The following is a 143,456-nucleotide window of genomic DNA, read 5'->3' as shown; positions in this document are numbered from 1 at the left end:
GGTATATAAGAGGGTATCCAGCTCCCAATGATCCCCAGGTAAGGACCAGAGTCAACAGGTCCAGGAGAGGCCCAAATATGGTTCAGAGTCATTGTGTCCCAGGTGATGTCAGATGGAGACCACAAGAACCAGGTCCAGGAGAGCCCCATAAGGGAACCAGAGCAACCAGATCCAGGTGATGTCAGGGTGGGACCACAGTCACAACGTCCAGGGGAGGCGCAGGTGGCAACAGGATTCACCAATTCCACGTGAGGCCCAGGTGGCGACCGGTCACCAGATCCAGGTGCGGACCAGCTAAGGACCAGATTCACCAGGCCCAAGTGAAGCCCAAGGGGTGTCCAGTGTCACCAGGTAGGGGTGAGGCCCAGCGGGAGAACCAGAGTAACCAGTTTAGTTTGAGGCCTAGAATGAGACCCTAGCTCCCTGGTGAAAGTGAGGCCCAGGTGCGGAATAGAGTATCCAGATCCCAATGATGCCTGGGTGAGGAGCAGAGTTACTAGGGCCATGCAGGCCCAGATGGGGAACAGAATCACTAGGTCCTGGTGAGACATAGAATAAGACCACAGTCACCAGTATAAGGTGAGCCCCTTGTGGGAACTAGTGCCACTCTATCCAGCTGAGTCCCAGGTCCATGGAGGCCCACTTGAGGACCAGATTCATCAGGTCGAATTGAGGCATAACTGGGGATAAGACTCACCAGGTCTGCGTGCGGCCTATGTGGGGTAAGATTCAGCATTTCTGAGTTAGGTCAAAGTGGGGACGAGAGACACCAAGTCCAGGTGAGGCCAAACTGAGGACCAGATTCACCAGATGCAAGTGAGGTCCATGTTGGAAAGAGAGTCACCAGGTCCAGGAGAGGTTCAGGTATGGACCAGTGTCACCAATTCCAGGAGACATTCAGGTGGGGACCAGAGTCACAAGATCCAGGAGAAGCCCAGGTGGGAAGCAGAGTCACTAGGTCTAGATGAGGCCCAGGTGAGGACCAGAGATACCAGCTACACGTGAGGCCCCAGTGGGCATCAGAGGCAACAGGTCCATGTGAGGCCGGCTTGGGGACCATGGTCAACATGTCGACTTGAGGCCCAGGTGTGGAACACAGTAACCAGGTCCAGGTGAGTCCCCGGTGGTGACAAGAGTCACCACGTCCAGGTGAGGCCCAGGTGGGGACCAGGATCACCAGTTTCACGGGAAGCCCTTGAAAGAATCAGAGTCAACAGTTCGAGGTCAGTTGCAGGTGGCAACCAGGGTCAGCAGGCCCAAGTCAGTACAAAGTTCGTTTCACAGTCACTAGGGCACGGTGAGACCCAGAGGGAGACCAGAGTCACCTGGTCCAGTTGAAGTCCAGTTGTGGAACACAGTCACCGGGTCCCAATTTTGCCCAGTAGAGGACCATGGTCAACAAGACCAGTTGAGCCCCAAATGGGGACCGGAGTCCCCAAATCCAGGTGAAGCCCAGGTGGAGACCACAGTCACCAGATCCAGGGTAGTCTCATGTGCAGACCAGAATCAACAGGTCCAGGTGAGGTGCAGGTGGCAACCACACTCACCAGGTCCCGGTGAGGCCCTGGTGGGGACCAGAGTCATGAGTTACAAGAGAAGCTAGAAACACTGCAGCCACCAGGTCCGCATGATGTCCTTGTGGGAACGACAATCACCAGTTACAGGTGAGGACAAAGTGGGGATCCGACTCACCATGTCCAGGTGAGACCCAGGTGGGAACCAGTGTCACCATGTCCAGGTGTGGACCAGGTGAAGACCAGAGTTAATAGGTCTGCGTGGGTCACTGTTAGTGAACAGTGTAACCATATCCTGATGCTACCCAGGTGGGGAACAGAGACACCAGGACCAGGTGAGGCCCAGGTGGGACCAGAGACCTGAGGTCCAGGTGAGGTCCCCATGGGAACCACAGTCACCAGGTCAGGTGAGGCCATGCTTAGGATAAGAGTCACCAGTTACAGGTGAGGCCCAGGTGGAGCCAGAGTCACCTGGTACATAAGAGGCCAAAGTCAGGACCAGAGTTACCAGGATCAGGTCAGTCCCAGTGGGGAATAGAGTAACCGTTTCCCGAGGATGCACAGGTAAAACCATAGTCACCATGCCCAGATGCGGCGCAGGTGGGGAACATGTTCACTAGGTCCCCGTGATGACCTGTTGAGACCCAGAGTCACCAGGTCAATTTGAGGCCTAGAGGGGTACCAGATTCACCTGGTCTAGGTGACATCCAGATGGGGACCAGAGTCAACATGTCAGGCTGAGGTCCAGAGGGGATCCAGAGTCATCATGTCCAGGTGAGGCTCACGTGTGGAACAGAGTATCCAGGTCATAATGGTCCACAGGTGAGGACCAGAGTCACCAGATCTGGGTGAGGCCCAGTTAGTATCAGAGTCACCAGTTTCAGGTGAGGCCAAGAAGGTGTCCACAGCAATTAGGTCAAGTGGGGAACAAAGTCACCAGGACTGGGTGAGGCCCAGGTGGGGACCAGATTCACCAAGTTCAGGTGAGGCCCAGGTGTTGACCAGAGAACCCGGTTCTGGGTGAGGACCAGGTAAGGACCAGATTCACCAGGTCCAAGAGGCCCACGTGGGGACCTGAGTCACCAGGTATGGGTGAGGCCCAGGTGGCAACCCCACTCACCAGGTCCAGGTGAGACCAACCTGCAGGCCAGAGTCAACAGATCCATGTGAGGCCCTTGGGGACCGGAGTCACCAGGTAAATGTGTCTACCAGAACAAAACAGTCACCAGGTCCAGGTGTGGTTCATGTAGGAACGAGAGTCACCAGGTTTGGGTGTGGCCTAGGTGGGGCAAGATTCAGCAGTTCTGAGTTAGGTCAAAGTGGGACGAGAGACACCAGGTCCAGGTGAGGCCAAACTGAGGACCGGAGACACCAGATCGAGGTGAGGTCCAGGTGGGCACCAGAGTCACCAGATCCAGGTGAAGTCCAGGTGGGGACCAGAGTCACTAGGTCCAGATGCGGCCCAGGTGAGGACCAGAGTTACCAGGTACACGTGAGGCCCCGATGGGTATCAGAGGCAACAGGTACTTGTGAGGACGGCTTGGGGACGATGGTCAATAGGTCTACTTGAGGCCCAGGTGTAGAACACAGTAACCAGATCCAGGTGAGTCCACGGTGTGACAAGAGTCACCACGTCAAGGTGAAGCCCAGGTGGTGACCAGGATCACCAGGTACAGGGGAGGTCCTGAATAAAGCAGAGTCAACAGTTCGATGTCAGGCGCAGGTGGCAACCAGGGTCAGCAGGTCCCAGTCAGGCCAAAGTGGGCTTCACAGTCACTAGGGCATGGTGGGACCCAGAGGGGGACCAGAGTCACCTGGTCCAGGAGAGGTCCAGTTGTGGAACACAGTCACCGCGTCCCAATTTTTCCCAGTTGAGGACCATGGTCAACAGGGCCAGGTGACGCCCAGATGGGGACCGGAGTCCCCAAATCCAGGTGAAGCCCAGGTGGGGACCACAGTCACCAGATCCAGGGTAATCTCAGGTGCAGACCAGAATCACCAGGTCCACGTGAGGTGCAGGTGGCAACCACACTCACCAGGTCCATGTGAGGCCAACCTGCAGGCCATGCAGTGGAAACATGTCCCGATGATGCCCAGGTAGGGACCAGAGTCAGCAGGTCCAAATGAGGCCCAGATGGAGCATATTCACTAGGTCCAGGTGAGGCCCAGTTGAGGACCAGAGACACCAGATCTGGTTGAGACTAGAGGGGTACCAGATTCACCTGGTCAAAGTGACATCCAGATGGGGACCAGAGTCACCAGGTCAGGGTGAGGCCCAGAGAGGATCCAGAGTCAGCATGTCCAGGTGAGGCTCAGGTGTGGAACAGAGTCACCAGGTATCAATCATGCCCAGGTGAAGACCAGAGTCACCAGGTCTGGGTGACGCGCAGATAGCATCAGAGTCACCAGTTCCAGCTGAGGCCAAGAAAGAGTCCACAGCAATGAGGTCCAGGTGGGGAACAAAGTCCCCAGGACTGGGTGAGGCCCAGATGGGGACCAGATTCACCAGTCCAGGTGAGGCCCAGTTGGGGACCAGCGATCCCGGGTCTCGGAGTGGACCAGGTAAGGACCAGATTCACCATGTCCAAGTGAGGCCCACGTGGGGACCTGTGTCACCAGGTATGTGTGAGACCCAGGTGGCATTCCCACTCACCAGGTCCAGGTGAGGCCAATCTGCAGGCAATGCAGAGGAACCGTCTTCCGATGATTCCCAGGAGGGACCAGAGTTACCAGGTCCAGGTCAGGCCAACCTGCAGGCCATGCAGTGGAACCATGTCCCGATGATGCCCAGGTAGGGACGACAGTCACCAGGTCCAAATGAGGCCCAGATGAAGCATATTCACTAGGTCCAGGTGAGGCCCTGTTGAGGACCAGAGTCACCAGATCTGGTTGAGGCCTAGGGGGGAACCAGAATCACCTTGTCCAGGTGAAATCCAGATGGGGACCAGAGTCACAAGGACAGGGTGAGGCCCAGAGTGGTTGCAGAGTCATCATGTCCAGGTGAGGCTCAGGTGTGGAACAGAGTCATCAGGTAGCAATGATGCCATGGTGAGGACCAGAGTCACCAGGTCTGGGTGACGCGTAATAGGATCAGACGCACCAGTTCCAGGTGAGGCCAAGAAGGAGTCCACACCAATCAGGTCCAGGTGGGGAACAAAGTCATCAAGACTGGATGAGGCCCAGATTGGGACCAGATTCACCAGGTCCAGGTGATTCCCAAGTGGTGACCAGAGTTACCAGTTCCGGGTGAGGACCAGGTAAGGACCAGATTCAACAGGTCCAAGTGAGGCCCACGTGGGGACCTGTGTCACCAGGCATGGGTGAGTCTCAGGTGACAACCCCACTCACTAGGTCCAAGTGAGGCCAACCTGCAGGCCATGCCGAGGAACCATGTCCCGATGATGCCCAGGTGGGGTCTAGATTATCAGGTCCAGGGGAGACACACGTGCAGGGCATGCAGTTGAACCATGTCCCGGTAATGCCGAGGTAGGTATAAGAATCACCATGTCCAAATGAGGCCCAGATGGAGCATATTCTCTAGGTCTAGGTGAGGTCCAGTTGAGGACCAGAGTCACCAGGTCTAGTTGAGGCATAGAGGGGTACCAGATTCACCTGGTCTTGGTGATATCCAGATGGGGACCAGAGTCACCATGTCAGGCTGAGGCCCAGAGGGGATCCAGAGTCATCATGTCCAGGTGAAGCTCAGGTGTGGAACAGAGTATCCAGGTCATAATGGTCCACAGGTGAGGACCAGAGTCACCAGATCTGGGTGAGGCCAGTTAGGATCAGAGTCACCAGTTCCAGGTGAGGCCAATAAGGATTTCACAGCAATCAGGTCCAGGTGGGGAACAAAGTCACCAGGACTGGGTGAGGCCCAGATGGGGGCCAGATTCACAAGGTCCAGTAGATTCCCAGATGATGACCAGAGTTACCAGTTCCGGGTGAGGACCAAGTAAGGACCATATTCACCAGGTCCAAGTGAGGCCCACGTGGGGACCTGTGTCACCAGGTATGGGTGAGGCACAGGTGGCAACCCCACTCACCAGGTCAAGGTGAAGCAAAACTGCAGGAGATGCAGAGGAACCGTGTCACGATGATGCCCAGGTAGGGACCAGATTTACCAGGTCCAGGTGAGGGCAACCTGCAGGCCATCCAGAGGAACCATGTCCCGATGATGCCCAGGTAGGAACAAGAATTACCAGGTCCAGGTGAGGCCAACCTGCAGGCCATGCAGTGGAACCATGTCCCGATGATGCCCAGGTAGGGACCAGAGTTACCAGGTCCAGGTGAGGCCAACCTGCAGGTCATGCAGTGGAGCCATGTCCCGATGATGTCCAGGAAGGGACAAGAGTCACCACGTCTAAATGAGGCCCAGATGGAGCATATTCACTAGGTCCAGGTGAGGCCCAGTTGAGGACAAGCGTCACCAGATCTGGTTGAGGCCTAGAGGGGTACCAGAATCGCCTGGTTCAGGTGACATCCAGATGGGGACCAGAGTCACCAGGTCAGGGTGAGGCCCAGAGAGGTTCCAGAGTCATCATGTCCAGGTGAGCCTAAGGTGTGGAACAGAGTCACCAGGTACCAATAATGCCCAGGTGAGGACCATAGTCACCAGGTCTGGGAGACGCGCAGATAGGATCAGATTCACCAGTTCCAGGTGAGGCCAAGAAAGAGTCCACAGCAATCAGGTCCAGGTGGGGAACAAAGGCACCAGGACTGCTTGAGGCCCAGATGGGGACCAGATTCACCAGGTCCAGGTGATTCCCAGGTGGAGACCAGGGTTAACAGTTCCTGGTGAGGACCAGGTAAGACCAGATTCACTAGTCCAAATGAGGCCCACGTGTGGACCTGTGTAACCAGGTATGGGTGAGGACCAGGTGTCAACCACACTCACCAGTTCCAGGTGTGGCCAACCTGCAGGCCATGCAGAGGAACCATGTCCTGATGATGCCCATGTAGGGACTAGAGTCACCAGGTCCAGGAGAGGTCCAGGTGGGAACCAGAGTCACCAGATCCAGATGAGGCAGAGGTGGGGAGCATGTTCAGTAGGTCTCGGTGAGGCCCAGTTGAGGACCAGAGTCAGCAGGTCAACTTGAGGCCTAGAGGGGTACCAGATTCACCTGGCCTAGGTGACATCCAGATGGGGACCAGAGTCACCATGTCAGGCTGAGGTCCAGAGTGGTTCCAGAGTCATCATGTCCAGGTGAAGCTCAGGTGTGGAACAGAATATCCAGGTCATAATGGTCCACATGTGAGGACCAGAGTCACCAGATCTGGGTGAGGTCCAGTTAGTATCAGAGTCACAAGTTCCAGGTGAGGCCAAGAAGGAGTCCACAGCAATCAGGTCTAGGTGGGGAACAAAGTCACCAGGACTGGATGAGGCCCAGTTTGGGACCAGATTCACCAGGTCCAGGTGATTCCCAAGTGGTGACCAGAGTTACCAGTTCCGGGTGAGGACAAGTTAAGGACCAGATTCACCAGGTCCAAGTGAGGCCCATGTGGGGCCCTTGTCACCAGGCATGGGTGAGGCACAGGTGACAAACCCACTCACCAGTTCCACGTGAGGCCAACCTGCAGCCCATGCAGAGGAACCATGTCCCGATGATGCCCAGGTAGGGACTAGAGTTACGAGGTCCCCGTGAGGCCAACCTACAGGCCATGCAGTGGAACCATGTCCCGATGATGCCCAGGAAGGGACGACAGTCACCAGGTCCAAATGAGGCCCAGATGGCGCATATTCAGTAGGTCCAGGTGAGGCCCAGTCGAGGACCAGAGTCACCAGATCTGGTTGAGGCCTAGAGGGGTACCAGAATCACCGGGTCCAGGTGATATCCCGATGGGTCCAGAGTCACCCGGTCAGGGTGAGGCCCATAGAGGTTCAAGAGTCATAATGTCCAGGTAAGGCTCAGGTGTGGAACAGAATCACCAGGTACAAATGATGCTCAGGTGAGGACCAGAGTCACCAGGTCTGGGTGACGCGCAGATAGGAACAGAGTCACCATTTCCAGGTGAGGCCAAGAAAGAGTCTACAGCAATAAGGTACAGGTGGGGAATAAAGTCACCAGGACTGGGTGAGGTCCATACGGGGACCAGATTCACCAGGTCCAGGTGAGGCCCAGGTGCTCACCAGAGTCCCCGGTTCTAAGAGGACCAAGTAAGGACCAGATTCACCAGGTCCAAGAGGCCCACGTGGGGACCTGAGTCACCAGGTATGGATTAGGCCCAGGTGGCAACCCCACTCACCAGGTCCAGGTGAGGCCAACCTGCAGGCCAGAGTCACCAGATCCATGTGAGGCCCAAGTGGAGACGGGAGTCACCAGGTAAATGTGAGTTCCAAGAACACCACAGTCACCAGGTCCAGGTGTGGTTCATGTGGGAACGAGAGTCACCAGGTCCAGGTGAGACCCAGGTGGGGACCAGTCACCAGGTCCAGATTGAGGCCGAGGTGGGGGGACCAGAGTCATCACGACCAGTTGAGGCCAAAGTGTGGAGCAAATTTGTCATGTCAGGTGAGGCCCAGGTGGGGAACAGAGTAACCATGTCCCATTGATGCCAGGTGGGAAAAGAGTCACAAGGTTCAGACGAGGCCTAAGTGAGGAGTAGATTCACCAGGTCCCGTTGAGGCCCAGTTGAGGACCAGTGTCCCCAGCTCCGGGTGAGTCCCAGAGGGGGACCAGAGTCACCCGGTTCTGGTGATATCCAGGTAGGGACCAGAGTCAGCAGGTCAGGGTGAGGCCCAGAGGGGGACGAGAGTCACGAGGTCCAGGTGAGGCCTCGATGTGGAACTGAGAAACCAGGTCCCATGATGCCCATATGAGGATCTGAGTCACCAGGTCCAGGTGAGGTCCCTGTGGGAACCAGTCACCCCGTCCAGGTGAGGCCCGGATGGGACCACAGTCACCAGGTCCAGGTGAGGCCCAGGTATATAAGAGAGTATCCAGGTCCCAATGATGCCCAGGTAAGGACCAGAGTCAACACGTCCACGAGAGGCGCAAATATGGATGAGAGTCACTGTGTTCCAAGTGAGGCCAGATGGAGACCACAGGAACCAGGTCCAGGAGAGCCCCATATGGGAACCACAGCCACCAGAATCAGGTGAGGTCCAGGTGGGACCACAGTCACAAGGTCCAGGTGAGGCGCAGGTGACAACAGGATTCACCAAGTACAGGTGAGGCCCTCGTGGTGACCAGTCACCAGATACAGGTGCGGACCAGCTAAGGACCAGATTCACCAGGCCCAAGTAAAGCCCAAGGGGTGACCAGAGTCACCAGGTATGGGTGAGGCCCAGAGGGGGAACCACAGTAACAAGCTTAGTTTGAGGGCCAGAAGGGGACCAGAAGTCCCTAGTGAAAGTGAGGGCCAGTTGTGGAATAGAGTATCCAGGTCCCAATGATGCCTGGGTGAGGACCAGAGTCACTAGGGCCATGCAGGCCCAGATGGGGACAGATCACTAGGTCCTGGTGAGGCATAGAATAAGACCAGAGTCACCAGTATCAGGTGAACCCCTTCTAGGTACTAGAGCCACTCTATCCAGCTGAGTCCCAGGTCCATGTGAGACCCACGTGAGGACCAGATTCATCAGGTGGAATTGAGGCATAGTTGGGGACAAGAGTCACCAGGTCTGGGTGCGGCCTAGGTGGGGCAAGATTCAGCAGTTCTGAGTTAGGTCAAAGTGTGGACGAGAGACACCAGGTCCAGGTGAGGCCAAACTGAGAACCAGAGTCACCAGATCCAGGTGAGTTCCATGTTCGAAAGAGAGTCACTAGGTCGAGGAGAGGTCCAGGTGGGGACCAGAGTCACCAGATCCAGGTGAAGTCCAGGTGGGGACCAGAGTCACCAGATCGAGGTGAAGCCCAGGTGGGGAGCAGAGTTCTAGGTAAAGATGAGGCCAGGTGAGGACCAGAGTTACCAGGTACACATGAGGCCCCAGTGGAGGTCAGAGGCAACAGGTCCATGTGAGCCCGGCTTGGGGACCATGGTCAATAGGTCTACTTGAGGCCCAGGTGTGGAGCACAGTAAGCAGGTCTAGGTGAGTGCCCTGTGGTGGCAAGAGTCACCACATCCAGGCGAGGCACAGGTGGGGACCAGGATCACCAGTTCCAGTGGAGGCCCTTGAAAGAACCAGAGTCAACATTTCGAGGTCAGGCGCAGGTGGCAAACTGCGTCAGCAGGTCCACGTCAGGCCAAAGTGGGGTACAAGGTCACTAGGGGACGGTGAGACCCAGAGGGTGACCAGAGTCACGTGGTCCAGGTGAGGTCCATTTTGGAACACAGTCACCGGGTCCCATATTGCCCTGTTGAGGACCATGGTCAACAGGGGCAGGTGAGGCCCAGATGGGCACCGGAGTCCCCAAATCCAGGTGAAGCCCAGGTGGCTACCACAGTCACCAGATCCAGGTTAGTCTCAGGGGCAGACCAGAATCACCAGGTACAGGTGAGGTGCAGGGGGCAACCACACTCACCAGGTCCCGGTGAGGCCCTGGCGGGGACCAGAGACACGAGGTACATGAGAAGCTAGAAACACTGCAGCCACCAGGTACACATGATGTCCATGTGGGAACGAGAATCACCAGTTACAGGTGAGGACCAGGTGGGATCTGAATCACCATGTCCAGGTGAGACCCTGGTGGGAACCAGTGTCACCATGTCCAGGTGTGGCCCAGGTGAAGACTAGAGTTATTAAGTCTGGCTGGGTCACTGTGAGTGAACAGTGTAACCATATCCTGATGCTACCCAGGTGGGTACCAGAGACACCAGGTCCTATCGAGGCCCAGATGGGACCAGAGACATGAGGTCCAGGTGAGGTCCCGATGGGACCCACAGACACCAGGTCAGGTGGGGCCATGCTTAGGATCAGAGTCACCAGTTAGAGGTGAGGCCCAGGTGGAGCCAGAGTCACCTGGTACAGAAGAGGCCAAAGTCAGGACCAGAGTTACCAGGAACAGGTCAGTCCCATTCGGGAACAGAGTAACCATGTCCCGATGATGCCCAGGTAGAACCAGAGTCACCAGGTCCAGATGAGGTGCAGGTGGGGAGCATATTCACTAGGTCCCGGTGAGGCCCAGTTGAGGACCAGAGTCTCCAGGTCTAGTTGAGGCCTAGAGGGGAACCAGATTCACCTGGTCTAGGTGATATTCAGATGGGGACCAGAGTCACCATGTCAGGGTGTGGCCCAGAGGGGATCCACAGTCACCATAATCTGGTGAGTCTCAGGTGTGGAAGAGAGTATCCAGGTCAAAATGATCCACAGGTGAGGAGCAGAGTCACCAGATCTGGGTGAGGCCCAGTTAGGATCAGAGTCACCAGTTCCAGGTTAGTCCAAGAAGGAGTCCACAGCAATCGGGTCCAGTTGGGGAACAAAGTCACCAGGACTGGGTGAGGCCCAGATGGGGACCAGATTCACCCGGTCCATGTGATTCCCCGGGTGGTGACCAGAGTTACCCGTGCCGGGTGAGGACCAGGTATGGATCAGATTCACCAGGTCCAAGTGAGGCCCACGTGGGGACCTGTGTCACCAGGTATGTGTGAGGCCCAGTTGGCACCCCGAATCACCAGGTCCAGGTGAGTCCAACCTGCGGGCCATGCAGAGGAACCGTGTCCCGATGATGCCCAGGTAGGGACCAGAGTTACCAGGTCCACATGAGGCCAACCTGCAGGCCATGCAGTGGAACCATGTCCCGAAGATGCCCAGGAAGAGACCAGAGTCACCAGGTCCAAATGATGCCCAGATGGAGCATATTCATTAGGTCCAGGTGAGGCCCAGTTGAGGACCAGAGTAACCAGATCTGGTTGAGGCCTAGAGGGGTGCCAGAATCAGCTGGTCCAGGTGACATCCAGAAGGGGACCAGAGTGACCAGGTCACGGTGAGGCCAAGAGAGGATCTAGAGTCATCATGTCCAGGTGAGGCTCAGGTGTGGAACAGAGTCACCAGGTACCAATGTTGCCCATGGGAGGACCAGAGTCACCAGATCTGGGGGATGCGCAGATAGGATCAGAGTCACCAGTTCCAGGTGAGACCAAGAAAGAGTCCAAAGCAATAAGGTCCAGGTGGGTAACAAAGTCACTAGGACTATGTGAGGCCCAGTAGGGACCAGATTCAGCAGGTCCAGGAGAGGCCCAGGTGGTTACCAGAGTCCCCGGGAGTGGGAGATGACCAGGTAAGGACCAGAGTCAACAGGTACAAGAGAGCCACGTGGGAACCTGAGTCACCGGTATGGTTGAGGCCCTGGTGGCAACCCCACTCACCAGGTCCAGGTGAGGCCAACCGGCAGGCCAGAGACACCAGATCCAGGTGAAGCCCTAGTGAGGACCAGAGTCACCATTTATATGTGAGTCTACAAGAACAGGACAGTCACCAGGTCCAGGTGTGTTTCATGTGGGAACGAGAATCACGAGGTCCAGGGAGACCGAGTTGGGGACCACAGTCACCAGGTCCAGATTGAGGCCTAGGTGGGGGACCAGTGTCATCAGGACCAGTTGAGGCCAAAGTGTGGAGCCAAGTTATCATGTCCAGGTGAGGCCCAGGTGGGGAAGAGAGTAACCATATCCCATTGATGCCAGGTGGGAAAAGAGTCACAAGGTCCAGACGAGGCCTAAGTGAGGAGTAGATTCACGAGGTCCCGTTGAGGCCCAGTTGAGGACCAGTGTCCCCAGCTTCGGGTGAGTCTCAGAGGGGGCCCAGAGTCACCCGGTTCTGGTGATATCCAGGTGGGGACCAGAGTCACCACGTCAGGGAGAGGCCCAGAGGGGGACGAGAATCACTAGGTCCAGGTGAGGCCCCGATGTGGAACTGAGAAACCAGGTCCCATGATGCCCATATGAGGCCCTGAGTCACCAGGTCCAGGTGAGGTTCCTGTGGGAACCAGTCACCTCGTCCAGGTGAGGCCCAGGTGGGACCACAATCACCAGGTCCAGGTGAGGCCCAGGTATATAAGAGAGTATCCAGGTCCCAATGATGCCCAGGTAAGGACCAGAGTCAACAGGTCCAGGAGAGGCCCAAATATGGATCAGAGTCATTGTGTTCTAGGTGAGGCCAGATGGAGACCACAGGAACTAGGAGCAGGAGAGCCCCATATGGGAACCAGAGCCACCAGATCCAGGTGAGGTCCAGGTGGGACCATAGTCTCAAGGTCCCGGTGAGGCGCAGGTGGCAACAGGATTCACCAAGTCCAGGTGAGGCCCAGGTGGCGACCAGTCACGAGATCCAGGTGCGGACCAGCTAAGGACCAGATTCACCAGGCCCAAGTGAAGCCCAACGGTTGACCAGAGTCACCAGGTAAGGGTGAGGCCCAGAGGGGGAACCAGAGTAACCAGTTTAGTTTGAGGCCCAGAATGGGACCAGAGGTCCTTGGTCAAAGTGGGGCCCAGGTGTGGAATAGAGTATCCAGGTCCCAATGATGCCTGGGTGAGTACCAGAGTCAATAGGGCCATGCAGGCCCAGATGGGGAACAGAATCACTATGTCCTGTTGAGGCATAGAATAAGACCACAGTCAGCAGTGTCAGATGAGCCCCTTGGGGGAACCAGAGCCACTCTATCCAGCTGAGTCCCAGGTCCATGTGAGGCCCACGTGAGGACCAGATTCATCATGTCGAATTGAGGCATAGCTGAGAGAAGAGTCACCAGGTCTGGGTGCGGCATATGTGGGGCAAAATTCAGCAGTTCTGAGTTAGGTCAAAGTGGGGACGAGAAACACAAGGTCCAGGTGAGGCCACACTGAGGACCAGAGTCACCAGATCCAGGTGAGGTCCATGTTGGAAAGAGAGTCACCAGGTCCAGGAGAGGTCCAGGTGGGGACCAGAGTCACCAGATCCAGGTGAAGCCCAGCTGGGGACCAGAGTCACCAGATCCAGGTGAAGACCAGGTGTGGACCAGAGTCACTAGGTCCAGATGAGGCCCAGGTGAGGACCAGAGTTACCAGGTACACGTGAAGCCCCGGTGGGGATCAGAGGCAACAGGTCCATGTGAGGCCGGCTTGGGGACCATGGTCAACAGGTTTACTTGAGGCCCAGGTGTGGAACACAGTAACGAGGTCCAGGTGAGTCCCCGGTGGTGACAAGGGTCACCACGTACAGACGAGGCCCAGGTGGGGACCAGGTACACCAGGTACAGGGGAGGCCCTAAAAAGAACAGGAGTCAATAGTTTGAGGAATGTCGCAGGTGGCAACCAGGGTCAGTAGGTCCAAGTCAAGCCAAAGTGGGGTTCACAGTCACTAGGGTACGGTGAGACACAGAGGGGGACCAGAGTCACCTGGTCCAAGTGAGGTCCAGTTGTGGAACACAGTCACCGGGTCCCAAATTTGCCCAGTTGAGGACCATGGTCAACAGGGCCAGGTGAGGCCCAGATGGGGACCGGAGTCCCCAAATCCAGGTGAAGCACACTTGGGGACCACAGTCACCAGATCCAGGTAGTCTCAGGTGCAGACCAGAATCACCAGGTCCAGGTGAGGTGCAGGTGGCAACCACACTCACCAGGTCCCGGTGAGGTCCTAGTAGGGACCAGAGTCACGAGGTACATGAGAGTTTAGAAACACTGCAGTCACCAGGTCCACTTGATGTTCATGTGGGAACGAGAATCACCAGTTACAGGTGAGGACCAGGTGGGTATCCGACTCCCCATGGCCAGGTGAGACCCAGGTGGGAACCAGTGTCACCATGTCCAGGTGTGGCCCAGGTGAAGACCAGAGTTAATAGGTTCGGCTGGGTCACTGTTAGTGAACAGTGTAACCATATCCTGATGCTACCCAGGTGGGTACCAGAGACACCAGGTCCTGGTTAGACCCAGGTGGGACCGGAGACATGAGGTCCAAGTGAAGTCCCGATGGGAACCACAGTCACCAGGTCAGGTGAGGCCATGCATAGGATCAGAGTCACCAGTTACAGGTGAGGCCCAGGTGGAGCCAGAATCACCTGGTACAGAAGAGGCCAAAGTCAGGACCAGAGTTACCAGTATCAGGTCAGTCCCATTGGGGAGTAGAGTAACCATGTCCCGATGATGCCCAGGTAGAACCAGAGTCACCAGGTCCAGATGAGGCGCAGGTTTGGAGCATGTTCACTAGGTCCCAGTGAAGCCCAGTTGAGGACCAGAGTCACCAGGTCAAGTTGAGGCCTAGAGTGGTACCATTATCACCTGGTTCAGGTGACATCCAGATGGGGACGAGAGTCACCAGGTCAGGGTGAGGCCCACAGAGGTTCCAGAATCATAATGTCGAGGGGAGCCTCTGGTGTGGAACACAGTATCCATGTCATAATGGTCCACAGGTGAGGACCAAAGTGACCAGATCTGGGTGACACGCAGATAGGATCAGAGTCACCATTTCCAGGTGAGGCCAAGAAAGAGTCCACAGCAATCAGGTCCAGGTGGGGAGCAAATCACCAGGACTGGGTGAGGCCCACATGGGGACCAGATTCACCAGGTCCAAGTAAGGCCCAGGTCGTGACCAGATTCCCCTCGTCTTGGAGAGGACCAGGTAAGGACCAAATTCACCAGTTCCAAGAGGCCCACGTGGGGACCTGAGTCACCAGGTATGGGGTGGCAACCCCACTCACCAGGTCCAGGTGAGGCCATCCTGCAGGCCAGAGTAACCAGATCCATGTGAGACCCTAGTGGGGACCGGAGTCACCAGGTAAATAGGAGTCTACAAGTACACCACAAACACAAGGTTCAGGTGTGGTTCATGTGGGAACGAGAGTCACCAGGTCCAGGTGAGACGCAGGTGGGGACCAGAGTCATCAGGACAAGTTGAAACCAAAGTGTGGAGCAAAGTTATCATGTCCAGGTGAGGCCCAGGTGGGGAACAGAGTAACCATGTCCCATTGATGCCAGGTGGGAAAAGAGTCACAAGGTCCAGACGAGGCCTAAGTGAAGAGTAGATTCACCAGGTCCTGTTGAGGCCCAGTTGAGGACCAGCGTCCCCAGCGCCGGGTGAGTCCCAGAGGGGGACCAGAATCACCCGGTTTCGGTGATATCCAGGTGGGGACCAGAGTCACCAGTCAGGGTGAGGCCAAGAGGGGGACGAGAATCACTACGTCCAGGTGAGTCCCCGATGTGGACCTGAGAAACCAGGTCCCATGATGCCCATATGAGGACCTGAGTCACCAGGTCCAGGTGAGGTCCCTGTGGGAACCAGTCACCTCGTCCAGGTGAGGCCCAGGTGGGACCACAGTCACCAGGTCCAGGTGAGGCCCAGGTATATAAGAGAGTATCGAGGTCCCAATGATGCCCAGGTAAGGACCAGAGTCAACAGGTCCAGGAGGGGCCCAAATATGGATCAGAGTCATTGTGTTCCAGGTGAGGCCAGATGGAGACCACAGGAACCAGGTCCAGGAGAGCCCCATATGGGAACCAGAGCCAGCAGATCCAGGTGAGGTCCAGGTGGGACCACAGTCCCAAGGTCCAGGTGAGGCGCAGGTGACAACAGGATTCACCAAGTCCAGGTGAGGCCCAGGTGGCGACCCGTCACCAGATCCAGGTACGGAACAGCTAAACACCAGATCCACAAGGCCGAAGTGAAGCCCAAGGGGTGACCAGAGTCACCAGGTCAGGGTGAGGCCCAGAGGGGTTTAGAGTCATCCTGTCCAGGTGAGGCTAAGGTGTGGAACAGAGTATCCAGGCCATAATGGTCCACAGATAAGGACCAGAGTCACCAGATCTGGGTGAGCCCCAGTAAGGATCAGAGTCAGCAGTTCCAGGTGAGGCCAAGTAGGAGTGCACAGCAATCAGGTCCAGGCGGGGAGCAAAGTCACCAGGACTGGGTGAGGCCCAGATGGGAACCAGATTCACGAGGTCCAGGTGATTCCCAGGTTGTGAAAAGAGTTACCAGTTCCGGGTGAGGACCAGGATAGGACCAGATTCACCAGATCCAAGTTAGGCCCACGTGGGGCCTTTGTCACCAGGTATGAGTGAGGCCCAGGTGGCAACCCCACTCACCAGGTCCAGTTGAGGCCAACCTGCAGGCCATGCAGTGGAACCATATCCCGATGATGCCAGGTAGGGACCAGAGTGACCAGGTCCAAATGAGGCCCACATTGAGCATATTCACTAGGTCAAGGTGAGGCCCAGTTGAGGACCAGAGTCACCAGATCTGGTTGAGGCCTAGAGGGGTACCAGAATCACCTGGTCCAGGTGACATCCAGATGGGGGCCAGAGTCACCAGGTCAGGGTGAGGCCCAGAGAGGTTCCAGAGTAATCATGTCCCGCTGAGGCTCAGGTATGTAACAGAGTCACCAGGTACCAATGATGCCCAGGTGAGGACCAGAGTCACCATGTCTGGGTGACGCGCAGATAGGATCAGAGTCAAGAGATCAAGGTGAGTCCAAGAAACAGTCCACACCAATCAAGTCCAGGTGGGGAACAAAGTCACCAATACTGGGTGAGGCCCAGGTGGGGACCAGATTCACCAGATCAAGGTGAGGCCAAGGTGGTGACCAGAGTCCCTGGGTCTGGGAGAGGACCAGGTAAGGACCAGATTCACCAGGTCCAAGAGGCCCACGTCGTGACCTGAGTCACTAGGTATGGTTGAGGCCCAGGTGGCAACCCCACTCACCAGGTGCAGGTGAGGCCAACCTGTAGGCCTGAGTCACCAGATCCAGGTGAGGCCCTAGTGGGCCCGGAGTCACCAGGTAAATATGAGTCTACAAGAACACAACAGTTACCAGGTCCAGGTGTGGTTCATGTGGGAACGAGAGTCACCAGGTCCAGGTGAGACCCAGGTGGGGACCACAGTCACCAGGTCCAGACGAGGCCTAGGTGCGGGGACCAGAGTCATCAGGACCAGTTGAGGCCAAAGTGTGGAGCAAAGTTATCATATGCATTTGAGGCCCAGGTGGTGAACAGACTAACCATGTCCCTTTGATGCCAGGTGGGAAAAGAGTCACAAGGTCCAGATGAGGCCTAAGTGAGGAGGAGATTCACCAGGTCCTGTTGAGGTCCAGTTGAGGACCAGTGTCCCCAGCTCCGGGTGAGTCCTAGAGGGGTACCAGAGTCACCTGGTTCTGGTGATATCCAGGTGGGGACCAGAGTCACCACGTCAGGTGAGGCCCAGAAGGGGACGAGAATCACTAGGTCCAGGTGAGGCCCCGATATGGAACTGAGAAACCAGGTCCCATGATGCCCATATGAGGACCAGAGTCACCAGGTCTAGTTGAGGCCTAGAGGGGAACCAGATTCACCTGGTCTAGGTGACATCCAGATGGGGACCAGATCACCATGTCAGGGTGAGGCCCAGAGGGGTTCCAGAGTCATCATGCGCAGGTGGACTCAGGTGTGGAACAGAGTATCCAGGTCATAATTATCCACAGGTGAGGACCAGAGTCACCAGATCTGGGAGAGGCCCAGTGAGGATCAGAGTCAACGGTTCCAGGTGAGGCCAAGAAGGAGTCCACAGCAATCAGGTCCAGGTGGGGAACAAAGTCACCAGGACTGGGTGAGGCCTAGATGGGGACCAGATTCACCAGGTCCAGGTCATTGCCAGGTGGTGACCAGAGTTACCGTTCCGGGTGAGGACCAGGTAAAGATCAGATTCACCAGAACCAAGTGAGGCCCACGTGCGGACCTGTGTCACCAGGTATGGGTGAGGCCCATGTGTCAACGCAACTCACCAGGTCCAGGTGAGTCCAACCTGCAGGCCATGCAGAGGAACCGTTTCCCAATGATGCCCAGGTAGGGACCAGATTTACCAGATCCATTTAAGGCCAACCTACAGGCCATGCAGTGGAAACATGTCCCGATGATGCACAGGTAGGGACCAGAGCCACCAGGTCCAAATGAGGCCCAGATGGAGCATATTCACTAGGTCCAGTTGAAGACCAGTTTAGTACCAGAGTCACCAGATCTGGATGAGGCCTAGAGGGGTACCAGAATCACCTGGTCCAGGTGACATCCAGATGGGGACCAGAGTCACCAGGTCAGGGTGAGGCCCAGAGAGGTTCCAGAGTCATCATGTCCAGGTAAGGCTCAGGTGTGGAACAGAATAACCGGGTACCAATGATGCCCAGGTGAGGACCAGAGTCACCAGATCTGGGTGACGCGTGATAGGATCAGAGTCACCAGTTCCAGGTGAGGCCAAGAAAGCGTCCACAGCAATCAGGTCCAGGTGGGGAACAAAGACACCAAGACTGGGTGAGGCCCAGATGGGGACCAGATTCACCAAGTCCAGGTGAGGCCCAGGTGGTGACCAGAGTCCCCGGGTCTGGGAGAGGACCAGGTAAGGACCAGATTCACCAGGTCCAAAGGCCCACTTGGGGACCTTGAGTCACCAGGTATGGGTGAGGCCCAGGTGGCAACCCCAATCACCAGGTCCAGATGAGGCCAACCTGCAGGCCAGAGTCACCAGATGCAGGTGAGACCCTAGTGGGGACCGGAGACACCAGGTAAATGTGAGTCTACAAGAACACCACAGTCACCAGGTCCAGGTGTGGGTCATGTGGGAACGAGAGTCACCAGGTCCAGGTGAGACCCAGGTGGGGACCACAGTCACCAGGGACAGATTGAGGCCTAGGTGGGGGGACCAGAGTCATCAGGACCAGTTGAGGCCAAAGTGTGGAGCCAAGTTATCATGTCAAGGTGAGGCCCATGTCGGGAACAGAGTAACCATGTCCCATTGATGCCAGGTGGGAAAAGAGTCACAAGGTCCAGACGAGGCCTAAGTGAGGAGTAGATTCACCAGGTCCTGTTGAGGTCCAGTTGAGGACCAGTGTCCCCAGCTCCGGGTGAGTCCCAGAGTGGGACCAGAGTCACCCGGACTGGTGATATCCAGGTGGGGACCAGAGTCACGAGTCAGGGTGAGGCCCAGAGGGGACGAAAATCACTAGGTCCAGGTGAGGACCCAATGTTCAACTGAGAAACCCGGTCCCATGATGCCCATATGAGGACCTGAGTCACCAGGTCCAGGTGAGGTCCCTGTGGTCACCAGTCACCTCGACCAGGTGAGGCCCATGTGCGACCACAGTCACCAGGTCCAGGTGAGGCCCAGGTATATAAGAGAGTATCCAGGTCCCAATGATGCCCAGGTAAGGACCGGAGTCAACAGGTCCAGGAGAGGCCCAAATATGGATCACAGTCATTGTGTTCCAGGTGAGGCCAGATGGAGACCACAGGAACCAGGTCCAGGAGAGCCCCATATGGGAACCAGAGCCACCAGATCCAGGTGTGATCCAGGAGGACCACAGTCACAAGGTCCAGGTGAGGCGCAGGTGGCAACAGGATTCACCAAGTCCAGGTGAGGCCCAGGTGGCGACCAGTCACCAGATCCAGGTGCGGACCAGCTAAGGACCAGATTCACCAGGCCCAAGTGAAGCCCAAGGGGTGACCAGAGTCACCAGGTAAGGGTGAGGCCCAGAGGGGAACCAGAGTAACCAGTTTAGTTTGAGGCCCAGAATGGGACCAGAGGTCCCTGGTTAAAGTGAGGTCCAGGTGTGGAATAGAGTATCCAGGTCCCAATGATGCCTGGGTGAGGACCAGAGTCACTAGGGCCATGCAGGCCCAGATGAGGAACAGAATCACTAGGTCCTGGTGAGGCATAGAATAAGACCACAGTCAGCAGTATCAGGTGAGCCCCTGTGGGAACCAGAGCCACTCTCTCCAGCTGAGTCCCAGGTCCATGTGAGGCCCACGTGAGGACCAGATTCATCAGGTCGAATTGAGGCATAGCTGGGGACAAGAGTCACCAGGTCTGGGTGCGGCCTAGGTGGGGCATGATTCAGCAGTTCTGAGTTAGGTCAAAGTGGGGACGAGAGACACCAGGTCCAGGTGAGGCCAAACTGAGGACCAGAGGCACCAGATCCAGGTGAGTTCCATGTTGGAAAGAGAGTCACCAGGTCCAGGAGAGGTCCAGGTGGGGACCAGAATCACCAGATCCAGGTGAAGCCCAGGTGGGGACTAGAGTCACTAGGTCCAGATGAGGCCCAGGTGAGGATCAGAGTTACCAGATACACGTGAGGCCCCGGCGGGGATCAGAGCCAACAGGTCCATGTGAGGCCGGTTTGGGGACCATGGGCAACAGGTCTACTGGAGGCCCAGGTGTGGAACACAGTAAGCAGGTCCAGGTGAGTCCCTGGTGGTGACAAGAGTCACCACGTCCAGTTGAGGCCCAGTTGGGGACCAGTATCACTAGGTACAGGGGAGGCCCTTGAAAGAACCAGAGTCAACAGTTCGAGGTCAGGCGCAGGTTGCAACCAGGGTCAGCAGGTCCAAGTCAGGCCAAAGCGGGGTTCACAGTCACTAGGGCACAGAGAGACCCAGAGGGGGACCAGAGTCACCTGGTCCAGGTGAGGTCCAGTTGTGGAACACAGTCACCGGGTCCCAATTTTGCCCAGTTGAGGACCACGATCAACAGGGCCAGGTGAGGCCCAGATGGGGACCGGAGTCCCCAAATCCAGGTGAAGCCCAGGTGTGGACCACAGTCACCAGATCCAGTGTAGTCTCAGGTGCAGACCAGAATCACCAGGTCCTGGTGAGGTGCAGGTGGCAACCACACTCACCAGGTCCCGGTGAGGCCCTGGTGGGGACCAGAGTCACGAGGTACATGAGAAGCTAGAAACACTGCAGCCACCAAGTCTATATGATGTCCATGTGGGAACGAGAATCACCAGTTACAGGTGAGAGCAGGTGGGGCTCTGACTCACCATGTCCAGGTGATACCCAGGTGGGAACCAGTGTCACCATGTCCAGGTGTGGCCCAGGTGAAGACTAGAGTTATTAAGTCTGGCTGGGTCACTGTGAGTGAACAGTGTAACCATATCCTGATGCTACCCAGGTGGGTACCAGAGACACCAGGTCCTATCGAGGCCCAGATGGGACCAGAGACATGAGGTCCAGGTGAGGTCCCGATGGGACCCACAGACACCAGGTCAGGTGGGGCCATGCTTAGGATCAGAGTCACCAGTTACAGGTGAGGCCCAGGTGGAGCCAGAGTCACCTGGTACAGAAGAGGCCAAAGTCAGGACCAGAATTACCAGGATCAAGTCAGTTCCATTGGGGAATAGAGTAACCATGTCCCGATGATGCCCAGGTAGAACCACAGTCACAAGGTCCAGATGAGGCGCAGGTAGAGAGCATGTTCACTAGGTCCCGGTGAGGCCCAGTTGAGGACCAGAGTCACCAGGTCTAGTTGAGGCCTAGAGGGGTACCAGATTCACCTGGTCTAGATGACATCCACATGGGGACCAGAGTCACCATGTCAGGGTAAGGCCCAGAGCGGTTCCAGAGTCATCATGTCCAGGTGAGGCTCAGGTGTGGAACAGAGTATCCAGGTCATAATGGTCCACAGGTGAGGACCAGAGTCACCAGATCTGGGAGAGGCCCAGTTAGGATCAGAGTCACCAGTTCCAGTTGAGGCCAAGAAGGAGTCCACAGCAATCAGGTCCAGGTGGGGAACAAATTCACCAGGACTGGGTGAGGACTAGATGCGGACCAGATTCACCAGGTCCAGGTCATTCCCAGGTGTTGACCAGAGTTACCGTTCCAGTTGAGGACCAGGTAAGGACCAGATTCATCAGATCCAAGTGAGGCCCACGTGCGGACCTGTGTTACCAGGTATGGGTGAGGCCCATGTGGCAACGCAACTCAATAGGTCCAGGTGAGGCCAAGCTGCAGGCCATGCAGAGGAACCGTGTCCCAATATGCCCAGGTAGGGACCAGATTTACCAGGTCCAGTTAAGGCCATTCTACAGGCCAGTCAGTGGAAACATGTCCCGATGATGCCCAGGTAGGGACCAGAGTCACCAGGTCCAAATGAGGCCCAGATGGAGCATATTCACTAGGTCCAGGGGAGGCACAGTTGAGGAACAGAGTCACCAGATCTGGTTGAGGCCTAGATGGGTACCAGAATCACCTGGACCAGGTGACATCCAGATGGAGACCAGAGACACCATGTCAGGCTGAGGCCCAGAGCGGATCCAGAGTCATCATGTCCAGGTGAGGCTCAGGTGTGGAACAGTGTCTCCAGGTCATAATGGTCCACAGGTGAGGACCAGAGTCACCAGTTCTTGGTGAGGCCCAGTTAGGATCAGAGTCACCAGTTCCAGGTGAGGCCAAGAAGGAGTCCACAGCAATCAGGCCAAGGTGGGGAATAAAGTCACCAGGACTGGATGAGGCCCAGATGGGGACCAGATTCACCAGGCCCAGGTGATTTTCAGGTGGTGACCAGAGTTACCAGTTCCGGGTAGGACCAGGGAAGGACCAGATTCACCAGGTCCAAGTGAGGCCCACGTGTGGACCTGTGTCACCAGGCATGGTTGAGGCCCAGGTGACATCACCACACACTAGGTCCAGGTGAGTCCAACCTGGAAGCCATGCAGAGGAACCATGTCCCGGTGATGCCCATATAAGGACTAGAGTTACCAGGTCCAGGTGAGGCCAACCTGCAGGCCATGCACTGGAACCATGTCCCGATGGTGCCCAGGTAGGGACCAGACTTACCAGGTCCAGGTGAGGACAACCTGCAGGTCATGCAGTGGAAACATGTCCGATGATGCCCAGGTAGGGACCAGAATTACCAGCACTAGGTGAGGCCAACCTGCAGGCCATGCACTGGAACCATGTCCAGATGGTGCCCAGGTAGGGACCAGACTTACCAGGTCCAGGTGCGGCCAACCTAAAGGCCATGCAGTGGAACCATGTCCCGATGATGCTCAGGTAGGGACCAGAGTCACCAGGTCCAAATGAGGGCCAGATGGAGCATATTCACTAGGTCCAGGTGAGGCCCATTTGAGGACCAGAGTCACCAGATCTGGTTGAGGCCTAGAGGGGTGCCAGAATCAGCTGGTCCAGGTGACATACAGATGGGGACCAGAGTCACCACGTCACGGTGAGGTCAAGAGAGGTTCCAGAGTCATCATGTCAAGGTGAGGCTTAGGTGTGGAACAGAGTCACCAGGTACCAATGATGCCCATGGGAGGACCAGAGTCACCAGATCTGAGGAATGCACAAATAGGATCAGAGTCACCAGTTCCAGGTGAGGCCAAGAAAGTGTCCACAGCAATCAGGTCCAGGTGGGGAACAAAGTCACTAGGACTATGTGAGGCCCAGTAGGGACGAAAATCAGCAGGTCCAGGTGAGGCCCAGGTGGTTACCAGTGTCCCCGGGAGTGGGAGATGACCAGGTAAGGACCAGATTCATCAGGTCCAAGAGAGCCACGTGGGGACCTGAGTCACCAGGTATGGTTGAGGCCCTGGTGGCAACCCCACACACCAGGTCCAGGTGAGGCCAACCGGCAGGCCAGAGTCACCAGATCCAGGTGAAGACCTAGTGAGGACCAGAGTCACCATTTAAATGTGAGTCTACAAGAACACCACCGTCACCAGGTCCAGGTGTGGTTCATGTGGGAAAGAGAGTCAGCAGGTCAAGGTGAGACCCAGGTGTGGACCAGTCACCAGGTTCAGATTGCGGCCTAGGCGGGGGACCAGAATCATCAGGACCAGTTGAGGCCAAAGTGTGGAGCAAAGTGATCATGTCCAGTTGAGGCCTAGGTGGGGAACCGAGTAACCATGTCCCATTGATGCCAGGTGGGGAAAGGGTCACAAGGTCCAGAAGAGGCCTAAGTGAGGAGTAGATTCACCAGGTCCTGTTGAGGTCCAGTTGAGGACCAGAGTCCCCAGCTCCGGGTGAGTCCCAGAGGGGACCAGAGTCACCACGTCAGGGTGAGGCCAAGAGTGGGACGAGAATCACTAGGTCCAGGTGAGGCCCCGATGTGGAACTGAGAAACCAAGTCACAAGATGCTCATATGAGGACCTGAGTCACCAGGTCCAGGTGATGTCCGGTTGTGAACCAGTCACCTCGTCCAGGTGAGGCCCAGGTGGGACCACAGTCACCAGGTCCAGGTGAGGCCCAGGTATATAAGAGAGTATCCAGGTCCCAATGATGACCAGGTAAAGACCAGAGTCAACAGGTCCAGGAGAGGCCCAAATATGGATCACAGTCATTGTGTTCCAGGTGAGGCCAGATGGAGACCACAGGAACCAGGTCCAGGAGAGCCCCATATGGGAACCAGAGCCAGCAGATCCAGGTGAGGTCCAGGTGGGACCACAGTCACAAGGTCCGCGTGAGACGCAGGTGGCAACAGGATTCACCAAGTCCAGGTGAGGCCCAGGTGCCGACCAGTCACCAGATCCAGGTGCGGACCAGCTAAAGACCAGATTCACCAGGCCCAATGAAGCCAAGGGGTGACCAGAATCACCAGGTAAGGGTGAGGCCCAGAGGGGGAACCAGAGTAACCAGTTTAGTTGAGGCCCAGAATGGGACCAGAGGTCCCTGGTCAAAGTGAGGCCCAGGTGTGGAATAGAGTATCCAGGTCCCAATCATGTCCAGGTGAGGACCAGAGTCACTAGGGCCATGCAGGCCCAGATGGGGAACAGAATCACTAGGTACTGGTGAGGCACAGAATAAGACCACAGTCAGCAGTGTCAGGTGAGCCCCTCGTGGGAAGCAGAGCCACTCTATCCAGCTGAGTCCCAGGTCCATGTGAGGCCCACGTGAGGACCAGATTCATCAGGTCGAATTGAGGCATAGCTGGGGACAAGAGTCACCAGATCTGGGTGCGGCCTAGGTGGGGCAAGATTCAGCAGTTCTGAGTTACGTCAAAGTGGGGACAAGAGACACCAGGTACAGGTGATGCCAAACTGAGGAGCAGAGTCACCAGACCCAGGTGAGGTCCATGTTGGAAAGAGAGTCATCAGGTCCAGGAGAGGTCCAGGTGGAGACCAGAGTCCCCAGATCCATGTGAAGTCCAGGTGGGGACCAGAGTCACCAGATCCAGGTGAAGCCCAGGTGGGGACCAGAGTCACTACGTCCAGATGAGGCCCAGGTGAGGACCAGATACAATGTACACGTGAGGCCCCGGTGGGGATCAGAGGCAACAAGTCCATGTGAGGCCGGCATGGGGACCGTGGTCAACAGGTCTACTTGAGGCCCAGGTGTGGAACACAGTAAGCAGGTACAGGTGAGTCCCCTGTGGTATCAAGAGTCACCAGGTCCAGGTGAGGCCCAGGTGGGGACCAGGATCACCAGGTACAGGGGAGGCCCTTGAAAGAACCAGAGTCAACAGTTCGAGGTCAGGTGCAGGTGGCAACCAGGGTCAGAAGGTGCAAGTCGGTCCAAAGTGGGGTTCACAGTCACTAGGGCACCGTGAGACCCAGAGGGGGACCAGAGTCACCTGGTCCAGGTGAGGTCCTCTTGTGGAACACAGTCACCGGGTCCAAATTTTACCCAGTTGAGGATCATGGTCAACAGAGCCAGGTGTGCCCAGATGGGGACCGGAGTCCCCAAATCCAGGTGAAGCCCAGTTGGGGACCACAGTCACCAGATCCAGGGTAGTCTCGGGTGCAGACCAGAATCACAAGGTCCAGGTGATGTGCAGGTGGCAACCACACTCACCAGGTCCCGGTGAGGCCCTGGTGGGGACCCGATCCACGAGGTACATGAGAAGCTAGAAACACTGCAGCCACCAGGTCCACATGATGTCCATGTGGGAACACGAATCAGCAGTTACAGGTGAGTACCAGGTGGGGTTCCGACTCACCATGTCCAGGTGAGACCCAGGTGAAGACCAGAGTTAATAGGTCCGGCTGGGTCACTGTTATTGAACAGTGTAACCATATCCTGATGCTACCCAGGTGGGTAGAGAGACACCATATCCTGCTGAGGCCCAGGTGGGCCCAGAGACATGAGGTCCAGGTGAGGTCCCGATGGGAACCACAGTCACCACGTCAGGTGAGGCCATGCTTAGGATCACAGTCACCAGTTACAGGTGAGGCCCAGGTGGAGCCAGAGTCACCTGGTACAGAAGAGGCCAAAGTCAGGACCAGAGTTACCACGATCAGGTCAGTCCCAGTGGGGAATAGAGTAACCATGTCAGGATGATGCCCAGGAAGAACCAGAGTCACCAGGTCCAGATGAGGCGCAGGTGGGGAGCATATTCACTAGGTCCCGGTGAGGCCAAGTTGAGGACGAGAGTCACCAGGTCTAGTTGAGTCCTAGAGGGGTACCAGATTCACCTGGTCTAGAAGACATCCAAATGGGGACCAAGTCACCATTTCAGGGTGAGGCCCAGAGTGGTTCCAGAGTCATCAAGTCCAGGTGAGCCTCAGGTGTGGAACAGAGTATCCAGGTCTTAATGATCCACTGTTGAGGACCAGAGTCAACAGATCTGGGTGAGGCCCAGGTAGGAACAGATTCACCAGTTCCAGGTGAGGCCAAGAAAGTGTCCACAGCAATCAGGTCCAGGTGGGGAACAAAGACACCAGGATTGGGTGAGGCCCAGATTGGGAACAGATTCACAAAGTCCAGGTGATTCCCAGGTGATGACCAGAGTTACCAGTTCCGGATGAGGACCAGGTAAGGACCAGATTCACCAGGTCCATGTGAGGCCCACGTGGGGACCTGTGTCACCAGGTATGGGTGAGGCCCAGGTAGCAAACCCACTCACCAGGTCAAGGTGAGTCCAAACTGCAGGCAATGCGGAGGAATCTTGTACGAAGATGCCCATGTATGGACCAGAGTTACCTGGTCGAGGTGAGGCCAACCTGCAGGCCATGCAGTGGAACCATGTCCCGATGATGCCCAGGTAGGGACCAGAGTAACCAGTTCCAAATGAGGCCCAGATGGAGCATATTCACTAGGTCCAGGTGAGGCCCAGTTGAGGACCAGAGTCACCAGATCTGGTTGAGGCCTAGAGGGGTACCAGAATCACCTGGTCCAGGTGACATCCAGATGGGGACCAGAGTCCCTGATAGTGAACAGTGTAACCATAACCTGATGCTACCCAGATGGTTACCAGAGACACCAGGTCCTGGTGAGTCTCAAGAGGGACCCGAGACATGAGGTCCATTTGAGGTCCCGATGGGAACTGCAGTCATCAGGTCAGGTGAGACCATGCTTAGGATGAGAGTCACCAGTTACAGGTGAGGCACAGGTTGAGCCGAAGTCACCTGGTACAGAAGAGGCCAAAGTCAGGACAAGAGTTACCAGGATCAGGTCAGTCCGAGTGGGGAATAGAGTAACCATGTCCCGATGATGCTCAGGAAGAACCAGAGTCACCAGGTCCAAATGAGGCGCAGGTGGGGAGCATATTCACTAGGTCCCGGTGAGGACAAGTTGAGGACCAGAGTCACCAGTTCTAGTTGAGGCGTAGAGGAGTCCAGATTCACCTGGTCTAGGTGACATCCAGATGGGACCAGAGTCAACATGTCAGCCTCACCTGGACTTGATGACTCTGGGCCAGGTCCTGGTGAGGCCCAGGTGGGACCAGAGACATGAGGTCCATGTGAGTTCCCGATGGAAACTACAGTCAACAGGTTAGGGGAGGCCATGCTTAGGATCAGAGTCACCAGTTTCAGGTGAGGCCGAGGTGGAGCCAGAGTCACCTGGTACAGAAGAGGCCAAAGTCAGGACCAGAGTTACCAGGATCAGGTCAGTCCCAGTGGGGAATAAAGTAACCATGTCCCAATGATTCCCAGGTAGAATCAGAGTCGCCAGGTCCAGATGAGTTTTGGTGGGGAGCATGTTCACTAGGTGTCGGTGAGGCCCAGTTGAGGACCAGAGTCACCAGGTCAAGTTGAGGCCTAGAGGGGTACCAGATTCACCTGGTCTAGGTGACATCCAGATGGGGACCAGAGTCACCATATCAGGCTGAGGACCAGAGGGGATCCAGAGTCATCATGTGCAGGTGAGGCTCAGGTGTGGAACAGAGTATCCAGGTCATAATGGTCCACAGGTGAGGACTTGTGACCAGGAGAGTGATCAGATCTGGTTGACGCGCAGATAGGATCAGAGTCACCAGTTCCAGGTGAGGCCAAGAAAGAGTCCACAGCAATCAGGTCCACGTGGGGAACAAAGTCACCAGGGCTAGGTGAGGCCCAGATGGGGACCAGATTCACCAAGTCCAGGTGAGGCGAGGTGGTGACCGGAGCTGGGTGAGGACCAGGTAATGACCAGTGTCACCAGGTCCAAGAGGCCCACGTGGGGACCTGAGCCTCCAGGTATGGGTGAGGCCCAGGTGGCAACCCCACTCACCTGTTCCAGGTGAGGCCAACCTGCAGGCCAGAGTCACCAGATCCAGGTGAGGCCCTAGTGGGGACCGGAGGCACCAGGTAAATGTGAGTCTACAAGAACACCACAGTCACCACTTCCAGGTATGGTTCATGTGGGAACGAGACTCACCAGGTCCAGGTGAGACCCAGGTGGGGACCACAGTCACCAGGGCCAGATTGAGGCCTAGGTGGGGGGACCAGAGTCATCAGGACCAGGTGAGGCCAAAGTGTGGAGCAAAGTTATCATATCCAGGTGAGGCCCAGGTGGGGAACAGAGTAACCATGTCCCATTGATGCCAGGTGGGAAAAGAGTCACAAGGTCCAGACGAGGCCTATGTGTGAGTAGATTCACCAGGTCCTTTTGAGGCCCATTGAGGACCAGTGTCCCCATCTCATGGTGAGTCCCAGAGGGGGACCAGAGTCACCAGGTTCTGGTGATATCCAGGTGGGGACCATAGTCACCACATCAGGGTGAGGCCCAGAGGGGGACGAGAATCACTAGGTCCAGGTGAGGCCCCGATGTGTAATTGAGAAACCAGGTCCCATGTTGCCCATATGAGGACCTGAGTCACCATGTCCAGATGAGGTCCGTGTGGGAACCAGTCACCTCGTCCCGGTGAGGCCAGATGGTACCACATTCACCAGGTCTAGGTGAGCACCTTGTGGGAACCAGAGCCACTCTATCCAGCTGAGTCCCATGTCCATGTGAGGCCCACGTGAGGACCAGATTCATCAGGTCGAATTGAGGCATAGCTGGGGACAAGAGTCAACAGGTGTGGGTGCGGCCTAGGTGGGGCAAGATTCAGCAGTTCTGAGTTAGGTCAAAGTGGGGACGAGAGACACCAGGTCCAGGTGAGGCCAAAATGAGTACCAGAGTCAGCAGATCCAGGTGAGGTCCATGTTGGAAAGAGAGTCACCAGGTCCAGGAGAGGTCCAGGTGGGGACCAGAGTCACCAGATCCAGATGAAGTCCAGGTGGGACCAGAGTCACCTTATCCAGGTGATACACAGGTGGGGACCAGAGTCACCAGTTCCAGATGAGGCCCAGGTTAGGACCAGAGTTACCAGGTACACGTGAAGCCTCGGTGGAGATGAGAGGCAACAGGTCCATGTGAGGCCGGCTTGGGGACCATGGTCAACAGGTCTACTTGAGGCCCAGGTGTGGAACACAGTAAGCAGGTCCAGGTGAGTCCCCGGTGGTGAAAAGGGTCACCACATCCAGGTGAGGCCCAGGTGGAGAACAGGATCACCAGGTACAGGGGAGGCCCTTGAATAAAGCAGAGTCAACAGTTCGTAGTCAGGCGCAGGTGTCAACCAGGAACAGCAGGTCCAATTCAGGCCAAAGTGGGGTTCACAGTCACTAGGGCACGGTTAGACCCAGAGGGGGACCTGTGTCACCTGGTCTATGTGAGGTCCAGTTGTGGAATACAGTCACCGGGTGCCAAATTTGCCCAGTTGCGGACCATGGTCAACAGGGCCAGGTGAGGCCCAGATGGGGACCGGAGTCCCCAAATCCAGGTGACGCCCAGGTGGGTACCACTGTCACAATATCCAGGGTAGTCTCAGGTGCAGACCTGAATCACCAGGTCCAGGTGAGGTGCAGGTGGCAACCACACTCACCAGGTCCCGGTGAGGCCCTGGTGGGGACCAGAGTCACGAAGTACATGAGAACCTAGAAACACTGCAGCCACCAGGTCCACATGATGTCCATGTGGGAACGACAATCACCAGTTACATGTGAAGACTAGGTGTGGATCCGACTCACCATGTCCAGGTGAGACCCAGGTGGGAACCAGTGTCACCATGTCCAGTTGTGGCCCAGGTGAAGACGAGAGTTAATAGGTCCGGCTGGGTCACTGTTACTGAACAGTGTAACCATATCCTGATGCTACCCAGGTGGGTACCAGAGACACCAGGTCCTAGTGAGGCCCAGATGGGACCAGAGACATGAGGTCCAGGTGAGGTCCCGATGGGAACCACAGTCACCAGGTCAGGTGAGGCCATGCTTAGGATCAGAGTCACCAGTTACAGGTGAGGCCCAGATGGAGCCAGAGTCACCTGGTACAGAAGAGGCCAAAGTCAGGTCCAGAGTTACCAGGATCAGGTCAATCCCAGTGGGGAATAGAGGAACCATGTCCCGATGATGCCCACGTAGAACCAGAATCACCAGGTCCAGATGAGGCGCAGGTGGGGAGCATGTTCACTAGGTCCCGGTGAGGCCCAGTTGAGGACCAGAGTCACCAGGTCTAGTTGAGGCCTAGAGGGGTACCAGATTCACCTGGTCTAGGTGACATCCAGATGGGGACCAGAGTCCCCACGTCAGGGTGAGGCCCAGAGTGGAGGAGAATCACTAGGTCCAGTTGAGGCCCCGATATGGAACTGAACTAGGTCCCATGAACCCCATGTGATGACCTGAGTCACCAGGTCCAGGTGAGGTCCCTGTGGGAACCAGTCACCTCGTCTAGGTGAGGCCTAGGTGGGACCACAGTCACCAGATGCAGGTGAGGCCAAGAAGGAGTCAAAAAAATCAGGTCCAGGTGGGGAACAAAGTCGCCAGGACTGGGAAGGCTCAGATGGGGACCAGATTCACAAGGTCAAGGTGATTCCCAGGTGATGACCAGAGTTACCAGTTCCGGGTGAGGACCTGGTAAGGACCAGATGCAAGAGGTCCAACTGAGGATCACGTGGGGACCTGTATCACCAGGCATGTATGAGGCCCAAGTGGCAACCACAGTCACCAGGTCCAAGTGAGGCCATCTTGCAGGCCTTGCAGTGGAACCATGTCCCGATGATGCCCATCTAGGGACCAGAGTTACCAGGTCAATGTGAGGCCAAACTGCAGGCCAGAGTCACCAGATCCAGGTGGGGAACGGAGTCACCAGGTAAATGTGAGTCTACAAGAACACCACAGTCACCAGGTCCAGGTGTGGTTCATGTGGGAACGAGAGTCACCAGGTCCAGGTGAGACCCAGGTGGGGACCACAGTCACCAGGTCCAGATTGAGGCCTAGGTGGGGGGACGAGAGTCATCAGGACCATTTGAGGCCAAAGTGTGGAGCAAAGTTATCATGTCCAGGTGAGGCCCAGGTGGGGAACAGAGTAACCATGTCCTAAAGATGCCAGGTGGGAAAAGAGTCACAAGCTGCAGACGAGGCCTAAGTGAGGAGTAGATTCACCAGGTCCTGTTGAGGTCCAGATGAGGACCAGTGTCCCCAGCTCCGGGTGTGTCACCCGGTTCTGGTGATATCCAGGTGGGGACCAGAGTCACCAGTCAGGGTGAGGACCATAATGGGACGAGAATCACTAGGTCCAGGTGAGGCCCCGATGTGGAACTGAGAAACCAGGTCCCATGATGCCCATATGAGGACCTGAGTCACCAGGTCCAGGTGAGGTCCCTGTGGGAACCAGTCACCTCGTCCAGGTGAGGCCCAGGTGGGACCACAGTCACCAGGTCCTGGTGAGGCCCAGGTATATAAGAGAGTATCCAGGTCCCAATGATACCCAGGTAAGGACAAGAGTCAAGAGGTCCAGGAGAGGACCAAATATGGATCAGAGTCATTGTGTTCCAGGTGAGGCCAGATTGAGACCACAGGACCCAGGTCCATGAGAGCCCCATAAGGGAACCAGAGCCACCAGATCCAGGTGAGGTCCAGGTGGGAACACAGTCTCAAAGTCCAGGTGAGGCGCAGGTGGCAAGAGGATTCACCAGTTACAGGTGAGGCCCAGGTGGAGCCAGAGTCACCTGGTACAGAAGAGGCCAAAGACAGGACCAGAGTTACCAGGATCAGGTCAGTCCCAGTGTGGAATAGAGGAACCATGTCCCGATGATGCCCAGGTAGAACCAGAGTTACCAGGTCCAGATGAGGTGCAGGTGGGGAGCATATTCACTAGGTCCCGGTGAGGCCCAGTTGAGGACCAGAGTCACCAGGTCTAGTTGAGGCCTAGAGGGGTACCAGATTCACCTGGTCTAGGTGACATCCAGATGGGGACCAGAGTCACCATGTCAGGCTGAGGCCCAGAGTGGATCCAGAGTCATCATGTCCAGGTGAGGCTCACGTGTGGAACAGAGTATCCAGGTCATAATGGTCCACAGGTGAGGACCAGAATCACCAGATCTGGGTGAGGCCCAGTTAGGATCAGAGTCACTAGTTTCAGGTGAGGGCCAAGAAGCAGTACACAGCAATCAGGTCCAGGTGGGAACAAAGTCACCAGGACTGGATGAGGCCCAGATGGGGACCAGATTCACCAGGCCCAGGTGATTCCCTAGTGGTGACCAGAGTTACCAGTTCCGGGTGACCACCAGGTAAGGACCAGATTCACCAGGTCCAACTGAGGCCCACGTGGGGAACTGTGTCACCAGGCATGGATGAGGCCCAGGTGACAAACCACTCACCAGGTCCAGGTGAGGCCAACCTGCAGGCCATGCAGAGGAACCAGGTCCCGATGATGCCCAGGAAGGAACGAGAGTTACCAGGTCCAGGTGAGGCCAACCTGCAGGCCATGCAGTGGAACCATGTCACGATGATGCCCAGGTAGGGACCAGAGTCACCAGGTCCAAATGAGGCCCAGATGGAGCATATTCACTAGGTCCAGGTGAGGCCCATTGAGGACCAGAGTCACCAGACCTGGTTGAGGCCTAGAGGGGCACCAGAATCCCTTGGTCCAAGTGACATCCAGATGGGGACCACAGTCACCAGGTCAGGTTGAGTTCCAGAGAGCTTCCAGAGTCAAGATGTCCAGGGGAGCCTCAGGTGTGGAACAGAGTCACCAGGTACCAATGATGCCCAGGTGAGGACCAGAGTTACCAGGTACATGTGCGGCCCCGGTGGGGATAAGAAGCAACAGGTACATGTGAGGCCGGCTTGTGGACCATGGTCAACAGGTCTACTCAAAGCCCAGGTGTTGAACACAGTAAGCAGGTCCAGGTGAGTCCCCGGTGGTGAGAAGTGTCACCACGTCCAGGTGAGGCCCAGGTGGAGACCAGGATCACCAGGTAAGGGGAGGCCCTTGAAAGAACCAGAGTCAACAGTTCGAGGTCAGGCGCAGGTGGCAACAAGGGTCAGCAGGTCCAAGTCAGGCCAAAGTGGTGTTCACTGTCACTAGGGAGCTGTGAGACCCAGAGGGGGACCAGGGTCATGTGGTCCAGGTGAGGTCCAGTTGTGGAACACAGACACCGGGTCCCAAATTTGCCCAGTTGAGGACCATGGTCAACAGGGCCAGGTGAGGACCAGATGGGGACCGGAGTCCCCAAATTAGGTGATGCCCAGGTGGGGACCACAGTCACCAGATCTAGGGTAGTCTCAGGTGCATACCAGATTCCCCAGGTCCAGGTGAGGTGCAGGTGGCGAACACACTGACCAGGTCCCGGTGAGGCCCTGGTGGGGACCAGAGTCACGAGGTACATGAGAAGCTAGAAACACTGCAGCCACCAGGTCCACATGATGTCCATGTGGGAACGAGAATCACCAGTTACAGGTGAGGACCAGGTAGGGATCCGACTCACCATGTCCAGGTGAGACCCAGGTGAGGACCAGTGTCAGCATGTCCTGGTGTGGCCCAGGTGAAGACCAGAGATAAAAGGTCCAGGTGGGTCACTGATACTGAACAGTGTAACCATATCCTGATGCTACCCAGGTGGGTACCCGAGACACCAGGTCCTGGTGAGGGCCAGGAGGGACCAGAGACATGAGGTCCAGATGAGGTCCCGATGGGAACCACAGTCACCAGGTCAGGTGAGGCCATGCTTAGGATCAGAGTCACCAGTTACAGGTGAGGCCCAGGTTGAGCCAGAGTCACCTGGTAGAGAAGAGGCCAAAGTCAGGACCAGAGTTACCAGGATCAGGTCAGTCCCAGTGGGGAATAGAGTAACCATGTCCCGATGATGCCCAGGTAGAACCAGAGTCACCAGGTCCAGATGAAACACAGGTTGGGAGCATGTTCACTAGGCCCCGGTGAGGCCCAGTTGAGGACCAGAGTCACCAAGTCAAGTTGAGGCCAAGAGGGGTACCAGATTCACCTGGTCTAGGTGACTTCCAGATGGGGACCAGAGTCACCATGTCATGCTGAGGCCCAGAGAGGTTCCAGAGTTATCATGTCCAGGTGACGCTCAGGTGTGGAACAGAGTGTCCAGTCATAATGGTCCACAGGTGAGGAAAGGAGTCACCAGATCTGGGTGAGGACCAGTTAGGATCAGAGTCACCAGTTCCAGGTGAGGCCAAAAAAGGGTCCACAGCAATCAGGTCCAGGTGGGGAACAAAGTCACCAGGAATGGGTGAGGTCCAGATGGGGACCAGTTTCACCAGGTCCACGTGATTCCCAGGTGGTGACCAGACTTACCAATTCCGGGTGAAGACCAGGTAAGGACCAGATTCACCACGTCCAATTGAGGCCCACGTGGGGACCTGTGTCACCATGAATGGGTGAGGCCCAGGTGGAAACCCCACTCCCCAGGTCCAGGTAAGGCCAACCTGCAGGCCATGCAGAGGGAACATGTCCCGATAATGCCCAGGTAGAGCCTAAAGTTTCCAGGTCCAGGTGAGTCCAACCTGCTGGTCATGCAGTCAAACTATGTCCCGATGATGCCCAGGTAGGGACCAGAGTCACCAGGTCCAAATGAGGCCCAGATGGAGCATATTAACTAGGTGCAGCTGAGGCCCAGTTGAGGACCAGAGTCACCAGATCTGGTTGAGGCCTAGAGGGGTACCAGAATCACCTGGTCTAGGTGTCATCAAGATAGGGACCAGAGTCACCAAGACAGCGTGAGGCCCAGAGAGGTTCCAGAGTCATCATGTCCAGGTGAGGCTCAGGTGTTGAACAGAGTCACCAGGTACCAATGATGCCCAGTTGAGGACCAGAGTCACCAGGTCTGTGTGACGCGCAGATAGGATCAGAGTCACCAGTTCCAGGTGAGGCCAAGAAAGAGTCCACAGCAATTGGGTCCAGGTGGGGAACAAAGTCACCAGGACTGGGTGAGGCCCAGATGGGGATCAGAGTCACCAGGTCCAGGTGAGGCCCAGGTGGTGACCAGAGTCCCCGGTTCTGGGAGACGACCAGGTAAGGACCAGATTCACCAGGTCCAAGAGGCCCACGTGGGGACCTGAGTCACCAGGTATGGGTGAGTCCGAGGTGGCAACCCCACTCACAAGGTCCAGGTGAGGCCAGCCTGCAGGCCAGAGTCACCAGATCCAGGTGAGGCCCTAGTGGGGACGGGAGTCACAAGGTAAATGTGAGTCTCAAGAACACCACAGTCACCAGGTCCAGGTGTGGTTCATTTAGGATCGGAAGTCACCAGGTCCAGCTGAGACCCAGTTCTGGACGACAGTCTCCAGGTCCAGATTGAGGCCTAGGTTGGGGGACGAGAGTCATCAGGACCAGTTGAGGCCAAAGTGTGCAGCAAAGTTATCATGTCCAGGTGAGGCCCAGGTGGGGAACAGAGTAACCATGTCCCATTGATGCCAGGTGGGAAAAGAGTCACAAGGTCCAGACGAAGCCTAAGTTTGGAGTAGATTCACCAGGTCCTGTTGAGTCCCAGCTGAGGACCAGTGTCCCCAGCTTCGGGTGTGTCACCCGGTTCTGGTGATATCCAGGTGGGGACCAGAGTCACCACGTCAGGATGAGGCCCAGAGGGGGACGAGAATCACTAGGTCCAGGTGAGGCCACGATGTGGAACTGAGAAACCAGGTCCCAAGCTGCCCATATGAGGACCTGAGTCACCAGGTCCAGGTGTTGTCCCTGTGGGAACCAGTCACCCCGTCCAGGTGAGTCGAGGTGGGACCACATTCACCAGGTCCAGGTGAGGCCCAGGTGGGACCACAGTCAACAGGTCCAGGTGAGGCCCAGGGATATAAGGGAGTATCCAGGTCCCAATGATGCCCAATTACTACCAGAGACAACAGGTCCAGGAGAGGCCCAAATATGGATCAGAGTCATTGTGTTCCAGGTGAGGCCAGATGGAGACCACAGGACCCAGGTCCAGGAGAGCCCCATATGGGAACCAGAGCCACCAGATCCAGGTGAGGTACAGGTGGGACCACAGTCTCAAGGTCCAGGTGAGGCGCAGGTGGCAAGAGGATTCACCAGTTACAGGTGAGGCCCAGGTGGAGCCAGAGTCACCTGGTACAGAAGAGGCCAAAGACAGGACCAGAGTTACCAGGATCAGGTCAGTCCCAGTGTGGAATAGAGGAACCATGTCCCGATGATGCCCAGGTAGAACCAGAGTTACCAGGTCCAGATGAGGTGCAGGTGGGGAGCATATTCACTAGGTCCCGGTGAGGTCCAGTTGAGGACCAGAGTCACCAGGTCTAGTTGAGGCCTAGAGGGGTACCAGATTCACCTGGTCTAGGTGACATCCTGATGGGGACCAGAGTCACCATGTCAGGCTGAGGCCCAGAGGGGATCCAGAGTCATCATGTCCAGGTGAGGCTCAGGTGTGGAACAGAGTATCCAGGTCATAATGGTCCACAGGTGAGGAACAGAGTCAACAGATCTGGGTGAGGCCCAGTTAGGATCAGAGTCATTAGTTCCAGGTGAGGGCCAAGAAGGAGTACACAGCAATCAGGTCCAGGTCGGAACAAAGTCACCTGGACTGGATGAGGCCCAATGGGGACCAGAATCACAATGTCCAGGTGATTCCCAGGTGATGACCAGTTACCAGTTCCGGGTGAGGACAAGGGAAGGACCAGATTCACCAGGTCCACGTGAGGCCCACGTTGGGACCTGTGTCACCAGGCATGGGTGAGTCTCAGGTGACAACCCCACTCACTAGGTCCAAGTGAGGCCAACCTGCAGGCCATGCCGAGGAACCGTGTCCCGAAGATGCCCAGGTGGGGTCTAAAGTTATCAGGTCCAGATGAGGCACACCTGCAGGCCATGCAGTGGAACCATGTCCCGGTAATGCCGAGGTAGGGATCAGAATCACCATGTCCAAATGAGGCCCAGATGGAGCATATTCACTAGGTCTAGGTTAGGCCCAGTTGAGGACCAGACTCACCAGATCTGGTTGAGCCCTATAAGGGTACTAGAATCACCTGGTTCAGGTGACATCCAGATGGGGACCAGAGTCACCAGGTCAGGGTGAGGCCCAGAGAGGTTCCAGAGTCATCATGTCCAAGTGAGGCTCAGGTGTGGAACAGAGTCACCAGGTACCAATGATGCCCAGTTGAGGACCAGATTCACCAGGTCTGGGTGACGCGCAGATAGGATCAGAGTCACCAGTTCCAGGTGAGGCCAAGAAGGAGTCCACAGCAATCAGGTCCAGGTGGGGAACAAAGTCACCAGGACTGGGTGAGGCCCAGATGGGGACCAGAATCACCAGGTCCAGGTGAGGCCCAGGTGGTGACCAGAGTCCCCGGGTCTAGGAGAGGACCAGGTAAGGACCAGATTCACCAGGTAGAAGAGGCCCACGTGGGGACCTGACTCACCAATTATGGGTGAGGTCCAGGTGGCAACCCCACTCACCAGGTCCAGGTGAGGCCAACCTGCAGGCCAGAGTCACCAGATCCAAGTGAGGCCCTAGTGGTTACTGGAGTCACCAGGTAAATGTGAGTCTACAAGAACACCACAGTCAACAGGTCCAGGTGTGGTTCATCTGGGAACGAGAGTCACCAGGTCCAGGTGAGACCCATGTGGGGACCACAGTCACCAGGTCCAGATTGAGGCCTAGGTGGGGGGACCAGAGTCATCAGGACCAGTTGAGGCCAAAGTGTGGAACAAAGTTATCACGTCCAGGTGAGGCCCAGGCGGGGAACAGAGTAACCATGTCCCATCGATGCCAGGTGGGAAAAGAGTCACAAGGTCCAGACGAGGCCTAAGTGAGGAGTAGATTCACCAGGTCCTCTTGAGTCCCTGGTGAGGACTAGTGTCCCCAGCTCCGGGTGATTCCAGAGGGGGACCAGAGTCACCCGGTTCTGGTGATATCCAGGTGGGGACCAGAATCACCACGACAGGGTGAGGCCCAGAGGGGGACGAGAGTCACTAGGTCCAGGTGAGGCCCCGGTGTGGAATTGAGAAACCAGGTCCCATGATGCCCATATGAGGACCTGAGTCACCAGGTCCAGGTGAGGTCCCTGTGGGAACCAGTCACCTCGTCCAGGTGAGGCTCATGTGGGACCACAGTCACCAGGTTCAGGTGAGGCCCAGGTATGTAAGAGAGTATCCAGGTCCCAATGATGCCCAGGTAAGGACCAGAGTCAACAGGTCCAGGAGAGGCCCAAATATGGATCAGAGTCATTGTGTTCCAGGTGAGGCCAGAAGGAGACCACAGGAACCAGGTCAAGGAGAGCCCCATATGGGAACCAGAGCCACGAGATCCAGGCGAGGTCCAGGTGGGGCACAGTCACAAGGTCCAGTTCAGGAACAGGTGGCAACAGGATTCACAAAGTCCAGGTGGGGCCCAGGTGGCGACCAGTCACCAGATCCAGGTGCCGACCAGCTAAGGACCAGATTCACCAGGTCCAAGTGAAGCCCAAGGGGAGACCAGAGTCACCAGGTAAGGGTGAGGCCCAGAGGGAGAATCAGAGTAAGCAGTTTAGTTTGAGGACCAGAATGGGACCAGAGGTCCCTGGTCAAAGTGAGGCCCAGATGTAGAATAGAGTATCCAGGTCCCAATGATGCCTGGGTGAGGACCAGAGTCACAGTCATAAGGTCCAGTTGAGACGCAGGTGGCAACAGGATTCACCAAGTCCAGGTGAGGCCCAGGTGGCGACCAGTCACCAGATCCAGGTGAGGACCAGCTAAGGACCAGATTCACCAGGCCCAAGTGAATGCCAATGGGTGACCAGAGTCAACAGGTCAGGGTGAGGCCCTGAGGGGGAACCAGAATAACCAGTTTAGTTTGAGGCCCAGAATGGGACCAGAGGTCCCTGGTCAAAGTGAGGCCCAGGTGTGGAATAGAGTATCCAGGTCCCAATGATGCCTGGGTGAGGACCAGAGTCACTAGGGCCATACAGGCCCAGATGGGGAACAGAATCACTAGGTCCTGATGAGGCATAGAATAAGACCACAGTCACCCGTATCACCTGAGCCCCTTGTGGGAATCAGAGCCACTCTATCCAGCTGAGTCCCAGGTCCATGTGAGGCCCACGTGAAAACCAGATTCATCAGGTCAAATTGAGGCATAGATGGGGACCAAAGTCACCAGGTCTGGGTGCGGCCTAGGTGGTGCAAGATTCAGCAGTTCTGAGTTAGGTCAAAGTGGGGACGAGAGACACCAGGTCCAGGTGAGGTCCATGTTGTAAACAGAGTCACCAGGTCCAAGAGAGGTCCAGGTGGGGACCAGAGTCACGAGATCAAGGTGAGGTCCATGTTGGAAAGAGAGTCACCAGGTCCAGGAGAGGTCCAGGTGGGGACCAGAGTCACCAGATATAAGTGAAGACCAGGTGGGGACCAGAGTCACCAGATCCAGGTGAAGCCCAGTTGGGGACCAGAGTCACTAGGTCAAGGTGAGGCCCAGGTGAGGACCAGAGTTACCAGGTACACGTGATGCCCCGGTGGGATCAGAGGCAACAGGTCAATGTGAGGCCGGCTTGGGGACCATGGTCAACAGGTCTACTTAGGCCCGGGTGTGGAACACAGTAAGCAGGTTCAGGTCGGCCCCCGTTGGTGAGAAGAGTCACCACGTCCAGGTGAGGCCCAGGTGGGGACCAGGATCACCAGGTACAGGGGAGGCCCTTGAAAGAACCAGAGGCAACAGTTCGAGGTCAGGCGCAGTTGTCAACCAGAGTCAGCAGGTCCAAGTCAGGCCAATGTGGGGTTCACAGTCACTAGGGCACGGTGAGACCCAGAGGGGGACCAGAGTCACCTGATCCATGTGAGGTCCAGTTGTGGAACGCAGTCACCGGGTCCCAATTTTACCCAGTTTACACCATGGTAAACAGGGTCAGGTGAGGCCCAGATGGAGACCGGAGTCCCCAAAGGAGGTGAAGCCCAGGTGGGGACCACAGTCACCAGATCCAAGGGTGTCTCAAGTGCAGACCAGAATGATCAGGTCCAGGTGAGGTGCAGGTGGCAACCACACTCACCAGGTCCCGGTGAGGCCCTGGTGGGGACCAGAGTCACGAGGTACATGAGAAGCTAGAAACACTACAGCCACCAGGTCCACATGGTGTCCATGTGGGAACGAGAATCACCAGTTACAGGGGAGGACAATTTGTGGATCCGACTCACCATGTCCAGGTGAGACCCAGGTGGGAACCAGTGTCACCATGTCCAGGTGTGGCCCAGGTGAAGACCAGAGTTAATAGGTCCGGACGGGTCACTGTTAGTGAACAGTGTAACCGTATCCTGATGCTACCCAGGTGGGTACCAGAGACACCAGGTCCTGGTGAAGCCCAGGTGGGACCAGAGACATGAGGTCCAGGTGATATCCCGATGGGAACCACAGTCACCAGGTCAGGTGAGGCCTCGCTTAGGATCAGAGTCACCAGTTACCGGTGAACCCAAGGTGGACCAGAGTCACCTGGTACAGAAGAGGCCAAATCAGGACCAGAGTTACCAGGATCAGGTCAGTCCCAGTGGGGAATACAATAACCATGTCCCGATGATGCCCAGGTAGAACCAGAGTCACCAGGTCCAGATGAGGCACAGTTGGGGAGCATATTCACTAGGTCCCGGTGAGGCCCAGGTGAGGACCAGAGTCACCAGGTCTAGTTGAGGCCTAGAGGGGTACCAGATTCACCTGGTCTAGGTGACATCCAGATGGGGACCAGAGTCACCACGTCAGGGTGAGGCCCAGAGGGGATCTAGAGTCATCATGTCCAGGTGAGGCTCAGGTGTGGAACAGAGTCACCAGGTATCAAAGATGCCCAGGTGAAGACCAGAATCACCAGGTCTGGGTGACGCGCAGATAGGTTCAGAGTCACCAGTTCCAGGTGAGGCCAAGAAAGAGTCCACAGCCATCAGGTCAAGGTGGGGAACAAAGTCCCGAGGACAGGGTGAGGCCCAGATGGGGACCAGATTCACCAGGTCCAGGTGATTCCCAGATGGTGAACAGAGATACGAGTTCCGGGTTAGGACCAGGTAAGTACCAGATTCACCAGGTCCAAGTGAGGCCCACGTGGGGACCTGTGTCACCAGGCATGGGTGAGGCCCAGGAGACAACCCCTCTCACCAGGTCCAGGTGAGGCCAACCTGCAGGCCATGGAGAGGAACCATGTTCTGATGATGCCCAGGTAGGGAGTAGAGTTCTCAGGTCCAGGTGAGGCCTACCTGCAGGCCATGCAGTGGAACATGTCCCGATGATGCCCAGGTAGGAACCAGATTTACCAGGTCCAGGTGAGGCCAACCTGCAGGACAAGCAATGGAACCATGTCCCAATGATGCCCAGGAAGGGATCAGAGTCACCAGGTCCAAATGTGGGCCAGATGGAGCATATTCACTAGGTGTATGTGAGGCCCAGTTGAGGATCACAGTCACCAGATATGGTTGAGGTCTAGAGGGGTACCAGAATCAAATGGACCAGGTGGCATCCAAATGGGGACCAGAGTCACCAGGTCTTGGTAGGCCCAGAGTGGTTCCAGAGTCATCATGTACAGGTGAGGCTCAGGTGTGGAACAGAGTCACCAGGTACCAATGATGCCCAGGTGAGGATCAGAGTCACAAGATCTGGGTGACACGCAGATAGAATCACTGTCACCTGTTCCAGGTGAGGCCAAGACAGAGTCCACAGCAATCAGGTCCAGGTGGGGAACAAAGTCACCAGGACTGGGTGAGGCCCAGAGGGGGCCAGATTCACCAGGTCCAGGTGAGGCCCAGGTGGTGACCAGAGTCCCCGGGTCTGGGAGAGGATCAGGTAAGGACCAGGTCACCAGGTCCAAGAGGCCCAGGTGGGGACCTGTTTCATCAGGTATGGGTGAGGCCCAGGTGGCAACCACACTCACCAGGTCCAGGTGAGTCCAGCCTGTAGGCCTTGCAGAGGAACCGTGTCCCGATGATGCCCAGGTAGGGACCAGAGTTACCAGGTCCAGGTGAGGACAACCTACAGGCCATGCAGTGGAAACATGTCCCAATGGTGCCCAGGTAGGGCCCAGAGTAACCACGTCCTGGTGAGTCGAACCTGCAGGCCATGCAGTGAAACCATGTCCCGATGATGCCCAGGTATGGAACAGAATTACCAGATCCAGGTGAGGCCAACCTGCAGTTCATGCAGTGGAACCATGTCCCGATGATGCCCAGGTGAGAAACAGAGTAACCAGGTCTAGGGGGTGCGCAGATAAGATCAGAGTCACCATTTCCAGGTGAGGCCAAGAAAGAGTCCACAGCAAGCAGGTCCAGGTGGGGAACAAAGGCACCAGGACTGGGTGAGGCCCAGATGGGGACCAGATTCACCAGGTCCAGGTGAGGCCGAGGTGGTGACCAGACTCCCCGGGTCTGGGAGAGGACCAAGTAAGGACCAGATTCACCAGGTCCAAGAGGCCCACGTGGGGACCTGAGTCACCAGGTATGGGTGAGTCTACAAGAACACCACAGTCACCAGGTTCAGGTGTGGTTCATGTGGGAACGAGAGTCACCAGGTCCAGCTGAGACCCAGTTGGGGACGACAGTCACCAGGTCCAGATTGAGGCCTAGGTGGGGGGACCAGAGTCATCAGGACCAGTTGAGGCCAAACTGTGGAGCAAAGTTATCATGTCCAGGTGAGACCCAGGTGGGGGACAGAGTAACCATGTCCCATTGATGCCAGGTGGGAAAAGAGTCACAAAGTCCAGACGAGGCCTAAGTGAGGAGTAGATTCACCAGGTCCTGTTGAGGCCCAGTTGAGGACCAGTGTCCCCAGCTCCGGGTGTGTCACCCGGATCTGGTGATATCCAGGTGGGGACCAGAGTCACCAGTCAGGGTGAGGCCCAGAGGGGGACGAGAATCACTAGGTCCAGGTGAGGCCCCAATGTGGAACTGAGAAACCCGGTCCCATGATGCCCATATGAGGACCTGAGTCACCAGGTCCAGGTGAGGTCCCTGTGGGAACCAGTCACCTCGTCCAGGTGAGGCCCACGTGGGTCCTCAGTCACCAGGTCCAGGTGAGGCCCAGGTATATAAGAAACTATCCAGGTCCCAATGATGCCCAGGTAAAGACCAGAGTCAACAGGTCCAGGAGAGGCCCAAATATGGATCAGAGTCATTGTGATCGAAGTGAGGCCATATGGAGACCACAGGAACCAGGTCCAGGAGAGCCCCATATGGGAACCAGAGCCACCAGATCCAGGTGAGGTTCAGGAGGGACCACAGTCACAAGGTCCAGGTGAGGCGCAGGTGGCAACAGGATTCACCAAGTCCAGGTGAGGCCCAGGTGGCGACCAGTCACCAGATCCAGGTGAGGATCAGCTAAGGACCAGATTCACCAGGCCCAAGTGAAGCCCAAGGGGTGATCAGATCACCAGGTAAGGGTGAGGCCCAGAGGGGGAACCAGAGTAACCAGTTTTGTTTGAGGCCGAGAATGGGACCAGAGGTCCCTGATGAAAGTGAGGCCCAGGTGTGGAATAGAGTATCCAGGTCCCAATGATGCCTGGGTGAGGACCAGAGTCACAAGGGCCATGCAGGCCCAGATGGGGAACAGAATCACTAGGTCCTGGTGAGGCATAGAATAAGACCACAGTCAGCAGTATCAGCTGAGCCCCTTGTGGGAACCAGAGCCACTCTATCCAGCTGAGTCCCAGGTCCATGTTAGGCCCACGTGAGAACCAGATTCATCAGGTCGAATTGAGGCATAGCTGGGGACAAGAGTCACCAGGTCTGGGTGCGGCCTAGGTGGGGCAAGATTCAGCAGTTCTGAGTTAGGTCAACGTGGGGACGAGAGACAGCAGGTCCAGATGAGGCCAAACTGAGGACCAGAGTCACCAGATCCAGGTGAGGTCCATGTTGGAAATAGAGTCACCAGGGCCAGGAGAGGTCCAGGTGGGGACCAGAGTCACCAGATCCAGGTGAAGTCCAGGTTGGGACCAGAGTCCACCGATCCAGGTGAAGCCCAGGTGGGGACCAGAGTCACTAGGTCCAGATGAGGCCCAGGTGAGGATCAGAGTTACCAGATACACGTGAGGCCCCGGCGGGGATCAGAGCCAACAGGTCCATGTGAGGCCGGCTTGGGGACCATGGGCAACAGGTCTACTTGAGGCCCAGGTGTGGAACACAGTAAGCAGGTCCAGATGAGTCCCCGGTGGTGACAAGAGTCACCACGTCCAGTTGAGGCCCAGTTGGGGACCAGGATCACTAGGTACACGGGAGGCCCTTGAAAGAACCAGAGTCAACAGTTCGAGGTCAGGCGCAGGTGGCAACCAGGGTCAGCAGGATCAAGTCAGTCCAAAGCGGGGTTCACAGTCACTAGGGCACAGTGAGACACAGATTGGGACCAGAGTCACCTGGTCCAGGTGAGGTCCAGTTGTGGAACCCAGTCAGCGGGTCCCAATTTTGCCCACTTGAGGACCATGGTCAACAGGGCCAGGTGAGGCCCAGTTGGGGACCGGAGTCCCAAAATCCAGGTGAAGCACAGGTGGGGACCACAGTCACCAGATCCAGGGTAGTCTCAGGTGCAGACCAGAATCACCAGGTCCAGGTGAGGTGCAGGTGGCAACCACACTCACCAGGTCCCGGTGAGGCCCTGGTGCGGACCAGAGTCACGAGGTACATGAGAAGCTAGAAACACTGCAGCCACCAGGTCCATATGATGTCCATGTGGGAACGAGAATCACCAGTTACAGGTGAGGACCACGTGGGGATCTGACTCACCATGTCCAGGTGAGACCCAGGTGGGAACCAGTGTCACCATGTCCAGGTGTGGCCCAGGTGAAGGCCAGAGTAAATAGGTCCAGCTGGGTCACTGTTATTGAACAGTGTAACCATATCCTGATGCTACTCAGGTGGGTACCTGATACAAGGTCATGGTGAGGCCCAGGTGGGACCAGAGACATGAGGTCCAGGTGAGGTCCCGATGGGAACCACAGTCACCAGGTCAGGTGAGCCCATGCTTAGTATCAGAGTCACCACTTACAGGTGAGGCCCAGGTGGAGCCAGAGTCACTTGGTACAGAAGAGGCCAAAGTCGGGACCAGAGTTACCACGATCAGGTCAGTCCGACTGAGGAATAGAGTACCACATCCCTATGATGCCCAGGTAGACTCAGAATCACCAGGTCCAGATGAGTCACAGGTGGGGACCACAGTTACCAGGTACACGTTAGGCCCCGGTGGGGTCAGAGGCAACAGGTCCATGTGAGGCCGGCTTGGGGACCATGGTTAACAGGTCTACTTAAGGCCCAGGTGTGGAACACTGTAAGCAGGTCCAGGTGAGTCCCCAGTGGTGACAAGAGTCACCACGTCCAGGTGAGGCCCAGGTGGGGACCAGGATCACCAGATCTGGTTGAGGCCTAGAGGGGTACCAGAATCACCTGGTCCAGATGACATCCAGATGGGGACCAGAGTCACCAGGTCAGGGTGAGGCCCAGAGAGGTTCCAGAGTCATCATGTCCAGGTGAGGCTCAGGTGTGGAACAGAGTCACCAGGTACCAATGATGCCCACGTGTGGACCAGAGTCACCAGGTCTGGGTGACGCGCAGATAGGATCATAGTCACCAGTTCCAGGTGAGGCCAAGAAAGAGTCCACAGCAATCAGGTCCAGGTGGGGAACAAAATCCCCAGGACTGGGTGAGGCCCAGATGGGGACCAGATTCACCAGGTCCAGGTGAGGCCGAGGTGGTTACCAGAGTCCCCGGGTCTGGGAGAGGACCAAGTACGGACCAGATTCACTAAGTCCAAGAGGCCCACGTGGGGACCTGAGTCACCAGGTATGGATGAGGCCCAGGTGGCAACCCCACTCACAAGGTCCAGGTGAGGCCAACCTGCAGGCCAGAGTCACCAGATCCAGGTGAGGCCCTAGTGGGGACCGGAGACACCAGGTAAATGTGAGTCTACAAGAACACCACAGTCACCAGGTCCAGGTGTGGGTCATGTGGGATCGAGAGTCACCATGTCCAGCTGAGACCCAGGTGGGGATCACAGTCACCAGGTCCAGATTGAGGCCTAGGTGGGGGGACCAGATTCACCAGGACGAGTTGAGGCCAAAGTGTGGAGCAAAGTTATCATGACCAGGTGAGACCCAGGTGGGAAACAGAGTAACAATGTCCCATTGATGCCAGGTGGGAAAAGAGTCACAAGGTCCAGACGAGGCCTAAGTGAGGAGTAGATTCACCAGGTCCTGTTGAGGCCCAGCTGAGGACAAGTGTCGCCAGCTCCGGGTGAGTCCCAGAGGGGGACCAGAGGTACCCTGTCCTGGTGATACTCAGGTGGGGACCAGAGTCACCACGTCAGGGTGAGGCCTAGAGGGGGACGAGAATCACCTGGTCCATGTGAGGCCCCGATGTTGAACTGAGAAACCAGGTCCCATGATGCCCATTTGAGGACCTGAGTCACCAGGTCAAGGTGAGGTCCCTGTGGGAACCAGTCACCTCGTCCAGGTGAGGCCCAGGTGATACCACAGTCACCTGGTCCAGGTGAGGCCCAGGTATATAAGAGAGTATCCAGGTCCCAATGATGCCCAGGTAAGGACCAGAGTCAACAGGTCCAGGAGAGGCCCAAATATGGATCAGAGTCATTGTGATCGAAGTGAGGCCAGATGGAGACCACAGGAACCAGGTCCAGGAGAGTCCCATATTTGAACCAGAGCAACCAGATCCAGGTGAGGTCCATGTGGGACCACAGTCACAAGGTCCAGGTGAGGCGCAGGTGGCAACCACACTCACCAGGTCCCGCTGAGGCCCTGGTGTGTACCAGAGTCACGAGGTACATGAGAATGTAGAAACACTGCAGCCACCAGGTCCACATGATGTCCATGTGGGAACGAGAATCACCAGTTACAGGTGAGGACCAGGTGGGGATCCGAATCACCATGTCCAGGTGAGACCCAGGTGGGAACTAGTGTCACTATGTCCAGGTGTGGCTCAGGTGAAGACCGGAGTTAATAGGTCCGGCTGGGTCACTGTTACTGAAGAAGTAAACATATCTTGATGCTACCCAGGTGGGTACCAGAGACACCAGGCCCTGGTGAGGCCCAGGTGGGACCAGAAACATGAGGTCCAGGTGAGGTCCCGATGGGAACCACAGTCACCAGGTCAGGTGAGGCCATGCTTAGGATCAGAGTCACCAGTTACAGGTTAGGCCCAGGTGGAGGCAGAGTCACCTGGTATAGACAAGGCCAAAGTCAGGACCAGAGTTACCAGGATCAGGTCAGTCCCATTGGGGAATAGAGTAACCATGTCCCGATGATGCCCAGGTAGATCCAGACTCACCAGTTCCAGATGAGGCCAAGAAGGAGTCCACAGCGATCAGGTCCAGGTGGGGAAAAAATTCACCAGGACTGGATGAGGCCCGGATGGGGACCAGATTCACAAGGTCCAGGTTTTTCCCAGGTGGTGACCAGAGTTACGAGTTCCGGGTGAGGAACAGGTAATTACCAGATTCACCAGGTCCAACTGAGGCCCACTTGGGGACCTGTGTCACCACGTATGGGTGAGGCCTAGGTGACAACCCCACTCACCAGGTCCAGGTGAGGCCAACTTGCAGGCCATGCAGAGGAACCATGTCCCGATGATGCCCAGGTGGGGACTAGAGTTACCAGGTCCAGGTGAGGCCAACCTGAAGGCCATGCAGTGGAAACATGTCCTGATGATGTCCAGGTAGGGACCAGAGTTATCCGGTCCAGGTGAGGCCAACCTGCAGACCATGTAGTGGAACCATGTCCCGATTATGCCCTGGTGGGACGAGAGTCACCAGGTCCAAATGAGGCGCAGATGGAGCATATTCACTAGTCCAGGTGAGGCCCAGTTGAGGACCAGAGTCACCAGATCTGGTTGAGGCCTAGAGGGGTACCAGAATCACCAGGTCCAGGTGACAGACAGATGGGGACCAGAGTCACCAGGGAAGGGTGAGGCCTAGAGAGGTTCCAGAGTCATCATGCCCAGGTGATGCTCAGGTGTGGAACAGAGTCACCGGGTACCAATGATGCCAAGGTGAGGAACAGAGTCACCAGGTCCGGGTGACGCGCAGACAGGATCAGAGTCACAAGTTCCAGGTGAGGCCAAGAAAGAGTCCACAGCAATCAGGTCCAGGTGGGGAACAAAGTCACCAGGAGTGGGTGAGGCCCAGATGGGGACCAGATTCAACAGGTCCAGGTGAGGCCCAGGTGGTGACCAGAGTCCCCGGGTCTGGGAGAGGACCAGGTAAGCACCACATTCACCAAGTCCAAGGGGCACACGTGAGGACCTGAGTAACCATGTATGGGTGACGCCCAGGTGAAACACCACTCACCAGGTCCAGGTGAGGCCAACCTGCAGGCCTGAGTCACCAGATCCAGGTGAGGTCCATGTTGGAAAGAGAGTTCCAAGGTCCAGGAGAGTTCCAGGTGGGAACCAGAGTCGCCAGATCCAGGTGAAGTCCAGGTGGGGACCAGAGTCACCAGATCCAGGTGAAGCCCAGCTGGGGACCAGAGTCACCATATCCAGGTGAAGCCCAGCTGGGGACCAGAGTCACTAGGTCCAGATGAGGCCAGTTGAGGACCAGAGTTACCAGGTACACGAGAGGCCCCGGTGGAGATCAGAGGCAACAGGTACATGTGAGGCCGGCTTGGGGACCATGGTCAATAGGTCTTCTTGAGGCGCAGGTGTGGAACACAGTAACCGGGTCTAGGTGAGTAACCGGTGGTGACAAATGTTACCACGTCCAGGTGAGGTCCAGGTGGGGACCAGGATCACCAGATCTAGGGGAGGCCCTTGAAAGTACCAGAGTCCACAGTACGACGTCAGTCGCAGGTGGGAAGCAGGGTCAGCAGGTCCAAGTCAGTCCAAAGTGGGGTTCACAGTCACTAGGGCACGGTGAGACCCAGAGGGGGACCAGAGTCACCTGGTCCAGGTGAGGTCCAGTTGTGGAACATAGTCACCGGGTCCCAATTTTCCCCAGTTGAGGACCATGGTCAACAGGGCCAGGTGACGCCCAGATGGGGACCGGAGTCCCCAAATCCAGGTGAAGCCCAGGTGGAGACCACAGTCACCAGATCCAGGGTAGTCTCAGATGCAGACCAGAATCACCAGGTCCAGGTGAGGTGCAGGTAGCAACCACACTCCCCAGATCCCGGTGAGGCCCTGGTGGGGACCAGAGTCACGAGGTACATGAGAAGCTAGAAACACTGCAGCCACCAGGTCCACATGATATCCATGTGGGAACGAGAATCACCAGTTACAGGTGAGGACCAGGTGGGTATCCAACTCACCATGTCCAGATAAGACCCAGGTGGGAACCAGTGTCACCATGTCCTGGTGTGGCCCATGTGAAGACCAGAGTTAATAGGTCCGTCTGGGTCACTGTTAGTGAACAGTGTAACCATATCCTGAAGTTACCCAGGTGGGGACCAGAGACAAAGTTCTAGGTGAGGTCCCGATGGGAACCACAGTCACCAGGTCAGGTGAGGCCATGCTTAGGATCAGAGTCACCAGTTACAGGTGAGGCCCAAGTAGAGCCAGAGTCACCTGGAACAGAAGAGGCCAAAGTCAGGACCAGAGTTGCCATGATCAGGTCAGTCCCAGTGGGGAAGACAGTAACCATGTCCCGATGATGCCCAGGTAGAACCAGAGTGACCATGTCCAGATGAGGCGCAGGTGTGGAGGATGTTCACTAGGTCCCGGTGAGGCCCAGTTGAAGACCAGAGTCACCAGGTCTAGGTGAAGCCTAGAGGGGTACCTGATTCACCTGGTCTAGGTGACATCCAGATGGGGACCAGAGTCACCATGTCAGGCTGAGGCCCTGAGGGGATCAAGAGTCATCATGTCCAGGTGAGGCTCAGGTGTGGAACAGAGTATCCAGGTCATAATGGTCCACAGGTGAGGACCAGAGTCACCAGATCTGGGTGACGCGCAGATAGGATCAGAGTCACCAGTTTCAGGTGAGGGCAAGAAAGAGTCCACAGCAATCAGGTCCAGGTGGGGAACAAAGTCATCAGGACTGGGTGAGGCCCAGATGGGGACCAGATTCACCAGGTCCAGGTGAGGCCCAAGTGGTGACCAGAGTCCCCGGGTCTGGAGAGGACCAGGTAAGGACCAGATTCACCAGGTCCAAGAGGCTCACGTGGGGACCTGAGTCACCAGGTATGGGTGAGGCCCAGGTGAATCCCCACTCACCAGGTCCAGGTGAGGGCAACCTGCAGCCCAGAGTCACCAGATCCAGGTGAGACCCTAGTGAGGACCGCAGTCACCAGGTAAATGTGAGTCTACAAGAACACCACAGTCACCAGGTCCAGGTGTGGTTCATGTGGGAACGAGAGTCACCAGGTCCAGGTGAGACCCAGATGGGGACCACAGTCACCAGGTGCTGATTGAGGCCTAGGTGGGGGGACCAGAGTCATCAAGACCAGTTGAGGGCAAAGTGTGTAACAAAGTTATCATGTCCAGTTCAGGCCCTGGTTGGGAACAGAGTAAACATGTCCCATTGATGCCAGGTGGGAAAAGTGTCACAAGGTCCAGACGAGGCCTAAGTGAGGAGTAGATTCACCAGGTCCTGTTGAGGCCGAGGTGAGGACCAGTGTCCCCAGCTCCGGGTGAGTCCCAGTGGGGGACTAGAGTCACCCGGTTCTGGTGATATCCAGGTGGGGACCAGAGTCACCACGTCAGAGTGAGGCCCAGAGGGAGACGAGAATCACTAGGTCCATGTGAGTCCCCGATGTGGAACTGAGAAACCAGGTCCCATGATGCCCATTTGAGGACCTGAGTCACCAGGTCAAGGTGAGGTCCCTGTGGGAACCAGTCACCTCGTCCCGGGGAGGCCCAGGTGGGACCACAGTCACCAGGTCCAAGTGAGGCCCAGGTATAAAAGAGAGTATCCAGGTCCCAATGATGCCCAGGTAAGGACCAGAGTCAACAGGTCCAGGAGAGGCCCAAATATGGATCAGAGTCATTGTGTTCCAGGTGCGGCCAGATGGAGACCACAGGAACCAGGTCCAGGAGAGCCCCATATGGGAACCAGAGCCACCGGATCCAGGTGAGGTCCAGGTGGGACCACTGTCACAAGGTCCAGGTGAGGCGCAGGTGGCAACAGGATTCACCAAGTCCAGGTGAGGCCCAGGTGTCGACCAGTCACCACATCCAGGTGCGGACCAGTAAGGACCAGATTCACCAGGCCCAAGTGAAGCCCAAAGGGTGACCAGAATAGCCAGGTAAGGGTGAGGCCCAGAAGGGGAACCAGAGTAACCAGTTTAGTTTGAGGCCGAGAATGGGACCAGAGGTCCCTGGTCAAAGTGAGGCCCAGGTGTGGAATAGAGTATCCAGGTCCCAGTGATGCCTGGGTGAGGACCAGAGTCACTAGGGCCATGCAGGCCCAGATGGGGAACAGAATCACTAGGTCCTGTTGAGGCATAGAATAAGACCACAGTCAGCAGTATCAGCTGAGCCCCTTGTGGGAATCAGAGCCACTCTATCCAGCTGAGTCCCAGGTCCATGTGAGGCCCACGTGAGGAGCAGATTCATCAGGTCGAATTGAGGCATAGCTGGGGACAAGAGTCACCAGGTCTGGGTGCGGCCTAGGTGGGGCAAGATTCAGCAGTTCTGAGTTAGGTCAAAGTGGGTACGAGAGACACCAGGTACAGGTGAGGCAAACTGAGGACGAGAGTCACCAGATCCAGGTGAGGTCCATGTTGGAAAGAGAGTCACCAGGTCCAGAAGACGTCCAGGTGGGAACCAGAGTCACCAGATCCAGGTGAAGTCCAGGTGGGGACCAGAGTCACCAGATCCAGGTGAAGCCCAGGTGGGGACCAGAGTCACTAGGCCCAGATGAGGCCCAGTTGACGACTAGAGTTACAAGGTACACGTGAGGCCCCGGTGGGGATCATAGGCAACAGGTCCATGTGAGTCCGGCTTGGGGACCATGGTCAACAGGTCTACTTGAGGCCCAGTTGTGGAACACAGTAAGCAGGTCCAGGTGAGTCCCCGGAATTGACAAATGTCACCACGTCCAGGTGAGGCTCAGGTGGGGACCAGGATCACCAGGTACAGGGGAGGCCCTTGAAAGAACCATAGTCAACATTTCGAGGTCAGGCGTTGGTGGCAACCAGGGTCCGCAGGTCCAAGTAAAACCAAAGTGGGGTTCACAGTCAAGAGTGTATGGTGAGACCCAGAGGGGACCAGAGTCACCTGGTCAAGGTGAGGTCCAGTTGCGGAACACGCTCACCGGGTCTCCATTTTTCCCAGTTGAGGACCATGATCAACAGGGCCAGTTGAGGCACAGATGGGGACCGGAGTCCCCAAATCCAGGTGAAGCCCAGGTGGGGACCACAGTCACCAGATCTAGAGTAGTCTCACTTGCAGACCAGAAACACCAGGTCCAGGTGAGGTGCAGGTGTCAACCACACTCTTCAGGTCCTGGTGAGGCCCTGGTGGGGACCAGAGTCACAAGGTACATGAGAAGCTAGAAACACTGCAGCCACCAGGTCCATATGATGTCCATGTGGGAACGCGAATCACCAGTTACAGTTGAGGACCATGTGGGGATCCGACTCACCATATCCAGGTGAGACCCGGGTGGGAACCAGTGTCACCATGTCCAGGAGTGCCCCAGGTGAAGACCAGAGTTAATAGGTCCGGCTGGGTCACTGTTAGTGAACAGTGTAACCGTATCCTGATGCTACCCAGGTGGGTACCAGAGACACCAGGTCCTGGTGAGGCCCAGGTTGGACCAGAGACATGAGGTCCAGGTGAGGTCCCGATGGGAACCACAGTCACCAGGTCAGGTGAGGCCATGCTTTGGATCAGAGTCACCAGTTACAGGTGAGGCCCAGGTGGAGCGAGAGTCACCTGGTACAGAAGAGGCCAAAGTCAGGACCAGAGTTACCAGGATCAGGTGTGTCCCAGTGGGGAATACAATAAACATGTCCCAATGATGCCCAGGGAGAACCAGAGTCACCGGGTCCAGATGACGAGTAGGTACTGAGCATATTCACTAGGTTCCGTTGAGGCCCAGTTGAGGACCAGTGTCACGAGGTCTAGTTAACTCCTAGAGGGGTACCAGATTCACCTGGTCTAGGTGACATCACGATGGGGACCAGAGTCACCATGTCAGGCTGAGGCTCAGGGGGGATCCAGATTCATCATGTCCAGGTGAGGCTCAGGTGTGGAACAGAGTATCCAGGTCATAATGGTCCACAGGTGAGGACCAGAGTCACCAGATCTGGATGAGGCCCAGTTAGTTTCAGAGTCACCAGTTCCAGGTGAGGTCAAGAAGGAGTCCACAGCAATCAGGTCCACGGGGGGAACAAAGTCACCAGGAGAAGGTGAGGCCCACATGGGGACCAGATTCACCAGGTCCAGGTGAGGCCCAGGTGGTGACCAGAGTCCCCGGGTCTGGGAGAGGACCAGGTAAGCACCACATTCACCAGGTCCAAGGGGCACACGTGAGGACCTGAGTACCATGTATGGGTGACTCCCAGGTGAAACACCACTCACCAGGTCCAGGTGAGGCCAACCTGCAGGCCTGAGTCACCAGATCCAGGTGAGGTCCATGTTGGAAAGAGAGTCACAAGGTCCAGGAGAGTTTCAGGTGGGAACCAGAGTCGGCAGATCCAGGTGAAGTCCAGGTGGGGACCAGAGTCACCAGATCCAGGTGAAAGCCAGGTGGGGACCAGAGTCACTAGGTCCAGATGAGGCCAGTTGAGGACCAGAGTTACCAGGTACACGAGAGGCCCCGGTGGGGATCAGAGGCAACAGGTACATGTGAGGCCGGCTTGGGGACCATGGTCAACAGGTCTTCTTGAGGCTCAGGTGTGGAACACAGTAACCGGGTCTAGGTGAGTAACCGGTGGTGACAAATGTTACCACGTCCAGGTGAGGCCCAGGTGGGGACCAGGATCACCAGGTCCAGGGGAGGCCCTTGAAAGTACCAGAGTCCACAGTACGACGTCAGTCGCAGGTGGGAACCAGGGTCAGCAGGTCCAAGTCAGGCCAAAGTGGGGTTCACAGTCACTAGGGCACGGTGAGACCCAGAGGGGGACCAGAGTCACCTGGTCCAGGTGAGGTCCAGTTTTGGAACACAGTCACCGGGTCCCAATTTTGCCCAGTTGAGGACCATGGTCAACAGGGTCAGGCGACGCCCAGATGGGGACCGGAGTCTCCAAATCCAGGTGAAGCCCAGGTGGAAACCACAGTCACCAGATCCAGGGTAGTCTCAGATGCAGACCAGAATCACCAGGTCCAGGTGAGGTGCAGGTGGCAACCACACTCACCAGGTCCCGGTGAGGCCCTGGTGGGGACCAGAGTCACGAGGTACATGAGAAGCTAGAAACACTGCAGCCACCAGATCCACATGATATCCATGTGGGAACGACAATCACCAGTTACAGGTGAGGACCAGGTGGGTATCCAACTCACCATGTCCAGGTCAGACCCAGGTGGGAACCAGTTTCACCATGTCCAAGTGTGGACCAGGTGAAGACGAAAGTTAATAGGTTCGGCCGGGTCGCTCTTAGTGAACAGTGTAACCATATCCTGATGCTACTCAGGTGGATACAAGATACAAGGTCGTGGTGAGTCCCAGTTGGGACCAGAGACATGAGGACCAGGTGAGGTACCGATGGAAACCACAGTCACCAGGTCAGGTGAGGCCATGCTTAGGATCAGAGTCACCACTTACAGGTGAGGTCCAGGGGGAGCCAGAGTCACATGGCACAGAAGAGGCCAAAGTCAGGACCAGAGTTACCACGATCAGGTCAGTCCCACTGGGAATAGAGTAACAACGTCCCGATGATGCCCAGGTAGAACCACAGTTACCAGGTCCAGTTGCTGCCAACCTAAAGGCCATGCAGTGGAACCATGTCCCGATGATGCCCAGGTAGGGAAGAGAGTCACCAGGTCCAAATGAGGCCCAGATGGTGCATATTCAATCGGTCCAGGTGAGGCCCAGTTGAGGACCAGAGTCACCAGACTTGGTTGAGGCCTAGAGAGGTACCAGAATCACCTGGTCCAGGTGATATCCAGATGGATCCAGAGTCACCAGGTCAGGGTGAGGCCCAGAGATGTTCCAGAGTCATCATGTCCAGGTGAGGCTCAGGTGTGGAACAGAGTCACCAAGTACCAAAGTTGCCCAGGTGAGGACCAGAGTCAACAGGTCCAAGTGAGGCCCACGTGGGGACCTGTGTCACCAGGCATGTGCGAGGCCCAGGTGGCATTCCCACTCACCAGGTCCTGGTGAGGCCAACCTGCAGGCCATGAAGAGGAACCATGTCCCGATGATGCCCAGGTAGGGACCAGAGTTACCAGATCCAGGTGAGGCCAGCCTGCAGGCCATGCAGTGGAAACATGTCCCGATGATGCCCCGGTAGGCACCAGAGGAACCAGTTCCAAATGAGGCCCTGATGGAGCATATTCACTACGTCCGGATGAGGCCCATTTGAGGACCAGAGTCACCAGAACTGGTGAGGCCTAGAGGGGTACCAGAATCACCTGGTCCAGGTGACATCCAAATGAGGACCTGAGTCACCAGGGCCAGGTGAGGTCCCTGTGGGAACCAGTCACCTCGTCCTGGTGAGGCCCAGGTGGGACCACAGTCACCAGGTCCAGGTGAGGCCCAGGTATATAAGAGAGTATCCAGGACTCAATGATGCCCAGGTAAAGACCAGAGTCAACAGGTCCAGGAGAGGCCCAAATATGGATCAGAGTCATTGTGTTCCAGGTCGGCCAGATGGAGACCACAGGAACCAGGTCCAGGAGAGCCCCATATGGGAACCAGAGCCACCAGATCCAGGTGAGGTCCAGGTGGGACCACAGTCACAAAGTCCAGGTGAGGCGCAGATGGCAACAGGATTCACCAAATCCAGGTGAGGCCCAGGTGGCGCCCAGTCACCAGATCCACGTGAGGACCAACTTAGGACCAGATTCACCAGGCCCAAGTGAAGCCCAAGGGGTGACCACAGTCACCAGGTAAGGGTCAGGTCTAAAGGGGGAACCAGAGTAACCAGTTTAGTTTGAGGCCCAGAATGGGACCAGAGGTCCCTGGTCAAAGTGAGGCACAGGTGTGGCATAGAGTATCCAGGTCCCAATGATGCCTGGGTGAGGACCAGAGTCACTAGGGCCATGTAGGCCCAGATGGGGAACAGAATCACTAGGTCATGGTGAGGCATAGAATAAGACCAGAGTCACCAGTATCAGGTGAGCGCCTTTTGGGAACCAGAGCCACTCTATCCAGCTGAGTCCCAGGTCCATGTGAGGCCCACGTGAGGAGCAGATTCATCAGGTCGAATTGAGGCATAGCTGGGGCCAAGAGTCACCAGGTCTGGGTGCGACCTAGTTGGGGCAAGATTCAGCAGTTCTGAGTTAGGTCAAAGTGGGTACGAGAGACACCAGGTCCAGGTGAGGCCAAACTGAGGACCAGAGTCACCAGATCGAGGTGAGTTCCAGGTGGGGACCAGAGTCACCAGATCCAGGTGAAGTCCAGGTGGGGACCAGAGTCTCTAGGTGCAGATGAGGCCCAGGTGAGGACCAGAGTTACCAGGTACACGTGAGGCCCCGGTGGGAATCAGAGGCAACAGGTCCATGTTAGGCGGGCTAGGGGACTATGGTCAAGAGTTGTACTTGAGGCCCAGGTGTGGAACACAGTAAGCAGGTCCAGGTGAGTCCCGGTGGAGACAAGAGTCACCACGTCCAGGTGAGGCCCAGGTGGGCACCAGGATCACCAGGTACAGGGGAGGCCCTTGAAAGAACCAGAGTCAACAGTTCGAGGTCAGGCGCAGGTGGCAACCAGGGTCAGCAGGTCGAAGCCAGGCCAAAGTGGGGTTCAAAGTCACTAGGTCACGGTGAGACCCAGAGGGGGACCAGAGTCATCTGTTCCAGGTGAGGTACAGTTGTGGAACACAGTCACAGGCTCCCAATTTTGCCCAGTTGAGGACCATGGTCAACAGGGCCAATTGAGGCCCAGATGGGGACCGGATTCCTCAAATCCAGGTGAAGCCCAGATGGGGACCACAGTCACCATCCAGGGTAGTCTCAGGTGCAGACCAGAATCACCAGGTCCAGGTGAGGTGCAGGTGGCAACCACACTCACCAGGTCCCGGTGTGGCCCTGGAGGGGACCAGAGTCCGAGGTACATGAGAAGCTAGAAACACTGCAGCAAGCAGGTCCACATGATGTCCATGTGGGAACGAGAATCACCAGTTACAGGTGAGGACCAGGTGGGGATCCGACTCACCATGTCCAGGTGAGACCCAGGTGGGAACCAGTATCACCATGTCCACGTGTGGCCCAGGTGAAGGCTAGAGTTAATACGTCCAGCTGGGTCACTGTTATTGAACAGTGTAACCATATCCTGATGCTACCGAGGTGGGTACCGAGACACCAGGTCCTGGTGAGGCCCAGCTGGGACCAGAGACATGAGGTCCACGTGAGGTCCCGATGGGAACCACAGTCACCAGGTCAGGTGAGGCCATTCTTAGTATCAGAGTGGACCTAGTGGTCCAGGAACCAGTTACAGGTTAGGCCCAGGTGGAGCCAGAGTCACCTGGTACAGAAAATGCCAAAGTCATACCAATGTTACAAGGATCAGGTCAGTCCCAGAGGGGAATAGAGTAACCATGTCCCGATGATGCCCACGTAGAACGAGAGTCATCATGTCCAGATGAGGCGCAGTTGGGGAGCATATTCACAAGGTCCCGGTGAGGCCCAGTTGAGGACTAGAGTCACCAGGTTTGGTTGAGGCCTAGAGGGGTACCAGATTTACCTGGTCTAGGTGACATCCAGATGGGGACCAGAGTCACCATGTCAGGGTGAGGCCCAGAGGGGATCCAGAGTCATCGTGTCGAGGTGAGGCTCAGGTGTGGAACAGAGTATCCAGGTCTTAATGGTCCACATGTGAGGACCAGAGTCACCAGATCTGGGAGAGGCCCAGTTAGGATCAGAGTTACCACATCCAGGTGAGGCCAAGGTTTCCACAGCAATCAGGTCCAGGTGGGGAACAAAGTCACCAGGATTAGGTGATGCCCACGTGGTGACCAGATTTACCAGTTCCGGGTGAGGACTAGGTAAGTACCACATTCACCAGGTCCAAGTGAGGACCACGTGGGGACCTGTGTCACCAGGCATGGGTAAGACCCAGGTGGGAACCCCACTCACCAGGTCAAGATGAGGCCAACCTGCAGGCCATGCAGAGGAACCATGTCCCGATGATGCCCAGGTAGGGACCAGAGTTACCAGGTCCAGGTGAGGCCACATGCAGGCCATGCAAGGGAACCATTTCCCGATGATGCCCAGGTAGGGACGACAGTCACCAGGTCCAAATGAGGCCCAGATGGAGCATATTCACTAGGTACAGGTGAGGCCCAGTTGAGGACCAGAGTCACCAGATCTGGTTGAGGACTAGAGGGGTACCAGAATCACCTGGTCCAGGTGACATCCCGATGGGGACCAGAGTCACCAGGTCAGGGTGAGGCCCAGAGAGGTTCCAGAGTCATCATGTGCAGGTGAGGCTCAGGTGTGGAACAGAGTCACCAGGTACCAATGATGACCAGGTGAGGACCAGAGTCACCAGGTCTGGGTGACGCGCAGATAGGATCAGAGTCACCAGTTCCAGGTGAGGCCAAGAAAGAGTCCACAGCAATCAGGTCCAGGTGGGGAACAAAGTCACCAGGACTGGGTGAGGCCCAGATGGGGACCAGATTCACCAGGTCCAGGTGAGGACCAGGTGGTCACCAGAGTCCCCGGTTCTGGGAGAGGACCAGGGAAGGACCAGATTCACCAGGTCCAAGAGGCCCACGTGGGGACCTGAGTCACCAGGTATGGGTGAGGTCCTGGTGGCAACCCCACTCACCAGGTCCAGTGAGGCCAACCTGCAGGCCAGAGTCACCAGTTCCAGGTGAGGCCCAAGTGGGGACCGGAGTCACCAGGTAAATGTGAGTCTACAAGAACACCACAGTCACCAGGTTCAGATGTGATTCATGTGGGAAAGAGAGTCACCAGGTCCAGGTAAGACCCAGGTGGAGACAAGTCACCAGGTCCAGATTGAGGCCTAGGTGGGGGGACCAGGGTCATCAGGACCAGTTGAGGCCAAAGTGTGGAGCAAAGTTATAATGTCCAGGTGAGGCCCAGGTGGGGAACAGAGTAACCATGTCCCATTGATGCCAGGTGGGAAAAGAGTCACAAGGTCCAGAAAAGGCCTAAGTGAGGAGTAGAATCACCAGGTCCTTTCGAGGACCAGTTGAGGACCAGTGTCCCCAGCTCCGGGTGAAACCCATAGGGGGACCAGCGTCACCCGGTTCTGGTGATATCCAAGTGGGGACCAGAGTCAGCACGTCAGGGAGAGATCCAGAGTCGGACGAGAATCACTAGGTCCAGGTGAGGCCCCGATGTGGAACTGAGATACCAGGACCCATGATGACCATATGAGGACCTGTGTCACCACGTCCAGGTGAGGTCCCTGTGGGAACCAGTCACCTCGTCCTGGTGAGGCCCAGGTGGGACCACAGTCACCAGGTCCAGGTGAGGCCCAGGTATATAAGAGAGTATCCAGGACCCAATGATGCCCAGGTAAGGACCAGAGTCAACAGGTCCAGGAGAGGCCCAAATATGGATCAGAGTCATTGTGATCGAAGTGAGGCCAGATGGAGACCACAGGAACCAGGTCCAGGAGAGCCCCATATGGGAACCAGAGCCACCAGATCCAGGTGAGGTCCAGGTGGGACCACAGTCACAAAGTCCAGGTGAGGCGCAGATGGCAACAGGATTCACCAAATCCAGGTGAGGCCCAGGTGGCGCCCAGTCACCAGATCCACGTGCGGACCAGCTTAGGACCAGATTCACCAGGCCCAAGTGAAGCCCAAGGGGTGACCACAGTCACCAGGTAAGGGTGAGGTCTAAAGGGGGAACCAGAGTAACCAGTTTAGTTTGAGGCCCAGAATGGGACCAGAGGTCCCTGGTCAAAGTGAGGCACAGGTGTGGAATAGAGTATCCAGGTCCCAATGATGCCTGGGTGAGGACCAGAGTCACTAGGGCCATGCAGGCCCAGATGGGGAACAGAATCACTAGGTCATGGTGAGGCATAGAATAAGACCAGAGTCACCAGTATCAGGTGAGCGCCTTTAGGGAACCAGAGCCACTCTATCCAGCTGAGTCCCAGGTCATTGTGAGGCCCACGTGAGGAGCAGATTCATCAGGTCGAATTGAGGCATAGCTGGGGCCAAGAGTCACCAGGTCTGGGTGCGGCCTAGGTGGGGCAAGATTCAGCAGTTCTGAGTTAGGTCAAAGTGGGTACGAGAGACACCAGGTCCAGGTGAGGCCAAACTGAGGACCAGAGTCACCAGATCGAGGTGAGTTCCAGGTGGGGACCAGAGTCACCAGATCCAGGTGAAGTCCAGGTGGGGACCAGAGTCTCTAGGTGCAGATGAGGCCCAGGTGAGGACCAGAGTTACCAGGTACACGTGAGGCCCCGGTGGGAATCAGAGGCAACAGGTCCATGTTAGGCGGGCTAGGGGACTATGGTCAAGAGTTGTACTTGAGGCCCAGGTGTGGAACACAGTAAGCAGGTCCAGGTGAGTCCCGGTGGAGACAAGAGTCACCACGTCCAGGTGAGGCCCAGGTGGGCACCAGGATCACCAGGTACAGGGGAGGCCCTTGAAAGAACCAGAGTCAACAGTTCGAGGTCAGGCGCAGTTGTCAACCAGGGTCAGCAGGTCGAAGCCAGGCCAAAGTGGGGTTCACAGTCACCAGGGCACGGTGAGACCCAGAGGGGGACCAGAGTCATCTGTTCCAAGTGAGGTCCAGTTGTGGAACACAGTCACAGGGTCCCAATTTTGCCCAGTTGAGGACCATGTTCAACATGACCAATTGAGGCCCAGATGGGGACCGGAGTCCCCAAATCCAGGTGAAGCCCAGGTGGGGACCACAGTCACCAGATCAGATCCAGGGTAGTCTCAGGTGCAGACCAGAATCACCAGGTCCAGGTGAGGTGCAGGTGGCAACCACACTCACCAGGTCCCGGTGAGGCGCTGGTGGGGACCAGAGTCCGAGGTACATGAGAAGCTAGAAACACTGCAGCCAGCAGGTCCACATGATGTCCTTGTGGGAACGAGAATCACCAGTTACAGGTGAGGACCAGGTGGGGATCCGACTCACCATGTCCAGGTGAGACCCAGGTGGGAACCAGTATCACCATGTCCACGTGTGGCCCAGGTGAAGGCTAGAGTTAATACGTCCAGCTGGGTCACTGTTATTGAACAGTGTAACCATATCCTGATGCTACCGAGGTGGGTACCGAGACACCAGGTCCTGGTGAGGCCCAGCTGGGACCAGAGACATGAGGTCCACGTGAGGTCCCGATGGGAACCACAGTCACCAGGTCAGGTGAGGCCATTCTTAGGATCAGAGTCACCAGTTACAGGTGAGGCCCAGGTGAAGCCAGAGTCACCTGGTACAGAAAATGCCAAAGTCATACCAATGTTACAAGGATCAGGTCAGTCCCAGAGGGGAATAGAGTAACCATGTCCCGATGATGCCTACGTAGAACGAGAGTCATCATGTCCAGATGAGGCGCAGTTGGGGAGCATATTCACAAGGTCCCGGTGAGGCCCAGTTGAGGACTAGAGTCACCAGGTTTGGTTGAGGCCTAGAGGGGTACCAGATTCACCTGGTCTAGGTGACATCCAGATGGGGACCAGAGTCACCATGTCAGGGTGAGGCGCAGAGGGGATCCAGAGTCATCATGTCCAGGTGAGGCTGAGGTGTGGAACAGAGTATCCAGGTCTTAATGGTCCACATGTGAGGACCAGAGTCACCAGATCTGGGAGAGGCCCAGTTAGGATCAGAGTTACCACATCCAGGTGAGGCCAAGAAGGTTTCCACAGCAATCAGGTCCAGGTGGGGAACAAAGTCACCAGGATTAGGTGATGCCCAGGTGGTGACCAGATTTACCAGTTCCGGGTGAGGACTAGGTAAGTACCACATTCACCAGGTCCAAGTGAGGACCACGTGGGGACCTGTGTCACCAGGCATGGGTAAGACCCAGGTGGGAACCCCACTCACCAGGTCAAGATGAGGCCAACCTGCAGGCCATGCAGAGGAACCATGTCCCGATGATGTCCAGGTAGGGACCAGAGTTACCAGGTCCAGGTGAGGCCAACATGCAGGCCATGCAGGGGAACCATTTCCCGATGATGCCCAGGTAGGAACGACAGTCACCAGGTCCAAATGAGGCCCAGATGGAGCATATTCACTAGGTACAGGTGAGGCCCAGTTGAGGACCAGAGTCACCAGATCTGGTTGAGGACTAGAGGGGTACCAGAATCACCTGGTCCAGGTGACATCCCGATGGGGACCAGAGTCACCAGGTCAGGGTGAGGCCCAGAGAGGTTCCAGAGTCATCATGTGCAGGTGAGGCTCAGGTGTGGAACAGAGTCACCAGGTACCAATGATGACCAGGTGAGGACCAGAGTCACCAGGTCTGGGTGACGCGCAGATAGGATCAGAGTCACCAGTTCCAGGTGAGGCCAAGAAAGAGTCCACAGCAATCAGGTCCAGGTAGGGAACAAAGTCACCAGGACTGGGTGAGGCCCAGATGGGGACCAGATTCACCATGTCCAGGTGAGGACCAGGTGGTCACCAGAGTCCCCGGTTCTGGGAGAGGACCAGGGAAGGACCAGATTCACCAGGTCCAAGAGGCCCACGTGGGGACCTGAGTCACCAGGTATGGGTGAGGTCCTGGTGGCAACCCCACTCACCAGGTCCAGTGAGGCCAACCTGCAGGCCAGAGTCACCAGTTCCAGGTGAGGCCCAAGTGGGGACCGGAGTCACCAGGTAAATGTGAGTCTACAAGAACACCACAGTCACCAGGTCCAGATGTGGTTCATGTGGGAAAGAGAGTCACCAGGTCCAGGTAAGACCCAGGTGGAGACAAGTCACCAGGTCCAGATTGAGACCTAGGTGGGGGGACCAGGGTCATCAGGACCAGTTGTGGCCAAAGTGTGGAGCAAAGTTATAATGTCCAGGTGAGGCCCAGGTGGGGAACAGAGTAACCATGTCCCATTGATGCCAGGTGGGAAAAGAGTCACAAGGTCCAGAAGAGGCCTAAGTGAGGAGTAGAATCACCAGGTCCTTTCGAGGACCAGTTGAGGACCAGTGTCCCCAGCTCCGGGTGAAACCCATAGGGGGACCAGCGTCACCCGGTTCTGGTGATATCCAAGTGGGGACCAGAGTCAGCACGTCAGGGAGAGATCCAGAGTCGGACGAGAATCACTAGGTCCAGGTGAGGCCCCGATGTGGAACTGAGATACCAGGACCCATGATGACCATATGAGGACCTGTGTCACCACGTCCAGGTGAGGTCCCTGTGGGAACCAGTCACCTCGTCCTGGTGAGGCCCAGGTGGGACCACAGTCACCAGGTCCAGGTGAGGCCCAGTTATATAAGAGAGTATCCAGGTCCCAATGATGCCCAGGTAAGGACCAGAGTCAGCAGGTCCAGGAGAGGCCCAAATATGGATCACAGTCATTGTGTTCCAGGTGAGGCCAGATGGAGACCACAGGAACCATGTCCAGGAGAGCCCCATATGGGAACCAGAGCCACCAGATCCAGGTGAGGTTCAGGTGGGACCACAGTCAAAAGGTCTGGGTGAGGTGCAGATGGCAACAGGATTCACCAAGACCAGGTGACACCCAGGTGGCGACGAGTCACCAGATCCAGGTGAGGAACAGCTAAGGACCAGATTCACCAGGCCCAAGTGAAACCCAAGGGGTGACCAGAGTCACCAGGTAAGGGTGAGGCCCAGAGGGGGAACCAGAGTAACCAGTTTAGTTTGAGGCCCAGAATGGGACCAGAGGTCCCTGGTCAAAGTGAGGCCCAGGTGTGGAATAGAGTATCCAGGTCCCAATGATGCCTGGGTGAGGACCAGAGTCACTAAACCATGCAGGCCCAGATGGGGAACAGATTCACTAGGTCCTGGTGAGCCATAGATAAGACCACAGTCAGCAGTATCAGGTGAGCCCCTTGTGGGAACCGGAGCCACTCTATCCAGCTGAGTCCCAGGTCCATGTGAGGCCCACGTGAGGACCAGATTCATCATGTCGAATTGAGGCATAGCTGGGGACAAGTGTCACCAGGTCTGGGAGCGGCCTATGTGGGGCAAGATTCAGCAGTTCTGAGTTAGGTCAAAGTGGGTACGAGAGACACCAGGTCCAGGTGAGGCCAAACTGAGGACCAGAGTCACCAGATCCAGGGGAGGTCCATGTTGGAAGGAGAGTCTCGAGGTCCAAGAGTGGTCCAGGTGGGGATCAGAGTCACCAGTCCAGGTGAGGCCAAGAAGGAGTCCACAGCAATCAGGTCCAGGTGGGTAACAAAGTCACCAGGTCTCGGTGAGGCCCAAATTGGGATCAGATTCACCAGGTCCAGGTGATTCCCAGGTTGTGACCAGAGTTACCAATTCCGGGTTAGGTCCAGGTAAGGACCAGATTCACAAAGTCCAAGTGAGCCCCACGTGGGGACCTGTGTCACCAGGTATGGGTGAGGCACAGGTGGCAACCACACTCACCAGATCCAGGAGAGGCCATCCTTCGCGCCATGCAGAGGAACCGTGTCCCGATGATGCCCATGTAGGAACCAGATTTACCAGGTCCAGGTGATGCCAACCTGCAGGCCATGCAGTGGAACCATGTCCCGATAGTGCCCAGGGAGGGACCTGAGTCACCAGGTCCAAATGAGGCCCAGATGGAGCATATTCACTAGGTCCAGGTGAGGTCCAGTTGAGGACCAGAGTCACCAGATCTGGTTGAGGCCAGAGGGGTACATAATCACCTGGTCAAGGTGACATCAAGATGGGGACCAGAGCCACCAGGTCAGGGTGAGGCCCAGAGAAGTTCCAGAGTCATCATGTCCAGGTGAGGCTCAGGTGTGGAACAGAGTCAACAGGTACCAATCAGGCCCAGATGAGGACCAGAGTCACCAGGTCTGGGTGACGCGCAGATAGGATCAGAGTCACCAGTTCCAGGAGAGGCAAAGAAAGAGTCCACAGCAATCGGGTCCAGGTGGGGAACAAAGTAACCAGGACTGGGTGAGGCCCAGATGCGGACCAGATTCACCTTGTTCAGGTGAGGCCCAGGTGATGAGCAGAGTCCCCAGGTTGGGAGAGGACCAGGTAAGGACCAGATTCACCAGATCTGGGTGACGCGCAGATAGGATTAGAGTCACCAGTTCCAGGTGAGGCCAAGAAAGAGTCCATAGCAATCAGGTCCAGGTGGGGAACAAAATCACCAGGACTGGGTGAGGCCCAGATGGGGACCTGATTCACCAGGTCCAGGTGAGGCCAAGGGGGTGACCAGCGTCCCCGGTTCTGGGAGAGGAGCAAGTAAGGACCATATTCACCAGGTCCAAGAGGCCCCCGTGGGGACCTCTGTCACTTGGTACTGGTGATGCCAAGGTGGCACCCCACTCACCACTTCCAGGTAAGGCAAACCAGCAGGCCAGAGACACCAGATCCAGGTGAGGCCCTAGTGGGGATCGGAGTCACCAGGTAAATGTGAGTCTACAAGAACACCACAGTCACCAGGTCCAGGTGTGGTTCATGTGGGAACGAGAGTCACCACGTCCAGGTGAGACCCAGCTGAAGACCAGAGTAATTGGTCCGGATGGGTCACTGTTAATGAACAGTGTAACCATATCCCGATGCTACCCAGGTGGGTACCAGAGACACCAGGTCCTGGTGAGGCCCAGGTGGGACCAGAGACATGAGGTCCAGGTGAGTTCCTGATGGGAACCACAGTCACCAGGTCAGGTGAGGCGATGCATAGGATCAGAGTCACCAGTTACAGGTGAGGCCCAGTTGGAGCGCGAGTCACCTATTACAGAAAAGGCCAAAGTCAGGACCAGAGTTACCAGGATCAGGTCAGTCCCAGTGGGGAATAGAGTAACCATGTCCCGATGATGCCCATGTAGAACCAGAGACACCAGGTCCAGATGAGGCGCAGGTGGGGAGCATATTCACTAGGTCCCGGTGAGGCCCAGTTGAGGACCAGAGTCACCAGGTATAGTTGACGCCTAGAGGGGTACCAGATTCACCTGGTCTAGGTGACATCCAAATGGGGACCAGAGTCACCAAGTCAGGCTGAGGCCCAGAGGTGATCCAGAGTCATCGTGTCCAGGTGAGGCTCAGGTGTGTAACAAAGTATCCAGGTCATAATGGTCCACAGGTGAGGACCAGATTCACCAGTTCCAAGAGGCCCACGTAGGGACCTGAGTCACCAGGTATGCGTGAGCCCCAGGTGGCAACCCCACTCACGACGTCCAGGTGAGGCCAACATGCAGGCCATGCAGAGGAACCGTGTCCCGATGATGTCCAGGTAGGGACCAGAGTTACCGGGTCCCGGTGAGGCCAACCTGCAGGCCATGCAGTGGAACCATGTCCCGATGGTGCCCACGTAGGGACCAGAGTCACCAGGTCCAAATGAGGCCCAGATGGAGCATATTCACTAGGTCCAGTTGAGGCCCATTTGAGGACCAATGTCACCAGATATGGTTGAGGCCCAGAGGGTTACCAGAATCCCCTGGTACAGGTGACATACAGATGGGGACAAGAGTGACCAGGTCAGGGTGAGGCCCAGGTATATAAGAGAGTATCCAGGTCCCAATGATGCCCAGGTAAGGACCAGAGTCACCAGGTCCAGGAGAGGTCCAGGTGGGGACCAGAGTCACCAGATACAGTTGAAGTCCAGGTGGGGACCAGAGTCACCAGATCGAGGTGAAGCCCAGGTGGGGACCAGAGTCACTAGGTGCAGATGAGGCCCAGGTGAGGACCAGAGTTACCAGGTACACGTGAGGCGCTGGTAGGTATCAGAGGCAACAGGTCCATGTGAGGCAGGCTTGGGGAACATGGTCAAGATTTCTACTTGAGGCCCAGTGTGGAACACTGTAACCAGGTCCAAGTGAGTCCCCGGTGGTGACAAGAGTCACCAGGTCCAGGTGAGGCCCAGGTGGGAACCAGGATCACCAGGTACAGGGGAAGCCTTTGAAAGAACCAGAGTCAACAGATCGAGGTCAGGCGCAGGTGGCAACCAGGGTCAGCAGGTCCAAGTCAGGCCAAAGTGGGGTTCACAATCACTAGAGCACGGTGAGACCCACAGGCGGACCAGAGTCACCTGGTGCAGGTGAGGTCCAGGTTTGGAACACAGTCACCGGGTCCCATTTTTGCCCAGTTGAGGACCATGGTCAACAGGGCCAGGTGAGGCCCAGATGGGAATCAGAGTGCCCAAATACGGTGAAGCCCAGGGTGGGACCATAGTCACCATATCCAGGGTAGTCTCAGGTGCAGACCCCAATCACCAGGTCCAGGTGAGGTGCAGGTGGCAACCACACTCACCAGGTCCCGTTGAGACCCTGGTGGGGACTAGAGTCACGAGGTACATGAGAAGCTAGAAACACTGCAGCCACCAGGTCCACATGATGTCCATGTGGGAACGAGAATCAACACTTAGAGGTGAGGGCCCTGAGGGGATCCGACTCACCATGTCCAGGTGAGACCCAGGTGGGTACCAGTGTCACCATGTCCAGGTGTGGCGAGGTGAAGACCAGAGATAATAGGTCCGGCTGGGTCTCTGTTAGTGAACAGTGTAAACATATCCTGATGCTACGCAGGTGGGTACGAGAGACACCAAGTCGTGGTGAGGCCCAGGTGAGACCAGAGACATGAGGACCAGGTGAGGTCCCGATGGGAACCACAGTCACCAGGTAAGGTGAGGCCATGCTTTTGATCAGAGTCACCAGTTACAGGTGAGACCCAGGTGGAGCCAGAGTCACCTGGTAGAGAAGAAGCCAAAGTCAGGACCAGAGTTACCAGGATCAGGTCAGTCCCAGAGGGGAATAGAGTAACCATGTCCCGATGATGCCCACGTAGAACCAGAGTCACCAGGTCCAGATGAGGTGCAGGTGGGGAGCATGTTCCTAGGTCCCGGTGAGGCCCAGTTGAGGATCAGAGTCACCAGGTCAAGTTGAGGCCTAGAGTGGTACCAGATTAACCTGGTCTAGGTGACATCCAGATGGGGACCAGAGTCACCATGTCAGGCTGAGGCCCAGAGTGGATCCAGAGTCATCATGTCCAAGTGAGGCTCAGGTGTGTAACAAAGTATCCAGGTCATAATGGTCCACAGGTGAGGACCAGAGTCACCAGATCTGGGTGAGACCCAGTTAGGATCAGAGTCACCAGTTCAAGGTGAGGCCAAGAAGGAGTCCACAGCAATCAGACCCAGGTGGGGAACAAAGTCACCAGGACTGGGTGAGGCCCAGATGGGGACCAGATTCACCAGGTCCAGGTTATATCCCGGTGGTGACCAGAGTTACCAGTTCCGGGTGAGGTCCAGGTAAGGACCAGATTCACCAGGTAAAAGTGAGACCCACATGGGGACCTGTGTCACCAGGCATGGGTGAGGCCCAGGTGTCAACCCCACTCACCAGGTCCAGGTGAGGCCAACCTGCAGGCCATGCAGAGGAACCATGTCCCGATGATGCCCAGGTAGGGAGTAGAGTTACCAGGTTCAGGTGAGGCCAAACTGCAGGCCATGCAGTGGAATCATGTCCCGATGATGCCCAGGTAGGGACCAGAGTTACAAGGTCCAGGAGTGGCCAACCTGCAGGTCATTCAGTGGAGCCATGTCCCGATGATGCCCAGGAAGGGACAAGATTCACCAGGTCCAAATGAGGCCCAGATGGACATATTCACTAGGTACAGGTGAGGCCCAGTTGAGGACCAGTGTCACCAGATCTGTTTGAGGCCTAGAGGGGTACCAGAATCACCTGGTGCAGGTGACATCCAGATGGGGACCAGAGTCACCAGGTCAGGGTGAGGCCCAGAGAGGCTCCAGAGTCATCATATCTAGGTGAGGCTCAGGTGTGGAACACACTGTCCAGGTCATAGCGGTCCACAGGTGAGGACCAGAGTGACCAGATCTGGGTGACGCGCAGATAGGATCAGAGTCACCAGTTCCAGATGAGGCCAAGAAAGAGTCCACAGCAATCAGGTCCAGGTGGGGAACACAGTCACCAGGAGTGGGTGAGGCCCAGATGGGGACCAGATTCACCAGGTCCAGGTGAGGCCGAGGTGGTGACCAGAGTCCCCGGGTCTGGGAGTGGACCAGGTAAGGACCAGATTCACTAGGTCCAAGAGGCCCACGTGGGGAACTGAGTCACCAGGTATGGGGTGGCAGCCCCACTCACCAAGTCCAGGTGAGGCCAACCTTCAGGCCAGAGTCACCAGATCCACGTGAGGCCCTAGTGGGGACGGGAGTCACCAGGTAAATGTGCGTCTACAAGAACACCATAGTCACCAAGTGCAGGTGTCGTTCATTTGGGAACGAGAGACACCAGGTCCAGGTGAGAACCAGGTTCGGACCACAGTCACCAGGTCCAGATTGAGGCCTAGGTGGGGGGATCAGAGTCATCAGGACCATTTGAGGCCAAAGTGTGGAGCAAAGTTATCATGTCCAGGTGAGGCCCAGGTGGGGAACAGAGTAACCATGCCCCATTGATGCCAGGTGGGAAAAGAGTCACAAGGTCCCGGTGAGACGCAGGTGGCAACAGGATTCACCAAGTCCAGGTGAGGCCCAGGTGGCGAACAGCCACCAGATCCATGTGCAGACCAGCTAAGGACCAGATTCTCCAGGCCCAGTGAAGCCCAAGGGGTGACCAGATTTACCAGGTAAGGGTGAGGCCCAGAGGGGGAACCAGAGTAATAGTTTAGTTTGAGGACCAGAATGGGACCAGAGGTTCCTGGACAAAGTGAGGCCCAGGTGTGGAATAGAGTATCCAGGTCCCAATGATGCCCGGGTGAGGACCAGAGTCAGTAGGGCCATGCAGACCCAGATTGGGAACAGAATCACTAGGTCCTGGTGAGGCATAGAAAAGACCACAGTCACCAGTATCAGGTGAGCCCCTTGTGGGAAGCAGAGCCACTCTACAGCTGAGTCCCAGATCCATGTGAAGCCCACGTGAGGACCAGATTCATCAGGTCGAATTGAGGCATAGCTGGGGACAAGAGTCACCAGGTCTGGGTGCGGCCTAGGTGGGGCAAGATTCAGCAGTACTGAGGTAGGTCAAAGTGGGGACGAGAGACACCAGGTCCAGGTGAGGCCAAACTGAGTGCCAGAGTCACCACATCCAGGTGAGGTCCATGGTGGAAAGAGAGTCACCAGGTGCAGGAGAGGTCCAGGTGGGGACCAGAGTCACCAGATCCAGGTGAAGTCCAGGTGGGGACCAGAGTCACCAGATCGAGGTGAAGCCCAGGTGGGGACCAGAGTCACTAGGTGCAGATGAGGCCCAGGTGAGGACCAGAGTTACCAGGTACACGTGAGGCACCAGTGGGGATCAGAGGCAACAGGTCCATGTGAGACCGGCTTGGGGACCATGGTCAACAGGTCTACTTGAGGCTCACGTTTGGACCACAGTAACCAGCTCCAGGTGAGTCCCCGGTGGTGACAAGAGTCACCACGTCCAGGTGACGCCCAGGTGGGCACCAGGATCACCAGGTACAGGGGAGGCACTTGAAAGAACCAGAGTAAACAGTTCGAGGTCAGGCGCAGGTGGCAACCAGGGTCAGCAGGTCCAAGTAAGGCCAAAGTGGTGTCCACAGTCACTAGGGCACGGTGAGACCCAGAGTGGGACCAGAGTCACCTGGTCAATGTGAGGTCCAGTTGTGGAACTCAGTCACAGGGTCCCAATTTTGCCCAGTTCAGGACCATGGTCAACAGGGCCAGGTGATGCCCAGATGGGGACCGGAGTCCCCAAATCCAGGTGAAGCCCAGGTGGGGACCACAGTCACCAGATCCAGGGTAGTCTCGGGTGCAGACCAGAATCACCAGGTCCAAGTGAGGTGCAGGTGGCAACCACACTCACCAGGTCCCGGTGAGGCCCTGGTGGGGACCAGAGTCACGAGGTACATGAGAAGCTAGAAACACTGCAGCCACCATGTCCACATTATGTCCATGTGGGAACGAGAATCACCAGTTACAGGTGAGGACCAGGTGGGGATCCGACTCACCATGTCCAGGTGAGACCCAGGTGGGAACCAGTGTCACCCTGTCCAGGTGTGGCCCAGGTGAAGACCAGAGATAATAGGTCCGGCTGGGTCACTGTTAGTGAATAGTGTAACCATATCCTGATGCTACCCAGGTGGGTACCAGAGACACCAGGTCCTGGTGAGGCCCAGGTGGGACCAGAGACATGAGGTCCAGATGAGGTCACGATGGGAACCACAGTCACCAGGTCAGGTGAGGCCATGCTTATGTCAGAGTCACCAGTTACAGGTGAGGCCCAGGTGGAGCCAGTGAGACCTGGTACAGAAGAGGTCAAAGTCAGGACCAGAGTTACCAGGATCAGGTCAGTCCCAGTGGGGAATAGAGTAACTATGTCCCGATGATGCCCAGGTAGAACCAGAGTCACCAGGTCCAGATGAGGCGCATGTGGGGAGCATGTTCACTAGGTCCCGGTTAGGCCCAGTTGAGGACCAGAGTCTCCAGGCCAAGTTGAGGCCTAGATTGGTACCAGATTCACCTGGTCTAGGTGACATCCAGATGGGGACCAGAGTCACCATGTCAGGCTGAGACCCAGAGGGGATCCAGAGTCACCATGTGCAGTTAGTCTCAGGTGTGGAACAGAGTATCCAGGTCATAATGTTCCACAGGTGAGGACCAGAGTCACCAGATCTGGGTGAGGCCCAGTTAGGATCAGAGTCACCAGTTCCAGGTGAGGCCAAGAAGGTGTCCACAGCAATCAGGTCCAGGTGGGGAAGAAAGTCAACAGGACTGGGTGAGGCCCACATGGGGACCAGATTCACCAGGTCAAGGTGATCCCCAGGTGTTGATCAGAGTTACAAATTCCGGGTGAGGACCCGGTAAGGACCAGATTCACCAGGTCCAAATGAGGCCCAGGTGGGGTCTATGTCACCAGGTATGGGTGAGGCACAGGTCTCAACCCCACTCACCAGGTCCGGGTGAAGCCAACCTGCAGGCCAGGGTCACCAGATCCAGGTGAGGCCCTAGTGGGGACCGGAGTCACCAGGTATATATGAGTCCACAAGGATACCACAGTCACCAGGTCCAGGTGTGGTTTATGTGGGAACGAGAGTCACCAGGTCCAGGTGAGAACCATGTGGGGACCACAGTCACCAGGTCCACATTGAGGCCTAGGTGGGGGACCAGAGTCATCAGGACAAGTTGAGGTAAAGTGAGGGGCAAATTCTCATGTCCAGGTGAGTCCCAGGTGGGGAACAGAGAAACCAGGTCCCATTGATGCCAGGTGGGAAAAGAGTCACAAGGTCCAGACGAGGCCTAATTGAGGAGTAGATTCACCGGGTCCTGTTGAAGCCCAGTTGAGGAGCAGTGTCCCCAGCTCCGGTTGAGTCCCAGAGGGGGACAAGAGTCACCCGGTCCTGGTGATATGCAGGTGTTGACCAGAGTCACCACATCAGGGTGAGGCCCAGAGGGGACGAGAATCACTAGGTCCAGGTGAGGCCCCGATGTGGAACTGAGAAACCAGGTCCCATGATGCCCATATGAGGACCTGAGTCACCAGGTCCAGGTGAGGTCCCTGTGGGAACCAGTCACCTCGTGCAGGTGAGACCCAGGTGTGACCACAGTCACCAGGTTCAGGTGAGGCCCAGGTATATAAGAGAGTATCCAGGTCCCAATGATGCCCAGGTAAGGACAAGAGTCAACAGGTTTAGGAGAGGCCCAAATATGGATCACAGTCATTGTGTTCCAGGTGAGTCCAGATGGAGACCACAGGAACCAGGTCCAGGAGAGCCCCATATGGGAAGCAGAGCTACCAAATCCAGGTGAGGTCCAGGTGGGACCACAGTCACAAGGTCCAGATGAGGCGCAGGTGCCAACATAATTCACCAGGTCCAGGTGAGGCCCAGGTGGCGACCAGTCACCAGATCCAGGTGAGAACCAGCTAAGGACCAGATTCACCAGGCACAAGTGAAGCACAAGGGGTGACCAGAGTCACCAGGTAAGAGTGAAGCCCAGAGGGGGAACCAGAGTAACCAGTTAAGTTTGAGGCCCAGAATGGTACCAGAGTTCCATGGTCAGAGTGAGACCCAGGTGTGGAATAGAGTATCCAGGTCCCAATGATGTCTGGGTGAGGACCAGAGTCACTAAGCCATGCAGGCCCAGATGGGGAACAGAATCACTAAGTCCTCGTGAGGCATAGAATAAGACCACAGTCAGCAGTATCAGGTGAGCCGCTTGTAGGAACCAGAGCCACTCTATCCAGCTGAGTCCCAGGTCCATGTGAGGCCCACTTGAGGACTAGATTCATCAGGTCGAATTGAGGCATAACTGGGGACAAGGGTCTCCAGGTCTGGATGTGGCCTAGGTGGGGCAAGACTCAGCAGTTCTGAGTTAGGTCAAAGTGGGGACGAGAGACACCAGGTCCAGGTGAGGCCAAACTGAGGACCAGAGTCACCAGATCCAGGTGAGATCCATGCTGGAAAGAGAGTCAACAGGTCCAGGAGAGGTCCAGGTGGGGACCAGAGTCACCAGATCCAGGTGAAGTCCAGGTGAGGACCAGAGTCACCAGATCCAGGTGAAGCCCAGGTGGGGACCAGTGTCACTAGGTCCAGATGAGTCCCATGTGAGGACCAGATTTACCAGGTACACCTAGGCCCCGGTGGGGAACAGAGGCAACAGGTCCATGTGAGGCCGGCTTGGGAACCATGGACAACAGGTCGAATTCGGGCCCAGGTGTGGAACACAGTAAGCATGTCCAGGTGAGTCTCCGGCGGTGACAAGTGTCACCACGTCCAGGTGAGGCCCAGGTGGGGACCAGGACCACCAGGTCCAGGGGAGGCCCTTGAAAGAACCAGAGTCAACAGTTCGAGGTCAGGCGCAGGTGGCAACCAGGGTCAGCAGGTCCAAGTAAGGCCAAAGTGAGGTTCACAGTCACTAGGGCTCGGTGAGCCCCAGAGGGGGAACAGAGTCACCTGGTCCAGGTGAGGTCCAGTTGTGGAACTCAGTCACCGGGTCCCAAATTTTGCCCAGTTGAGGACCATGGTCAACAGGGCCAGGTGAGGCCCAGATGGGGACCGGGGTCCCCAAATCCAGGTGAATCCCAGGTGGGGACCACAGTCACCAGATCCAGGGTAGTCTCAGGTGCAGACCAGAATCACCAGGTCCAGGTGAGGTGCAGGTGGCAACCACACTCACCAGGTCCCGCTGAGGCCCTGGTGGGGACCAGGGTCACGAGGTACATGAGAAGCTAGAAACACTGCAGCCACCAGGTCTACATGATTCTATGTGGGAACGAGAATCACCAGTTACAGGTGAGGACCAAGTGGGGATCCAACTTACAATATCCAGGTGAGGACAATGTGGGAACCAGTGTTACCATGTCCAGGTGTGGCCCAGGTGAAGGCCAGAGTAAATAGGTCCCGCTGGGTCCCTGTTCGTGAACAGTGTAACCATATCCTGATGCTACCCAGTTGGGTACCAGAGACACCAGGTTCTGGTGAGGCCCAGGTGGAGCCAGAGACATGAGGTTCAGGCGAGGTCCCGATGGGAACCACAGTCACCAGGTCAGGAGAGGCCATGCTTAGGATCAGAGTCACCAGTTACAGGTGAGGCCCAGGTGGAGCCAGAGTCACCTGGTAGAGAAGAGGCCAAAGTCAGGACCAGAGTCACCAGGTCAGGGTGAGGCCCAGAGAGGTTCCAGATTCATCATGTCCAGGTGAGGCTCAGGTGTGGAACAGAGTCACCAAGTACCAAAGATGCCCAAGTGAGGACCAGAGACACCAGATCTGAGTGACGCGCAGATAGGATCAGAGTCACCAGTTCCAGGTAAGGCCAAGAAAGAGTACACAGCAATCCGGAACAGGTGGGGAACAAAGTCACCAGGACTGGGTGAGGCCCAGTTGGGGACCAGATTCACCAGGTCTAGGTGAGGCGAGGTGGTGACCGGAGCTGGGAGAGGACTAGGTAAGGACCAGATTCACCAGGTAGAAGAGGCCCACGTGGGGACCTGTGTCCCCAGGTATGGGGGAGGCCCAGGTGGCTACCCCACTCACCAGGTCCAGGTGAGGCCAACCTGCAGGCCATGCAGAGGAACCAGGTCCCGATGATGCCCAAGTAGGGATCAGAGTTACCAAGTACAGGTGAAGCCAAGCTGCAGGCCATTCAGTGGAAACATGTACCGATGATGCCAAGGTAGGGACCAGAGTCACCAGGTCCAAATGAGGCCTAGATGGAGCATAATCACTAGGTCCAGGTGAGGCCCAGTTGAGGACCAGAGTCACTCGATCTGGTTGAGGCCTAGAGGGGTACCAGAATCACTTGGTCCAGGTGACATCCAGATGGGGAACAGAGTCACCAGGTCAGGTTCAGTTCCAGAGAGCTTCCAGAGTCAAGATGTCCAGGGGAGCCTCAGGTGTGGAACAGAGTAACCAGGTACAAATGATGCCCAGGTGAGGACCAGAGTTACCAGGTAAACGTGCAGCCCGGTGGGGATAAGTGACAACAGGTCCATGTGAGTCCGGCTTTGGGACCATGGTCAACAGGTCTACTCCAAGCCCAGGTGTGGAACACAGTAAGCAGGTCCAGGTGAGTCCCCGGTGGTGACAAGAGTCACCACGTCCAGGTGAGGCCCAGGTGGGGACTAGGATCACCAGGTACAGGCTAGGCCCTTGAAAGAACCAGAGTCAACAGTTCGAGGTCAGGCGCAGCTGGCAACCAGGGTCAGCAGGTCCAAGTCAGGCCAACGTGGGGTTCACAGTCACTAGGGTACGGTGAGACACAGAGGGGGACCAGAGTCACCTGGTCCAGGTGAGGTCCAGTTGTGGTACACAGTCACCGGTTCCCAAATTTGCCCAGTTGCGGACCATGGTCAACAGGGCCAGGTGAGCCCAAGATGGGGACCGGAGTCCCCAAATCCAGGTGAAACTCAGGTGGGGACCACAGTCACCAGATCCAGGGTAGTCCCAGGTGCAGACCAGAATTGCCAGGTCCAGGTGAGGTGCAGGTGGCAACCACACTCACCAGGTCCCGGTGAGGCCCTAGTAGGGACCAGAGTCACGAGGTACATGAGAATCTAGAAACACTGCAGCCACCAGGTCCACATGATGTCCATGTGGGAATGAGAATCACCAGTTACAGGTGAGGACCAGGTGGGGATCTGACTCACCATGTCCAGGTGAGACCCAGGTGGGAACCAGTGTCACCATGTCCAGGTGTGGCCCAGGTGAAGGCCAGAGTAAATAGGATCGGCTGGGTCACTGTTACTGACAGTGTAACCATATCCTGATGCTACCCAGGTGGGTACCAGAGACACCAGGTCCTGGTTAGGCCCAGGTGGGACCGGAGACATGAGGTCGAGGTGAGGTCCCGATGGGAACCACAGTCACCAGGTCAGGTGAGGCCATGCATAGGATCAGAGTCACCAGTTACAGGTGAGGCCCAGGTGGAGCCAGAATCACCTGGTACAGAAGAGGCCAAAGTCAGGACCAGAGTTACCAGGATCAGGTCAGTCCCATTGGGGAGTAGAGTAACCATGTCCCGATGATGCCCAGGTAGAACCAGAGTCACCAGGTCCAAATGACGCGCAGGTGTGGAGCATGTTCACTAGGTTTCGGTGAGGCCCAGTTGAGGACCAGAGTCACCAAGTCAAGTTGAGGCCTATAGGGGTACCACTATCACCTGGTTCAAGTGACATCCAGATGGGGACCAGAGTCACCAGGTCAGGGTGAGCCCCAGAGAGGTTCCTGAATCATAATGTCGAGGGGAGCCTCTGGTGTGGAACAGAGTATCCAGGTCATAATGGTCCACAGGTGAGGACCAAAGTGACCAGATCTGGGTGACGCGCAGATAGGATCAGAGTCACCAGTTCCAGGTGAGGCCAAAAAAGGGTCCACAGCAATCAGGTCCAGGTGGGGAACAAAGTCACCAGGAATGGGTGAGGCCCAGATGGGGACCAGATTCACCAGGTCCCCGTGATTCCCAGGTGGTGACCAGACTTACCAATTCCGGGTGAGGACCAGGTAAGGACCAGATTCACCAGGTCCAAATGAGGCCCACGTGGGGACCTGTGTCACCATGCCTGGGTGAGGCCCAGGTGGCAACCCCACTCCCCAGGTCCAGGTAAGGCCAACCTGCAGGCCATGCAGAGGGAACATGTCCCGATAATGCCCAGGTAGAGCCTAGAATTTCCAAGTCCCGGTGAGTCCAACCTGCTGGCCATGCAGTCGAACTATGTCCCGATGATGCCCAGGTAGGTACCAGAGTCACCAGGTCCAAATGAGGCCCAGATGGAGCATATTCACTAGGTCCAGCTGAGGCCCAGTTGAGGACCTGTGTCACCAGATCTGGTTGAGGCCTAGAGGGGTACCAGAATCACCTGGTCTAGGTGTCATCAAGATGGGGACCAGAGTCACCAAGACAGCGTGAGGCCCAGAGAGGTTCCAGAGTCATCATGTCCAGGTGAGGCTCAGGTGTTGAACAGAGTCACCAGGTACCAATGATGCCCAGGTGAGGACTAGAGTCACCAGGTCTGTGTGACGCGCAGATAGGATCAGAGTCACCAGTTCCAGGTGAGGCCAAGTATGAGTCCACAGCAATCGGGTCCAGGTGGGGAACAAAGTCACCAGGACTGGGTGAGGCCCAGATGGGGATCAGATTCACCAGGTCCAGGTGAGGCCCAGGTGGTGACCAGAGTCCCCGGGTCTGGGAGACGACCATGTAAGGACCAGATTCACCAGGTTCAAGATGCCCACGTGGGGACCTGAGTCACCAGGTATGGGTGAGTCTGAGGTGGCAACCCCACTCACCAGGTCCAGGTGAGGCCAGCCTGCAGGCCAGAGTCACCAGATCCAGGTGAGGCCCTAGTGGGGACGGGAGTCACAAGGTAAATGTGAGTCTAGAAGAACACCACAGTCACCAGGTCCAGGTGTGGTTGATGTGGGAACGGGAGTCACCAGGTCCAGCTGAGACCCAGTTGGGGATGACAGTCACCAGGTCCAGATTGAGGCCTAGGTTGGAGGACGAGAGTCATCAGGACCAGTTGAGGCCAAAGTGTGCAGCAAAGTTATCATGTCCAGGTGAGGCCCAGGAGGGAACAGAGTAACCATGTCCCATTGATGCCAGGTGGGACAAGAGTCACAAGGTCCAGACGAAGCCTAAGTTTGGAGTAGATTCACCAGGTCCTGTTGAGGCTCAGCTGAGGACCAGTGTCCCCAGCTTCGGGTGCGTCACCCGGTTCTGGTGATATCCAGGTGGGGACCAGAGTTACCACGTCAGGGTGAGGCCCAGAGGGGGACGAGAATCACTAGGTCCAGGTGAGGCCCCGATGTGGAACTGAGAAACCAGGTCCCAGATGCCCATATGAGGACCTGAGTCACCAGGTCCAGGTGATGTCCCTGTGGGAACCAGTCACCCCGTCCAGGAGAGGCCCAGGTGGGACCACAGTCACCAGGTCCAGGTGAGGCCCAGGTGTGACCACAGTGAACAGGTCCAGGTGAGGCCCAGGGATATAAGAGAGTATCCAGGTCCCAATGATGCCCAATTACTTACCAGAGACAACAGGTCCTGGAGAGGCCCAAATATGGATCAGAGTCATTGTGTTCCAGGTGAGGCCAGATGGAGACCACAGGAACCAGGTCCAGGAGAGCCCCATATGGGAACCAGAGCCACCAGTTCCAGGTGAGGTCCAGGAGGGACCACAGTCACAAGGTCCAGGTGAGGCGCAGGTGGCAACAGGATTCACCAAGTCCAGGTGAGGCCCAGGTGGCCACCAGTCACCAGATCTAGATGCGGACCAGCTAAGGACCAGATTCACTAGGCCCAAGTGAAGCCCAAGGGGTGACCAGAGTCACCAGGTAAGGGTGAGGCCCCGAGGGGGAACCAGAGTAACCAGTTTAGTTTGAGGCCCAGAATGGGACCAGAGGTCCCTGGTCAAAGTGAGGCCCAGTTGTGTAATAGAGTATCCAGGTCCCAATGATGCCTGGGTGAGGACCAGAGTCACTAGGGCCATGCAGGCCCAGTTGGGGAACAGAATCACTAGGTCCTGGTGATGCATAGAATAAGACCACAATCACCAGTATCAGGTGTGCCCCTTGTGGGAACCAGTGCCACTCTATCCAGCTGAGTCCCAGGTCCCTGTGAGCCCCACGTCATGACCAGATTCATCAGGTCGAATTGAGGCATAGCTGGAGACAAGAGTCACCAGGTCTGGGTGCGGCCTAGGTGGGGCAAGATTTAGCAGTTCTTAGTTAGGTCAAAGTGTGTACGAGAGACACCAGGTCCAGGTGAGGCCAAATTGAGGACCAGAGTCACCAGATGCAGGTGAGGTCCATGTTGGAAAGAGAGTCACCAGGTCCAGGAGAGGTCCAGGTGGGGACCAGAGTCACCAGATCCAGGTGAAGCCCAGGTGGGGACCAGAGTCACTAGGTCCAGTTGAGGCCCAGGTGAGGATCAGAGTTACCAGATACACGTGAGCCCCCGGCGGGGATCAGAGCCAAAGGACAACGTGAGGCCGGCTTGGGACCATCGTCAAGAAGTGTACTTCAGGCCCAGGTGTGGAACACAGTAATCAGGTCCAGTTGAGTCCCCAGTGGTGACAAGGGTCACCACGTCCAGTTGAGGCCCAATTGGGGACCAGGAACACCAGGTACAGGGTAGGCCTTTGAGAGAACCAGAGTCAACAGTTTGAGGTCAGGCGCAGGTGGCAACCAGGGTCAGCAGGTCCAAGTCAGGCCAAAGTGGGGTTCACAGTCACTAGGGCACAGTGAGACCCAGAGGGGGACCAGAGTCACCTTGTCCAGGTGAGGTCCAGTTGTGGATTAGAGTCACCGGGTCCCAATTTTTTTTTTTTAATTATTTTTTTTTATTGGTGTTCAATTTACTAACATACAGAATAACACCCAGTGCCCGTCACCCATTCACTCCCACCCCCCGCCCTCCTCCCCTTCTACCACCCCTAGTTCGTTTCCCAGAGTTAGCAGTCTTTACGTTCTGTCTCCCTTTCTGATATTTCCCACACATTTCTTCTCCCTTCCCTTATTTTCCCTTTCACTATTATTTATATTCCCCAAATGAATGAGAACATATAATGTTTGTCCTTCTCCGACTGACTTACTTCACTCAGCATAATACCCTCCAGTTCCATCCACGTTGAAGCAAATGGTGGGTATTTGTCATTTCTAATAGCTGAGTAATATTCCATTGTATACATAAACCACATCTTCTTTATCCATTCATCTTTCGTTGGACACCGAGGCTCCTTCCACAGTTTGGCTATAGTGGCCATTGCTGCTAGAAACATCGGGGTGCAGGTGTCCTGGCGTTTCATTGCATTTGTATCTTTGGGGTAAATCCCCAACAGTGCAATTGCTGGGTCGTAGGGCAGGTATATTTTTAACTGTTTGAGGAACCTCCACACAGTTTTCCAGAGTGGCTGCACCAGTTCACATTCCCACCAACAGTGTAGGAGGGTTCCCTTTTCTCCGCATCCTCTCCAACATTTGTTGTTTCCTGCCTTGTTAATTTTCCCCATTCTCACTGGTGTGAGGTGGTATCTCATTGTGGTTTTGATTTGTATTTCCCTGATGGCAAGTGATGCAGAGCATTTTCTCATATGCATGTTGGCCATGTCTATGTCTTCCTCTGTGAGATTTCTGTTCATGTCTTTTGCCCATTTCATGATTGGATTGTTTGTTTCTTTGGTGTTGAGTTTAATAAGTTCTTTATAGATCTTGGAAACTAGCCCTTTATCTGATATGTCATTTGCAAATATCTTCTCCCATTCTGTAGGTTGTCTTTGAGTTTTGTTGACTGTATCCTTTGCTGTGCAAAAGCTTCTTATCTTGATGAAGTCCCAATAGTTCATTTTTGCTTTTGTTTCTTTTGCCTTTGTGGATGTATCTTGCAAGAAGTTACTATGGCCGAGTTCAAAAAGGGTGTTGCCTGTGTTCTTCTCTAGGATTTTGATGGAATCTTGTCTCACATTTAGATCTTTCATCCATTTTGAGTTTATCTTTGTGTATGGTGAAAGAGAATGGTCTAGTTTCATTGTTCTGCATGTGGATGTCCAATTTTCCCAGCACCATTTATTGAAGAGACTGTCTTTCTTCCAATGGATAGTCTTTCCTCCTTTATCGAATATTAGTTGCCCATAAAGTTCAGGGTCCACTTCTGGATTCTCTATTCTGTTCCACTGATCTATGTGTCTGTTTTTGTGCCAGTACCACACTGTCTTGATGACCACAGCTTTGTAGTACAACCTGAAATCTGGCATTGTGATGCCCCCAGATATGGTTTTCTTTTTTAAAATTCCCCTGGCTATTCGGGGTCTTTTCTGATTCCACACAAATCTTAAAATAATTTGTTCTAACTCTCTGAAGAAAGTCCATGGTATTTTGATAGGGATTGCATTAAACGTGTATATTGCCCTGGGTAACATTGACATTTTCACAATATTAATTCTGCCAATCCATGAGCATGGAATATTTTTCCATCTCTTTGTGTCTTCCTCAATTTCTTTCAGAAGTGTTCTATAGTTTTGAGGGTATAGATCCTTTACATCTTTGGTGAGGTTTATTCCTAGGTATCTTATGCTTTTGGGTGCAATTGTAAATGGGATTGACTCCTTAATTTCTCTTTCTTCAGTCTCATTGTTAGTGTATAGAAATGCCACTGACTTCTGGGCATTGATTTTGTATCCTGCCACGCTACCGAATTGCTGTATGAGTTCTAGCAATCTTGGGGTGGAGACTTTTGGGTTTTCTATGTAGAGTATCATGTCATCGGCGAAGAGAGAGAGTTTGACTTCTTCTTTGCCAATTTGAATGCCTTTAATGTCTTTTTGTTGTCTGATTGCTGAGGCTAGGACTTCCAGTACTATGTTGAATAGCAGTGGGGCGAGTGGACATCCCTGTCTTGTTCCTGATCTTAGGGGAAAGGCTCCCAGTGCTTCCCCATTAAGAATGATATTTGCTGTGGGCTTTTCATAGATGGCTTTTAAGATGTCGAGGAATCTTCCCTCTATCCCTACACTCTGAAGAGTTTTAATCAGGAATGGATGCTGTATTTTGTCAAATGCTTTCTCTGCATCCAATGAGAGGATCATATGGTTCTTGGTTTTTCTCTTGCTGATATGATGAATCACATTGATTGTTTTACGGGTGTTGAACCAGCCTTGTGTCCCAGGGATAAATCCTACTTGGTCATGGTGAATAATTTTCTTAATGTACTGTTGGATCCTATTGGCCAGTATCTTGTTGAGAATTTTTGCATCCATCTTCATCAGGGATATTGGTCTGTAATTCTCCTTTTTGGCGGGGTCTTTGTCTGGCTTTGGAATTAAGGTGATGCTGGCTTCATAGAACGAATTTGGAAGTACTCCATCTCTTTCTATCTTTCCAAACAGCTTTAGGAGAATAGGTATGATTTCTTCTTTAAACGTTTGATAAAATTCTCCTGGGAAGCCATCTGGCCCTGGACTCTTGTGTCTTGGGAGGTTTTTGATGACTGCTTCAATTTCCTCCCTGGTTATTGGCCTGTTCAGGTTTTCTATTTCTTCCTGTTCCAGTTTTGGTAGTTTGTGGCTTTCCAGGAATGCGTCCATTTCTTCTAGATTGCCTAATTTATTGGCGTATAGCTGTTCATAATATGTTTTTAAAATCGTTTGTATTTCCTTGGTGTTGGTAGTGATCTCTCCTTTCTCATTCATGATTTTATTAATTTGAGTCTTCTCTCTCTTCTTTTTAATAAGGCTGGCTAATGGTTTATCTATCTTATTAATTCTTTCAAAGAACCAACTCCTGGTTCTGTTGATCTGTTCCACAGTTCTTCTGGTCTCGATTTCGTTGAGTTCTGCTCGAATCTTTATTAATTCCCTTCTTCTCTTGGGTGTAGGATCTATTTGCTGTTTTTTCTCTAGCTCCTTTATGTGTAAGGTTAGCTTTTGTATTTGAGTTCTTTCCAGTTTTTGAATGGATGCTTGTATTGCGATGTATTTCCCCCTTAGGACTGCTTTTGCTGCATCCCAAAGATTTTGAACGGTTGTATCTTCATTCTCATTAGTTTCCATGAATCTTTTTAATTCTTCCTTAATTTCCTGGTTGACCCTTTTATCTTTTAGCAGGATGGTCCTTAACCTCCACGTGTTTGAAGTCCTTCCAAACTTCTTGTTGTGATTTAGTTCTAATTTCAAGGCATTATGGTCCGAGAATATGCAGGGGACAATCCCAATCTTTTGGTATCGGTTCAGACCCGATTTGTGACCCAATATGTGGTCTATTCTGGAGAAAGTTCCATGTGCGCTTGAGAAGAATGTGTATTCAGTTGAGTTTGGATGTAAAGTTCTGTAGATATCTGTGAAATCCATCTGGTCCAGTGTATCATTTAAAGCTCTCGTTTCTTTGGAGATGTTTTGCTTAGAAGACCTATCGAGTATAGAAAGAGCTAGATTGAAGTCACCAAGTATAAGTGTATTATTATCTAAGTATTTCTTCACTTTGGTTAATAATTGATTTATATATTTGGCAGCTCCCACATTCGGAGCATATATATTGAGGATTGTTAAGTCCTCTTGTTGAATAGATCCTTTAAGTATGATATAGTGTCCCTCTTCATCTCTCACTACAGTCTTTGGGGTAAATTTTAGTTTATCTGATATAAGGATGGCTACCCCTGCTTTCTTTTGAGGACCATTCGAATGGTAAATGGTTCTCCAACCTTTTATTTTCAGGCTGTAGGTGTCCTTCTGTCTAAAATGAGTCTCTTGTAGACAGCAAATAGATGGGTCCTGCTTTTTTATCCAGTCTGAAACCCTGCGCCTTTTGATGGGGTCATTAAGCCCGTTCACATTCAGAGTTACTATTGAGAGATATGAGTTTAGTGTCATCATGATATCTATTCAGTCTTTGTTTTTGTGGACTGTTCCACTGAACTTCTTCTTAAAGGGGAATTTTAAGAGGCCCCCTTAAAATTTCTTGCAGAGCTGGTTTGGAGGTCACATATTCTTTTAGTTGCTGCCTGTCTTGGAAGCTCTTTATCTCTCCTTCCATTTTGAATGAGAGCCTTGCTGGATAAAGTATTCTTGGTTGCATGTTCTTCTCATTTAGGACCCTGAATATATCCTGCCAGCCCTTTCTGGCCTGCCAGGTCTCTGTGGAGAGGTCTGCTGTTACCCTAATATTCCTCCCCATAAAAGTCAGGGATTTCTTGTCTCTTGCTGCTTTAAGGATCTTCTCCTTATCTTTGGAATTTGCAAGCTTCACAATTAAATGTCGAGGTGTTGAACGGTTTTTATTGATTTTAGGGGGGGATCTCTCTATTTCCTGGATCTGAATGCCTGTTTCCCTTCCCAGATTAGGAAAGTTTTCAGCTAGAATTTGTTCAAATACATATTCTGGCCCTCTGTCCCTTTCGGCGCCCTCGGGAACCCCAATTAAACGTAGGTTTTTCTTCCTCAGGCTGTCGTTTATTTCCCTTAATCTATCTTCATGGTCTTTTAATTGTTTGTCTCTTTTTTCCTCAGTTTCCCTCTTTGCTATCAACTTGTCTTCTAGGTCACTCACTCGTTCTTCCACCTCGTTAACCCTCGTCGTTAGGACTTCTAGTTTGGATTGCATCTCATTCAATTGATTTTTAATTTCTGCCTGATTAGCTCTAAATTCTGCAGTCATGAAGTCTCTTGAGTCCTTTATACTTTTTTCTAGAGCCACCAGTAGCTGTATAATAGTGCTTCTGAATTGGCTTTCTGACATTGAATTGTAATCCAGATTTTGTAACTCTGTGGGAGAGAGGACTGTTTCTGATTCTTTCTTTTGAGGTGAGGTTTTCCTTCTAGTCATTTTGCTCAGTGCAGAGTGGCCAAAAGCAAGTTGTATTGGGAAAAAGAGAAAAAGATAGGAGAGAAAGAAGGAAAGAAAAGAGAAAGAGAAAAAAAAAGGGAAGAAAAAGAAAAAAAAAAAACGAAAAAAAAAAAAAAAGAAGAAAAAGAGAAAGAAAAAGAAAGGAGAAAAAAAGGGGGTGGGGGAAGGAAACAAATCAAAAAGCAAAACAAAATAAAAACAAAAACAAAAACAAACAAACAAAAAAAGAACCACCGGGGAGTATCTTCTGATTCTGTGTTCTTTAAGTCCCTTGGCTTCTCCTGGAAGTTGTCAGTCTAGCTGGTGTTCTGGGGGAGGGGCCTGTTGTGCTGATTTTCAGGTGTTAGCAGTTGGAGGAGCTGCTGTGCCCCTGCCTGGTGCAGGGCTCGGTGGAGGTTGTTTACCCCGTGAGGCCGCAGGAGGAACAGCCCCAGTGGCGGGGCAGCTCTGGAAACCTGGATTCAGCTCCGGCAGGAACTCCGTCTGCAGGGCCTGGAGGCTCCGGGGCGGGGCCGCTGATCTGCTCAGCTGGGGCAGGAGCGTCCTTGCTGTCCTGGGCCCTCCCGGCCTCTGCCTGTCCCGGGGGAGGCGGGATCCTGGGCTGTGTCCCGGCGCCCTGTGCTCCGGAGCCTGCGCTGGTGGATTCGCGCTCCCGGGCCGCGCAGCCCCCTCCGCGGAGCCGCCGCCCGAACCCCTCCGAGCTGCTCCTGGAACCGCGCCGCCCCCTCCGCACGGAGCCTCTTCCTCTGCCCCAGCCCCTCCGAGCTGCTCCCGGGGCCGCGCAGCCCCCTCCGCGGAGCCGCCGCCCGAGCCCCTCCGAGCTGCTCCGGTCCCGCCGGGTCCCCCCTGCGCGCTGCAGCCCTTAGGGAGCTCGGCGCACTCTCCTGGGCGCGCAGTTGCTGTTAGTGTCCCCGGGATCCCGAGGACATCCCCGCCCTCCTGGGTCCTGCTCCAACTCCCCGCGAGCCCCTTTCCGCCCGAGAAGGTCGGTGCAGCTCCTGCGTCTCCGGGACGGGGCTCTCCTGTCCCGGGGACACTCGCCCCGGCCTCAGCCCGGCTCCTCGCGGGGCCCCTCCCCCTTGGAGGCCTTTGTTTCTTTACTTCTTTTTCCCCGTCTTCCTACCTTGATAGAAGCGCGAACCCTTCTCACTGTAGCATTCCAGCTGGTCTCTCTTTAAATCTCAGGCCGAATTCATAGATTTTCAGGATAATTTGAAGGTTTTCTAGGTAGTTTGGTGGAGACAGGTGATTTGGAGACCCTACTCTTCCGCCATCTTGCTCCTCCCCCCGAGTCACCGGGTCCCAATTTTGCCCAGTTGAGGACCATGGTCAACAGGGCCAGGTGAGCCCCAGATGGGGACCAGAATCCCCAAATCCAGGTGAAGCCCAGGTGGCGACCACAGTCACCAGATCCTGGGTAGTCTCAGGTGCAGACCAGAATCAACAGGTCCAGGTGAGTTGCAGGTGGCAACCACACTCACCAGGTCCCCGTTAAGCCCTGGTGGGGACCAGAGTCACGAGGTACATGAGAAGCCAGAAACATTGCAGCCACCAGGTCCACATGATGTCCATGTGGGAACGAGAATCACCAGTTACAGGTGAGACCCAGGTGGGGATCCGAATCACCATGTCCAGGTGAGACCCAGGTGGGAACCAGTGTCACCATGTCCAGGTGTGGCCCAGGTGAAGACCAGAGTTAATAGGTCCGGCTGGGTCACTGTTAGTGAACAGTGTAACCATATCCTGATGCTACTCAGGTGGGTAACAGAGACACCAGGCCCTGTTGAGGCCTAGGTGGGACCAGAGACAAGAGGTCTAGGTAAGGTCCCGAAGGGAACCACATTCTCCAGGTCAGGTGAGGCCATGCTTAGGATCAGAGTCACCAGTTACAGGTGAGGCCCAGGTGGAGCTAGAGTTACCTGGTAGAGAAGAGGCCAAAGTCAGGACCAGAGTTACCAGCATCAGGTCAGTCCCAGGGGGAATTGATTAACCATGTCCCGATGATGCCCAGGTAGAACCAGAGTCACCAGGTCCAGATGAGGCGCAGGTTGGGAGCATGTTCACTAGGTCCCCGTGAGGCCCAGTTGAGGACCAGAGTCACCAGGTCAAGTTGAGGCCTAGAGTGGTACCAGATTCACCTGGTCTAGGTGACATCCAGATGGGGACCAGAGTCCCCATGTCAGGCTGAGGCCCAGAGGGATCCAGAGTCATCATGTCCAGGTGAGGCTCAGGTGTAGAACAGAGTATACAGGTCATAATGTTCCACAGGTGAGGACCAGAGTCACCAGATCTGGATGAGGCCCAGTTAGGAACAGAGTCACCAGTTCCAGGTGAGGCCAAGAAGGAGTCCACAGCAATCAGGTCCAGTTGGGGAACAAATCACCAGGACTGGGTGAGGCCCAGATGGGGACCAGATTCACCAGGCCCAGGTGATTCCCAGGTGGTGACCAGAGTTAACAGTTCCGGGGAGGACCAGGTAAAGACCAGATTCACCAGGTCCAATTGAGGCCACGTGGGGTCCTGTGTCACCAGGTATGGGTGAGGCACAATTGGCAACCCTACTCACCAGGTCCAGGTGAGGCCAACCTGCAGGCCATGCAGAGGAACCGTGTCCCGATGATGCCCAGGTAGGGACTAAAGTTCTCAGGTCCAGGTGAGGCCAACCTGCAGGCCATGCAGTGGAACATGTCCAGATGATGCCCAGGTAGGAACCAGAGCTACCAGGTCCAGGAGAGGACAACCTGCAGGCCATGCAATGGAACCATGTCCCGATGATGCCCAGGTAGGGATCAGAGTCACCAGGTCCAAAAGAGGCCCAGATGGAGCATATTCACTAGGTGCAGGTGAGGCCCAGTTGAGGATCACAGTCACCAGATCTGGTTGAGTCCTAGAGGGGTACCAGAATCACCTGGACTAGGTGGCATCCAGATGGGGACCAGAGTCTCCAGGTCAGGGTGAGGCCGAGAGAGGTTCCAGAGTCATCATGTCCAGGTGAGGCTCAGGTGTGGAACAGAGTCACCAGGTACCAATGATGCCCAGGTGAGGACCAGAGTCACCAGATCTGCGTGACGTGCAGATACAATCAGATTCACCAGTTCCAGGTGAGGCCAAGAAGGAGTCCACACAATCAGGTCCAGGTGGGGAACAAAGGCACCAGGACTGGGTGAGGTCTAATGGGGACCAGATTCACCAGGTCCAGGTGAGGCCCAGGTGGTGACCAGAATCCCCGGGTCTGGGAGAGGACCAGGTAAGGACCAGATTCACCAGGTCCAAGAGGCCCAGGTGGGGACCTGGTTCATCAGGTATGGGTGAGTCCCAGGTGTCAACCACACTCACCAGGTCCAGGTGAGGCCAGCCTGTAGGCCTTGCAGAGGAACCGTGTCCCGATGTTGCCCAGGTAGGGACCAGAGTTACCAGGTCCAGGTGAGGCCAACCTGCAGTTCATGCAGTGGAACCATGTCCCGATGATGCCCAGGTGAGGAACAGAGTCACCAGGTCTAGGGGGTGCGCAGATAAGATCAGAGTCACCATTTCCAGGTGAGGCCAAGAAAGAGTCCACAGCAATCAGGTCCAGGTGGGGAACAAAGTCACCAGGACTGGGTGAGTCCCAGATGGGGACCAGATACACCAGGTCCAGGTTAGGCCCAGTTGGGGACCAGAGTCTCCGGGTCTGGGAGAGGACCAGATAAGGACCAGATTCATCAGGTCCAAGATGCCCACGTGGGACCTGAGTCACCAGGTATGGGTGAGGCCCAGGTGGCAACCCCACTCACCAGGTCCAGGTGAGGCCCACCTGCAGGCCAGAGTCACCAGATCCATGTGAGGACCAAGTGGGGACCGGAGTCACCAGGTAAATATGAGTCTACAAGAACACCACAGTCACCAGTGCCAGGTGTGGTTCATGTGGGAAACAGAGTCACCAGTCCAGATGAGACCAAGCTGGGGACCAGAGTCACCAGGTCCAGATTGAGGCCTAGGTGGGGGGACCAGAGTCATCAGGACCAGTTGAGGCCAAAGTGTGGAGCAAAGTTATCATGTCCAGGTGAGGCCCAGGTGGGGAACAGAGTAACCATGTCCCAATGATGCCAGGTGGGAAAAGAGTCACAAGGTCTAGACGAGGCCAAAGTGAGGAGTAGATTCACCAGGTCCTTTTGAGGACCAGTTGAGGACCACTGTCCCCAGCTCCGGGTGAGTCCCAGAGGGGGACCAGAGTCACCCGGTTCTGGTGATATATAGGTGAGGACCAGAGTCACAACGTCACGGTGAGGCCCAGAGGGGGACGAGAATCACTAGGACTAGGTGAAGCCCCGATGTGGAACTGAGAAACTAGGTGAATGATGCCCATATGAGGACCTGAGTCACCAGGTCCAGGTGAGGTCCCTGTGGGAACCAGTCACCACGTCCAGGTGAGGCCCAGGTGGGACCACAGTCACCAGGTCCAGGTGAGGCCCAGGTATATAAGAGAGTATCATGGTCACAATGATGCAAAGGTAAGGACCAGGGTCAACAGGTCCAGATGAGGCGCAGGTGGAAACATATTCACTAGCTTCCGGTGATGCCCACTTGAGGACCAGAGTCACCAGGTCCAGTTGAGGCCTAGAGGGGTTCCAGATTCACCTGGTCTAGGTGACATCCAGATGGGGACCAGAGTCACCATGTCAGGGTGAGGCCCAGAGGGGATCCAGAGTCATTATGTGCAGGTGAGGCTCAGTCGTGGAACAGAGTATCCAGGTCATAATGGTCCACAGGTGAAGACCAGAGTCAACAGATCGGGGTGAGGCCCAGTTAGGATCAGAGTCAGCAGTTCCAGGTGAGGCCAAGGAGTCCACAGCAATCAGGTCCATGTGGGGAACAAAGAAACCAGGACCTGGTGAGGCACAGATGGGGACCAGATTCACCAGGTCCAGGTGAGGCCCAGGTGGTGACCAGGGTTACCAGTTCCGGGTGAGGATAAGGTAAGGACCAGATTCACCAGGTCCAATTTAGGCCCACGTGGGGACCTATGTCACCAGGTATGGGTGAGGCCCAGGTGGCAACCCTAGTCACCAGGTCCAGGTGAGGCCAACCTGCAGGCCATGCAAAGGAACATATCCCGATGATGCCCAGGTAGGGACCAGATTTACCAGGTCCAGGTGAGGCCTACCTGCAGGCCATACAGTGGAACCATGTCCCGATGATGCCCAGGTAGGGACCAGAGTCACCAGGTCCAAATGAGGCCCACATGGAGCATATTCACTAGGTCCAGGTGAGGCCCAATTGAGGACCAGAGTCACCAGATCTGGTTGAGGCGTAGAAGGGTACCAGAATCACCTGGTCCAGGTGACATCCAGATGGGGGCCACAGTCACCAGGTGAGGGTGAGGCCCAGAGAGGTTCCAGAGTCATCATGTCCCGGTGATGCTCAGGTGTGGAACAGAGTCACCAGGTACCAATGATGCCCAGGTGAGGACCAGAGTCACGAGGTCTGGGTGAAGCGCAGATAAGATCAGAGTGAAGAGTTCCAAGTGAGGCCAAGAAAGAGTCCACAGCAATCAGGTCCAGGTGGGAAACAAAGTCACCAGGACTGGGTAAGACCCAGATGGGGACCAGATTCACCAGATCCAGGTGAGGCCCAGGTGGCGACCAGAGTCCCCGTGTCTGGGAGAGGACCAGTTGAGGATCAGATTCACCAGGTCCAAGAGGCCCACGTGGTGACCTGAGTCACAAGGTATGGGTGAGGCCCAGGTGTCAACCCCACTCACCAAGTCCAGGTGAGGCCAAGCTGCAGGCCAGAGTCACCAGATCCAGGTGAGGCCCTAGAGGGGACCGTAGACACCAGGTAAATGTGAGTCTACAAGAACACCACAGTCACCAGGTCCAGGTGTGGTTAATGTGGGAATGAGTGTCACCAGGACCAGGTGAGACCCAGGTGGGGACCACAGTCACCAGGTCCAGAATGAGGCCTAGGTGCGGGAACCAGAGTCATCAGGACAAGTTGAGGCCAAAGTGTGGAGCAAAGTTATCATGTCCAGGTGAGGCCCAGGTGGGGAACAGAGTAACCATGTCCCATTGATGCCAGGTGGGAAAAGAGTCACAAGGTTCAAACGAAGACTAAGTGAGGATTAGATTAACCACGTCCTGTTGAGGCCCAGTTGAGGGCCAGTGTCCCCAGTTCCAGGTGATTCCCAGAGGGGGACCAGAGTCACCCGGTTCTGGTGATATCCAGCTGGTGATCAGAGTCACCACGTCAGGGTGAGGCCCAGAGGGGGACGAGAATCACTAGGTCCATGTGAGGCCCCGATGTGGAACTGAGGATCCAGGTTCCATGATGCCCATATGAGGACCTGAGTCACCAGGTCCAGGTGAGGTCCCTGTGGGAACCAGTCACCTCGTCCAGGTGAAGCCCAGGTGGGACCACAGTCACCAGGTCCAGGTGAGGCCCAGGTATATAAGAGAGTATCCAGGTCACAATGATGCCAAGGTAAGGACCAGAGTCAACAGGTCCAGGAGAGGTCCAAATATGGATCACAGTCATTGTGTTCCAGGTGAGGCCAGATGGAGACCACAGGAACCAGGTCCAGGAGAGCCCCATATGGAACCAGAGCCACCAGATCCAGGTGAAGTCCAGGTGGGACCACAGTCACAAGGTCCAAGTGAGGCGCAGGTGGCAACATAATTCACCAGGTCCAGGTGAGGCCCAGGTGGCGACCAGTCACCAGATCCAGGTGAGAACCAGCTAAGGACCAGATTCACCAGGCACAAGTGAAGCACAAGGGGTGACCAGAGTCACCAGGTAAGAGTGAGGCCCAGACGGGGAACATGAGTAACCAGTTAAGTTTGAGGCCCAGAATGGTACCAGAGTTCCATAGTCAGAGTGAGACCCAGGTGTGGAATAGAGTATCCGGGTCCCAATGATGCCTGGGAGAGGACCAGAGTCACTAAGCCATGCAGGCCCAGATGGGGAACAGAATCACTAGGTCCTCGTGAGGCATAGAATAAGACCACAGTCAACAGTATCAGGTGAGCCCCTTGTGGGAACCAGAGACACTCTATCCAGCTGAGTCCCAGGTCCTTGTGAGGCCCACTTGAGGACTAGATTCATCAGGTCAAATTGAGGCATAGCTGGGGACAAGAGTCACCAGGTCTGGGTGCGGCCTAGGTGGGGCAAGATTCAGCAGTTCTGAGTTAGGTCAAAGTGGGGACGAGAGACACCAGGTCCAGGTGAGGCCAAACTGAGGACCAGAGTCACCAGATCCAGGTGAAGTCCATGCTGGAAAGAGAGTCAACAGGTCCAGGAGAGGTCCAGGTGGGGACCAGAGTCACCAGATCCAGGTGAAGTCCAGGTGAGGACCAGAGTCACCAGATCCAGGTGAAGGCCAGGTGGGGACCAGTGTCACTAGGTCAGATGAGTCCCAGGTGAGGACCAGATTTACCAGGTACACCTAGGCCCCGGTGGGTATCAGAAGCAACAAGTCCATGTGAGGCCGGCTTGGGAACCAGGGACAACAGGTCGACTTCGGGCCCAGATGTGGAACACAGTAAGCAGGTCCAGGTGAGTCCCCGGTGGTGACAAGTGTCACCACATCCAGGTGAGGCCCAGGTGGGGACCAGGATCACCAGGTACAGGGGAGGCCCTTGAAAGTACCAGAGTCAACAGTTCGAGGACAGGCGCAGGTGGCAACCAGGGTCAGCAGGTCCAAGTCAGGCCAAAGTGGGGTTCACAGTCACGAGGGCACGGTGAGACCCAGAGGGGGACCAGAGTCACCGGGTCAATGTGAGGTCCAGTTGTGGAACACAATCACCGGGTTCCAATTTTCCCAGTTGAGTACCATGGTCAACAGGGCCTGGTGGGGCCCAGATGGGGACTCGAGGCCCAAATACAAATGAAGACAAGAACGGGACCACAGTCACTAGATCCATGGTAGTCTCAGGTGCAGACAAGAATCACCAGGTCAAGGTGACGTGCAGGTGGCAACCACACTCACCAGGTCCTGTTGAGGCCCTGGTGGGGACCAGAATCACGAGGTACATGAGAAGCTAGAAACACTGCAGCCACCAGGTCCACATGATGTCCACGGGGGAACGAGAAATACCAGTTACAGTTGAGGACCAGGTGGGGATCCGAATCACCATGTCCAGGTGAGACCCAGGTGGGAACCAGTGTCACCATGTCCAGGTGTGGCCCAGGTGAAGACCAGAGTTAATAGGTCCGGCTGGGTCACTGTTAGTGAACAGTGTAACCATATCCTGATGCTACCCAGGTGGGTACCAGAGACACCAGGTCCTGGTGAGGCCCAGGTGGGACCAGAGACATGAGGTTCAGGTGAGGTCCCGAAGCGAACCACAGTCACCAGGTCAGGTGAGGCCATGCTTAGGATCAGAGTCACCAGTTACAGGTGCGGCCCAGGTGGAGCCAGAGTTACCTGGTAGAGAAATGGCCACAGTCAGGACCAGAGTTACCAGGATCAGGTCAGTCCCAGTGGGGAATAGATTAAGCATGTCCCGATGATGCCCAGGTAGAACCAGAGTCACAAGGTCAAGATGAGGCGCAGGTGGGGAGCATGTTCACTAGGTCCCGGTGAGGCCCAGTTGAGGACCAGAGTCACCAGGTCAAGTTGAGGCCTAGAGTGGTACCAGATTCATCTGGTCTAGGTGACATCGAGATGGGGACCAGAGTCACCATGTCAGGCTGAGGCCCAGAGGGGATCCAGAGTCATCATGTCCAGGTGAGTTTCAGGTGTGGAACAGAGAATCCAGGTCATAATGGTCCACAGGTGAGGACCAGAGTCACCAGATCTGGATGAGGCCCAGTTAGGATCAGAGTCACCAGTTCCAGGTGAGGTCAAGAAGGAGTCCACAGCAATCAGGTCCAGGGGGGGAACAAAGTCACCAGGAGAGGGTGAGGCCCAGATGGGGACCAGATTCACCAGGTCCAGGTGAGGCCCAGGTGGTGACCAGAGTCCCCGGGTCTAGGAGAGGACCATGTAAGGACCAGATTCACCAGGTCCAAGAGGCCCACGTTGGGACCTGGTTCAACAGGTATGGGTGAGGCCCAGGTGGCAACCACACTCACCAGGTCCAGGTGAGGCCAGCCTGTAGGCCTTGCAGAGGAACCGTGTCCCGATGATGCCCAGGTAGGGACCAGAGTTACCAGGTCCAGGTGAGGCCAACCTGCAGGACATGCAGTGGAACCATGTCCCGATGATGCCCAGGTAGGGCCCAGAGTCACCAGGTCCTGGTGAGTCCAAACTGCATGCCATGCAGTGGAACCATATCCCTATAATGCCAAGGTAGAGAACAGAATTACCAGGTCCAGGTGAGGGCAACCTGCAGTTCATGCAGTGGAACCATGTCCCGATGATGCCCAGGTGAGAAACAGTCACCAGGTCTGGGGGACGCGAAGAAAAGATCAGATTCACCATTTCCAGGTGAGGCTGAGAAAGAGTCCACAGCAATCAGGTACAGGTGGGGAACAAAGTCACCAGGACTGGGTGAGTCCCAGATGGGGACCGGATTCACCAGGTCCAGGTGAGGCCCAGTTGGGGACCAGAGTCCCCGGGTCTGGGAGAGGACCAGGTAAGGACCAGATTCACCAGGTCCAAGAGGCCCACGTGGGTACGTGGGTCACCAGGTATGGGTGAGGCCCAGGTGGCAACCCCACTCACCAGGTCCAGGTGAGGCCAACCTGCAGGCCAGAGTCACCAGATCATGTGAGGACCTAGTGGGGACTGGAGTCTCCAGGTAAATATGAGTCTACAAGAACACCACAGTCACCAGTGCCAGTGTCGTTCATGTGGGAACCAGAGTTACCAGTCCAGGTGAGACCCAGCTGGGGACCACAGTCACCAGGTCCAGATTGAGGCCTAGGTGGGGGGACCAGAGTCATCAGGACCAGTTAAGGCCAAAGTGTGGAGCAAAGTGATCATGTCCAGGTGAGTCCCAGGTGGGGAACAGAGTAACCATGTCCCATTGATGCCAGGTGAGAAAAGAGTCACAAGGTCCAGACGAGGCCTAAGTGAGGAGTAGAATCACCAGGTCCTTTTGAGGACCAGTTGAGGACCAGTGTCCCCAGCTCTGGGTGAGTCCCAGAGGGGGACAAGAGTCACCCGGTTCTGGTGATATATAGGTGGGGACCAGAGTGACCACATCACGGTGAGGCCCAGAGCGGGACGAGAATCACTAGGACCAGGTGAAGCCCCGATGTGGAACTGAGAAACCAGGTGAATGATGCCCATATGAGGACCTGAGTCACCAGGTCCAGGTGATGTCCCTATGGGAACCAGTCACCTCGTCCAGGTGAGGCCCAGGTGGGACCACAGTCACCAGGTCCAGGTGAGGTCCAGGTATATAAGAGAGTATCATGGTCCCAATGATGCCCAGGTAAGGACCAGAGTCAACAGGTCCAGATGAGGCGCAGGTGGGAAGCATATTCACTAGGTTCCGGTGAGGACCAGTTGAGGACCAGAGTCACCAGGTCTAGTTGAGGCCTAGAGGGGTTCCAGATTCACCTGGTCTATGTGACATCCAAATGGGGACCAGAGTCACCATTTCAGGGTGAGGCCAAGAGGGGATCCAGAGTCATCATGTGCAGGTGAGGCTCAGGCGTGGAACAGAGTATCAAGGTCATAATGGTCCACAGGTGAAGACCACAGTCACCAGATCTGGCTGAGGCCCAGTTAGGATCAGAGTCACCATTTCCAGGTGAGGCCAAGAAGGAGTCCACAGCAATCAGGTCCAGGTGGGGAATAAAGACACCAGGACTTGGTGAGGCACAAATGGGGACCAGATTCACCAGGTCCAGGTGAGGCCCAGGTGGTGACCAGGGTTACCAGTTCCGGGTGAGGATAAGGTAAGGACCAGATTCACAAGGTCCAATCTAGGCCCACGTTGGGACCTTTGTCACCAGGTAAGGTTGAGGCCCAGGTGGCAACCACACTCACCAGGTCCAGGTGAGGCCAACCTGCAGGCCATGTAGAGGAACCATGTCCCGATGATGCCCTGGTAGGGACCAGAGTTACCAGGTCCAGGTTAGGCCAACCTGAAGGCCATGCAGTGGAACCATGTCCCGATGATCCTCAGGTAGGGACCAGAGTCACCAGGAGCAAATGAGGCCCAGATGGAGCATATTCACTAGGTCCAGGTGAGGCCCAGTTGAGGACCAGAGTCACGAGATCTGGTTGAGGCCTAGAGGGGTACCAGAATAACCTGGTCCAGGTGACATCCAAATGGGTCCAGAGTCACCAGGTCAGGGTGAGGCCCAGAGGGGTTCCAGAGTCATCATGTCCAGGTGAGGCTCAGGTGTGGAACAGAGTCACCAACTACCAAAGATGCCCAGGTGAGGACCAGAGTCACCAGATCTGGGTGACGTGCAGATAGGATCAGAGGCACCAGTTCCAGGTAAGGCCAAGAAAGAGTCCACAGCAATCAGGTCCAGGTGTGGAACAAAGTCACCAGGACTGGGTGAGGCCCAGATGGGGAGCAGATTCACTCACCAGGTCCAGGTGAGGCCCAGGTGGTGACCGGAGTCCCCGGGTCTAGTAGAGGACCAGGTAAGGACCAGATTCACCAGGTCCAAGAGGCACACGTGGGGACCTAAGTCACCAGGTATGGGTGTGTCCCAGGTGGCAACCCCACTCACCAGGTCCAGGTGAGGCCAACATGCAGGCCAGAGTCACCAGATCCACGTGAGGCCCTAGTGGGAACCAGAGTCACTAGGTAAATGTGAGTCTACAAGAACACCACAATCACCAGGTCCAGGTGTGGTTCATGTGGGAACAAGAGTCACCAGGTCCAGGAGAGACCCAGGTGGGGACCACAGTCACCAGGTCCAGATTGAGGCCTAGGTGGGGGGAACAGATTCATCAGGACCAGTTGAGGCAAAAGTGTGGAGCAAAGTTATCATATCCAGGTGAGGCCCAGTTGGGGAACAGAGTAACCATGTCGCGTTGATGTCAGGTGGGAAAAGAGTCACAGGTCCAGACGAGGTCTAAGTGAGGAGTTGATTCACCAGGTCCTGTTGAGGCCCAGTTGAGGACCAGTGTCCCCAGCTCTGGGTGAGTCCCAGAGGGAAACCAGAGTCACCCGGTTCTGGTGATATCCAGGTGGGGACCAGAGTCACCACGTCACGGTGAGGCCCAGAGTGGGACGAGAATCACCAGGTCCAGGTGAGGCCAACCTGCAGGCCATGAAGAGGAACCGTGTCCCGATGATGCCAAGGTAGGGACCAGTGTCACCAGGTCCAGAATCGGCGCAGGTGGCAGCATATTCACTAGGTCCCTGTGAGGCCCAGTTGCGGACCAGATTCACCAGGTCTACTTGAGGCCTAGAGGGGTACCAGATTCACCTGGTCTAGGTGACATCCTGATGGGGACCAGAGTCACCATGTCAGCCTCACCTGGACATGATGACTCTGGGCCAAGTCCTGGTAGGCCCAGGTGGGACCAGAGACATGAGATCCAGGTGAGGTCCCGATGGGAACCACAGTCACCAGGTCAGGTGAGGCCATGCTTAGGATCAGAGTCACCAGTTACAGGTAAGGCCCAGGTGGAGCCAGAGTCACCTGGTAGAGAAGAGGACAAAGTCAGGACCAGAGTTACCAGGATCATGTCTGTCCCAGTGGGAAATAGAATAACCATGTCTGGATGATGCCCAGGTAGAACCAGAGTCACCAGGTCCAGATGAGGCACAGGTTGGGAGCATGTTCACTAGGTCCCCGTGAGGCCCAGTTCAGGACCAGAATCACCAGGTCAAGTTGAGGCCTAGAGGGATACCAGATTCACCTAATCTAGGTGACATCCGGATGGGGACCAGAGTCATCATGTCAGGGTGAGGCCCAGAGGGGACCAGAGTCATCATGTCCAGGTGAGGCTCAGGAGTGGAACAGAGTATCCAGGTCATAGTGGTCCGTAGGTGAGGACCAGAATCACCAGATCTGGGTGAGTCCGAGAGGGGTACCAGAATCACCTGGTCCAGGTGACATCGAGATGGAGACCAGAGTCACCAGGTCAGGGTTAGGCCCAGAGTGGTTCGAGAGTCCAGAGTCTCATGTCCAGGTGAGGCTAGGTGTGGAACAGAGTCACCAGGTACCAATGATGCCCAGGTGAGGACCAGAGTCACCAGGTCTGGGTGACACGCAGATAGGATCAGAGTCACCAGGTCCAGGTGAGGCCATGAAAGAGTCCACAGCAATCAGGTCAAGGTGGAGAACAAAGTCACCAGGACTGAGTGAGGCCCAGATGGGGACCGGATTCACCAGGTCCAGGTGAGGCCCAGGTGGTGACCAGAGTCCCCCGGTCTGGGAGAGGACCAGGTAAGGACCAGATTCACCAGGTCCAAGAGGCCCACGTGGAGACCTGAGTCACCAGGTATGGGTGAGGCCCAAGTGGCATCCCCACTAACCAGGTCCATGTGAGGCCAACCTGCAGGCCAAGTCAACCGATTAACGTGAGGCCCTAGTGGGGACTGGAGTCAACAGTTAAAAGTGATTCTACAAGAGCAACACAGTCACCAGGACCTGGTGTGGTTCATGTGGAAACGAGAGTCACCAGGTCCAGGTGAGACCCAGGTGGGGACCACAGTCACCAGGTCCACATTGAGGCCTAGGTCGGTGGACCAGAGTCATAAGGAGCAGTTGAGGCCAAAGTGTGGAGCAAAGTTATCATGTCCATGTGAGGCCCAGGTGGGGAAGAGTAACCATGTCCCTTTGATGCCAGGTGGGAAAAGAGTCACAAGGTCCAGACGAGGCCTTAGTGAGGAGTAGATTCACCAGGACCTGTTCAGGCCCAGTTAAGGACCAGTGTCCCCAGCTCCGGGTGAGTCCCAGAGGGGGACCAGTGTCACCCGGTTCTGGTGCTATCCAGGTGGGGACCAGAGTCACCACGTCACGGTGAGGCACAGAGGTAACGAGAATCACTAGGTCCAGGTGAGGCCCCGATGTGGAACAGAGAACCCAGGTCCCATGATGCCCATATGAGGACCTGAGTCACCAGGTCCAGGTGAGGTCCCTGTGGGAACCAGTCACCTCGACCAGGTGAGGCCCAGGTGGGACCACAGTCACCAGATCCAGGTGAGGCCCAGGTATATAAGAGGGTGTCCAGGTCTCAATGATCCCCAGGTAAGGACCAGAGTCAACAGGTCCAGGAGAGGCCCAAATATCGTTCACAGTCATTGTGTTCCATGTGAAGCCAGATGGAGACCACAAGAACCAGGTCCAGGAGAGCCCCATAAGGGAACCAGAGCCACCAGATCCAGGTGATGTCAGGGTGGGACCACAGTCACAACGTCCAGGGGAGGCGCAGGTGGCCACAGGATTCACCAAGTCCAGGTGAGGCCCAGGTGGCGACCGGTCACCAGATCCAGGTGCGGAACACCTAAGGACCAGATTCACCAGGCCCAAGTGAAGCCCAATGAGTGTCCAGTGTCACCAAGTAGGGGTGAGGCCCAGAGGGGGAACCAGAGTAACCGGTTCAGTTTGAGGCCCAGAATTGGACCCTAGGTCCCTGGTGAAAGTGAGGCCCAGGTGTGGAATAGAGTATCCAGATCCCAATGATGCCTGGGTGAGGAGCAGAGTCACTAGGGCCATGCAGGCCCAGATGGGGAACAGAATCACTAGGTCTTGGTGAGACATACAATAAGACCACAGTCAGCAGTATCAGGTGAGCCCCTTGTGGGATCCAGAGCCACTCAATCCAGCTGAGTCCCAGGTCCATGTGAGGCCCACGTGAGCACCAGATTCATCAGGTCGAATTGAGGCATAGCTGGGGACAAGAGTCACCAGGTCTGGGTTCGGCCTAGGTGGGGCAAGATTCAGCAGTTCTGAGTTAGGTCAAAGTGGGGACGAGAGACACCAGGTCCAGGTGAGGCCAAACTGAGAACCAGAGTCACCCGATCGAGGTGAGTTCCAGGTGGGGACCAGAGTCACCATATCCAGGTCAAGTCCACGTGGGGACCAGAGTCTCTAGGTGCAGATGAGGCCCAGGTGAGGACCAGAGTTACCAGGTACACGTGAGGCCCCGGTGGGAATCAGAGGCAACAGGTCCATGTTAGGCGGGCTTGGGGACTATGGTCAAGAGGTGTACTTGAGGCCCAGGTGTGGAACACAGTAAGCAGGTCCAGGTGAGTCCCCGGTGGCGAGAAGAGTCACCACGTCCAGGTGAGGCCCAGGTGGGGACCAGAGTCACCAGATCCAGGTGAAGTCACGGTGGGGACCAGAGTCACCAGATCCAGGTGAAGCCCAGGTGGGGACCAGAGTCACTAGGTCCAGATGAGGCCCAGGTGAGGACCAGAGTTACCAGGTACACGTGAGGCGCTGGTAGGTATCGGAGGCAACAGGTCCATGTGAGGCAGGCTTGGGGACCATGGTCAAGAGTTCTACTTTAGGCCCAGTGTGGAACACTGTAACCAGGTCCAAGTGAGTCCCCGGTGGTGACAAGAGTCACCGGGTCGTGGTGAGGCCCAGGTGGGAACCAGGATCACCAGGTAGAGGGTTGGCCCTTGAAAGAACCAGAGTCAACAGTTCGAGGTCAGGCGAGGGGGCAACCAGGGTCAGCAGGTCCAAGTCAGGCCAAAGTGGGGTTCACAGTCACTAGAGCACGGTGAGACCCACAGGGCGACCAGAGTCACCTGGTCCAGGTGAGGTCGAAGTTTGGAACACAGTCACCGGGTCCCATTTTTGCCCAGTTGAGGACCATGGTCAACAGGGCCAGGTGAGGCCCAGATGGGAATCGGAGTGCCCAAATCCAGGTGAAGCCCAGGTTGGGACCATAGTCACCAGATCCAGGGTAGTCTCAGGTGCAGACCAGAATCACGAGGTCCCGGTGAGGTGCAGGTGGCAACCACACTCACCAGGTCCCGGTGAGGCCCTGGTGGGGACCAGAGTCACGAAGTACATGAGAAGCTAGAAACACTGCAGCCACCAGGTCCACATGATGTCCATGTGGGAACGAGAATCACCAGTTAGAGGTGAGGACCCTGTGGGGATCCGACTCACCATTTCCAGGTGAGGCCCAGGTGGGAACCAGTGTCACCATGTCCAGGTGTGGCCCAGGTGAAGGCCAGAGATAATAGGTCCGGCTGGGTCACTGTTAGTGAGCAGTGTAACCATATCCTTATGCTACCCAGGTGGGTACGAGAGACACCAAGTCCTGGTGAGGCCCAGGTGAGACCAGAGACATGAGGACCAGGTGAGATCCCGATGGGAACCACAGTCACCAGGTCAGATGAGGTCATGCTTTGGATCAGAGTCACCAGTTACAGGTGAGACCCAGGTGGAGCCAGAGTCACCTGGTAGAGAAGACGCCAAAGTCAGGACCAGAGTTACGAGGATCAGGTCCGTCCCAGAGGGGAATAGAGTAACCATGTCCCGATGATGCCCAGGTAGAACCAGAGTCACCAGGTCCAGATGAGGTGCAGGTGGGGAGCATGTTCACTAGGTCCCGGTGAGGCCCAGTTGAGGACCAGAGTCACCAGGTCAAGTTGAGGCCTAGAGGGGTACCAGATTCACCTGGTCTAGGTGACATCCAAATGGGAACCAGAGTTACCATGTCAGGCTGAGGCCCAGAGGGGATCCAGAGTCATCATGTCCATGTGAGGCTCAGGTGTGTAACAAAGTATCCAGGTCATAATGGTCCACAGGTGAGGACCAGAGTCACCAGATCTGGGTGAGGCCCAGTGAGGATCAGAGTCACCAGTTCCAGGTAAGGACAAGAAGGAGTCCACAGCAATCAGGTCCAGGTGGGGAACAAAGTCACCAGGAGAGGGTGAGGCCCAGATGGGGACCAGATTCACCATGTCCAGGTGATTCCCAGGTGGTGACCAGAGTTACCAGTTCCGGGTGAGGTCCAGGTAAGGAGCAGATTCACCAGGTCCAAGTGAGACCCACGTGGGGACCTGTGTCACCAGACAAGGGTGAGGTCCAGGTGTCAACCCCACTCACCAGGTCCAGGTGAGGGCAACCTGCAGGCCATGCAGAGGAACAATGTCCCGATGATGCCCAGGTAGGGACGAGAGTTACCAGGTCCAGGTGATTCCCAGGTGGTGATCAGAGTTACCAGTTCCGGGTGAGGACCAGGTAAGGACCAGAGTCACCAGGTCCCAGCGGACCAAGTGGGGAACTGTGTCACCAGGTATAGGTGAGGCTCAGTTGGCAACCTCACTCACCAGGTCCAGGTGAGGCCAACCTGCAGACCAGTGTCACCAGATCCTGGTGAGGCCCTAGTGGGGACGGGAGTCACCAGGTAAATGTGAGTCTACAAGAACACCACAGTCACCAGGTCCAGGTGTGGTTCAAGTGGGAACGAGCGTCACCAGGTCCAGGTTGAGGCCTAGGTGGGGGGACAAGTGTCATCAGGACAAGTTGAGGCCAAAGTGTGGAGCAAAGTTATCATGTCTAGGTGAGGCACAGGTGGGGAACAGAGTAACCATGTCCCATTGATGCCAGGTGGGAAAAGAGTCACAAGGTCCAGACGAGGCCTAAGTGAGGAGTAGATTCACCAGGTCCTGTTGAGACCCTGTTGAGGACCAGTGTCCCCATCTCCGGGTGAGTCCCATAGGGGGACCAGAGTCACCAGGTTCTGGTGATATCCAAGTGGGGACCAGAGTCACCACGTCAGGGTGTGTCCCAGAGGGGGATGAGAATCACTAGGTCCAGGTGAGGCCTCGATGTGGAACTGAGAAACCAGGTCCCATGATGCCCATATGAGGACCTGAGTCACCAGGTCCAGGTGAGGTCCCTGTGGGAACCAGTCACCTCGTCCAGGTGAGGCCCAGGTGGGACCACAGTCACCAGGTCCAGGTGAGGAACAGGTATATAAGAGAGTATCCAGGTCCCAATGATGCCCAGGGAAGGACCAGAGTCAACAGGTCCAGGAGAGGCCCAAATATGGATCAGAGTCATTGTGTTCCAGGTGAGGCCAGATGGAGACCACAGGAACCAAGTCAGGAGAGCCCCATATGGGAACCAGAGCCACCAGATCCGGGTAGGTCCAGGTGGGACCAGAGTCACCAGGTCCAGATGAGGCGAAGGTGGGCAGCATATTCACTACGTCTTGTTGAGGCCCAGTAGAGGACCAGAGTCACCAGGTCTAGTTGAGGCCTAGAGGGGTACCAGATTCACCTGGTCTAGGTACCTTCCAGATGGGGACCAGAGTCACCATGTCAGGGAGAGGCCCAGAGGGGATCCAGAGTCATCATGTCCAGGTGAGGCTCAGGTGTGGAACAGAGTATCCAGGTCATAATGGTCCACACGTGAGGACCAGAGTCAACAGATCTGGGTGAGGCCCAGTTAGGATTAGAGTCAACAGTTCCAGGTGAGGCTAAGAAGGAGTCCACAGCAATCAGGTCCAGGTGGGGAAAAAAATCACGAGGACTGGGTGAGGCCCAGATGGGGACACAGATTCACCAGGTCCAAGTGATTCCCACGTGGTGACCAGAGTTACCAGATTCACGAGGTCCAGGTGATTCCCAGGTGGTGAGCAGACTTACCAGATACACCAGGTCCAAGAGAGGCCCAGGTAGAGGCCTGAGTCAGCAGGTATGGGTGAGGCCCAAGTGGCAACCCCACTCACCAGGTCCAGGTGAGGCCTACCTGCAGGCCATGCAAAGTAACCGGGTCCCGATAATGCCAAGATAGGGACCAGAGTTACCAGGTCCAGGTGAGGCCATCCTGCAGGCCATTCAGTGGAACCAGGTCCCCATGATGCCCAGGTAGGGACCAGAGTAACCAGGTCCAAATGAGGCCAAGATGGAGCATATTCACTAAGTCCAGCCGAAGACCAGTTGGAGACCAGAGACACCAGATCTGGTTGAGGCCTAGAGGGGTACCAGAATCACCTGGTCCAGGTGACATCCAGATGGGGACCAGAGTCACCAAGTCAGGGTGAGGCCCAGAGAGGTTCCAGAGTCATCATGTCCAGGTGAGGCTCAGGTGTGGAACAGAGTCACCAGGTACCAATCATGCCCAGGTGACGACCAGAGTCACCAGGCCTGAGTCACGCGCAGAGAAGATCATAGTCACCAGTTCCAGGTGAGGCCAAGAAAGAGTCCAAAGCAATCAGGTCCAGGTGGGGAACAAAGTCATCAAGACTGGGTGAGGCCCAGATGGGGAAGAGATTTACCAGGTCCAGGTGAGGCCCAGGTGGCTTCCAGAATCCCCGGGTCTGGGAGAGGACCATGTAAGGACCAGATTCACCAGGTCCAAGAGGACCACGTGGGTTCCTGAGTCACCAGGTATGGGTGAAGCTCAGGTGGCAACCCCACTCACCAGGTCCAGGTGAGGCCTACCTGCAGGCCACAGTCAGCAGATCCAGGTGAGGCCCTACTGGGGACCGCAGTCACCAGGTAAATGTGAGTCTACAAGAACACCACAGTCACCAGGTCCAGGTGTGGTTTATGTGGGAACGAGAGTCACCAGGTCCAGGTGAGACCCAGGTGGGGACGACAGTCACCAGGTCCAGATTGAGTCCTAGGTGGTGGGACGAGAGACATCAGGAGCAGTTGAGGCCGAAGTGCGGATCAAAGTTATCATGTTCAGGAGGGGCCCAGGTGGGGAACAGAGTAACCATGTCCCATTGATGCCAGGTGGGAAAAGAGTCACAAGGTCCAGACGAGGCCTAAGTGAGGAGTAGATTCAACAGGTCCTGTTGAGGACCAGCTGAGGACCAGTGTCCCCAGATCCGGGTGAGTCCCAGAGGGGGACCAGAGTCACCGGTTCTGGTGATATCCAGGTGGGGACCAGAGTCACCACGTCAGGGTGAGGCCCAGAGGGGAACAAGAATCACTAGGTCCAGGTGAGGCCCCGATGTGGAACTGAGAAACCAGGTCCAATGATGCCCATATGAGGAACTGAGTCACCAGGTCCAGGTGAGGTCCCTGTGGGAACCAGTCACCTCGTCCAGGTGAGGTCCAGGTTGTACCAGAGTCACAAGGTCCAGGTGAGGCGCAGGTGGCAACAGGATTCACCAAGTCCAGGTGAGGCCCAGGTGGCGACCAGTCACCAGATCCAGGTGAGGAACAGCTAAGGACCAGATTATCCAGGCCCAAGTGAAGCCCAACGGGTGACCAGAGTCACCAGGTCATGGTAGGGCCCAGAGGGGGAACCAGAGTAACTAGTTTAGTTTGAGGCCCAGAATGGGACCAGAGGTCCCTGGTCAAAGTGAGGCCCAGGTGTGGAATAGAGTATCCAGGTCCCAATGACCCCTGGATGAAGACCAGAGTCACTAGGACCATGCAGGCCCAGATGGGGAACAGAATCACTAGGTCATGTTGAAGCATAGAATAAGACCACATTCAGCCGTATCAGGTAAGCCCCTTGTGGGAACGAGAGCCACTCTATCCAGCTGAGTCCCAGGTCCATGTGAGGCCCACGTGAGGACCAGATTCATCAGGTCGAATTGAGGCATAGCTGGGGACAAGCGTCACCAGGTCTGCGTGCGGCCTAGGTGGGGCAAGATTCAGCAGTTCTGAGTTAGGTCAAAGTGGGGACGAGAGACACCAGGCCCAGGTGAGGCCAAACTGAGGACCAGAGTCACCAGATCCAGGTGAAGTCCATGTTGGGAAGAGAGTCACGAGGTCCAGGAGAGGTCCAGGTGGGGTGCAGAGTCACCAGATCCATGTGAAGCCCAGGTGGGGACCAGAGTCACTAGGTCCAGATGAGGCCCAGGTGAGGACAAGAGTTACCAGGTACACGTGAGGCCCCGGTGGGGATCAGAGGCAACAGGTCCATGTGAGGCCGGCTTGGGGACCATGGTCAACAGGTCTACTGGAGGACCAGGTGTGGAACACAGTAAGCAGGTCCAGGTGAGTCCCCATTGGTGACATGAGTCACCACGTCCAGTTGTGGCCCAGGCCGACCAGGATCACCAGGTCCAGGGAAGGCCCTTGAAAGAACCAGAGTCAACAGTTCGAGGTCAGGCGCAGGTGGCAACCAGGGTCAGCAGGTCCAAGTCAGGCCAAAGTGGGGTTCACAGTCACTAGGGCATGGTGAGACCCAGAGTGGGACCAGAGTCACCTGGTCCAGGTGAGGTCCAGTTGTGTAACACAGTCACCGGGTCCCAATTTTGCTCAGTTGAGGACCATGGTCAACAGTGCCAGGTGAGGCCCAGATGGGGACCGGAGTCTCGAAATCCAGAAGAAGCCCAAGTGGGGACCACAGTCACCAGATCCAGGGTAGTCTCAGGTGCAGACCAGAATCACCAGGTCCAGGTGTGGTGCAGGTGGCAACCAAACTCACCCGGTCCCGGTAAGGCACTGGTGGGGACCAGAGTCACGAGGTACATGAGAAGCTAGAAACACATGGGATCTCTTGGTGGCGCAGTGGTTTTGCGCGTGCCTTTGGCCCAGGGCGTGATCCTGGAGACCCGGGATCGAATCCCACGTCGGGCTCCCGGTGCATGGAGCCTGCTTCTCCCTCTGCCTGTGTCTCTGCCTCTCTATCTCTGTTACTATCATAAATAAATAAAAATTAAAAAAAATATGCTAGAAACACTGCGGCCAACAGTTCCAAATGATATCCATGTGGGAACGAGAATCACCAGTTACAGGTGAGGACCAGGTGGGGATCCGACTCACCATGTCCAGGTGAGACCCAGGTGGGAAACAGTGTCACCATGTCCAGGTGTGGCCAAGGTGAAGACCAGAGTTAATAGGTCCGGCTGGGTCACTGTTAGTGAACAGTGTAACCATATCCTGATGCTATCCAGGTGGGTACCAGAGACACCAGGTCCTGGTGAGGCCCAAGTGGGACCAGAGACATGAGGTCCAGGTGAGGTCCCGATGGGAACCACAGTCACCAGGTCAGGTGAGGCCATGCTTAGAATCAGAGTCACCAGTTACAGGTGAGGCCCATGTTGAGCCAGAGTCACCTGGTACAGAAGAGGCCAAAGTCAGGACCAGAGTTACCAGGATCAGGTCACTCCAAGTGGGAATAGAGTAACCATGTCTCGATGATGCCCAGGTAGAACCAGAGTCACCAGGCCCAGATGTGGCACAGGTGGGGAGCATGTTCACTAGGTCCCGTTGAGGCCCATTTGAGGACCAGAGTCACCAGGTCAAGTTGAGGCCTATAGGGTACCAGATTCACCTGGTCTGGTGACATCCAGATGGGGACCAGAGTCCCCATGTCAGGCTGAGGCCCAGAGGGGATCCAGAGTCAACATATCCAGGTGAGGTTCAGGTGTGGAACAGAGTATCCAGGTCATAATGGTCCACAGGTGAGGACCAGAGTCACCAGATCTGGGTGAGGCCCAGTTAGGTTCAGAGTCACCAGTTCCAGGTGAGGCCAAGAAGGAGTCCACAGCAATCAGGTCCAGGTGGGGATAAAGTCACCAGGACTGGGTGAGGCCCAGATGGGGACCAGATTCACCAGTCCCAGGTGATTCCCATGTGGTGACCAGAGTTACCAGTTCCGGGTGACCACCAGGTAAGGACCAGATTCACCAGGTCCAAGTGAGGCCCACGTGGGGACCTGTGTCACCAGGCAAGGGTGAGGCCCAGGTGACAAACCCACTCACCAAGTCCAGGTGAGGCCAACCTGCAGGCCATGCAGAGGAACCAGGTCCCAATGATGCCCAGGTAGGGACGAGAATTACCAGGTCCAGGTGAGGCCAACCTACAGGCCATGCAGTGGAAACAGGTCCCGATGATGCCCAGGTAGAGACCAGAGTTACCAGGTCCAGGTGAGGCCATGCTTAGAATCAGAGTCACCAGTTACAGGTGAGGCTCAGTTAGAGCCAGAATCACCTGGTACAGAGAGGTCAAAGTCAGGACCAGAGTTACCAGGATCAGGTCAGTCCCAGTGGGGAACAGAGTAACCATGTCCCGATGATGCCCAGATAGAACCAGCGTCACCAGGTCCAGATGAGGCGAAGGTGGGGAGCATTTTCACTACGTCCCATTGAGGCCCTGTTGAGGACAGGAGTCACCAGGTCTAGTTGAGGCCTAGAGGGGTACCAGATTCACCTGATCTAGGTGACATCCAGATGGGGACTAGAGTCACCATGTCAGGCTGAGGCCCAGAGGGGATCCAGAGTCATCATGTCCAGGTGAGGCTCAGGTAGGTCAGAGTATCCAAGTCATAATGGTCCATAGGTGAGGACCAGAGTCAACAGATCTGGGTGACGTGCAGATACCATCAGAGCCACCAGTTCCAGGTGAGGCCAAGAAGGAGACCACTACAATCAGGTCCAGGTGGCGAACAAAGCCACCAGGACTGGGTGAGGCCCAGATGGGGACCAGAGTCACCAGTTCAGTGTGAGGCCCAGAGAGGTTCCAGAGTCATCATGTCCAGGTGAGGCTCAGGTGTGGAACAGAGTCACCAGGTACCAATGAGGCCCAGGTGAGGACCAGAGTCACCAGATCTGGGTGACGTGCAGATACCATCAGAGCCACCAGTTCCAGGTGAGGCCAAGAAGGAGACCACAACAATCAGTTCCAGGTGGCGAACAAAGCCACCAGGACTGGGTGAGGCCCAGATGGGGACCAGATTCACCAGGTCCAGGTGAGGCCCAGGTGGTGACCAGAGTCCCCGGGTCTGGGAGAGGACCAGGTAAGGACCAGATTCACCAGGTCCAAGAGTCCCACGTGGGGACAGAGTCACCAGGTATGGGTGAGGTTCTGGTGGCAACCCCACTCACCAGGTCCAGGTGAGGCCAGCCTGCAGGCCAGAGTCACCAGATCCAGGTGAGGCCCTAGTGGGGACCGGAGTCACCAGGTAAATGTGAGTCTACAAGAACACCACGGTCACCAGGTCCAGGTGTGGTGCATGTGGGAACGAGAGTCACCAGGTCCAGGTGAGAGCCAGGTGGGGACCACAGTCACCAGTTCCAGATTGAGGCCTAGGTGGGGGGACCAGAGTCATCAGGACCTGTTGAGGCCAAAGTGTGGAGCAAAGTTATCATGTCCAGGTGAGGCCCAGGTGGGGAACAGAGTAACCATGTCCCATTGATGCCACGTAGGAAAAGAGTCACAAGGTCGAGACGAGGCCTAAGTGAGGATTAGATTCAACAGGTCCTGTTGAGGCCCAGCTGAGGACCAGTGTCCCCAGCTCGGGAGAGTACCAGAGGGGGACCAGAGTCACCCGGTTCTGGTGATATCCAGGTGGGGACCAGAGTCAGCACGTCAGGGTGCGGCCCAGAGGGGGACGAGAATCACTAGGTCCAGGTGAGGCCCCTATGTGGAACTGAGAAACCAGGTCCCATGTTGTCCATATGAGGACCTGAGTCACCAGGTCCAGGTGAGGTCCCAGTGGGAACCGGACACCTCGTCCAGGTGAGGCCCAGGTGGGACCACAGTCACCAGGTCCAGGTGAGACCCAGATATATAAGAGAGTATCCAGGTCCAAATGATGCCCAGGTAAGGACCAGAGTCAACAGGTCCAGGAGAGACCCAAATATGTATAAGTGTCATTGTGTTCCAAGTGAGGCCAGATGGAGACCACAGTAACCAGGTCCAGGAGAGCCCCATATGGGAACCACAGCCACCAGATCCAGGTGAGTTCCAGGTGGGACCACAGTCACAAGGTCCAGGTGAGGTGCTGGTGGCAACAGGATTCACCAAGTCCAGGTGAGGCCCAGGTGGCGACCAGTCACCAGATCTAGGTGCGGACCAGCCAAAGACCAGATTCACCAGGCCCAAGTGAAGCCCAATGGGTGACCAGAGTTACCAGGTAAGGGTGACACCAAGAGGGGGAACCAGAGTAACTAGTTTAGTTTGAGGCCCAGAATGGGACCAGAGGTCCCTGGTCAAAGTGAGGCCCAGGTGTGGAATAGAGTATCCAGTTCCCAATGATGCCTGGTGAGGACCAGAGTCACTGGCCCAGATGGGGAACAGAATGCAGGCCCAGATGGGGAACAGAATCACTAGGTCCTGGTGAGGCATAGAATAAGACTACAGTCACCAGTATCAGGTGAGCCCCTTGGGGGAACCAGAGCCACTCTATCCAGCTGATTCCCAGGACCAGGTGAGGCCCACGTGAGGACCAGATTCATCAGGTCGAATTGAGGCATAGCTTGGGACAAGAGTCACCAGGTCTGGGTGCGGCCTAGGTGGGGCAAGATTCAGCAGTTCTGAGTTAGGTCAAAGTGGGGAAGAGAGACACCAGGTCCAGGTGAGGCCAAACTGAGGACCAGAATCACCAGATCCAGGTGAGGTCCATGTTGGAAAGAGTGTCACCAGGACCATGAGGGGTCCAGGTGGCGACCAGAGTCACCAGATCCAGGTGAATTACAGGTGGGGACCAGAGTCACTAGGTCCAGATGAGGCCCAGGTGAGGACCAGAGTTACCAGGTACATGTGAGGCCCTGGTGGGGATTAAAGGTAACAGGTCCATGTGAGGCCGGCTTGGGGACCATGATCAACAGGTCTACTTGAGGCCGAGGTGTGGAACACAGTAAGCAGGTCCAGGTGAGTTCGCGGTGGTGACTAGAGTCACCACGTCCACGTGAGGCCCAGGAGGGGACCAGGATCATCAGGTACAGGGGAGGCCCTTGAAAGAACCAGAGTTAACAGTTGGAGGTCAGGCGCAGGTGGCATCCAGGGTCAGCAGGTCCAAGTCAGGCCAAAGTGGGGTTCACAGTCACTAGGGCACGGTGAGACCCAGAGGGGGACCAGAGTCACCTGGTCCAGGTGAGGTCCAGTTGTGGAACACAGTCACCGGGTCCCAATTTTGCCCAGTTGAGGACCATGGTCACCAGGTCCAGGTGAGGACCAGATGGGGACTGGGTACCCAATTCCAGGTGAAGCCCAGGTGGGGACCACAGTCATCAGATCTAGGATAGTCTCAGGTGCAGACCAGAATCGCCAGGTCCAGGTGAGGTGCAGGTGGCAACCACACTCACCAGGTCCTGTTGAGGCCCTGGTGGGGACCAGAGTCACGAGGTATATGAGAAGCTAGAAACACTGCAGCCACCAGGTCCACATGATGTCCATGTGGGAACGAGAATCACCAGTTTCAGGTGAGGATCAGGTGGGGATCCGACTCACCATGTCCAGGTGAGACCCAGGTGGGAAGCAGTGTCACCATGTCCAGGTGTGCCCCAGGTGAAGTCCAGAGTTAATAGGTCCCGCTGGGACACTGATAGTGAACAGTGTAACGATATCCTGATGGTACTCAGGTGGGTACCAGAGACACCAGGTCCTGGTGAGGCCCAGGTGGAACCAGAGACATTAGGTCCAGGTGAGGTCCCAATGGGAACCACAGTCATCAGGTCAGGTGAGGCCATGCTTAGGATCAGAGTCACCAGTTACCGGTGAGGCCAAGGTGGATCCAGAGTCACCTGGTACAGAAGAAGCCAAAGTCAGGACCAGAGTTACCAGGATCAGGTGAGTCCCAGTGGGGAATATAGTAACCATGTCCCGATGATGCCCAGGTAGAACCAGAGTCACCAGGTCCAGATGAGGCACAATTGGGGAGCATATTCACTAGGTCCCCGTGAGGCCCAGGTGAGGACCAGAGTCACCAGGTCTAGTTGAGGCCTAGAGGGGTACCAGATTCACCTGGTCTAGATGACATCCACATGGGGACCAGAGTCACCACGTCAGGGTGAGGCCCAGAGTGGATCCAGAGTCATCATGTCCAGGTGAGGCTCAGGTGTGGAACAGAGTATCCAGTTCATAATGGTCCACAGGGGAGGACCAGAATAGGCAGATTGAGTTAGGCCCAGTTAGGATGAGAGTCACCAGTTCCAGGTGAGCCCAAGAAGGAGTCCACAGCAATCAGGTCCAGGTGGGGAACAAAGACACCAGGACTTGGTGAGGCACAAATGGGGACCAGATTCACCAGGTCCAGGTGATGTCCAGGTGGTGACCAGGGTTACCAGTTCCGGGTGAGGATAAGGTAAGGACCAGATTCACAAGGTCCAATCTAGGCCCACGTGGGGACCTTTGTCACCAGGTATGGGTGAGGCCCAGGTGGCAACCATACTCACCAGGTCCAGGTGAGGCCAACCTGCAGGCCATGTAGAGGAACAATGTCCCGATGATGCCCAGGTAGGGACCAGAGTTACCAGGTCCATGTGAGGCCAACCTGAAGGCCATGCAGTGGAACCATGTCCCGATGATGCCCAGGTAGGGACCAGAGTCACCAGGACCAAATGAGGTCCAGATGGAGCATATTCACTAGGTCCAGATGAGGCCCAGGTGAGGACCAGAGTCACCAGACCTGGTTAGGCCTAGAGGGGTACCAGAATCACCTGGTCCAGGTGACATTCAGAGTGGTCCAGAGTCACCAGGTCAGGGTGAGGCCCAGAGGGTTTCCAGAGTCATCATGTCCAGGTGAGGCTCAGGTGTGGAACAGAGTCACCAACTACCAAAGATGCCCAGGTGAGGACCAGTGTCACCAGATCTGGGTGACGTGCAGATAGGATCAGAGCCACCAGTTCCAGGTAAGGCCAAGAAAGTGTCCACAGTAATAAGGTCCAGGTGTGGAACAAAGTCACCAAGCTTGGGTGAGGTCCAGATGGAGACCAGATTCACTCACCAGGTCCAGTTGAGGCCCAGGTGGTGACCGGAGTCCACGGGTCTAGTAGAGGACCAGGTAAGGACCAGATTCACCAGGTCTAAGAGGCACACGTGGGGACCTGAGTCACCAGGTATGGGTGTGTCCCAGGTGGCAACCCCAATCACCAGGTCCAGGTGAGACCAACCTGCAGGACAGAGTCACCAGATCCACGTGAGGCCCTAGTTGGGACCAGAGTCACTAGGTAAATGTGAGTCTACAAGAACACCACAGTCACCAGGTCCAGGTGTGGTTCATGTGGGAACAATAGTCACCAGGTCCAGGTGAGACCCAGGTGGGGACCACAGTTACCAGGTCCAGATTGAGGCCTAGATGGGGGGACCAGAGTCATCAGGACCAGTTGAGGCCAAAGTGTGGAGCAAAGTTATCATATCCAGGGGAGGCCCAGTTGGGGAACAGAGTAACCATATCCCATTGATGTCAGGTGGGAAAAGAGTCACAGGTCCAGACGAGGTCTAAGTGAGGAGTAGATTCACCAGGTCCTGTTGAGACCCATTTGAGGACCAGTGTCCCCAGCTCTGGGTGAGTCCCAGAGGGGGACCAGAGTCACCCGGTTCTGGTGATATCCAGGTGGGGACCAGAGTCACCACGTCATGGTGAGGCCCAGAGAGGGACGAGAATCACCAGGTCCAGGTGAGGCCACCCTGCAAGCCATGAAGAGGAACCGTGTCCCGATGATGCTAAGGTAGGGACCAGTGTCACCAGGTCCAGAATCGGCGCAGGTGGCAGCATATTCACTAGGTCCCTGTGAGGCTCAGTTGCGGACCAGAGTCACCAGGTCTACTTGAGGCCTAGAGGGGTACCAGATTCACCTGGTCTAGGTGACATCCTGATGGGGACCAGAGTCACCATGTCAGCCTCACCTGGACATGATGACTCTGGGCCAGGTCCTCGTAGGCCCAGGTGGGACAGAGACATGAGGTCCAGGTGAGGTCCCGATGGGAACCACAGTCACCAGGTCAGGTGAGGCCATGCTTAGGATCAGAGTCACCAGTTACAGGTGAGGCCCAGGTGGAGCCAGAGTCACCTGGTACAGAAGAGGCCAAAGTCAGGACCAGGGTTACCAGGATCATGTCAGTCCCAGTGGGAAATAGAGTAACCATGTCTCGATGATGCCCAGTTAGAACCAGAGTCACCAGGTCCAGATGAGGCGCAGGTGGGGAGCATGTTCACTAGGTCCCGGTGAGGCCCATTTGAGGACCAGAGTCACCAGGTCAAGTTGAGGCCTAGAGGGATACCAGATTCACCTAATCTAGGTTACATCCGGATGGGGACCAGAGTCATCATGTCAGGGTGAGGCCCAGAGGGGATCCAGAGTCATCATGTCCAGGTGAGGCTCAGGAGTGGAACAGAGTATCCAGGTCATAGTGGTCCGTAGGTGAGGACCAGAGTCACCAGATCTGGGTGAGGCCCAGTTAGGATCAGAGTCACCAGATCCAGGTGAGGCCAAGAAGGAGTCCACAGCAATCAGTTCCAGGTGGGGTGACAAAGTCACCAGGACTGGATGAGGACCAGATGGGGACCAGATTAACCAGGTTCATGTGATTCCCAGGTGGTGACCCGAGTTAGGAGTTCCAGGTGAGGACCAGGTAAGGACCAGATTCAGCAGGCCCAAGTGAGGCCCACGTGGGGACCTGTGTCACAAGGCATGTGTGAGGCCAAGGTGACAACGCCACTCACCAGGTCCAGGTGAGGCCCACCTGCAGGCCATGCAGAGGAACCATGTCCCAATGATGCCCAGGTAGGGACTAGAATTACCAGGTCCATGTGAGGCCAACCTGCAGGCCATGTGTGGAACCATGTCCCGATGATGCCCAGGTAGAGACCAGAGTTACCAGGTCCAAGTGAGGCCAACCTGCAGGCCATGCAGTGGAACCAGTCACGATGATGCCCAGGTAGGGACCAGAGACACCAGGTCCAAATGAGGCCCAGATGGAGCATATTCACTAGGTCCAGGTGAGGCCCAGTTGAGGATCAGAGTCTCCAGATCTGGTTGAGGCCGAGAGGGGTACCAGAATCACCTGGTCCAGGTGACATCGAGATGGAGACCAGAATCACCAGCTCAGGGTTAGGCCCAGAGTGGTTCGAGAGTCCAGAGTCTCATGTCCAGGTGAGGCTAGGTGTGGAACAGAGTCACCAGGTACCAATGATGCCCAGGTGAGGACCAGAGTCACCAGGTCTGGGTGACACGCAGATAGGATCAGAGTCACCAGGTCCAGGTGAGGTCATGAAAGAGTCCATAGCAATCAGGTCAAATTGGGGAACAAAGTCACCAGGACTGAGTGAGGCCCAGATGGGGACCGGATTCACCAGGTCCAGGTGAGGCCCAGGTAGTGACCAGAGTCCCCGGGTCTGGGAGAGGACCAGGTAAGGACCAGATTCACCAGGTCCAAGAGGCCCACGTGGAGACCTGAGTCACCAGCAATGGGTGAGGCCCAAGTGGCATCCCCACTAACCAGGTCCATATGAGGCCAACATGCAGGACAAGTCACCCGATTCACGTGAGGCCCTAGTGGGGACTGGAGTCAACAGTTAAAAGTGATTCTACAAGAACAACACAGTCACCAGGAACTGGTGTGGTTCATGTGGGAACGAGAGTCACCAGGTCCAAGTGAGACCCAGGTGGGGACCACAGTCACCAGGTCCAGATTGAGGCCTAGGTGGGGGGACCAGAGTCATCAGGACCAGTTGAGGCCAAAGTGTGGAGCAAAGTTATCATGTCCATGTGAGGCCCAGGTGGGGAAGAGTAACCATGTCCCATTGATGCCAGGTGGGAAAAGAGTCACAAGGTCCAGACGAGGCCTTAGTGAGGAGTAGATTCACCAGGAACTGTTGAGGCCAAGTAGAGGACCAGTGTCCCCAGCTCCGGGTGAGTCCCAGAGGGATACCAGTGTCACCCGGTTCTGGTGATATCCAGGTGGGGACCAGAGTCACCACGTCAGGGTGAGGCCCAGAGGGGACGAGAATCACTAGGTCCAGGTGAGGCCCCGATGTGGAACTGAGAACCCAGGTCCCATGATGCCCATATGAGGACCTGAGTCACCAGGTCCAGGTGAGGTCCCTGTGGTAACCAGTCACCTCGACCAGGTGAGGCCCAGGTGGGACCATAGTCACAAAGTCCAGGTGAGGCCAAGTATATAAGAGAGTATCCAGGTCCCAATGATCCCCAGGTAAGGACCAGAGTCAACAGGTCCAGGAGAGGCCCAAATATGGTTCAGAGTCATTGTGTTCCAGGTGAGGCCAGATGGAGACCACAGGAACCAGGTCCAGGAGAGCCCCATAAGGGAACCAGAGCCACCAGATCAAGGCGATGTCAGGGTGGGACCACAGTCACAAGGTCCAGGTGAGGCGCAGGTGGCAACAGGATTCACCGAGTCCAGGTGAGGCCCAGGTGGCGACCGGTCACCAGATCCAGGTGCGGACCAGCTAAGGACAAGACTCACCAGGCCCAAGTGAAGCCCAAGGGGTGACCAGTGTCACCAGGTAGGGGTGAGACCCAGAGGGGGAACCAGAGTAACCAGTTTAGTTTTAGGCCCAGAATGGGAGCCTAGGTCCCTGGTGAAAGTGAGGCCCAGGTGTGGAATAGAGTATCCAGATCCCAAAGATGCCTGGGTGAGGAGCAGAGTTACTAGGGCCATGCAGGCCCAGATGGGGAACAGAATCACTAGGTCCTGGTGAGACATAGAATAACACCACAGTCAGCAGTATCAGGTGACCACCTTGTGGGAAACGGTGCCACTCTATCCAGCTGAGTCCCAGGTCCATGGAGGCCCACGTGAGGACCAGATTCATCAGGTCGAATTGAGGCATAACTGGGGACAAGAGTCACCAGGTCTGCGTGCGGCCTATGTGGGGCAAGATTCAGCAGTTCTGAGTTAGGTCAAAGTGGGGATGAGAGACACCAGGTCCAGGTGAGGCCAAACTGAGGACCAGAGTCACCAGATGCAAGTGAGGTCTATGTTGGAAAGAGAGTCACCAGGTCCAGGAGAGGTTCAGGTATGGACCAGTGTCGCCAGTTCCAGGTGACATCCAGGTGGGGACCAGAGTCACCAGATCCAGGTGAAGCCCAGGTGTGGAGCAGAGTCACTAGGTCCAGATGAGGCCCAGGTGAGGACCAGAGATACCAGGTACACGTGAGGTCCCGGTGGGCATCAGAGGCAACAGGTCCATGTGAGGCCGGCTTGGGGACCATGGTGAATAGTTCTACTTGAGGTCCAGTGTGGAACACTGTAACCAGGTCCAAGTGAGTCCTCATTGTTGCAAGGGTCACCAGGTCCAGGTGAGGCCCAGGTGGGAACCAGTTTCACCAGGTACAGGGGAGGCCCTTGAAAGAACCAGAGTCAAAAGTTCGAAGTCATGCGCAGGTGGCAACCAGAGTCAGCAGGTCCACGTCAGGCCAAAGTGGGGTTCACAGTCACTAGAGCACGGTGAGACTCAGAGGGGAACCAGAGTCACCTGGTCCAGGTGATGTCCAGGTGTGGAACACAGTCACCGGGTCCCAATTTTGCCCAGTTGAGGACCATGGTCAACAGGGCCAGGTGAGGCCCAGATGGGAATCGGAGTGCCCAAATCCAGGTGAAGTCCAGGTTGGGACCATAGTCACCAGATCCAGGGTAGTCTCAGGTGCAGACCAGAATCACCAGGTCCAGGTGAGGTGCAGGTGGCAACCACACTCACCAGGTCCCGGTGAGGCCCTGGTGGGGACCAGAGTCACGAGGTACATGAGAAGCTAGAAACACTGCAGCCACCAGGTCCACATGATGTCCATGTGGGAACGAGAATCACCAGTTAGAGGTGAGGACCCTGTGGGGATCCGACTCACCATGTGTAGGTGAGACCCAGGTGGGAACCAGTGTCACCATGTCCAGGTGTGGCGAGGTGAAGACCAGAGTTTATAGGTCCGGCTGGGTCACTGTTAGTGAACAGTGTAACCATATCCTGATGCTACCCAGGTGGGTACGAGAGACACCAAGTCCCGGTGAGGCCCAGGTGAGACCAGAGACATGAGGACCAGGTGAGGTCCCGATGGGCACCACAGACAGCAGGTCAGGTGAGTCCATGCTTAGAATAAGATTCAACAGTTACAGGTGAGGCCCAGGTGGAGCCAGAGTCACCTGGTACAGAAGAGCCAAAACTCAGGACCAGAGTTACCAGGATCAGGTCAGTCCCAGTGGTGAATAGAGTAACCATGTCCAGATGATGCCCAGGTAGAACCAGAGTCACCAGGTCCAGATGAGGCGCAGGTGGGGAGCATATTCACTAGGTCCCGGTGAGGCCCAGTCGAGGACCAGTATCACCAGGTCTAGTTGAGGCCTAGAAGGGTACCAGATTCACCTGGTGTAGGTGACATCCAGATGGGGACTAGAGTCATCATGTCAGGCTGAGGCCCAGAGGGGATCCAGAGTCATCATGTCCAGGTGAAGCTCAGGTGTGGAACAGAGTATCAAGTTCATAATGGTCCATAGGTGAGGACCAGAGTCACCAGATCTGTGTGAGGCCCAGTTAGGATCAGAGTCACCAGTTCCAGGTGAGGCCAAGAAGGAGTCCACAGCAATCAGTTCCAGGTGGGGTGACAAAGTCACCAGGACTGGATGAGGACCAGATGGGGACCAGATTAACCAGGTTCATGTGATTCCCAGGTGGTGACCCGAGTTAGGAGTTCCGGTTGAGGATCAGGTAAGGACCAGATTCACCAGGCCCAAGTGAGGCCCACGTGGGGACCTGTGTCACCAGGCATGTGTGAGGCCAAGGTGACGCCACTCACCAGGTCAGGTGAGGCCCACGTGCAGGCCATGCAGAGGAACCATGTCCCGATGATGCCCAGGTAGGGACTAGAATTACCAGGTCCAGGTGAGGCCAACCTGCAGGCCATGCAGTGGAACATGTCACGATGATGCCCAGGTAGAGACCAGAGTTACCAGGTCCAGGTGAGGCCAACCTGCAGGCCATGCAGTGGAACCATGTCTCCATGATGCCCAGGTAGGGACCAGAGTCACCAGGTCCAAATGAAGCCCAGATGGAGCATATTCACTAGGTCCAGGTGAGGCCAACTTGAGGACCAGAGTCACCAGATCTGGTTGAGGCCTAGAGTGGTACCAGAATCATCTGGTCCAGGTGACATCCAGATGGGGACCAGAGTCACCAGGTCAGGGTGAGGCCCAGAGAAGTTCCAGAGACATCATGTCCAAGTGAGGCTCAGGTGTGGAACAGAGTCACCAGGTACCAATGATGCCCAGTTGAGGACCAGATTCACCAGGTCTGGGTGACGCGCAGATAGGATCAGAGTCACCAGTTCCAGGTGAGGCCAAGAAGGAGTCCACAGCAATCAGGTCCAGGTGGGGAACAAAGTCACCAGGACAGGGTGAGGCCCAGATGGGGACCAGATTCACCAGGTCCAGGTGATGCCCAGGTGATGACCAGAGTCCCCGGGTCTAGGAGAGGACGAGGTAAGGACCAGATTAACCAGGTAGAAGAGGCCCACGTGAGGACCTGTGTCACCAATTATGGGTGAGGCTCAGGTGGCAACCCCACTCACCAGGTCCAGGTGTGGTTCATGTGGGAACGAGAGTCACAAAGTCCAGGTGAGACCCAGTTGGGGACCACAGTCACCAGGTCCAGATTGAGGCGTAGGTGCGGGGACCAGAGTCATCAGGACCAGTTGAGGCCAAAGTGTGGAGCAAAGTTATCATGTCCAGGTGAGGCCCAGGCGGGGAACAGAGTAACCATGTCCCATTGATGCCAGGTGGGAAAAGAGTCACAAGGTCCAGACGAGGACTAAGTGAGGAGTAGATTCACCAGGTCCTGTTGAGTCCCAGCTGAGGACTAGTGTCCCCAGCTCCGGCTGATCTCAGAGGGGGACCAGAGTCACCCGGTTCTGGTGATATCCAGGTGGGGACCAGAGTCACCACATCAGGATGAGGCCAGGAGGGGGACCAGAATCATTGGTCCAGGTGAGGCCCCGATGTGGAACTGAGAAACCTGGTCCCATGATGCCCATATGAGGACCTGAGTCACCGGGTCCAGGTGAGGTCCCTGTGGGAACCAGTCACTTCGTCCAGATGTGGCCCATGTGGGACCACAGTCAACAGGTCCAGGTGAGGCACAGGTATGTAAGAGAGTATCCAGGTCCCAATGATGCCCAGGTAAGGACCAGAGCCAACAGGTCCAGGAGAGGCCCAAGTATGGATCAGAGTCATTGTGTTCCAGGTGAGGCCAGATGGAGACCACAGGACCCAGGTCCAGGAGAGCCCCATATGGGAACCAGAGCCACGAGATCCAGGTGAGGTTCAGGTGGGCCACAGTCACAAGGTCCAGTTGAGGCACAGGTGGCAACAGGATTCACCAAGTCCAGGTGAGACCCAGGTCGCGACCAGTCACCAGATCCAGGTGAGGACCAGCTAAAGACCAGATTCACCAGGGCCAAGTGAAGCCCAAGGGGTGACCAGAGTCACCAGCTAAGGGTGAGGCCCAGAGGGGGAACCAGAGTAACCAGTTTAGTTTGAGGCCCAGAATGGGATCAGAGGTCCCTTGTCAGTGTGAGGCCCAGGTGTGGAATAGCATATCCAGGTCCCAATGATGCCTGGGTGAGGACCAGAGTCACTAGGGCCATGCAGGCCCAGATGGGGAACAGAATCACTAGGTCCTGGTGAGGCATAGAAAAAGACCCCAGTCACCAGTATCAGGTGAGACTCTTGTGGGAACCAGAGCCACTCTATCCAGCTGAGTCCCAGGTCCATGTGAGGCCCACGTGAGGACCAGATTCATCAGGTCGAATTGAGGCATAGCTGGGGACAAGAGTCACCAAGTCTGGGTGCGTCCTATGTTTGGCAAGATTCAGCAGTTCTGAGTTAGGTCAAAGTGTGGACGAGTGACACCAGGTCCAGGTGAGGCCAAACTGAGGACCAGAGTCACCAGATCCAGGTGAGGTCCATGTTCGAAAGAGAGACACCAGGTCCAGGAGAGGTCCAGGTGGGGACCAGATTCACCAGATCCAGGTGAAGTCCAGGTGGGGACCAGAATCACCAGATCCAGGTGAAGCCCAGGTGGGGACCAGAGTCACTAGGTCCAGATAAGGCCCAGGTGAGGACCAGAGTTACCAGGTACACGTGATTCCCCGGCGGGGATCAGAGGCAACAGGTCCATGTGAGGCCGGCTTGGGGACCATGGTCAAGAGGTCCACTTGAGGCCCAGGTGTGGAACACAATAAGCAGGTCCAGGTGAGTCCCCGGTTGTTAACGGGTCACCACATCCAGGTGCGGCCCAGGTGGGGACAAGGATCACCAGGTCCAGGGGAGGACCTTGAAAGACCCAGAGTCAACAGTTGGAGGTCAGGCGCAGGTGGCAACCAGGGTCAGCAGGTCCAAGTCAGGCCAAAGTGGGTTTCACAGTCACTAGGGCACGGTGAGACCCAGAGGGGGACGAGAGTCACCTTGTCCACGTGAGGTCCAGTTGTGGAACACAGTCACCGAGTCCCAATTTTGCCCAGTTGAGGACCATGGTCAACAGGGCCAGGTGAGGCCCAGATGGGGACCGGGGTCCCCAATTCCAGGTGAAGCCCAGGTGGGGACCACAGTCACCAGATCCAGGCTAGCCTCAGGTGCAGACTAGAATCACCAGGTCCAGGAGAAATGCAGGTGGCAACCACACTCACCAGGTCCCGGTGAGGCCGGGGACCAGAATCACGAGGTACATGAGAAGCTATAAACACTGCAGCCACCAATTCCACATTATGTCCATGTGGGAACGAGAATCACCAGTTATACATGAGGACCAGGTGGGGATCCGACTTACAATGTCCAGGTGAGGCCCAGGTGAGAACCAGTGTCACCATGTCCAGGTGTGGCAAAGGTGAAGACCAGAGATAATAGGTCCAGCTGGGTCACTGTTAGTGAACAGTGTAACCAAACCCTGATGCTACCCAGGTGGGTACCAGAGACACCAGGTCCTGGTGAGGCCCAGGTGGGACCAGAGACATGAGGACCAGGTGAAGTCCAAATGGGAACCACAGAGATCAGGTCTGGTGAGGCCATGCTTAAGATCAGAGTCACAAGTTACAAGTGAGGCCCCGTTGGAGCCAGAGTCACCTGGTACGGAAGAGGCCAAAGTCAGGACCAGAGTTACCAGGATCAGGTCAGTCCCAGTGGGGAATACAGTAACAATGTCCCGATGATGCCCAGGTAGAAAGAGAGTCACAAGGGCCAGATATGGCGCAGGTGGGGAGCATGCTCACTAGGTCCCGGTAATGCCCAGTTGAGGACCAGAGCCACCAGGTCTAGTTGAGGCCTAGAGGGGTACCAGATTCACCTGGTCTAGGTGACATCCAGATGGGGAGCAGAGTCACCATGTCAGGGTGAGGCCCAGAGGGGATACAGAGTCATCATGTCCCGGTGAGGCTCAGGTGTGGAAGAGAGTATCCAGGTCATACTGGTCCACAGGTGAGGACCAGAGTCACCAGATCTGGGTGAAGCCCAGTTGGGATCAGAGTCACCAGTTCCAGGTGAGGCCAAGAAGGAGTCCACAGCAATCAGGTCCAGGTGGGGAACAAAGTCATCAGGACTGGGTGAAGCCCAGATGGGGACCAGATCCAGCAGGTCCAGGTGATTCCCAAGTGATGTCCAGACTTACCAGTTCCGGGTGAGGACCAGGTAAGGACCACATTCAGCAGGTCCAAGTGAGGCCCTCGTGGGGACCTGTGTCACCAGTATTGGGTGAGGCCCAGGTGGCAATACAACTCACAGGTCCAGGTGCAGCCAACCTGCAGGCCATGCAGTGGAAACATGTCCCAACGATGCCCAGGTAGGGACCAGAGTCACCAAGTCCAAATGAGGCCCAGATGGAGCATATTCACTAGGGCAAGGTGAGACCCAGTTGAGGACCAGAGTCACCAGATCTGCTTGAGGCCTAGAGGGGTACCAGAATCACCTGGTCCAGGTGACATCCAGATGGGGACCAGAGTCACCAGGTCAGGGTGAGGCCCAGAGTGGTTTCAGAGTCATCATGTCCAGGTGAGGCTCAGGCGTGGAACGGAGTTACCAGGTACCAATGATGTCCAGGTGAGGACCAGAGTCACCAGGTCCAGGTGATTCGCAGTTAGGATCAGAGTCACCAGTTCCAGGTGAGGCCAAGAAAGAGTCTACAGCAATCAGGTCCAGGTGGGGAACAAAGGCACCAGGACTGGGTGAGGCCCAGATGGGGACCAGATTCACCAGGTCCAGGTGAGGCCCAGGTGGTGACCAGAGTCCCAGGGTCTGGGAGAGGACCAGGTAAGGACCAGATTCAACAGGTCCAAGAGGCCCACGTGGGGACCTGTGTCACCAGGTATGGGTGAGGCACAGGGGGCAGGCCCACTCACCAGGTACAGGTGAGGCCATCCTGCAGGCCAGAGTCACCAGAACATTTGAGGCCCTAGTGGGGTCCAGAGTCAACAGGTAAATGTTAGTCTATAAGAACACCACAGTCACCAGGTCCAGGTATGGTTCATGTGGGAACGAGAGGCACCAGGTCCAGGTGAGACCCAGGTGGGGACCACAGTCAACAGGTGCAGTTTGTGGCTTAGGTGGGGGGACCATAGTCATCAGGACCAGTTGAGGCCAAAGTGTGTAACAAAGTTATCATGTCCAAGTGAGGCCCAGGTGGGGAACAGAGTCACCATGTCCCATTGATGCCAGGTGGGAAAAGAGTCACAAGGTCCAGATGAGGCCTAAGTGAGGAATAGATTCACCAGGTCCTGTTGGGGCCCAGTTGAATACCAGTGTCCCCAGCACCGGGTGAGTCCTAGAGGGGCACCAGAGTCACCCGGTTCTGGTGATATCCAGCTGGGGACCAGAGTCACCACGTCAGGGTGAGGCCCAGAGGGGGACGAGAATCACTAGGTCCAGGTGAGGCCCCGATGTGGAACTGAGAAACCAGGTCCCATGATGCCCATTTGAGGACCTGAGTCACCAGGTCCATGTGAGGTCGCTCTGGGAACCAGTGACCTCATCCAGGTGAGGCCCAGGTGGGACCACAGTCATCAGGTCCAGGTGAGGCCCAGGTATATAAGAGAGTATCCAGGTCCCAATGATGCCCAGGTAAGGACCAGAGTCAACAGGTCCAGGAGAGGCCCAAATATGGATCAGAGTCATTGTGTTCCAGGTGAGGCCAGATGGAGACCACAGGAACCAGGACCAGGAGAGCCCCATATGGGAACCAGAGCCACCAGATCCAGGTGACATCCACTTGGGATTACAGTTACAAGGTCCAGGTGAGGCGCTGGTGGCAATAGGGTTCACCTAGTCCAGGTGAGGCCCAGGTGGCGACCAGTCACCAGATCCAGGTGCGGACCAGCTAAGGACCAGATTCACCAGGGCCAAGTGAAGCCCAAGGGGTGACCAGATCACCAGGTAAGGGTGAGGCCCAGAGGGGGAACCAGAGTAACCAGTTTAGTTTGAGGCCCAGAATGGGACCAGAGGTCCCTGGTCAAAGTGAGGCCCAGGTGTGGAATAGAGTATCCAGGTCCCAATGATGCCTGGGTGAGAACCAGAGTCACTAGGTCCATGCAGGCCCAGATGGGGAACAGAATCACTAGGTCCTGGTGAGGCATAGAATAACAAAACAGTCACCAGTATCAGGTGAGCGCCTTGTGGGAACCAGAGCCACTCTATCCAGCTGAGTCCCAGGTCCATGTGAGACCCACGGGAGGGCCAGATTCATCAGGTCGAATTGAGGCATAGCTGGGGACAAGAGTCACCAGGTCTGGGTGCGGCCTAGGTGGGGCAAGATTCAGCAGTTCTGAGTTAGATCAAAGTGGGTATGAGAGACACGAGGTCCATGTGAGGCCAAAATGAGGATCAGAGTCACCAGATCCAAGAGAGTTCCATGTTGGAAAGAGAGTCAATAGGTCCAGGAGAGGTCCATGTGGGGACCAGAATCACCAGATCCATGTGAAGTCCCGGTGGGGACCAGAGTCACCAGATCGAGGTGAAGCCCAGGAAGGGGACCAGAGTCACTAGGTCCAGATGAGGCCCAGGTAAGGACCAGAGTTACCAGGTACACGTGAGTCCCCGGTGGGGATCAGAGGCAACAGGTCCATGTGAGGCCGGCTTGGGGACCATGGTCAACAGGTCTAATTGAGACCCAGGTGTGGAACACAGTAAGCAGGTCCAGGTGAGTCCCCGGTGGTGACAAGAGTCACCACGTCCAGGTGAGGCCCAGGTGGGGACCAGGATCACCAGGTCCAGGGGAGGCCCTTGAAAGTACCAGAGTCAACAGTTCGAGGTAAGGCGCAGGTGGCAACCAGGGTCAGCTGGTCCAAGTCAGGCCAAAGTGGGGTTCACAGTCACTAGGGCACGGTGACACCCAGAGGGGGACCAGAGTCATCTGGTCCAGGTGAGGTCCAGTTGTGGAACAGAGTCACCGGGTCCAAATTTTGCCCAGTTGAGGACCATGGTCAACAGGGCCAGGTGAGGCCCAGATGGGGACCGGAGTCCCCAAATCCAGGTGAAGCCCAGGTGGGGACCACAGTCACCAGATCCAGGTAGTCTCAGGTGCAGACCAGAATCTCCAGGTCCAGGTGAGGTGCAGGTGGCAAACACACTCACCAGGTCCCGGTGAGGCCCTCGTGGGGACCAGAGTCACGAGGCACATGAGAAGCTAGAAACACTGCAGCCACCAGGTCCACATGATGTCCATGTGGTAACGAGAATCACCAATTACAGGTGACGACCATGTGGGGATCCGACTCACCATGTCCAGGTGAGACCCAGGTGGGAACCAGTGTCAGCATGGCCAGGTGTGGGCCAGGTGAAGATCAGAGTTAATAGGTCCGGGTGGGTCAGTGATAGTGAACAGTGTAACCGTATCCTGAAGCTACCCAGTGGATACCAGAGACACCAGGTCCTGGTGAGGCCCAGGAGGGACTAGACACATGAGCTTCAGATGAGGTCCCGATGAGAACCACAGTCACCAGGTCAGTGAGGCCATGCTTAGGATCAGAGTCACCAGTTACAGGTGAGGCCCAGGTTGAGCCAGAGTCACCTGGTACAGAAGAGGCCAAAGTCAGGACCAGAGTTACGAGGTTCAGGTCAGTCCAAGTGTGGAATAGAGTAACCATGTCCCGATGATGCCCAGGTAGAACCAGAGTCACCAGGTCCAGATGAGGCGCAGTGGGGAGCATGTTCACTAGGGCCCGGTGAGGCCCAGTTGAGGACCAGATTCACCAGGTCAAGTTGAGGCCAAGAGGGGTACCAGATTCACCTGGTCTAGGTGACTTCCAGATGGGGAGCAGAGTCACCATGTCAGACTGAGGCCCAGAGAGGTTCGAGAGTCATCATGTCCAGTTGAGGCTCAGGTGTGGAACAGAGTAACAAGGTACCAATGATGCCAGGTGAGGACCAGAGTCACCAGATCTGGGTGAGGCCCAGTTAGGATCAGAGTCACCAGATCCAGGTGAGGCCAAGAAGGAGTCCACAGAAATCAGGTCCAGATGGGGTGACAAAGTCACCAGGACTGGATAAGGTCAGATGGGGACCAGATTAACCAGGTTCATGTGATTCCCAGGTGGTGACCCGAGTTTGGAGTTCCGGGTGAGGACCAGGTAGGGACCAGATTCACCAGGTCCAATTGAGGCCCACGTGGGGACCTGTGTCAACAGGCATGGGTGAGGCCAAGGTGACAACGCCACTCACCAGGTCCAGGTGAGGCCATCCTGCAGGCCATGCAGAGGAACCATGTCCCGATGATGCCCAGGTAAGGACTAGAATTACCAGGTCCAGGTGAGGCCAACCTGGAGGCCATGTATGGAACCATGTCCCGATGATGCCCAGGTAGGGACCAGAATTACCAGGTCCAGGTGAGGCCAACGTGCAGGCCATGCTGTGGAACCATGTACCAATGATGCCCAGGTAGGGACCAGAGTCACCAGGTCCAAATGAGGCCCAGATGGAGAATATTCACTAGGTCCAGGTGAGGCCCAGTTGAGGACCAGAGTCTCCAGATCTAGTTGAGGCCTAGAGGGGTACCAGAATCACCTGACCCAGGTGACATCCAGATGGGGTCCAGAGTCACCAGGTCAGGGTGAGACCCAGAAATTTTCCAGAGTCATCATGTTCAGTGAGGCTCAGTTGTGGAACAGAGTCACCAGGTACCAATGATGCCCAGGTGAGGACCAGGGTCACCAGGTCTGCGTGATGCGCAGATAGGATCAGAGTCACCAGTTCCAGGTGAGGCCAAGAAAGAGTCCACAGCAATCAGGTCCAGGTGGGGAACAAATCACCAGGACTGGGTGAGACCCAGATGGGGACCAGATTCACCAGGTCCAGGTGAGTCCCCGGTGGTGACCAGAGTCCCTGGGTCCGGGAGAGGACCAGGTAAGGACCAGATTCACCAGGTCCAAGAATCCCACGTGGGGACCTGAGTAACCAGCTATGTGTGAGGCCCAGGTGGCAACCCCACTCACCAGGTCCAGGTGAGGCCAACCTGCAGGCCAGAGTCTCCAGATCCAGGTGAGGCCCTAGAGGGACCGGAGTCACCAGGTAAATGTGAGTCTACAAGAACACCACAGTCACCATGTCCTGGTTTGTTTCATGTGGGAACTAGAGTCACCAGGTCCAGGGGAGACCCAGGTGCGGACCACAGTCACCAGGTCCAGATTGAGACCTAAGTGGGGGGACCAGAGTCATCAGGACCAGTTGAGACCAAAGTGCGGAGCAAAGTTATCATGTCCAGGTGAGGCCCAGGTGGGGAACAGAGTAACCATGTCCCATTGATGCCAGGTGGGAAAAGAGTCACAAGGTCCAGACGAGGCCTAAGTGAGGAGTAGATTCACCAGGTCCTGTTGAGGCCCAGTTTAGGACCACTGTCCCCAGCTCCGGGTGAGTCCCAGAGGGAGACCAGAGTCACTGATTCTTGTGATATCCAGGTGGTGACCAGAGTCACCACGTCAGGGTGAGGCCCAGAGCGGGACGAGAATCACTAGGTCCAGGTGAGGCCCCGATGTGTAACTGAGAAACCAGGTCCCATGATGCCCAAATGAGGACCTGAGTCACCAGGTCCAGGTGAGGTCCCTGTGGGAACCAGTCACCTCGTCCAGGTGAGGATCAGGTCGGACCACAGTCAACAGGTCCAGGTGAGGCCCAGGTATATAAGAGAGTATCCAGGTACCAATGATGCCCAAGTAAGGTTCAGAGACAACAGGTCCAGGAGAGGCCAAAATATGGATCAGAGTCATTGTGTTCCAGGTGAGGCCAGATGGAGACCACAGGAACCAGGTCCAGGAGAGCCCCATATGGGAACCAGAGCCACCAGATCCTGGTGAGGTCCAGGTGGGACCACAGTCACAAGGTCCAGGTGAGGCGCAGGTGGCAACAGAATTCACCAAGTCCAGGTGAGGCCCAGGTGGTGAGCAATCACGAGATACAGGTGCGGACCACCTAAGGTCCAGATTCACCAGGGCCATATAGATCAAAGTGGGTGACCAGAGTCACCACGTAAGGGTGAGACCCAGAGGGGGAACCAGATTAACCAGTTTAGTTTGAAGCCCAGAATGGGACCAGAGGTCGCTGGTCAAAGTGAGGCCCAGGTATTTAATAGAGTATCCAGGTCCCAATGATGCCTGGGTGAGGACCAGATTCACTAGGGCCATGCAGTCCCAGATGGGGAACAGAATCTCTAGGTCCTGGTGAGGCAGAAAATAAGACCCCAGTCAGCAGTATCAGGTGAGCCCATTGTGGGAACCAGAGCCACTCTACCCTGCTGAGTCCCAGGTCCATGTGAGGCCCACACGAAGACCAGATTCATCAGGTCGAAATGAGGCATAGCTGGGGACAAGAGTCACCAGGTCTAGGTGCGGCATATGTGGGGCCAGAATCAGTGTTCTGAGTTAGGTCAAAGTGGGGACGAGAGACGCCAGGTCCAGGTGAGGCCAAACTGAGGACGAGAGTCACCAGATCCAGGTGAGGTCCATGTTGGAAAGAGAGTCACCAGGTCCAGGAGAGTTCCAGGTGGGGAACAGAGTCACTAGATCCAGGTGAAGTCCAGGTGGGGACCAGAATCACCAGATCCACGTGAAGCCCAGGTGGGGACGAGAGTCACTAGGTCCAGATGAGCCCCAGGTGAGGACCAGAGTTACAAATTACACGTGAGGCCCCGGTGGGGGTCAGAGGCAATAGGTCCAAGTGAGGCCGGCTTTGGGACCATGGTCAACAGGTCTACTTGAGGCCCAGGTGTGGAACACAGTAAGCAGGTCCAGGTGAGTCCCCGGTGGTGACAAGAGCAACCACGTCCAGTTGAGGAGCAGGTGGGGACAAGGATCACCAGGTCCAGGGGAGGCCCTTGAAAGAACCAGAGTCAACAGTTCGAGGTCTGGCGTAGGTGGCAACCAGGGTCAGCAGGTCCAAGTCAGGCCAAAGTGGGGTTCACAGTCACTAGGGCACGGTGACACCCAGAGGGGGACCAGAGTGACCTGGTCCAGGTGAGCTCCAGTTGTGGAATACAGTCACCATGTCCCAATTTTGCCCAGTTGAGGACCATGGTCAACAGGGCCAGGTGAGGCCCAGATGGGGACCGGAGTCCCCAAATCCAGGTGAAGACCAGGTGGGGACCAGAGTCACCAGATCCAGGGTAGTCTCAGGTGCAGACCAGAATCACCAGGTCCAGGTGAGGTGCAGGTGGCAACCACACACACCAGGTCCCGGTGAGGTCCTGGTGGGGACCAGAGTCACGAGGTACATGAGAAGCTAGAAAAACTACATCCACCAGGTCCATATGATGTCCATTTGGGAACGAGAATCACCAGTTACAGGTGAGGACCAGGTGGGGATCCGACTCACCATGTCCAGGTGAGACCCTGGTGGGAACATGTGACACCACGTCCAGGTTGGCCAAGGTGAAGACCAGAGTTAATAGGTCCGGCTGGGTCACTGTTAGTGAACAGTGTAACCATATCCTGATGCTACCCTGGTGGGTACCAGAGACACCAGGTCCTGGTGAGGGTCAGGAGGGACCAGAGACATGAGGTCCAGGTGAGGTTCCATTGGGAACCACAGTCACCAGGCTGGTGAGGCCATGCTTAGGATAGAGTCACCAGTTAGAGGTGAGGCCCAGTTGGAGCCAGAGTCACCTGGGACAGAAGAGGCCAAAGTCAGGACCAGAGTTACAAGGATCAGGTCAGTCCCAGTGGGGAATAGAGTAACCATGTCCCGATGATGCCCAGGTAGAATCAGAGTCACCAGGTCCAGATTAGGTGCAGGTGGGGAGCATATTCACTAGGTCCCGGTGAGGCCCAGTTGAGGACCAGAATGCCCAGGTCTACTTGAGGCCTAGAGGAGAACCCGATTCACCTGCTCTTGGTGACATCCATATGGGGACCAGAGTCACCATGTCAGGGTGAGGCCCAGAGGGGATCCAGAGTCATCATGTCCAGGTGAGGCTCAGTTGTGGAACAGACTATCCAGGTCATAATGGTCCACAGGTGAAGAACAGAGTCACCAGATGTGGGCGAGGCCCACATAGCATCAGACGCACCAGTACCAGGTGAGGCCAAGAAGGAACCACAGCAATCAGGTCCCGGTAGGGAACAAAGTCACCAGGACTGGGTGAGGCCCAGATGGGGACCAGATTCACCAGGTCCAGGTGATTCCCAGGTGGTGACCAGAGTTACCAGTTCCGGGTGAGGACCAGGTAAGGACCAGATTCACCAAGTCCAAGTGAGGCCCACGTGGGGACCTGTGTCACCGGTATGGGTGAGGCCCAGGTGGCAACCCCACTCACCAAGTACAGGGGAGGACAACCTTCGGGCCATGCAGAGGAACCGTGTCCCGATAATGTCCAGGTAGGGACCAGAGTTACGAGTTGCAGGTGAGGCCCTAATGGGGACCGGAGTCACCAGGTAAATGTGAGTCTACAAGAACACCACAGTCACCAGGTCCAGGTGTGGTTCATGTGGGAACAAGAGTCACCAGGTCCAGGTGAGACCCAGGTGGGGACCACAGTCACCAGGTCCAGATTGAGGCCTTGTGGGGGGACCAGAGTCATCTGGACAATTTGAGGCCGAAGTGCGGAGCACAGTTATCATGTCCAGGTGAGGCCCAGGTGGGGAACAGAGTAAACATGTCCCATTGATGCCAGGTGGGAAAAGAGTCACAAGGTCCAGACGAGGCCCACGTGAGGACCAGATTCATCAGATCGAATTGAGGCATAGCTGGGGACAAGAGTCACCAGGTCTGGGTGCGGCCTAGGTGGGGCAAGATTCAGCAGTTCTGAGTTAGGTCAAAGTGAGGACGAGAGACAGCAGGTCCAGGTGAGGCCAAACTGAGGACCAGAGTCACCAGATGCAGGTGAGGTCCAGGTGGGGATCAGCGTCACCAAATCCAGGTGAGGTCCATGTTCAAAGAGAGTCACCAGGTCCAGGAGAGGTCCAGGTGGGGACCAGAGTCACCAGATCCAGGTGAAGCCCAGGTGGGGACCAGAGTCACTATGTCCAGATGAGGTCAAGGTGGGGACCAGAGATACAAGGGAAGTGAGGCCCCGGTAAGGAGCAGTGGCAACAGGTCCATGTGAGGCTGTCCTGGGGAACATGGTCATCAGGCCTACTTGAGGCCCAGGTGTGGAACACAGTAAGCAGGTCCAGGAGAGTCCCCGATGGTGACAAGTGTCACCACGTCCAAATGAGACCCAGGTGGGGACCAGGATGACCAGGTCGAGGGGAGGCCTTTGAAAAACCAGAGTCTACAGTTTGAGGTCGGGCGCAGGTGGCAACCAGTATCAGCAGGTACAAGTCAGGCCATAGAGGGGGTTCACAGTCACTAGGGCACGGTGAGACCCAGAGGGGACCAGAGTCACCTGGTCCAGTTGAGGTCCAGTTGTGGAACACAGTCACCGGGTCCCAATTTTGCCCAGTTGAAGACCATGGTCAACAGGGCCAGGTGAAGCCCCGATGGAGACCGGAGTCCCCAAATCCAGGTGAAGCCCAGGTGGGGACCACAGTCACCAGATCCAGGGTAGTCTAAGGTGTAGACCAGAATCACCAGGTCCAGGTGAGGTGCAGGTGGCAACCACACTCACCAGGTCCCGGTGAGGCCCTGGTGGGGACCAGAGTCACGAGGTATATGAGAAGCTAGAAACACTGCAGCCACAAGGTCCACATTATGTCCATGTGGGAATGAAAATCACCAGTTACAGGTGAGGACCAGGTGGGGATCCGACTCACCATGTCCAGGTGAGTCCCAGGTGGGAACCAGTGTCACCATGTCCAGGTGTGGCCCAGGTGAAGACCAGAGTTAATATGTCCGGCTGGGTCACTGTTAGTGAACAGTGTAACCATATCCTGATGCTACCCAGGTGGGAACCACAGAAACCAGGTCCTGGTGAGGCCCAGGTGGGCCCAGAGACATGAGGTCCAGAAGAGGTCCCGATGGGAACCACAGTCACCAGGTCAGGTGAGGCCATGCTTAGGATCAGACTCACCAGTTCCAGGTGAGGCCCATGTTGAGCCAGAGTCACCTGGTACAGAAGAGGCCAAAGTCAGGACCAGAGTTACAAGGATCAGGTCAGTCCCAGTGGGGAATAGAGTAAGCATGCCCCGATGATGCCCAGGTAGAACCAGAGTCACCAGGTCCAGATGAGGCGCAGGTGGGGAGCATATTCACTCGGTCCCAGTGAGGCCCAGTTGCGGACCAGTGTCACCAGGTCTAGTTGAGGACTAGAGGGGTACCAGATTCACCTGGTCTAGGTGACATCCAGATGGGGAGCAGAGTCACCATGTCAGGGTGAGGCCCAGAGGGGATCCAGAGTCATCATGTCCAAGTGAGGGTCAGGTGTGAAACGGAGTATCCAGATCATAATGGTCCACAGGTGAGGACCAGAGTCACCAGATCTGGGTGAGGCCAAGTTAGGATCACACTCACCACTTCCAGGTGAGGCCAAGAAGGTGTCCACAGCAATCAGGTCCAGGTGGGGAACAAAGTCACCAGGACTGGGTGAGGCCCAGATGGGGACCAGATTCACCAGGTCCAGGTGATTCCCAGGTGGTGACCTGAGTTATCAGTTCCAGGTGAGGACCAGGTAAGGACCAGATTCACCAGGTCCAAGTGAGGCCCACGTGGGTGCATGGGGCACCAGGTACAGGGGAGGCATAGCGGGGGACAAGAGTCACCAGATCTGGGTGCGGCCTAGGTGGCTCAGTTGGAAACCCCAATCACCAGGTCCAGGTGAGGCCAACTCTTGGGCCATGCAGAGGAAACGTGTCCCGAAGATGCCCATGCAGGGACCAGAGTTACCAGGTCCTGGTGAGTCCAACCTGTAGGCCATGCAGTGTAACCATGTCCCGATGATGCCCAGGGAGGGATCAAAGTCACCAGGTCCAAATGAGGCCCAGATGGAGCATATTCTCTAGGTCCCGTTGAGGGCCAGTTGAGGACCAGAGTCACCAGATCTGGTTGAGGCCCAGAGGGGTACCAGTATCACCTGGTACAGGTGACATCCAGATGGAGACCAGAGTCACCAGGTCAGGGTGAGACCCAGAGAGGTTCCAGAGTCATCATGTCCATGTGAGGCCGTCTTGGGGACCATGGTAAACAGGTCTACTGGAGGGCAAGGTGTGGAACACAGTAACCAGGTCCAGGTGAGTCCCCGGTGGTGACAAGTGTCACCACGTCCAGGTGAGGCCGAGGTGAGGACCAGAATCACCAGGTACAGGAAAGGCCCTTGAAAGAACCTGAGTCAACAGTTCGAGGTCAAGCGCAGGTGGCAACCAGGGTCAGCAGGTCCTAGTCAGGCCAAAGTGGGGTTCACAGTCACTAGGACACGGTGAGACCCAGAGGGGGACCAGAGTCACCTGGTCAGGTGAGGTCCAGTTGTGGAACAAAGTCACCGGGTCCCAATTTACCAAGTTGAGGACCATGGTCAACAGGGCCAGGTGAGGCCCAGATGGGGACCGGAGTCCCGAAATCCAGGTGAATCCCAGGTGGGGACCACAGTCACCAGATCCAGGTAAGTCTCAGGTGCAGACCAGAATCACCAGGTCCAGGTGAGGTGCAGGTGAAACCAAACTCAACAGGACCCGGTGAGGCCCTGGTGGGGATCACAGTTACGAGGTACATGAGAAGCTAGAAACACTGCAGCCAACAGGTCCACATGATGTCCATGTGGGAACGAGAATCACCAGTTAGAGGTGAGGACCATGTGGGGATCCGACTCACCATGCCCAGGTGAGTCTCAGGTGGGAACCAGTGTCACCATGTCCAGGTGTGGCCCATGTGAAGACCAGAGTTAATAGGTCCGGCTTGGTCACTGATAGTGAACAGGGTAACCATATCCTGATGCTACCCAGGTGGGTACCAGAGACACCAGGTCTCGGTGAGGCCCAGGTGGGTCCAGAGACATGAGGTCCAGGTGAGGTCCTTGTGGGAACAACAGTCACCAGGTCAGGTGAGGTCATGCTTAGAATCAGTGTCACCAGATAAAAGTGAGGCCCAGGTGGTGCCAGAGTCACCTGGTACAGACGAGGCCAAAGTCAGGACGAGAGTTACCAGGATCAGGTCAGTCCCAGTGGGGAATAGAGTAACCATGTCCCGATGATGCCCAGGTAGAACCAGAGTCACCACGTCCAGATGAGGCGCAGGTGGGGAGCATGTTCACTAGGTCCCGGTGAGGCCCAGTTGAGGACCAGAGTCGCCAGGTCTAGTTGAGGCCTAGAGGGGTACCAGATTCACCTGGTCTAGGTGATGTCCAGATGGGGACCAGAGTCACAATGTCAGGGTGAGGCCCAGAGGGGATTAAGAGTCATCATGTCCAGGTGAGGCTCAGGTGTGGACCCGAGTATCCAGATCATAATGGTCCTCAGGTGAGGACCAGAGTCACCAGATCTGGGTGAGGCCCAGTTAGGATCAGAGTCACCGGTTCCAGTTGAGGCCAAGAAGGAGTCCACAGCAATCAGGGCCAGGTGGGCAACAAATTCACCAGGACTGGGTTAGGCCCAGATGGGGACCAGATTCAGCAGGTCCAGGTGACTTCCAGGTGGTGACCAGTCTTACCACTTCCGGGTGAGGACCAGGTAAGGACAAGATTCAACAGGTCCACGTGAGGCCCACGTGGGACCTGTGTCACCAGGTATGGGTGAGGCCCAGGTGGCAACACAACTCCTCAGGTCCAGGTGAGGCCAACATGCAGGCCATGCAGAGGAAACATGTCACGATGATGCCCTGGTTGGGACCAGAGTTACCAGATCCAGGTGAGGCCAACCTGCAGGCCATGCAGTGGAACCATGTCCTGATGATGCCCAGGTAGAACCAGAGTCACCAGGTCCAAATGAGGCCCAGATGGAGCATATTCACTAGGTCCAGGTGAGGCCAGGTTGACGACCAGAGTCTCCAGATCTGGTTGAGGCCTAGAGGGGTACCAGAATCACCTGGTCCAGGTGACATCCAGATGGGGACCAGAGGCACCAGGTCAGGGTGAGACTCAGAGACTTTCCAGAGTCATCATGTCCAGGTGAGGCTGAGGTGAGGAACCGAGTCACCAGGTACTAACGATGCCCAGGTGAGGAACAGAGTCAACAGGTCTGCGTGATGCGCAGATAGAATCAGAGTCACTACTTCCAGGTGAGGACAAGAAAGAGTCCACATCAATCAGGTCCAGGTGGGGAACAAATCACCAGGACTGGGTGAGACCCAGATGGGGACCAGATTCACCAGGTCCAGGTGAGTCCCAGGTGGTGACCAGAGTACCCGGGTCCGGGAAGGACCAGGTAAGGACCAGATTCACCAGGTTCAAGAGGCCCAAGTAGCGACCTGAGTCACCAGGTATGGGTGAGGCCCAGGTGGCAACCCCACTCACCAGGTCCAGGTGAGGCCAACCAGCAGGCCAGAGTCTCCAGATCCAGGTGAGGCCCTAGTGGGACCAGAGTCACCAAGTAAATGTGAGTCTACAAGAACACCAAGTCACCAGGTCCTGGTGTGGTTCATGTGGGAACGAGAGTCACCAGGTCCAGGTGAGACCCAGGTGGGGACCACAGTAACCAAGTCCAGATTGAGGCCTAGGTGGGGGGACAAGAGTCATCAGGACCAGTTGAGATCAAAGTGCGGAGCAAAGTTATCATGTCCAGGTGAGGCCCAGGTGGGGAACAGGGTAACCATGTCCCATTGATGCCAGGTGGGAAAAGAGTCACAAGGTCCAGACGTGGCCTAACTGAGGAGTAGATTCACGAGGTCCTGTTGAGGCCCAGATTAGGACCACTGTCCCCAGCTCCGGGTGAGTCCCAGAGGGGACCAGAGTCACTGGTTCTGGTGATATCCAGGTCGGGACCAGAGTCACCACGTCAGGGTGAGGCCCAGAGCGGGACGAGAATCACTAGGTCCAGGTGAGGCCCCGATGTGGAACTGAGAAACCAGTCCCATGATGCCCATGTGAGGACCTGAGTCACCAGGTCCAGGTGAGGTCCCTGTGGGAACCAGTCACTTCGTCCAGGTGAGGCTCAGGTGGGACCACAGTCACCGGTCCAGGTGAGGCCCAGATATATAACAGAGTATCCAGCTCCCAATGATGCCCAAGTAAGGACCAGAGTCAACAGGTACAGGAGAGGCCCAAATATGTATCAGAGTCATTGTGTTCCAGGTGAGGCCAGATAGAGACCAAAGGAAACAAGGCCAGGAGAGCCCCATATGTGAACCAGAGCCACAAGATCCAGGTGAGATCCAGGTGGGACCACAGTCACAAGGTCCAGGTGAGGTGCAGGTGGCAACAGGATTCACCAAGTCCAGGTGAGGCCCAGGTGGAGACCATTCACCAGATCCAGGTGAGACCAGCTAAGGACCAGATTCACCAGGCCCAAGTGAACCCAACCGGTGACCAGAGTCTCCAGGTAAGGGTGAGGCCCAAAGGGAACCAGTAACTAGTTTAGTATGAGTCCCAGAATGGGACGAGAGGTCCATGGTCAATGTGAGACACAGGTGTGGAATAGAGTATCCAGGTCCTAATGATTCCTGGGTGAGGACCAGAGTCACTAGCGCCATGCAGGCCCAGATGGGAACAGAATCACTAGGACCAGGTGAGGCATAGAATAAGACCACAGTCAGCTGTATCAGGTGAGCCCCTTGTGCGAACCAGAGCCACTCTATCTAGCTGAATTCCAGGTCCATGTGAGGCCCACGTGAGGACCAGATTCATCAGGTCGAATTGAGGCATAGCTGGGGACAAGACTCACCAGGTATGGGTGCTGCCTAGGTGGGGCAAGATTCAGCAGTTCTGAGTTAGGTCAAAGTGTGGACGAGAGACACCAGGTCCAGGTGAGGCCAAACTGAGGACCAGAGTCACAAGATCCAGGTGAGGTCCATGTTGGAAAGAGAGTCACCAGGTCCAGGAGAGGTCCAGGTGGGGACCAGAGTCACGATATCCAGGTGAAGTCCAGGTGGGGACCAGAGTCACTAGGTCCAGATGAGGCCCAGGTGAGGACCAGAGTTCCCAGGTACACGTGAGGCCCCGGTGGGGATCAGAGGCAACAGGTCCATGTGAGGCCGTCCTGGGGACCATGGTCAACAGGTCTACTTGAGGCCCAAGTGTGGAACACAGTAACCAGGTACCGTTGAGTCCCAGGTGGTGACAAGAGCCACCACGTCCAGTTGAGGCCCAGGTGGGGACCAGGATCACCAGTTCCAGGGGAGGCCCTTGAAAGAACCAGAGTCCACAGTTCGAGGTCAGGCGCAGTTGGCATCCAGGGTCAGCAGGTCCAGGTCAGGCCAAAGTGGCATTCACAGTCACTAGGGCACGGTGCGACCCAGAGGGGGACCAGAGTCACCTGGTCCAGGTGAGGTCCAGTTGTGGAACACAGTCACCGGGTCCCAATTTTGCCCAGTTGAGGACCATGGTCAACAGGGCCAGGTGAGGCCCAGATGGGGACCAGAGTCCCCAAATCCAGGTGAAGCCCAGGTGGGGACCACAGTCAGCAGATCCAGGGTAGTCTCAGGTGCAGACCATAATCACCAGGTCCAAGTGAGGTGCAGGAGGCAACCACATTCCCCAGGACCCAGTGAGGCCCTGGCGTGGACCAGAGTCACAAGGTACATGAGAAGCTAGAAACACTGCAGCCACCAGGTCCACATGATGTCCATGTGGGCCGGAGAATCAGCAGTTACACGTGAGGACCAGGTGGGGATCAGACTCACCATGTCAAGTTGAGACCCAGGTGGGATCCAGTGTCACCATGTCCAGATGTGGCCCAGGTGAAGACCAGAGATAATAGGTCCGGCTGGGTCACTGTTAGTGAAAAGTGTAACCATATCCTGATGCTACCCAGTTGGGTACCGGAGACACCAGGTCCTGGTGAGGCCCAGGTGGGACCAGAGACATGAGGTCCAGGTAAGATCCCGATGGGAACCACAGTCAGCAGGGCAGGTGAGGCCATGCTTAGGATCAGAGTTACCAGTAACAGGTGAGGCCCAGGTGGAGCCAGAGTAACCTGGTACAGAAGAGGCCAAAGACAGGACCAGACTTACTAGGAACAGGTCATTCCCATTGGGGAATAGAGAAACCATGCCCAGATGATGCCCAGGTAGAACCCGAGTAACCACGTCCAGATGAGGCGCAGGTGGGGAGCATGTTCACTATGTCCAGGTGAGGCCCAGTTGAGGACCAGAGTCACCAGGTCTGGTTGAGGCCGACAGGGGTCCCAGATTCAAATGGTCTAGGTGACATCCAGATGGGGACCAGAGTCACCATGTCAGAGTGAGGCCCAGAGAGGATCCAGAGTCATCATGTCCAGGTGAGGCTCAGGTGTGGAACAGAGTATCCAGGTCATAGTGTGCCACAGGTGAGGACCAGAGTCAACAGATCTGCGTGAGGCCCAGTTAGGATCAGACTCACCAGTTCCAGGTGAGGCCCAAAAGGAGTCCACAGCAATCAGGTCCAGGTGGGGAGCAAAGTCACCAGGACTGTGTGAGGCCCAGATGGCGAACAGATTCTCCAGATCCAGGGGATTCCCAGGTGGTGACCAGAATTACCAGATTCACCAGGTCCAAGAGGCCCAAGTGGGGACCTGAGGCACCAGGTATGGGTGAGGCCCAGGTGGCAACCCCACTCACCAGGTCCAGGTGAGGACAACCTACAGGCCAGAGTCACCAGATCCAGGTGAGGCCCTAGTGGGGACTGGAGTCACCAGGTAAATGTGAGTCTACAAGAACACCACAGTCACTAGGGCCAGGCGTGGTTCATGTAGGAACGAGACCACCAGGTCCAGGTGAGACCCAGTGGGGACCACAGTCACCAGGTACAGGTGTGACCCAGGTGGGGACCACAGTCACCAGGTTCAGTTTGAGGCCTAGGTGGGGGAATCAGAGTCATCGAGACCAGTTGAGGCCAAAGTGTGGAGCAAAGTTATCATGTCCAGGTGAGGCCCAGAGGGAACAGAGTAACCATGTCCCATTGATGCCAGGTGGGAAAAGAGTCACAAGGTCCAGACGAGACCTAAGTGAGGAGTAGATTCACCAGGTCCAGTTGTGCCCAGTTGAGGACCAATGTCCCAGCTCCGGGTGAGTCCCAGAGGGGGAACAGAGTCACCCGATTCTGGTGATATCCAGATGGGGACCAGAGTCACCATGTCAGGCTGAGGCCCAGAGGGGATCCAGCGTCATCATGTGCAGGTGAGTCTCAGGTGTGGAAAAGAGTATCCAGGTCATAATGGTCCACAGGTGAGGACCAGAGTCACCAGATCTGGGTGAGTCCCAGTTAGGATCAGAGTCACCCGTTCCAGGTGAGGCCCAAAAGTAGTCCACAGCAATCAGTTCCAGGTGGGGAACAAAGTCACCAGGACTGGGTGAGGCCCAATGGGGACCAGATTCACCAGGTACAGATGATTCCCATGTTGTGACCAGACTTACTAGTTCCGAGTGAGGACCAGGTAAGGACCAGATTCACCAGGTCAAAGGGAGGCCCACGTGGGGCCCTGTGTCACAAGGTATGGGGGAGGCCCAGGTGGCAACCCCGCTCACCAGGTCCAGGTGAGGCCAACCTGCAGGCCATGCAGAGGAACCATGTCCCGGTGATGCTCAGGTAGGGACCAGATTTACCAGGTCATTTGAGGCCAATCCGCAGGCCATGCAGTGGAACCATGTCCCGATGATGCCCAGGTAGGGACCAGATTCACCAGGTCCAAATAAGGCCCAGATGGAGCATATTCACTAGGTCCAGGTGAGGCCCAGTTGAGGACCAGTTTCACCATATCTGCTTGAGTCTTAGAAGGGTACCAGAATCACCTGGTCCAGGTGATATCCAGATGGGGACGAGAGTCACCAGGTCAGCGGGAGGCCCAGAGTGGTCCCAGAGTCATCGGGTCCAGGTGAGGCTCAGGTGTGGAAGAGAGACACCAGGTACCAATGATGCCCAAGTGAGGACCAGAGTCACCAGATCTGGGTGAGGCGTAGATAGGATCAGAGTCACCAGTTGCAGGTGAGGCCAAGAAAGAGTTCACAGCAATCAGGTCCAGGTGGGGATCAAAGTCACCAGACCTGGGTGAGACCCAGATGGGGACCAGATTCACCAGGTCCAGGTGAGGCCCACATGGGTATAGAGTCCCCGGGTGTAGGAAAGGACCAGGTAAGGTCAGATTCACCAGGTCCAAGAGGCTCACCTGGGGACCTGAGCCACCAGCTATGTGTGAGGCCTAGATGGCAACCCCACTCACCAGGTCTAGGTGAGGCCAACCGGCGGGCCAGAGTCACCAGATCTAGGTGAGGCCCTAGTGGGGACTGGAGTCACCAGGTACATGTGAGTATACAAGATCACCACAGTCACCAGGCCCAGGTGTATTTCATGTGGGAACGAGAGTCACCAGGTCCAGGTGAGACCCAGGTGGGGACCACAGTCACCAGGTCCAGATTGAGGACTAGGTGGGGGGACCAGAGTAATCAGGACCAGTTGAGGACAAAGAATGGACCAAAGTTATCATGTCCAGGTGAGGCCCAGGTGGGGAACAGAGTAACAATGTCCCATTGATGCCAGGTGGGAAAAGAGTCACAAGGTCCAGACGATGCCTAAGTGAGGAGTAGATTCACCAGGTCCTATTGAGGCCCAGTTGAGGACCAGTGTCCCCAACTCCGGGTGAGTCACAGAGGGGGACCAGAGTCACCAGGTTCTGGTGATATCCAGGTGGGGACCAGAGTCACCACGTCAGTGTGAGGCCCAGAGGGGGACGAGAATCACTAGGTACAGGTGAGGCCCCGATGTGGAACTGAGAAACCAGGTACCATGATGCCCATATTAGCACCTGAGTCACCAGGTCCAGGTGAGGTCCCTGTGGGAACCAGTCACCTCATACCGTAGTGGCCCGGGTGGGACCAAAGTCACCAGGTCCAGGTGAGGCCCAGGTATATAAGAGAGTATCAAGGTCCCAATGATGCCCATGTAAGGACCAGAGTCAACAGGTGCAGGAGAGGCCCAAATATGGATCAGAGTCATTGTGTTCCAGGTGAGGCCAGATGGAGACCACAGGAACCAGGTCCAGGAGAGCCCATATGGGAACCAGAGCCACAAGATCCAGGTGAGATCCAGGTGGGACCACAGTCACAAGGTCCAGGTGAGGCACATGTGTCAACAGGATTCACCAAGTCCAGTTGAGGCCCAGGTGGAGACCATTCACCAGATCCAGGTGAGACCAGCTAAGGACCAGATTCACCAGGCCCAAGAGAAGCCAAACGGGTGACCAGAGTCACCAGGTAAGGGTGAGGCCCAAAAGGGAACCAGTAACTAGTTTAGTTTGAGTCCCAAAATGGGACGAGAGGTCCATGGTCAATGTGAGACACAGGTGTGGAATAGAGTATCCAGGTCATAATGATTCATGGGTGAGGACCAGAGTCACTAGCGCCATGCAGGCCCAGATGGGAACAGAATCACTAGGACCAGGTGAGGCATAGAATAAGACCACAGTCAGCTGTATAAGGTGAGCCCCTTGTGGGAACCAGAGCCACTCTATCTAGCTGAGTCCCAGGTCCATGTGAGGCCCACGTGAGGACCAGATTCATCAGGTCGAATTGAGGCATAGCTGGGGACAAGAGTCACCAGGTCTGGTTGCGGCCGAGGTGGGGCAAGATTCAGCAGTTCTGAGTTAGGTCAAAGTGGGGACGAAGGATGCCAGATCCAGGTGAGGCCAAACTGAGGACCGGAGTCACCAGATGCAGGTCAGGTCAGGTGTGGACCAGAGTCCCCAGATCCAGGTGAAGTCCAGGTGGGGACCAGAGTCACCAGATCCAGGTGACGCCCTGGTGGGGACCAGAGTCGCTAGGTCCAGATGAGGCCCAGATGAGGACCAGAGTTACCAGGTACACGTGAAGCCCCGGTGGGGATCAGAGGCATAGGTCCAAGTGAGGCCGGCTTGGGGACCATGGTCCACAGGTCTACTTGAGGCCCAGGTGTGGAACATAATAAGCAGGTCCAGGTGAGTTCCCGGTGGTGACAAGAGTCACCAGGTCCACGTCAGGCCCATGTGGGCACCAGGATCATCATGTCCAGGGGAGGCCCTTGAAAGAACCAGAGTCAACAGTTCGAGGTCAAGCGCTGGTGGCAACCATAGTCAGGAGGTCTAAGTCAGGCCAAAGTGGGGTTCACAGTCACTAGGGCACGGTGACACCCAGAGGGGGACCAGAGTCACCTGGTCCAGGTGAGGTCCAATTGTGGATCACAGTCATCGGGTCCCAATTTTGCCCAGTTGAGGACCACGGTCAACAGGGCCAGGTGAGGCCCAGATGGGAACCAGAGCCCGAAATCCAGGTGAAGCCCATGTGGGGACAACCGTCACCAGATCCAGGGTAGTCTCAGGTGCAGACCAGAATCACCAGGTCCAGGTGAGGTGCAGGTGGCAACCACACTCAACAGGTCCCAGTGAGGCCCTGGTGGGGACCAGAGTCACGAGGTACATGAGAAGCTAGAAACACTGCAGCCACCAGATCCACATGATGTCCACGTGGGAACGAGCATCACCAGTTACAGGTGAGGACCAGGCAGGGATCCGAATCACCATGTCCACGTGAGACCCAAGAGGGAACCAGTGCCACCATGTCCAGGTGTGGCCCAGGTGAAGACCAGAGTTAATACGTCCCGCTGTGTCACTGATAGTGAAGAGTGTAACCATATCCTGATGCTACCCAGGTGGGTACCCAGGTCCTGGTGAGGCCTAGGTGGGACCAGAGACATGAGGTCCAGGTGAGGTCCCGATGGGAACCACAGTCACCAGGTCAGGTGAGGCCATGCTTAGGATCAGAGTCACCAGTTACAGGTGAGGCCCAGGTGGAGCCAGAGTCACCAAGTAGAGAAGACGCCAAAGTCAGGACCAGAGTTACCAGGATCAGGTCAGTCCCAGTGGGGAATAGAGTAACCATGTCCCGATGATGCGCAGGTAGAACCAGAGTCACCAGGTCCAGATGAGGAGCAGGTGGGAAGCATATTCTCTAGGTCTCGGTGAGGCGCACTTGAGGACCAGATTCCCCCAATCTAGTTGAGGCCTAGAGGGGTACCAGATTCACCTGGTCTAGGTGACATCCAGATGGGGACCAGAGTCACCAGGTCAGGGTGAGGCCCAGAGAGGTTCCAGAGTCATCATGTCCAGGTGAGGCTAAGGTGTTGAATAGACTCACCAGGTACCAATGATGCCCAGGTGAGG

The sequence above is a fragment of the Canis lupus genome, chromosome 28, assembly GCF_048164855.1.
Source record: "Canis lupus baileyi chromosome 28, mCanLup2.hap1, whole genome shotgun sequence".
Lineage (NCBI taxonomy): Eukaryota > Metazoa > Chordata > Mammalia > Carnivora > Canidae > Canis > Canis lupus.
Note: the sequence above shows the minus strand (reverse complement) of the source record.